Here is a 143,688-nt window from a genome sequence, read left to right on the forward strand (position 1 = left end):
CACACATTCACTTCTGTTGCTTTCATAGTTCCTTTTCACTTTAGCTATGCTGCAGAACTCTGCCCCCGCAGGCCATTAATGGTATTACTCCATTTGCTACTCTGGTGAACAGAAATAAAACAATAAATACAGTCAATAGGCAGAATCTGTATCGGTCTGCATATTTATACAGTATTTGGTCCTTTATTGGTGCAAAACAATTAAATTATTCCTTCGACATTGTCAATTAGTGTCCCTCTGAAAGCTTCACTGGTGCTGCTGCTGCTAGATTTATTAGAAAAATGCATCTGTGGGAGTAAAAGATGTCACATTTTCTTTTATTCTCATGAACCTATAGTTGTTGGGCTAAATATATTAAAGCCAGAAGACACATATTTAACAATTCACTCATTTACCAATCAGGAAGAAGCACGCACAGCGATGCTCTGTTCAGATTAATCAGGTCTGGAGAGAACGGAGCTTCACGGGCTGCTTGCTAAGCATCTTCTGTGAGGAATATTGGATGATAAATCCATCCACACGTTCAGGTGCATTAACACACAGATCACGACCCGCTGCCTGACGGTGCGTTCGTGGTCGTAGAGCCAGATGATGGATCAATGGAGACACCACCACTCACGAGTCTCATTAACTAAAGTGGCCCTAAGAGGAACCCGGCCGAGGAGTCTTAAAAGACCTGGAGATGCACTTTCCAGCCTGATGACCTTCTGTGAGCAGATGTGAGAAAACAGGAATTAAAAAAAAAAAAAGAAGCATTGATCAGATCGGTGGTGAAAGCCGAAGCCTGCAGACGCACTCAACACACCTCCGATCTGGACGCAGCACGTCGTCCTTGACCTTGAGAGCTAACGAGGCTGCAAACAGGAGACAAATCCACAGAAAGAGCTGCGCTTTATGACATTCTCATCAGATGGTGTTGTTGGAGACGCTTTGCCGTGAAGTTTATTGACACTGCAATACATTTCTGGGTGAGAAAAACGAAAACAAAGATGGAGATGTTGCTTTTATAATGAAACCACACACACATGCACGCAGAGATCAGGCTCGGTCACATCTAGATCTTCTTCCATTAAACTTTGTTTTCCACATTTTGGTTTTCTCTGTTAAATAAACAAATGGAATCTCGCAGGATTCACTCACAGGTCACGAGGTTTTGTCTTTTCATAAACACTGAATGGAGGTACGTGAGTCATTCTGCAGACGGTGCAGTTCTTTCCTGAACATCTGTTCAACTGAGGGTTTTTTTTTTTTTTTTTTTTGGTGTGTTTCATGTTTTCAGACCGCTGTTGTGAAATATCTTTTTCTGATTTCAGCTGTTTGTAGCATACAAACAAATTCAGTATTAGTGTGAATGTGTCACAGAAAACTATATGAGCTAAAAACTGAATGAAAACTTGGATGAATGCTTAGTTTTATTTCTTTATGAATTTTTTTAAATAGTTAGAAAATACAAATACAGTTATTTCAGTAAAAAAAAAAATGGTGAAAGTACTGACTTGACTTCTGTACTCAAGAAAAACTACAATTTCACAAAATGAAAATGCTTTTTTTAAGCCAACTTGAATGTGTTGGCAATCACATGCACATTAATGTTGTCTCACACACACACACACACACACACACACACACACACACACACACACACACACACACACGCACACGCACACGTAAATATGGTGACAGTGACACAGACCGTGATTCAACTTATCTCATAGTTTTGAGCTGAAAATTAAAAAGTTTATGATTTTCTGTTCTTTATAACAAAAAAAAGTCCATACGTGTGGCGTTTGTGTAAAGTTCTCTGAAAACTTCTAATTTTTGTGGATTTAAATATTTTTCTCTGAAGAAATTAGAAACAACGGAGTCATGAATATATCATGAGATGTTTGAGCTGCTGTCAGTATCAACATGTGGTTCTGAGCAAAAGAATTGAGATAAATGTCCGTTTGGATGTGCTTGACCGGCCCTCAGGATGTCACTGAGAAACTGTAAATACAGTAAAGTTAGTGTACAAGATGCATGTAGTACTTTATCACATTATGTTTTTCTTTTCTTTTCATTTTTTTTTTTTTTAACTTGCTGAATGAACTCGAAATTTAGAGAAATTGAATCACGTTTATAAGACTGGTTCTGCAAAGGTGTCTTCCTTTTCAAAGGGAGTTTTTCCTTTCCACTGTCGTTTCTGCTTGCTCATGTGGAATTGTTGGGTATTTCTCTGTAAAAATGCCAAGAAATGACAGTGTTGTGCTTGGAGCCGTATGAATAACGCTGAACTGAAGACAGATTTGGAAAGACCCTGAGAAGAAGTGATGCAAAGCAATAACACCTCAAGAAATGGAGACACAAATTGCTTTTTATCAAGAGATAATATTCTTATTTAGTAAAACTGAGGTCAGTCTTAATTCTCGGCCCTCATGTGGCCCCTGGGGTAAATTAGCTGCCCACCGAGGTTTTAAAATCTTCTTTAGCAGCAAGCATATGATTCCAGTAAGTGATCTTTGAAAAGTTAAGACACTAACCCACATTGACATGATGGTGGATTCATGGCCAAATGAATGCACTTGTGGTTAAAAATGGCTGAAATTTGTTGCATTTCTCACTTTCAAAGCAGATTCGTGACTATTCCTAAATGAGACGACTTATTTTTTTGTCCATTCAATGGTTTTTAAAAGTGCTTATGGTCTGGTGTCTTCTTTTCTTTCAGGTTTAAATTTATCTTATGAGCCATCATGATCACTCAGGTCCTCCATCAGCAGCCTTTTAATCATTCCCACCATTAATAGGTGAATATACAGTGAGGCTGCTTTACCCATTGTTGGATTTTAGAATTTTTATTTATTTGATACGTATGTACAATGTCAGCGGGTGGGTGGATGGGTGGGGCTGGCTCAGGTATTTTTCGGGTTTTGTTTTCAGCCTGTAGAGCACTTTGTGCTGCTTTTTATTGTAAAAGTAAGTTCGATTTGATTTGGCTGATCCATTATCTGACTGGGATGCCTCCTCTACGGTTGATCTGGGTCTCCGCACAGAAGAGCTGCAGGAAATATCAGTGTCTCAATGAATGAATGAATGAATGGATGGATGGATGGATGGATGGATGGATGATGGTGTGCTGCATCGCAAAGTTTTAATGACTTTATAATCAGTTTTCGTCTCCATTCAGACTGCTGCTGTTGTCCAGAGGAGACATTCGAACACGTCTGCAGCAACATGCTTCACCGGACATGAGCTGCACGCCATGCTCTCAAATTTAGGTCAGTGACTCCATGCACCAGTCTGCTGGATGACTATAGGAGTCACACGACATGTTCATACACACACACACACACACTCATGACTGGCAAGACGGGAAGTACCTATCGACCAGAATAAATGTGGCGAGGGTCTATTTTGGTCGCGTCGTGGGGACACAGTTTTGCACAGATGGTAGTTTTGGTTGAGGACCTGTATGCACGCCAACCTTTCAGGTGAAAACACATCAGTTTTTACTTTTTCATTTCAGAAAAGTTTTATAATTAAAAAGGAAGGTTCTGTCTACACAGAAAACTGAGCATGAAGTGGCTTTCATATTTGGCCACTAGTGGGCATCGTTGGCTGACACGTACACACACATAGGTTTTCAGAGAACAATACGCCAATAACATTCACAATAGGAGAAGACAGACATTCGTATGGAAAGCTGGATTGTTATTACAGTTAACTCTAAAACTACCAAGTATCAGGAGAATCTGGACTGGGGGTCATGGGGTCATGGCACTCTGGAGGAAGAGGTTGGCGTTCATCTAATATAAGAAAGTTGCATTTTCAGTGACTCTGAGCTCCGCTGTCGTTTTAAATTGACCTCCAAATCGCATCAAATATTTTGTTTTTCACTTGAAATCGTCACTGTGTCTTTAAGTCTGATTGTCTTGTTGAGTAACAGAGACATAAACATAATGCTTGGTATCACTCATATTTATTCATGATATACACACAGCCTTGTTTTCTCAAGTGATTTTGCCGGGAAAGCAGACGATTGTTAAAGGTTGAGTGACTCTTTTCCATGCTAATCTGATTCTTGTGCAGCGTACAGAAGAACAAAGACAATCTTTCATTTTACAACAGCCTCATAAATAATACAACTTCAGATCAGAATCAGAATAAAGTCCAAGGTTCAAGCAGCTTCAGTGAAGATTCTCCCTTGAACTGCAGCAGTTTGCAGATGTGCTTCCTGTAACCTGACACCTGACATCATCTGGTTTGGGGGTCTTTTGCTGTTAGAGTGAAACCACATGTAATTTCCCTGCATGGAAACAAAAAGAAAAAAAAGAAAAGAAAGAAGCTCAAAACTCCTCCCCTGAGCTGGTGTTCCCGCTTGTTCTTCCTCAAAATCCAGCTAATATAAACCTCCTCTTGACCTACTTCAGCAGCAGAGGAAGCAGGCGTCGCACTCGGAGGAATTCACCAAAACTCTTGCAGTCATCAACTTTGAGGTGAGTTTGTTCGTCTGCTGATTTCCAGCTGCAGGGTTGTGCTTTCTGTTTTACCAATCGGACTGGTTTTAGATCCAGTTTTCATAAACAGTACAGTATTAAAGGCACAGTTCAGCATAGACACTGATTTCCAAGTCAAGACTTGAAGACCTGTTGCCTTCCTAAAAGGACTGTGATCAGAGAACTTTGTTTTTATTACTTTAAAAGAAGGGTTTTAAAAAGTTTCTGCTGCTTTATCATCAAACCCTGCAGCAACAACTCACCCCCTCCCAAATGGGATTCCCTGATCTCAACCATGAACTGACGTGTTAAGCCGAACGTCTGCAACCGGGAAAGTTCATGTGACTCATAAAGGGACAGAGCATTGAGCACATACTGTAAATTATCTGCATAAATCGTTAAACTCTGCTATTAACGGCGCAGCTTTTCCATCGGCTCCCTGGAAAGGTGAAGTGGTGTCAGGGCGCAATCAATGTGTGTAGGAAGCAGACCGTGGAAAGCAGCGCGCCTCGCTCATCCTCAAAGCAGAGGGAGGGAAACAGATTTGATTGTGCTTTTTTTCTTTGTTTTTTTTTGTCGGAGTAAACCTACCAGGTCAGCGACCTTTTGTGGAAACAGATTGGGAGCGCAGAGTAATAAAAGCACAGACAGAGGTTGATTAGTGACAGATGGCAGGAAAGCACACAGCTGAAAAGGTGAAGGAAAAGTTCAGACTGCTGTGCATTATTCTAAAAGTCCAGATTGAAAAGAAAAAACAAAAGAAAAAGAAAAACACTGAGAAAGTATCTGAATTTTTGATGAGGAAGCAGTGGAACTTTTTTCCACACTTTAATTCTCTGGGTGGCTTTTTATGAAGCCGGTGAGAAGACAACAGTCGTGACCCCATTGTCTCGTCGTCTGTCGCTGTCTTGGCTGGAGTTCGCAGTTTGCTTTGTTTTTCTGTGTCGACTTCAATCCCCTGCAACCCTGGTCCACAGAGAGGGAACATGCAGGAAGCAGATGGCAAAATAAAGCAGGAAACAAGTCCTGAATCAGAACTTTAGTGCTTAAAGGAATACTCCACCCAAAAAACGATTTGGCCTCATTTTCTACTCACCCTCATGCTGAGAAACACTCTGGAGCACTTTTTTGACGTTTCAAATGCAGTTGGAGATGTTTGGGGATTTTCGTTGTCAACAAACAGGGACCGACAGAGCCCGACAGAAAAAATGGTCCATAAAGTCCACAAAACGTTCCCATTTTCCTTCATACTGCTCGTCCGCTGTAATCCAAGTGTCCTGAGCGCGTAACGTCCATAATTAATTCTTAACGAGGTCATTTAGTACATTTTAAGCGCCCAAACAGGGCGCTCTCGTACAGCTCAGGCGCATGTCTGCGTGCGCACCCTGAACTACGGAAGCCGCGGCAGACCAAGCCAGACGCTTGCGCGCTTTCAGCGACTACTTTTCTAAATTGCAAGCGCAGAAGAAGAAGTTCCGCTGTTTATATTCTGCTGTGAGTGACCGAGCTGTGGACAATCACAAAAGTGATTGGCTACTGTTTTAAAGCTTTGAATTCGGTGTCCTGCTGAAAGGGCACAAGCGTGTTGCTTGGTCTGCCGCGGCTTCCGTAGTTCAGGGTGCGCGTGCAGACATGCAATGGAGCTGTACGAGAGCGCCCTGTTTGGGCTCTTAAAATGTACTAAATGACCTCGTTAAGAATTAATTATGGACGTTACGCGCTCAGGACACTTGGATTACAGCGGACGAGCAGTATGAAGGAAAATGGGAACGTTTTGTGGACTTTATGGACCATTTTTTCTGTCAGGCTCTGTCGGTCCCTGTTTGTTGACCACGAAAATCCCCAAACATCTCCAACTGCATTTGAAACGTCAAAAAAGTGTTCCAGAGTGTTTCTCAGCATGAGGGTGAGTAGAAAATGAGGCCAAATCGTTTTTTGGGTGGAGTATTCCTTTAAACTAGCTGGTGGACTCTTCCCTCTGTGGGCTGCATGTTCTCCCTACACAATCAGCTGTTGAAGCGTTGGTGTGAAGTTCAGAGGTTACATGGAGTCTGATTTCAACTCACAGCTGTGTGAGAGGGCTTCCGGGAAGAGGAAGAGAGCATCACTTCTCAGATAACTGAAACAGAGTGAAGCTAAATAAAACACATCTCTGACTCTACTACTTTTAACACTAACATGTTTATTATTGTAACGATTGCTGAAGTTTTTTTGTTTCATTTTTTTTACATAAATGAAGTAGTTAAAGAGCTGCAGAGCTGCTGTCTTTCTTTTTCCTGCTAACTCAGTCCTTTAGTCGCATTAATATAATTCAAAATGTGTTACCTCCACTACCATTACTTTAATTTACTCATCCCTCCTGACAGCAACTTTAAAGATATCCAGCTGTATGAAACACTGGACTTGAAGTGCAAGAAGTCCGGGAAATATCTGTAGGATATGAAGTAGAACAGGAAGTACTCTGATTACTCATCAGAGCGTGTTCAAAGCTGAACTCTGGTGTGTTTATGAGAAACCTCCCTTGAATAAACATGACTTCTATTACTTCAGAAATTCCACCATAACTTTCAGAAAGTTGCCAGTTCAGAAATAATTACTTGAGTTAGTTTGAAGAGCTTCTCTTGTTGTTCGACGTAGTCTGTCCTTCTGACAGCAGCGTGAAAGATCTCCCAGATATCCGACAGTATTCGGTATGTGATGCCAAGATCAGAGACTCACTTGCAGAAGATAAGAAAGTTCAAAATCAGTTCATACGTTCTACACAACGCTGATAAAAACAAGTATTTGTGGAATGTATGTTGACATTTCTTCAACATCTGATTTGTGTGTTCATGTGGCTTTTAGGATGTTGTCGTGCGCGTGTTTGTTGCTGCTGGCAGCGTCGGCCCTGGGACAACTGGACGAAGCCTCCCTGGATTCACAGTGGGAGCAGTGGAAGACGACACACAGGAGAGAATACAACGGCCTGGTCAGTGCGATCGTATGCAGACGACTCCTGCTGTAATGTGCATGAAGCAAAGGAGATGCGCAATAGAGATAAAGTTGAAATGTGGTTATGGAGAAAAGAAATTAGTGATTCAGTTTCACTTATCTCTACAGATTCACTTTGTTTCCATTCAAAATAATAATTTAGTCCATTCAAATGCTTGAAAGCAAAAGGTTTCCACCTCTCATCACATTGACCCCAAACATGTCACAGACTGTTGGGTTTCTGGATCCCTTTGGATGTTTTATTCAGCTGGATCAAATGTGATTATGTAACTTCATGCTTGACAGTCAAGTCAAGACAGTCAAGTCAAGTGCAAACTACAAAAAAAAAAAAAAAAAAAAAAAATCCATCATGGTTTATAAGCTGCATACTTGAGTAAATGTGTGTACTTGAGTGGTGAAGCCTCATGCTTTATTCACGGCACAAAGTCTACATCAGAGTCAGGGCTGGACGGGAATCTGTACGGACCAATCTGACCCTTCCGAGAAAGCGCAGACATCCTGTTTTCTCATTCCGACTCTTCTGTTAATTAGACAGAACTGCAGGCTGGAGAATTCACAGAGAGTTACGATGAGCTTGCGTTCATTTTTTGATGATTTTCTACACAAGCAGCAGAGCTACAGAGGGAAATATCACAGGGAATGCATGAGATTTCTTTATTTATTATAGCATAATAATAGTCTGTTTAGGTTGATTGGGCAACTTTTCTATTTTTAAATACAAACTTTCAATCGCTTTAATGTAGGAGCTATGCATCTTTGTTCCTTTGCTGTCACTTCTTCTTTGTGTTGTGGATTTTTGTGCGTTATATCTTTCAGTCTCTCTCTCTCCATCTCTCGTTTATTAAGTTTCTCAGTGTGAGCACGTCTGTGCCTTTGACTCACTGTCTGTCTACATCTGACTCAATTTAACAGCCAGTCGGGTCAATGTTAGTCTCCTCTCTGTCTCGCACTGTTTCTATCTTCCTCTCTTCCGCTCTCTCCAGCTTTGGTTCTGCTGTCACACGTCTGGTGGATATTGTTTTAGACTTAGATGACATGGTGGGAAAGAACTGTTTTCTTTTTTCAGGCTTCTCTTTTTCTTCAAATTCAACTCCTTTTTTCCTTTTCTCTCTCTCTCTCCATATATATATATATATATATATATATATATATATATATATATATATATATATATATATATATATATTCCGCAATATAAAGTGCAGTGGAGATGAACAATTAGTGTTAGATAGATTTTACTGATGCAAACTCAGTGTGTGTTTGAAAAAAATGATGTCACATCATCTGCATATAGATGGATTTTCTTCATTTATCAGCAGCTGGAGTTCAGTTTGGAAGGTCAGATCATCTTTCAGTTTCAAAATAGTTTTTACTGTCATAACTTATAGTAACATTAGTCCTGGGATCTGGTTTCTCGTGCCAAATAGAAGTATGACGGCTCGAGTTCACGTAAAGAAAAAAAAAAACATGCTTCATGTCATTGTTTTATTCTGTTGATGGAATTATTTAGGCAAAGTGAATGCGTTTCCAAGACAGTTAAGTATGACCTCTGTCAAATAAGGTGGGATTGTATATATAAAAAGTTGAGTCTTTAGGAAACTTCTACATATTTTTGAGTTCCTAATACATGCAAACGAGCAAATGACTGTTACAGTTTTGATCTGTCTTCACTTCTGTTTTCTAATAATAATTATTAAAGTTCCTGTTTCTCACGATGCCAGCTACAGTTCAAGATGATTAAGTGTTTTAAAACCAGATTACTGGAAGGTCTATGTAGGGGAAATATGTTCGAGGGACATGGTGAAATCGCAGGGTGGAGAATTCACAAAATAGACCTTATCGGAAAGTCAGTGGGGTGGAAATATGTTCAAGGGACATGGTGAGAATTTCCGCTGTTTGTGCTTCTGTTTATAGAGTGATAAAAAAGAAAAAGCAGACTCGACTATTACTCCTTTTCTTTAATCCACAGTTACAGATTAGCATAATCTCATTGTAGTTCTCATCACTACAAAACATTTATATGGACAAGCCACGTTTGGACTGAATAAAGCATAATCTGTTGATTTGATCAGACAAATAGGCACATTTGGTGACTTTCACATTTGGTTAATCCTATTAAATTCATGATAATCATGAAACATGATTAATCACACTAAATTTTTCAAAATACACCTCTATTTTGTTTTTCCTCTTTGCTTTCAGCAAAACCTGATTTCCCCCCAGTCCGTCCACTTGATTGATGCATTTAATGCTAAAATGCATAAAAGAAAATCCCTTTTTTTAACATGTGTCCAACTCGTATTTATGGTTATTCTTTGGCGCATTTAATTTGCTTGTGGCTGAACGTAATTTATCCAATTTAGAGATTATTTCTGCTATAAATACTGACGTGTCGTTTTGTTCAGTGTAACGCTTTAGCAGATTTTTATAAAATAAAAAAGGGGCTTATTAAGGCATTTATAGTCTTTGAGTATTTGGATGAGTTCCCATTAAAAGGTCAAGAATCCACCTGATGGAATATCTTTTGATTTGTTTCGTTCTTGAAATAGTAAAATGTGTCTGTGTGTCATGGCTTCAGATTTTACAAAGTGTCCACTCAGCCGTGTGCGAGTGACCTTGTACCTTCAGATGTGATGTTTTTTGATACTGACACACATAATGAAGGCGGTTACAGGACAGACAGAGTGGAAAAACTCAAAGTGTCAGGCCAGCACTGGTTGCTCTACTTCCTTATTTTGGCCCGGAGTCGGGGCGAGACAGATGGAGAACGGGGAAGCAAAAGTAAAGCAGGACATGCACAATGAGACTTCATCACAAAAGTCTATTTCCACCACGCATCATGAAAACCTTCACAAAGCGGACACAGGTCCTGATGGGAAAACACGGAGCTTTTTTAGCGTTTTCTTCTCAGAAAAATCTCATGCTGTCATAAACCTTTAAATGAAGGAAAACACAGTTCATAAAGTCATTTCTATAGTTTTGCTTTACATGCTGACATATTTATTCAAGCTGTCTGAGGTAATGTTTGCATGACGTTTCATATGAAAACATATCGTTTTTGTGTTTCTAAAAAGTTTCATCTTAAAACACCGAAATACTTAAAACGATGTAGTTTTCATGTTTGGCCACTAGCGGGTGCTGCTATTTGTTTATGTAATGAAACAACATTTATTTTCATGAAATACAGCCTGAGAATTTCCAGTCAGTTCCACCTTGAGAACCATTTCCAAAAAGTTGCTGAGCACCATTTTTGTGTAAAACTGACACCCAAGAAGAAGCAAAAGGTTTGCGTTTTAAATCACTGCCATGTGAACGAGAACTCCGTCTTTTGTTCATCCAGCAGTTTTCTGAAATCACCTTGAGTCATTTGGAGCGCTTCATTAAAATCAAACCTCCTCCATCCTGCTTCATTACTCACAGATGAACTAATGAAGAGGGAATTTAACCCACCTTGCTATAATTTCCAGCCTCTTTCTTTTTTTCCCCCCCCTTCCCTTGGCTGTGATCAAGAAAATGCACGTGGATTTTAGTCGTTGGTCAACTCGAGTTTACTTCCTGAACGCTTGCTGAGCATCTGTTATCTTTTCATTCTTCACTCCCAGCTGGAGGCCACGGCACCACAACACAGCTGTGTGTGCGTGTGTGTGTGTGTGTGTGTGTGTGTGTGTGTGTGTGTATATATATACATATAGTCCTTCATGTGACTGGGTTCAGTGTGAACTGGCATTCCTGCATAGATGTGTGTGTGCTTGTTATGTCGTGTGCTCACTGTGTGTTTTAATATTCCTGCGCAGTCAGCAGAAAATCTCCCTCTCCCTCTCTCTCCCTCTCTCTCCCTCTCTCTCTCTCTCTCTGATTTTAATCAGTATCCCTCCTCCAGTTCCTCCCATTCCCCCCTCCTTGAACCCACGTCGCCGTAATAGAATCAAAGTCTTCATGCAGCATTTGCATTTTCCATTACTAGCGTGGATATGAAGATAGAAGTAATGATTATAGTCTTGTTAAGGCAGCGAATGCTAAGCAGATGTTTTCCTACATCTAAACATTTACTTATTTCCATAATCCTGAATTGTGCTTTGAAGCAACGCTGCTTGACATCCGGCTTTCACAGCAGATCTTTGACACACAGTGGTAGTTGGATGAAACACTCGTCGAACACGCAGATCTTTTGAAAGACTAGAGTGTAAATGCTCGCTGCTTTAATTGACCCAATTAATGAAATGGGACAATAACACAGGCAGAGGCTTTTTTTTATTTATTTAATTTGCTAATTATAATGCTAATTTGCCCTGTTTGCCCAGATTGGTTTCTTTCAGCTGTCAGGTGTGAGTGATTGCAGGGGGGGAATAATTCATTCCTTAAGACTAAATGAAGCTGATAGAGTTTCTTTATTCTTCTTTTGTGTACATTATACCCTCATTATGAAGGCCGCTCGTGTCGGGTGAAGTTAAATGTCAGATGAATTCATTAGCAGCAGGAGAACAGAGGGGCTGGATGGATGAGTGAATGAATGGAAGATAAAACACTCAGGAAGACAGGATTTTTATTCTCGATTGTTTGAGTTTAAATTGCATGTAAGTTGATGTCCAGGTAGTTTAACTTCTATTACAGGGGAGTCAAACACATCTTAGTTCACATATGGTTCAATTTCATCTGGACTTAAAGGTGCCGTAGGCAGGCTTACCTGAGCAAGATGGCGATTTGAAACCCAGCACAGCCAATCCTGTCCTGTTTTCTCTGACATCACGCCCTTACACAAGTTAAGCCCCTCCCACAAGAACGTGCACGCGAATGCGACACAATGCCTGCCGACTCAAGCACTCAACGGCTTTACAAAGACGAGCAGAACAACTTTTGCAACGGGCTCTTCTGATTGGTCAAAAATACCTGGAGCGGTCGAGAATCCTTTTCAGCTCAGAGCAGAGACAGATGGAAGCGCTGCGCCCTCGCGGTAGTGCAATTATACTATACTCCTAAAGGATTATCAATGGATACTCTAACATTTAATCCAAAGAAAACACAGAAAAATTAGCATTGACTAGCAAAATCCTGCCTACAGCACCTTTAACCGGTGAGATAGAGCCACTATAACCTTTTAATTTAAGACAAAAATGTCTGTATCTTCACAAAAATCAAATATAGCAGACATAGACCCTGACGGCATGGCTGTGAGGCTAATGCTAGTTTGCTAGCTTTCATGGCACACATCGATAAAGCCGAGTTGACCTTTAACCCCTGGTCCGGTTTGTCTCCCCAGGGCGAGGAGGGGATCCGCCGGGCCATCTGGGAGAAGAACATGCGGATGATCGCGGCTCACAATGAGGAGGCGAATCTGGGAATGCACTCCTACGAGATGGGGATGAACCACCTGGGAGACATGGTGAGTCTGAGTCGGCCGGCGGACAGCCCTGTCCTGTTTGTACCTCATATACGGCGTGATGCTGGCAGACTTCCATCTTGTTTTTGCCTTTGCAAAAATGTGACAGGGCGACATTTGTCAACATTTTTCCGCCGCCTCTCTCCTGAAATCTGATGTTTCACGTGCTTCACATCTCAAAACAGGTGATCAGATTCAGATCACAAAAAAAGGCTTAAAACTGATACATACATGGCTGCCAACAACTCTCACTCACTGGCCATGAGATTCATGCATTTGATGGGATTCACATGCTTCCATGCCACACCCCCTCCCGTGAGAATCAGCTGCTATGTCCGAAATACAAAGCCGCTAACTCAGCTAAAGTCAGTCAAACTGCTAAAACGGTTAAAAATGGTAAAAACAGACAGCTCAGTAGATAAAATGGCCAAAATCAAGAGAAAATTCAAAAAAATCAAAGAGGAAAAATTGCTTAAATCACAAACAATGACCCAGAGAAGGACTGAACAGCTGCACCCTCCTGACTCCCTCTTTCACACATTCAGTTTTTTAGTCTCATCTCATCGTGTGTGGCGCCAAAACCTTTTTAAAAGATCTGTTTCCATTCAGTAAGGTTTGCTGTAAAACTTCCCTGCAACCAGCCCCGAAGCGCCAGACTCATGTTTTTCCTCGGCGGCTCTGGCTTTCAGCCAACAGAGCCTGTTTGTCGTCTGTGTTTCATCCTCCAGTCGCGCGTTCGGCCGCACGTCAGGGTGAAGCTAAACGGGTTCAGTGTCCTCAAATCAGCCGCTGTCAGCGGCGTGTCGGAGCGTGACTGATGCTTGTTCCGACATAAAGATGGCGGCCCGGAGACGCCGTAGATCAAACCCCGGAGGGAAGTGGGTTTTCGTGCAGCGCAGGAAGCTTTGGCTCATTTACAAGGGACAGAAGATTTTGGATAAATCGCCAGTTTGGCGTTCATGCAGTGCACAGGTGGCCGCAGATGAAGGATGCTCTGCCATTTTCATTTTGACTGCAAGCACTTAAGAGAAATGAGAGAAATTAACAGATGGGCTGTATTTCTTACTTTAATGATCTGTCTGTTTCTAAGAAGCCTTAATGAAAGCGCAGGCTGATAAAAAATGGATGTTTCTTTTAATTAAATATCTAAATATCACATGTCCTGCAGACCTGATGAATCATTTTCTCTAAATCTTGAGAGTTTTGTGACTTTTTGACATCCATGCATGAAAAAAATGTAAATTTCACTTCGGAGTAAACTGTGTTAAAACCTCCCCGTGAATTACTTTCCACCCTCTGCCGCCCTGCCGAGTCAAATCCCCATATCCCGTTCCACCATCTAGAAGTTAAATCCTCTCCTTTTGTTCTCGCCTTAAAACGTTTTGATCCCTCTGGAAAGTGAAGGGAAGTGTCAGGAACTCACCCCGAGATAAACGCTGACCATACGTGTCTCTGATCAGACCTCGGAGGAAGTGGTGGACAAGATGACCGGCCTGCAGATCCCCATCAACCGCAACTACACCGTGGACCTGGACCACCAGCGGGTCCACATCCCCAAATCCATCGACTACCGCAAGAAGAAGATGGTGACCTCCGTCAAGAACCAGGTGGGAACGCGACTCACCACATGATCTGAAAATCCTTCATGTCTGACGCAGCCGAGGAGGCAGAAAACCAACATTATCAAGCAGAATCTGGAAAAATTTGAGTTTTGAAGTGAGTATTGAGTCTAATTTAGATGAATTAGTTTCAAGCAGCTGCTGGTTGTAAGGAATCCTTTCTTAACATGGTGAATTATTCTGAATACGTCTGTGGTATTGAAGATTTTGTGGTAAATCCAAGATAAAGGAAGCACTAAATGATCAAATCAAAGAAATATTTGGAAAATTAAAATGTTCTATTTATTGTCAGAAAACTTCAGAAGACTTTTTTACCTCCTCCTTTTAAAATCTGAAAAAATGCATAGTATTTGTATTTGATGAACAGTTTCAAATTTCGAAAAGTTTGATGTTTTAAAAAGTCCGGAGACTAAAAAGGCTGGAGACCGGTTTGCTGACTGAGGTTTTTATTGGCAGCGATCGTTCAGTCGTCACTTCGCATGCTGCAAAGTATGTGTTTGTGTGTGTGTGTGTGTGTGTGTTTGTGTGTGTGTGTGTGTGCGTGTGGGTGTGTGTTTTCGAGGAAACTTGAGAACGAACAAAACAAAGAGCGAGGGCAGGGCCGTCGTCGAACTGTGGTGAAGAGCAGGACTCACGTGCACGAACTGTTACGCCATCATGTTATGTTACGCCATAAACACACAAAGACAGAACAGCAAAAGATCGTCAGACGGGAGTGTCGGGAAGTGATGCGTTCAGGCGAGATTCAGAAAGAGAAAAATCACATTTCTGAATGAAAAATACATCAATGTTTCCTTAACTCAAAAAGATAAACAAGAAAAAGAAAAAGAAAAACATGAATCATAGTTTGAATTTTTCAAAAATCTTTATAATTAGTCGTAAAAAAAAAAAAAAAAAACCCCTCATATGTCATCTTAGGAAGGTTGGATAAGATTTCTTTAAGTTTTCTCTTCTGTCGTCGTAAAACTAATGATGACTTCCAGGGTAAATCCTGGAAAATGCCCCATGTTCTCAGAAACACGTCAGCTGAGGGGACGAACATGCCGGAGGACTCTGAAAACAAAAGAGAGGCTTTAATGATCACATGTAATGAGTCCTCAGGAGTGCAGAACAGCTCGGCACTGTGCATGGAGACAGGAGCAGGAAGTCCATGGAAGGAGAAAGCGGCGAGCTCCTGTGCTGAGCGCTGAGAGGAGATCCTCACAGGGCCGAGGGGTGTTACCTAACCGGCGTCCGCGCTGATTGAAACAGCGCTCGGCCATGAAGCGCTCACGTTTCCAATCTGCCTCGGCTCCATGTTTTCCCCCAGCTGAACCAGTCCTGCTCCGAACATCTGAAGGCATCTGAACATTTAATGAACAGAGAAAAGCAACAAGAGTAATGGGAAGAAAAGAAAAAAGTTTTGTGTTTTTACGACACTTTTTTTCAAATCATACACTTTTTTTAAGGTTTTGCTGTATAGTTAAGGCCTCAAATTTAAAAATGCGAAAAATGTAGGCTTCAGAAGCAGACTACGGGATCAGAAGTTTGCAGGTTCGATTCCCACAGGTCACCACTGTTGGTCACTGATGCATGACCTTTGACCCTCATTTGAACACAGTATCCTAATAATTGGAGAGATAAACACGGAAAAATTAATGTAATAATTTGTGATTAGCTTAATTTTATTGGAATAGTTTGAAATACTCTAATATTGATTTTAACAAATTACAAGCAAATATTCTAACAATTACAAAAAAATGGAAAATCTTAATTTATATGTGACAAATATGAAGTATATGGACTGTTTCTTATTATATCCGTGTTCCTGACATGATTCATCTCTTAATTTAAGAAAAATTAACAAAAGTGCCAAAAAATTCCTTAAAAAAACATCTGAAACAAAGCATCAAGATCCACCAAAAAGAAAAGAAGAAGCTCGAACTGAAATGTCTAAAAAGTTGAAATGAAACTGAATCAAATGACCGATCTAATTTTATTAAATAAAAGAAAGAAGGTAGTAAAAAAAAAAAAAGTGAAGCTGCAGATGTATCCTTTCAAATCAGATCTGGGGCTCTGCCGCCCCCTGCTGGACGGATCACAGCCTGCAGCTGTGCGGTTGGATTCACGAGCTGCTCCGCCTCGTGTGGCCATGGATTATTCACGAAGCTTCTGCACTCTGCATATCAACCAGCCCGCTGCTTCTGCTCCTGCCTCAGCCTGGTTTTCTCGGCTCGTCTCTGTTTGTCTGAAGCAGGTTTTCCAGATTCTCCCCTGATGATCTGATCTTTCTTCACACATTTACTCAGGTTTTACTGCACAGAGGAGGCAGAGCAGATGTTTCACCCCACAGCTGTACAGTCACGATAGATGCTCAGGGATTTCTACTGCTGATGGAACCTGTACCTGTAGTGTGTAGTGGATTGCACCGTTGCCTCACAGCAAGAAAACATCAAGTTTGAGTCCAGGATTGGATGAATTTGTCAAAAAAAAAAAAAAAAAAAAGTAGATTACAGACTGATTGATGAATGAAGAAACATGTCATTATGTGACATTTCTGATACTATCATATTCTGCCACCTAGTGGACAGAGAGGAGAATGCACACACACGCGGTGATTTCTGCAAAGATGTGATGGAAAAGATTTAGTGAGTGTTTATACCTGGTAATTTTAGCAGAATATTGCTCAACCTGACTGAGCATCACCACTTTTATTAAGTAAAAACATAATCCAATAATCTAGATTATGGTCATTATGACTCCATTTCTCCCTGCTAATGAATCCATACACTAATCCTAATATTAATCTCTCTTTTTCACACACACACACACACACACACACACACACACACACACACACACACACACACACACACACACTTTCTGTATATTTCTTGGGAAATGTATTTCTTGTAGACTTTTTCCATTTTAATTCTTTTAAAATCATGTTTCATGTAATTTCGAATCATCAATTATCCTGAAATGCATGTTTTGTCATGGGACTGTGAGAGCCGCCTGGAGAAAAACAATACTCAGGGAGAACATGATGCCTCACAGACTTAAACCGGCGCCCTCCCCGCTGTGAGATGAGCGTGCTAACCACTGCGCCTTCCCCTCAGGGCGCCTGCGGCTCCTGCTGGGCCTTCAGCTCCGCCGGGGCCCTGGAGGGCCAGCTGGCCAAGAAGACGGGCCGGCTGGTGGACCTCAGCCCTCAGAACCTGGTGGACTGCGTCACCGAGAACGACGGCTGCGGCGGCGGCTACATGACCAACGCCTTCGCCTACGTGAGGGACAACGGCGGCATCGACTCGGAGGAGGCCTACCCCTACGTCGGAGAGGTGAGACCCGGTGATCACGTCTCCTGCCCTGTGGCCCCAAAGCAGAAACAGAGGAAACCCTCATGTGGAGGAAGCTTATTTAAACTGAGACATTTAGTCTGGATCGGGGAGTTTTTCAGTGTTTTTCTGTAGTTTTCCACTGAGAACTAAACCGTTCCCTTTGATCTGCAGCTCTTTAAATTTTACTCGTAACAGTTGGACCTCATTTGTTTTTACCTTAAAGCGTTAGTCCGGTTTTGTTTTTATGCTGTGATTATCCTGCACAGCCTATTAAGTATTCAATCTGAGGCAGGGTCAAACATGAGGCCCGTGGGCTAAAACTGGGCCTCAAGAGGCTCCAATCTGGCCCACTAATCCACCAAACAAAATGCCATTTATTGCTTCAATAGTATTATTTTTGTAAACGTAGCCTCCTGCTATGTTGGATCAATTTACTTATTGATTACTTCTAATTATTTTCTATAAGCCTGTATTATGTGTTTACCAGTCTTACATCTCACCATGATTCATTCAATAATTCTTGAATATTGTTTGTGCTGTTCTTACCTGGAGCTATTTGACCACATGGAGGATGAAGGGCTGATTTACTTAGCTTTGTGTATTCAGTTCACTGGAAGACTGAATACCTAGTTATATTTCCAAGATAGCAGGTAAACTCTGTTCCAGGAGAAAACGGACACAAAACAAACTTTCAAACCCTTTATTGTTCTTTGCACTGGCAGTATGCCCTGGACCCTCTCCACAGAAGAGACACAAAAACTTAAAGGCTCTAGAATTACCTCTTCTGAACAACATCAGGGCATCTGTAAGAGACAAATTATGTTGTGATAAGTCAAACAAAATTCTATAAAAATGTATGGTGACTCAGTTTTCTTGGTTTTCTCACAGGAGAATGGCTCATCTAAGTGAAACGACTTCAATGACGTGTTATTAATGCACCCAGGATAGAATCGTTTCTATGCAAATGTGTCCGCAAATGACAGTTAAAGCCTTCTGAAGTCAAGATGATCCCACAGACGTGTCTAAATAACACACAGAGGGCTTTTCGAGGCTGATGAAGTTAACCTGGTTAGTGCTAGCTTAAAGTAACACTAAGGAACTTTCAGTTTCCGTTGATTTTGGCGGCGCCAGTGGACAAAAGCGGTAGTGTTTTGCCTAAAGGAATACTACAGTTCCCATGAGGACTAGTGCGTGACGTCATAAAATGCTGCTCCCGGTGGCGTGCTGTCAGACTGAACTCGCCTACATTTGTTTCCAGTGGCTGTGTGAAGGACGGATAGCGACGAGGTAATGAATCTAATGGTGGCTAAACAATATTATATCATAATGTGACGCATGCCGTGTGCTGGGTTCCTACCACCCTCCTCACAGTTTCTTAGTCCAAGTGAAAGCAATACTGATGCCCTCAGCCCGTGACAGAGGGGTCATTCAACCCGTTGTAAGTCGATGTATCATCACAAAAGATATTAAAATGTTTTATTAAGGTTGAAAAGTTCCTTAGTGTCACTTTAAAACAAAGAAGAGTTCACTAACTGTCATTTATTAAATGTAACAGCAGGTCTAAAAGGACAGAATTGGTGGAAGGTGAATAAAATGTGAAGATTTTTAGCCTGTTCTCTCCATGTTTTTGCACTTGTCAGTATTTCTGGGTTAACTCGCTCTTCGTCACCATCAGAACTAAAACTTTTCACCCCTCTGATCAAACCATTGCAAAATTCAGTTTTACTTCCCTAATAGATTGATTCTCAGGAATTATTGACTGAATCATGGAATCTTGGAAATGATGCAGAGTGGAGCGAAACCAAAGCGGTCGACAGTTCCTCACTTTTGTTGTCAGTGTGTTGAAATAAAAATGATTTTGGAGCCGCAGGAAGAGGAAAGAGACAGATGCAGCAGAAACTCTCCCAGAATCGATCAGTCATGTATTTGTGGAATGAGGAAGTGAAGTCATTGAACCTGTTCAGCACGTGAGGAGCTCGTGATGAAGTGTGTTGACTTTGACATGACTCGTACTGAAACACCGTTTCGATTTCATAATCACAAGCTCCATTGTCACACTTCCTCATAGCTGCCTTTTCTGTTTGCTTCTCGTCTGTCCTGCAGAACGAGCCGTGCCGCTACAACGTGTCGGGCATGGCGGCTCAGTGCAAAGGCTACAAGGAGATCCCGGAGGGCAACGAGCACGCGCTGGCCGTGGCGCTCTTCAAGGTGGGCCCGGTGTCGGTGGGCATCGACGCCGCGCTGAGCAGCTTCCAGTTCTACCAGAGAGGTCGGTCCAGCTTCTCAGGTCTTCCCCTGCAAAACACGTCACATCAGGAATCTGCAAACTCTTTATTCCCGAGGAGAGGAAAAGGAAAAAAGGCTGCATGAAAATGGAACTGGTCCTCTAAACCAGCAGTTTCAATATGTACACAAAAGCAGTGTTTAAAGGTACAGTAGGCAGGATTTTGCTAGTCAATGCTAATTTTTCTGTGTTTTCTTTGGATTAAATGTTATAGTATCCATTGATAATCCTTTAGGAGTGTAGCATAACTGCATTACCACGAGGGTGCAGCATTTCCGTCTGTCTCTGTTCTGAGCTGAAAAGGAATCTCGACAGCTCCAGGTATCTTTGACCAATCAGAAGAGCCCCTAAGACTCTAACCGTGATTGGTCGAGGGGTGTTCGTCGCACGTTCTTGTGGGAGGGGCTTAACTTGTGTAAGGGCGTGATGTCAGAAAAAACAGGACAGGATTGGCTGTGCTGGGTTTCAAATCGCCATCTTAGATGGGTCAAATCGCCATCTTGCTTAGGTAAACCTAAGCAAGATGGCGGAGATGCCGAATCCTGCCTACAGCACCTTTAAGCTTCGTAACTACAGTTTACAACAACAAACACTGAAATGTTTTTACTGTTTTAGCTTTTGAAGCTATTTTTTTTTTATCTGTTGTTTTCGTTCTTGCTGTTTCTTAACTATTTTTTTTAAATGAGCTCTTTTAGATATTTTATTTGTTTTGAGCTATTTTTTAAAGTCATCTTAGCTGTTCTGAGATTTGCCTGTTCTTATATCTCGAGAGCACAACATGTGTTCTGGGGATTGAAGTGTATTGTAGCTGTCTTAGATATGCTTTATTTAATGTGAGCCTTTTTTTAATGCAATTTTATCAATTTTCTCAGTCAGTATTTATTCCCGCTATCCATCGTCTGTTTGGAAAAAACAAAACTAAAAAACAAATAGTCATTTTACCTGTGTTAGATATTTGTTTTCTCTGTTTTTAACCTTTTTCCCACAATTTTAGCCATTTTAGTTATTTTTAGCTTGTTTTTTTTCTTTTTGCTATTGAAGTCTCTCTGCAGTTTTTAGCTTTTCTTTTTTTTTTTTTTTTTAGACATTTTTTGCAGAAGTCATCATTTCAGCCAGGAGATTGAAAATAAGTCAGTTGAGCAATTTAAAAAAATATTGCTTAAAAATGGATTGCCCCATATTTCTCTGAAAGCGTCCTGCAGAGAGCTTCGTGTTGCTGCAGACCTCTGACCCAAAACAAGTTTCAGTTGTGGAGATGTTGATTTCCTGACTTCAGTTGTTTCCGTCGTTCGCTGAGTGTTTGTCTGCGCTCCTCGTGTTCCAGGTATTTACTACGACCCGCAGTGCAACAAAGACGACATCAATCACGCCGTGCTGGCGGTCGGATACGGCGTGAACAGCAAGGGGAAGAAGTTCTGGATCGTCAAGAACAGGTGGGAGGGCATCAGGTGGCTGGCGAGGCCGCCGAGATGAGGCGGGCGGCGTCGCGCCGTCTGTCTGTGACGGGCGGATGAGTCGAGATGCTCTTCACGACCGCAGGCGACGCTCATATCTTTCTGTCTCTCCATCTCTGTCGCCACGCTCTGTCTTTCTCTGACAGCTGGAGCGAGGACTGGGGAAACAAGGGCTACGTCCTGATGGCGCGCAACCGCGGCAACGCCTGCGGCATCGCCAACCTGGCCAGCTACCCCATCATGTGATCGGAGGAGGACGAGGACGGATGAGCGGGACTTTGGAGCGACCGATAACGTCATTTTGGACAATAATTTAATCGTTTTAGGGAATTCTGAATGTTGCAGAGCTGATAAAGTTATACGTTAAGTAACTAAATTGGAAAAATGTTGCAAAAACAACTCCTCAATTCATGAATTTCATGGCTATTTCACTTATTCCAAGAAACTCGACCTTTTTTTGCATTTCTACATTATGAAAGGATTTTTTTATGCTACTTCAGTCAATTACATGATTGGCAAAACTTAGTTAGAAAAAATGATTTAATCGTCCTGTTAAATTATTGGTACATTTTGAGATTATTGACAATTTTCTATTTTGAAAATGGCCCAAATTATGACATGATTGGCTTCATTGCATTGCTAATGGCCCAAATTTTTCCATTACTGACATTATTGAATTGATAAAGGCTCACATGGTGACATTACCGGTTGCTGCAGCTCCTATACTTTAGCACACAACCTCTCACAGTTAATTTCTTCATGACAACAACCACTACAAACTGATTTTTAATCACTAAATAACTAAAGGGATTGAAGTTGCTGTATTTTAAAAGAGAAATGGAATTAAGACTCCAGGACGAGTCGAGTTATATGAAGCACCTTGAACCTGTCTTCGGTTTATCAACAAAGCAGCAGACCTCTGATCCACAGAGAAACCCAGAAACCCGAACCCGGAGCAACGAGTGAGCAGAGGACGGGATTCACGGCGCTCGTCTGGGAGCGGGTGATAGTTTCTAATGACGTTTAGCGTGACAGGAAGCATTGCTGGGCGATGGGAGCTCCTCCTTTCCTGTCCATGACTCAGTTCCGACAGATCCTGTTGTTGCTGTTGTTCTGTTCTGCACTTTTCTAATGATTAAAACTGTAATGTTTTGTAGTAAATTGAATAAAGGTTTCTTTTTGAAGTTGAAAACCTTGTTTGGGTTTTTGTTTTTTTCACGGCAACGTTTCCAATCAATGCACAGTTTAACTGCTTAATTGGCACTTTGTTTTTTAAGGTTGTGCAAGCTGTGACTCAAATCCAGTTAGGGAATCAACATATGGCAAATCAAGGGTGCCAAACATAAGGTCTGCAGGTCAAAACCGAGCAGCAAGAGGCTCCGATCCCACGCTGCACTGAAAGCTACTGTAGCTAACTAGCATTTAGCATCAAAGCCATGCTATCTGGAGGAGTTTGTAAAAACATGCAGAATTCAACAATCAGAGGAGTTTTCCGGACATTTTAACAGAAGATTTCATTAAAATTGGGTTTATGTTGAGATTATAGTTATTTTTGGTAGTAACACCTACTAATGCTAATAATTTAGAATTCATAACAGTAAATATATTATAACTTCTGATCAGACGGTTGCACAACTTCTTTTAAATTGTTGCCATTGTATTGCTCAATGAAACAAGGTAAAATCCATAAGAAAATATTTCAATATGCAGATAAAACATGAGCATCAATCAGATTGAAGTTACAGAGGGGGCTATTGCACATTCATGGTGAAGGGTGTGTGTGGTGGGAGGGGTCTTTTGATGATTTGGGAGTTTTGATGTAATTGCTGAGGTTTGTAGAGGCTGATATCTGCTCCGACTTCTGCTTTTAAGGCAGTTTTATCCTTTTAAAGAGAGGAGGTTGAGCTGGAGGAGGAGGAAGATCAGGGAGAGGGCCTACGTTGAGCAGTTTGCAGATAAATATATGGTATAAAAAGAGATGTTTGTTCATGTGCTGAGGACAGTCGGTGGACAAAGGATGCTGGAGATGGAGAAGTGGAAGCTGTCAGAGGAGATTCATGGACGGAGAGGAGGAGGACGTGAGTGCTGACTTAATCCACAGGAAAGTTAAAAGAGAAAAGTCAGAGTTACAGAGACGGAAGAGAATGTTGCACGAATGTTTAACCAGTACATTTTAACATGTCCTTCCTGTGTGTGTGTGTGTGTGTGTGTGTGTGTGTGTGTGTGTGTGTGTGTGTGTTCCTGAACATGGCTGACTTCATCTTCCCCTATACATTGTTTAAGGCCTCCGCATATGATTTGAATGGGTTTTTGTTCACAGGCAACACCGTGACCTCCTGACCTTTCATGCACGGCTCGCACCAGGTCAAATATTCATGTTGACCTCCTCTTCGGTCCAGAACCGCGCAGCCACGCCGACACTCCATCCCAGGGCTCCCCAAAGCATTTCTTTTTCCCCAGCAACCTTCCTGACCTTTCTACTGCAACGGCAACCGAACCAAAATGTTCATTTCTGCACGATGAACATGGAGATGTAACGAGCGGAACGCCACAATATTCCCCTCCCCGAGGACCCGGGCAAGATTCCTCACATTTGCATTTTGTTTGCAGCCTCCAAAACACTTTTTTTGCAAACAGGATAATTTAATAGCATCAACAGTGGAGCGCTGAAAGCTGCTGGACATGATGAGCTGTAAAATACTTGATTATTTAAGGAAAATGTTGAGTTTTCAAGAATAAGAAGAGGCTCTGTTCCGAAATGCATCTTTCATAGACAAGGCCATTCAAAGTCGACAATGGGTCGTCAATATTCAGTGTACAATGAAATTGCGGACGACTTGAGAGCATATTGTTCTCTGCACGTTTGTGTGGTTTCATTACAAAAACAAACAACAGCGCCACTCCATGGCCCGGCAGGCTAACTACATCCTTTTCAGCGTTTCTGCCAGTTTCCGTGGAAACGGCCACCGTTTTTAAAACGTTGCCGTGTAAACATGCATGTTGAAATTGTTGAAATTTTCAGCACTAAATGATTTTGTGAAAACAGACTTTGTCTGAACTTAGACTTTGCATCACAACAAGTAAAAACTTCAAATTTGAAGGTTATTAAGGCACTGTTTTACCAATTCGGCCCACTCAAGATGAAATTGGGACCCCTGAACTAAAATATGTTTAACTCTCCTGGTCTAGAAAATGTCTGCAAGAAGAACAAACGTACATCAGGAATCTCCACCTGATCTCTGAATCATGTGGTTTACATCTCTTGTTGACCTGTGATCAGGAGAAGCCCCAAATGTCTCTCTGTCACCAACCTTGATGAGTTCCTGTTTTGAACTGCGGTTGAGGAGACGCACGACTGTTTTAGAGGAAGAGGTGCCACACACACACACCCACACACACACCCCATGTGACTCTGTCTTTAAAAGCAGGAACCAGGAAGCAGCTCTTCAGAGGAGGTTCAGCTCAGGAGCCACGATGACTTCCACCATCAGAGGCAAGTCGAAAAAGCTTCGTCCTCAATGTGTATTTTTAATCCTCTTAAATGATTTTAAACAGAATGGATCCTTTAAGAAGTAAATATCAAACCTGATGTTGGTTTTACTTTCATTTCTGAAGTTTCTTGTTAGGTTTCTGTTTTGCTCAGGTCGCAGTAGGATCAAAGTAAACAGGTAGAAAAAGTGTCTCAATCACATGACTGGTTGCCAAATGGTTGAGCATTTGATGTTTACGTTACTTCTCTTGCATATTTGTCATTACTCCTTCCTTGTGATCAGAATTATCATCCTTTTTAGGACTGTACAACACTTTTACATTTCTCTTGGTATTAACGTGTGCCGAAAGCACAGACTGAGCTGTGATCAATGCCAGTTTCAGTCACTGTTTCTGAAACATCTCTAGTCTTTTATATTTGGTGTCAGAAGGACATAAGTAATTAAAAATTTGCCAAAATATGACAAAACCATCAGACTCCTCTGCTTCTAAAACATTACAGATAAACAAATGATGGGAAATATGAACAAAGTAGTTGTACCTGTGTATCAAATCACACACACACACACACACACACACACACATACATATATATATATATATATATATATATATGTATATATATGTGTGTGTACATGTATCGTGACATCGAATGCCGCGAGATTGAGTACGTTTATATAAAGGCAAAAACTCTTTATTAACGGGAATATTGACGGAATAATACATTACATGGCGCACAGCCACATAAACACATGCAAAACCCTGAATATGCTCATATTCATATTTAAAAACCCGGTCGAAAGGGACATGAAATACTGCATGTTCTATCCGCAAGGAATCTTGGTCTTTTGAGTACACAAACTACTTGTGATACAGTTTAATGGGCTCTATGCACAACTCAACCACTTCCTGAACTTCAGGAGGCTCCTTGTTTCCTGTCTTTCATGATAGGACGAGCTGATTAATCCAGGTGTGTCTGTTGTTGTTACAGAGGTCAGGGACACCTGGATTAATCAGCTCGTCCTATCATGAAAAACAGATATATATATATACATACAGCAACATATATAATAGTAATCATAGTCCTCTGAGTGATCCATGAAATCCGGGGTTTTGTGGGGGCCGATGGGGGAGAGGGCTGCTTTTCAGCAGTAAATGCAGTAAAAATTATCAAGCTATTACTTCAAGATAATTATTTCCAACTTTCTTTTTATTAATATGAAAACAAAACAAAGTCTTTACAGTTCGTCAGTTCATCACACACTAAAGCAGGGCTGTCAAATACATGCAGGACAGTTTCATCTTGTGTGGCTTGGACTAGTTGAATAGTACCATAATAATCTCTAAATTCAAAAGTGACCTTTTTTTTGTTGTTGAGGAATCAAATATGAGTTTTTAAAAAATGTTGTTTTCGCAAAATGTTTCACCATTACTACAGAAAACTACAACAATCTCAAAGAAAATGTGATACTTATGTAAATGGAAGGGCCAACTGGTGTGCCAAGTTTTTCTTTCTGAGAATGCAAAAAGCTTATCACATCAAAAGAAAATAAGCACCTGTTAGAAACCCATTTAAAAAAAAATCACTTCCTGTTTACTCACTTTCCAAGGGCTTTAATAAAGTTAAATCAACTTACATCTTTGTATAACAGCAACTTGTGCAATAAATCTTACGTAATTACAATCAGCTGACACAGGTCCAAAAATAACTTTCAGAGGAAAGGTGAGGACATGTTTTCACAGCAGCAAATTCATGTTTGAAGCAGTTGGGAAAAACAAATTTTGATTTATTTAGACACATTTTCTCATAATTATGATTATTTAAAGACAAATAAGAACAAGAATGAGAGTGAAGATGAAAAAAGAATTAAAATTAGGAATGAGCATCAGGCTGGCTAACGCCGCCTGAATCACAAGTGAGATTCAGGCTGGGAACCACTTGTTCACTTTCTCGTTGGGGAGGAGCAGTTTAAAATGTTCCGCAGCTGTTGACTGGGCGCTGCGCATGTCTGTCAGTCTGGGCCTGTTGAAACCCAGAGCCAGTCGTGTCAGTTCTAGCCGCTGACGTAACTGCAGAGCGACAGCAAAACCAGGAAGAAGAAGAAGCGTTGACAAAAGCTTCTTAGGCCAAACGCTGCTCTTGTTTTAAAATAAACGGTCTTTCTAAACTATGAAGAACGCTGTCCAAAGCTTGGTCGAATGCGGCGGCCGCCATCTTTTTTGATTTACAGGTAAACAAACCATCATGCATTGCGCGCAGTCGCTTAGTGCGCGTCATCGTCTAACTGTCCCTCCCCGTCCTGTGATTGGGTCCCGGACTTACGGACAAATTCTCCTCTTGGTCGCCAGACTGCCCTGCAAACTGAAATGAAATGAGGGCGCAGGCAGCATGGGAATTCCCAGGCTAGAGGAGCATGAGAATAACAATGAGAAGGAAATGATGGAAAATCAAAAGGAGAGCGAGAATCAGATCTGTTACTTATGGGTCAGGAGATGTGGACTCAGAATGCCTCACCCTGCTGCCATCCAACCAAAAGTACCAAATTCAGAAGGCGTGAAGTCCACAAAAAGAGAGAAGCTGCAGCAGACGAGGGCAGAGATGCAGAACACAGGAGAAAAGCCACAAACAGAAGTTAAACCCGACGCTGCGGTCGCCAGGAGATGATGATCACACACTTCAGCTGAAACACATCAGGACGGGGAGCAGCGATCAGACATCCGGAGGGGAAGTGGAGGAGTCTGAAACGAGAGACAGACTTTTAATGAAGCACCAGACAGAACAGGAACGCTCTCAAAAACTGAGAATAAGAAAATAATTCCATGTTAAAATCCATGTGAGACCATTTTTAAAATATTTAAAATGATATAATTGGTAACACTTGAAGCATCTTTGAAAAGATTTCCTCCCGTCCAATTCCCCGAGTCTCTGAGTCTGAACGAGAAGCGTTTCTGACTGCAGCCTCCGTGTCTGCCAGGCGCATTGTTTCCTCTGCGTGTGCACCAGCAGCCTTCTCATCAAAGGTCAAACGACATCCTGCTGTCTCATGTGGTGTGTGTGTGTGTGTGTGTGTGTGTGTGTGTGTGTGTGTGCAGGCCTGACGTTGGGGAGCCTGCTGCTCGTCTCCTTGTGCTTGGAGCCTGCAGCCATGTCCGATAGCGGACTGGATGTCCACTGGGACATGTGGAAGAAGACGCACAACAAGCAGTACCAAACTGAGGTACCAAACTGTAGAGACGGCAGATTTCTCTGTCTCTGTGGGGACGACGCACATCTGCAGGGTTAATGCGCAACTTCCATGATTACAGAAGCCACAGAAATGGCTTTAAATGCTGCAGGAAGTGTGGATTGCAGGTGTGTTTTCCAGCGCTAGTCTAACCTGAGCTGTGCATTCAGGTGGAGGAGGTGTTCCGCCGGGAGGTGTGGGAGAAGAACCTGAAGGTTATTACCAAGCACAACCTGGAGGCCTCGATGGGCATGAAAACCTTCGAACTGGGGATGAACCACATGGGAGACCTGGTGAGGCCTCGGATCTTCAAATAATGTTCTTCAAATCGGTTGGATTATAACACTCGGCTTTAATTTGACAAGAAGACAATAGAAGGCAACATGAGATGTGAATTCAGGCGACTTTCCTCTGACCTGGATGTAAATGAGCTGCCGCTGCTCGCTTCACCCCTCGACTCCTCCAACTTTACTTTTACACAAACAGCCGCCGCTTCTCGGCTCTTGTGCTAATGAAATTATTTCTGCTCTCAGCTTGACCACCGTACAACACACACACACACACACACACACACACACACACACACACACACACACACACACACACACACTCTTCACATTTGCAGTGAAGCGCCTGCAGTTCATTCTGAGCCCAGCCTAATGAGTGACTGAGGCCGGTCTGTGCTCCTTAACCTGCCTCACCTCCTCCTCAGTCCGAGTCAGCGAGTGATTTCAGTCGCATTTCCAGTCTGCTCGGCTGATTTATTGACTCCGAGAGGCGAGGCTGATTCCTGAGAGCCGTAGCGGAGCCAAACGGCGGCGTGGCTCAGTTCGGGGGGGGGCGGAGAGGTTTCACTGTATGCAAAGTGTGTAATGAAACCTGTTCATCTGCTTGATCAGCTTCTGCTCCGCAGAATTTTATCTGCTGCGGTGAAAATGTCTGCTCATAAAGGCCGGAGATAGCAACAACAATAAAGACCTGAATGGCCTCTGTTAGCATCGCAGAGGATGCTAATGTCCAGAGGAGGAATATCATGAGCATACTCATCATTATCACGACACGCTGAGAGGAAAAACTACACAAACATCGCACTCAACTGCTCATTAATTTATTTAAATGTATTTCTGGCCACTGGGGGGCTTATGAACTTCTTGTAGCGAGTGTGTCAGCAGGCAGCAGATGGAGGAAACAGACTCCGGCTGGGGATTGTGTTTCTGCCCAGCTGATGAATGTCATCTCAATATGCGTTGCTCTCATTCTGTCAGCCGGGTTTTTTGTCTTAAATCAGCTCGAAACGTCCCCGATGAGAGCAGTGAAGCTGAAGCACGGTGATAAAGGGAAGAAGAATGCGAGCTAACGGTGCTACAGTGGCGTTAGCATGATACGGGGGGAAGCTGCAGACATGAGGAAGACCGTTTGCCACCAGCACATTCGAGCTTGATTGTTCATAATGTTTCTATTCATCCTCTGTAAATTAACACTTTCATTTCAGAAATGTTCTGCGTTTAATGTTTTGAAGATTTCCTTTTCCACTTGAAATGGCAGAAACAAGGAAAACAGTTTAGTGTACCAAACCCGAGTTGACACTGTTGGTTGTTTTTGTCATGAAACCACACATATATAGTTAAATAGGACCAACTTATTAAGTATTTGTAGTTTGTTACTGCATTTTCAATACTCGTATTTACTTTTTAGCTTTACTCCGGACATTTGAAGACACATCTCTCACGAAGCCCTCTTGATTTCAAGGGGAATAACATTTATTTTAATGTATTCAGAATAACTTTACATCAGCACCTGTACTCTTGGCAGCACCTAATCGTCATTATTTCCTTTTGTTTTTCACCTCCTGTAGACTGAGGAGGAGTACAGCCGGTTTTTGGGTCTGCGCCTTCCTTCCCGTGACCTCCAGAGGGCGCCATCATCCTTCGTGGATACCTCAGCTTTACCAGACAGTGTGGACTGGAGGCAGAAGGGCCTGGTCAGCAGTGTGAAGATGCAGGTAAACACGCACACAGAGTGTGTCTTCAGTGTCCCTCAGCTCGCTGAGAGCAGGAACACCTGGCGTCTTCGCTCTGAGTCTCACTTCCCTCGGTCGTCCTCTTCCTCCTTCTGTGAATCGCGTCATGCTCGTTTCCATCGCCTCCACCACTGGTTTGATAAGATTTCGAGCCACATCCACTTCACTCAGCACGCAGTCGAGGTGAAAAGCCGCTGCCTCGCGCTTCTTCTGACCTCAAGGATGAGTCATGGTGAAACTCAGATTGCTGAATATCACCCCTTCAGCATGTTTCAGGTCCTCTTCACACGACAGCATTTCAAGTCACAAGACCTGTTCCCCCCCCCCCCCCCCCCCCCCCCCCCGTGTTTTTGTTTCAGGAAAGTTTCACATTTACACAGCAGTTTTGAAATTTTCTGACTTCTCAGAAGGAGCTGAAAATTACGTCATAAAAATGTTGAGCTACTGTTGACTGCTGTTGGTAGTTTTCATAATGAGCGCACAGAGAATATGCTGTAAACGCGAACAATGAGTTGTGAGTTGTTGTAAGTTGCGTTTTTCCATTTCAGTCAGCTCAATTCCAAAACGGTGTGTTTTTTTCTTTTTATGGAGACGGAACCCAAATGTTTTAAACACAGTGGCCCTCATTTATCAATCCTTCTTTTAAACAGGTTCATATCTGAGCGGGGAACTTGCCGTATGACGGGACTTGCGTGGCGTTAACGAAACTTCCGTACCTCACCAATCTCAGCGTTCGAATGATCTGGTGTTGATAAATGCAGAGGCTGAATTCAATCGTCATTAACATGTTGCGCCCTGAAACATTCATGGTTCTGAAGCCCTGCCCACTGGGAGCCATTTTGGCAAAACAACAAACTTTTCCTGCTGCTGGCATCACATCACTGATTAAATACATCTTTTGCTAAACTTTAGAGTATATTTACATTTCATTAGGTCCTGTCCCCTCCTGGTTCCCTGTTTTATTTTTTTATTCTTTTACTTTTGAACCTGTACTGAATATGTGACTGTTTGTGCTTTATGACCCTGTTTGAGGTTTGATTTATAATTATTTTCACGCTCCGCCAGGTTTTGCTGTGCAGCATTGCAAATCCACACTGACACAAACTTGCATACACGGTGTCAGACCTGTGGTGAGATTTCATGTTTCCGCACGATCAAGATCATATTGATGAATGCCGATCCCGTCTTTCATATGGCCGTATGCCACCATACGTTAGTTTGATAAATGAGGGCCACTGCGTTTTCTCCCCGTTTACATGGAGAAGCGTTTTCAAAAAGGTGTGTGTTTCATCCGTTACCATGGAGATGAAGTATTTTCAAAAAGTTTTCATCCATCTATATTCAGGATGGACACCGTTCACATTTGAACCAATCCGGTATCAATACCCCGATACCTTGGAATCAGTACCGGTGTTCAACGGTACCAATTTTCGGTAGTTTTGTAAGTTTATGTGGTGATAAATCATAATTTGTTTAACAATTAAAACTAAAAATGTTTCAGTTTAAAGGTGGTATGGATGATTTTCCTGGAAAAGGTCGGCGACTGTCTCGTGCCTTTTTGAGCGATGCGCATGCGTCAGACCATCCCACCCGTAAATGCCAGGAGCGAGCGTGCACGAGTTCATACTGCTTACCTGTGCGAGCACGTCACTGTTGCCGTCACTAAATGGTTGAAAGCGGAGCTCACGGGGTAATTCAATACTCGTACACATGCACAGCCAGCTGAGCTAGCTAGGTGAGCTAGCCAGGTGCAGCACGCTGAACGCCTTCACCAGATTGATTGACATAGCGGTGAGCCAAGAGTTGAGATGATCCACCTGGAAAGCCACAGAAAGAAAAATCCTCCACACCACCTTTGACATTTATTACTCAATGTATAAATAAATACATCAAAACAACATTCAACTGTTTGTATTGCAAAATTGCAGTTGTTTCACAAATGCATTCAGCGTCACAACCGTTAACATTGTTCATGTTGTCATCACCACATACAGCATTAAGGCCATTTCTACTCCCACTGCAGACGACGCCTCTTTCATGGATGCTAGCATGCTAACGGTGACGAATGCAGGAGTTGTTACCGTAGACCTGAGAAGTGTTCTTGCTGCTGGATTTGCACTTTGTGTCACAATCTGCATTGCATTTTTACAAGTGCAGCCATGGTTTAGAGCGTTGTCTCTCAGCCGCGCGTCTCTGTTGACTGAACTGATGGCTACAGACGGCATTATGCTCTCATGCCGTCAGCGCTGTGTTCACTTTCAGAAAAGCAGCATTTTGTCCTGTTTCCTGTTTCCGTGGAGAGTTTTCAAATGTTCCATCGATGGAGCCATTCTCAGAAAGCAGGCATTTTCCGTGGCTCCGAGCACCGTCGTCATGACAACCTAAATGCAACAAAATTTTGCATTTCCACTTGCAAATGTTGTCATGTAAATGGGGCCTCAGGGACGGTGGAATCCTTCCAGGCTCATTTAATCTAAACGTCTTGTTTATCGACAGCGTGGAGGATTTTTCTTTTCTTTTTACTTCTAGAAACTTCAAAACTTTATAATGACCATTGTGCATGTGTCTTCAATGTAAGGTTGACTTTTGTCATGGCGTAGTGAAAAAATAACCATGTGGAGATTGATGAAGAGAGAGAGAGAGAGAAAAAAAAGAGTTTTTAAGGCCAAACACATTAGAAACTTGTACTGTGCGTGAGAGCATCATTCAACTAGAGACGGCGGTATTGATTTTGGCAGTCCTTCTATTCGGAGCAACATGTGAGATGTAATTGACAAACAAAACATTTCCTTAAAGTGTCGGTGGAGTTCTTTAACCTCTTCAACTCTCCTGGACCCTCTGCTGGCTCCGTCTTTACAAACTCATGTTCTGCTGCCAAAGATGGAAATGTGTATGAAATGATGCACAAGACAATTAGACCATTTCCATTTGATGCCACGCTGCAGCGGCAGATACAGAAACACTACATTTCACCGGGAATTTATATCGTATAACATCAGTGCATTTTCAAGGATACGGATGCTGCAATATTTATAGATTAAACTTCTTTTCTTAAGCCTTTCAAGAAGTGAGCAGAGAGAGAAGATGATGGGTAGACTTTAATAACGAAATCACAATGTCCTCAGCAGCACAAAGACCTTTAAGTTTCTACCAGCGGTGGGCGATCGCCTGCCAACTTCTGATCCCAAGTCTCAAAATGATCAAGAAATAATTCCATAATAACCTTTAAATTTAAACTTTAAAGGTATTTCTTTGCAGTGGTGGAGAGCATATGTGATAAGCAGGTCGCCATATTCACAAAACCAAAGAATTACTGCCAAAAATGACAACAATCTCAGCATAAAGACCCAATTTAACCTCTAGGACACCACTGTCCACTGAACCCTAAACAGACTCACTTATTTCACATTTAGCTTTTGAAAGAGAGTCTACCAAGAGACTTATAGAAAACATAGCTTCATAGGAGCAACAGACAAAATATGAGCTTGAAAACATGTTTTTCAGTGAAAAACTGTCGAAAGAAAGTTTGAAACTGCGCAAACTGAAACACTGAATACCTCGAAATGGTGTGTAAACCAAGAGATTTCATCCTCAGAGAAAAAGAACTCCTGATATTCTGTCTAAAGTTAGTTATGAGGTTTCTCCAACTTCTTCCTAAGTGTACAGAGTAAGTTTACAGGAGTAAATATATAATAAGCACTGCTCTAAAGCAATCCAAAAGAGTCCAAAAGAGATGTTTTTTTTTCCATCTTTTACAAAATACCATCAAGGATCACTGATTGGGAAATGACTCATTAGTCCAGACGTGGTTTAAATTCCAGGAGCTTGTTTAATGAGAAGCACGGGGGAAAGGGGAGGTGGAGCAGAGAGAAAAGCCTGAAGCACAGTGAACTCAGAAATCACAGGAACACAAACCAAACAGGACACACAATAAGGATCAAAGATAATCACACAATCAGGCACAGGTGAAACACATCAGGACAGCAATCAGACACAGTGAGGAGGAGGAGACAAAGCAACAAAAACAACAGAACGTGACAAATCAAAATTAATCTTGTATCTTATATTTTGGGCGACCCTTTTTTGCAGTGTACAAATGGCTTCATATTGAGTTTGTAGCTATTTTCTGTATTAAATGTACTTTTTTTTTTTTAAATGTATAAGTATTTATCTCGTATGTTCTGCGCTGTAACAAAGAAACTTTTTAATGACTATTTTTAAAGATTTAAAATTTAAAGATTATTATGGCTCTATTTTACTGCCTGGCTCAGTTGAGATGATTAAAGCAGTCATGTTCTTTGGACCAGACAGTAAACCGGAGGTTGTTCTCAATGAAGGTCAATCAGTTTTTCACGGCAGTTTGAATGGGTGAATGTGACAAACATTGTGAGAAGTCCATTTCCCATATTCCTGATCTCTTTCTGCTGCAGGGTTCCTGCGGCTCCTGCTGGGCCTTCAGCGCTGCAGGGGCCCTCGAGGGCCTGCTGGCCAAGACGACGGGGAAGCTGGTGGACCTCAGTCCCCAGAACCTGGTGGACTGCTCCACCAAGTACGGCAACCACGGCTGCAGGGGGGGCCTCATGGGGCACGCCTTCCAGTACGTCATCGATAACCAGGGCATCGACTCGGACGCGTCCTACCCCTATGTGGGGGAGGTGAGTGAGTTGGACCCTCTTAGATCCTCTGAAGTCCATGTTTTCACCTTTATGAGTCTTGTTGATGAAGTCTAAAAACAAAATCTCATTTACTCGAGTGAAAACAGAAAACTTTTATCGTGTTTCAGTGGTCCGTTTCCATGACGACAGGGCTTGAAACCACTGAAAATGGACATTTTTCATAACTGGCCCCCAAGGTGGGAAAGCTGTAGAGTTCCCACGTATGCACAGGGAGAACATGCAGGTTCCACACTGAGCTCAGCCCAGACTTAGACCTGGGATTTACTGGGATGCAGCCTCCACACACGTCGCTCTGCACGCGCAAACCTCCAGCAGATCAGACTCCAAGCCCCTTTCAAGTGCGAGGAGGCAGTAATCTCGCCTAAACGCAGGTTTAGCGTGAAGCCAGGCCTGCGTGAGACGCCGCTGTGGGTGTACGAGCAGCAACGAGAAGAAGTTAAGTCCGACCCTCCGGGCTGCAGACACAAACACTCCTCTCGCTTGTCTGTGGTCAGCTGCTAATGTCTCTTTGGAGCAACAATAAATTAATGTGAGCGGACAACAATGTTTGTCCTGCGGGCTTCGCGCGGTTCGCTGCTGCTGGTGTGGAGGAGGAGGAGGAAGAGGAGGAGGAAGAGGAGGGCACTTCTGAGCCCGTCTCACAGATTGCGGAGGTGTCGTGCTTTTAATTCCACCAAAACCAAAACTCAACACAAAACTTCCAACCCTGATGAAGTGGATTATTCTCCGAATAACCTCGTGGCTCCGGTTTGATGCTGAAGTTGAACCACAGAAACATCAAGGAGCATTTTTCACTCATAGGTCTGCTATATGAAGATATATTTTTGTGGTAAATATCAGATTTATTATCAGCTTTACGCTCATTCAAAGTTTAGAAGTGCTCAAACAACTCACATTTCACCTTGAAGACACTGACGCAGAGCAGCGAACAGGAGAAGTTCGAGCTGAACTGAGTTCATTCTTACATTTAGTTTCAGCTCCTTCTGTTGTTTAGTTTCACCTACTTCTAATCCGCCATTCAAGGCCAGATCATGCCAGTCGACTGGAAATCTCATCGTAAAAACCAATAATGTCATAATTTGGCTTTAGAAAATGTAGTGAAGATAGTAACGCATTAACTTGTCAATGTTGTAAGAAGGTGGAATATTTATTACAAAGCATCATAAAAAAGTAAAAATGTCATAACTGCAGCCACTACTGTGGTAATATGGGGGAAAACTACGTTTCATTACTGTATTGACTTTATGTCCTTCAGAACAGTCCAAACTGTTCCTCCACTGTTTTTGTCGACTCGTTCACACAGATACAAACAATTTGCTGAGAACTTTCCCTGTTCACACTTGGGCCACTGCAATTTGAAAAAGTTGTTCTGTGGAAGTCATTTTCGAAAGGTGACATTTTTCGAATGCCGTTGTCATGGAAACACACAACCAAAACTCAACAAACTTTCTCTGTTTTTACTCAGAAACACACACTATTCCTCCAAAATGAGAACAAGAAGTCCGTTTTTTTTCTGTTCCTTCCTCAAATCCTCCGTACTGAGACGAGTCTGATCCCTCTGGTGCAGATCCTTTAACCTTTGACCCCCGCTCTGTCTGCTCCGCCCTTCAGGAGCAGCCGTGTCACTACGACCCGGCCCACAGGGCTGCCAACTGCTCCAGATACGTGACCCTGCCTGAAGGGGACGAAGCGGCTCTGCAGCAGGCGCTGGCCACGGTCGGACCCGTCTCGGTCGCCATCGACGCCTCCCGGCCGGAGTTCATGCTCTACAAGAGCGGTGAGTGACACGGCGTCACACGGTTCAAGGTTATTTCCGTCTTCAAAAGGTGTGGATGGACAGAGAGCCTGGGAAAAAAACTGAAACACGTCACAATGATGGCGTGGAATATCGAGCGAGTGGGATCTGTTTGGAAACCAGTTTGGTTTCAATGTCAAGTCAAAGTCTGAAGAGCTCGGGAGACATTAATCCTGATTAATTAATGTGGGGATGACTAAAGATTAATTTCAAAAATCGTGATTAATCACGTAATTAGGCTTTGGGCTTTTTTCAGTTTGAAAACTGTATTTTTAACAGAGACATTGCAATAAGTTGGTCTGCATTGCACTTTATTTTGAAAGAAAATCTAACACGGTCAAAAAGGAAATTCTTTTTTTCCCTAATCAAGACGCTCTGGTCAGAAATCAGTCACTGCAGGAAGTCGCAATTAACAGTTACTTTAAATACAACTTTTGAACTGATATGCAATTCAAAGCACGATTAATCATGATTAACTATGGAAATAATGCAATTAATCATGATTTTAAAAATTCAGCTTTTGACAGCCCTATTTCAAACACAAACTTTGTGTGTTGCCACAATGGAGATATTTTTTGTTAGATTCTAAGTTTGTAGCGATTTAACTCGTTTTGTCCGTTTTCATTATATTTTAACTACGTATTGCACTTTTTTTTTACTCTTCATCATTATGGGCCTTTTAGGGTATTTATAACATACATGTTTATATTTATTTCTAATAATTTTTGCTATTTTAATAGCATTTTTTTTCTTATCTGAGACTCAAGCTATTTTAGTCATTTGAACCTCATTTTTAATTTAGTGATTTTTGATGTTTAGTAAGTTCAGCAGGTCTTAATTTCTTTCTTCTTTTTCTTCTTCTTTTACTTGCTTTAACCATTGCATCTGTTTTAGCCAGTTTAGCCTTCTCACTGTTTCACTTTGTGGTTTTAGCTGTTTCAGGCTCCGTTTACATGACAACGTTTTCCTGTGAAAACATAAAACTTTTCCATTGATAATATTTATAAGATCTTGTTCTCGGCACACCTGTGTGCGGTTTCATTATTTAAAATGACTAATAGCTCCAGCTTGTGGCTCGTCATGCAAGTGTTGAAGTGTAATCGCAAAACTTTTTTGAAATGGAAACAACAGAACAACATATTTTCACTGGAAACATTGCCATGTTTTTATTGTGCTGTTCCCTACGTGTGCAATTGAATAACAGCACTAACTAGTGGCCGGGTGTGCAAACTACACCTGCAACTGAAAACCAGGCTGCTTCCATCTGTTTGCGAAAAGAAAATCTCATATAAACTAGAGCTGAAGAGCTACATGAAGTTTCTGTGGAGAAAGACAGTATGAAATTCAGTGTAGATTCTTGCTAAGTGTGTGTGTAACTGCGCACGTTGTCTCCTCAGGAGTGTACATTGACCCCAGCTGCAAGGAGGAGGTGAACCACGGCGTGTTGGCTGTGGGCTACGGCACTCTGAACGGACAGGACTACTGGCTGATCAAGAACAGGTGAGATGGTTTCCCCCCATGTGGCCCCCCCCCCCCTCCACAAACGCTCCACTGCTCTACTTACAGGCTCTATATGTCCGTCCTGCTCCTGGTGCATTGTGGGAGCTCTGGAGGAAAAACAAGAAGTGAAACAGGGAAAGAAAACATGCTGTACCCATAAGAAGAAACAAAGAATCATGTTCAGATTGTTTCAGACTTTGGGTATTTTTGCTGACAAAAATAAGTTGTGGTTTGTTTCGAAATTCACAAATCAGAGAGAGAAGTGAAATTGGGAAGAATCTCTTTTTATATTAAAAAATATTTAAGTGATATATTTTGTATATAAGTCACATTTGAATGGAATAGTGCATGGCCAAGTTTAAAAAAAAAGCAGCAACAAAAAAACAGAATTATGGTAGTATACTCAGAAATCATAACTTGTAGTCCTGATGTTGTTTTTCTGACAAAAAGCAAAGATTTTCTAGTATTCTAGGAATAAATTAAATATTTGACGACTCTGTTTAAGTGAAATAGTTTAAGAAAGTAATTTTGTGCTTAGATGATTTAAAAAAGAAAAATCTAAATATCCAAATAAGATCATATTTTTCAAAACAATACGACATTTTGAAAGAAAAAGTCATCAATATCGACCTGATAGAAAGCCTGTTATGGTCAACAGTTGCAAAAATGAACAAATTTCAGGACTAAATAAAGATTTTATGATTTAGTGTCGTGTAAAATGATCAGAAATAATAAATAATTAATAATTAATGATTTACCACATTTTGTTTTTTCAATTTCAAAACTCATAATAAAGTCATATTTTCTGAAAAGATCTACATTTATTTGTGTGTATATATTTATATATCCATAACCATATGATTTTAACAGCTTTTTTTTTATATACCTAATTGTTTTGTCATGTTTTGAAATATGCAAAAAATATTTATAAACTTTCATTCAATAGTTTCATCATTTTGCTAAAAAGGGGTGATCTTACAAATCATCTGCTCATATTATTTATATAAGAATATCAGAAAATGTCATATTTGTTGTCTGCTCTTTGCCACATAAAAATTCCTCACTGTACCGAGTAATAAGAAGTGACTCATTAATCTGAGGGAGGCAGAAATCCAATTACATGTATGGATTTTTCTATTTACACTCATTTTCACTGATAATACATCATTTCACTGCTGTTTTGATCTTTTCTCTCCTCGCAGTTGGGGGACGACCTTCGGCGAGGGCGGCTACGTGCGGATGGCTCGGAACAGAGGCGACCAGTGTGGCATCGCCCAGTACTGCGTCTTCCCCGTATAGACCTACCTCCACCTGCTGCGACACACACACCGCCGCCGCCAGGAGACTCTACAACTCCTGAAATACTAAAACCTGCGTTTGGGTGATTTTTATAAACACGGGTTGAACAGGATTTCTAGTTTTCTCTCTGAATTAGATGATCCTATGTGATGGCTGGCGTTAGATTGAGTGTGATTTTGGTTCTGTCATGGAGAGAAATGTTCACTCCTAAACTGGAAGTACTATCTTGATACAATAATCTATCTCAATTGTTCTATTTTTACTCATCTTATGACGATTCTGGACATTTCCAAGCTTTCTGTTTTAAAACATGTAGCAGAAAAAGTCATTTTACTACAGATTATTTAATTTTTTTTGTCATTGATGTACTTTAATTAAATCGACACATTTTAATGCTCGGTATCGATACAGACTGTCGTGTCTTGAAGTGGATTCATTCAACATAGCGCCGCAATATTTGTGGTTTCATTACAAAAACAACCAACAGCTCAACTAGTGGCCCAACATGCAAACCACAACTACATCTTCAGCATTTCTGCTTTTGTAAACATGAATGTTTTCAGACACAGAAATGCAATAATGATGAGTTTTCACTTTAAATGGTTCCTTAACTAAACGTCAAGCAGCCACTGGTCACGAGACCGTTTGCTTTGGATCACGGTCGACACTCGGGTGACAGAAAGGTGCACATTTCCTCTCAACATTTTAATACTGTTTGAATAAAGCAAATGTGTTGCATTTAATATTACTTTAAATCAAAATCTTCCTATTCATTTGCAAGACATACTGCATAGATATTCATTAAGTACAGACAAACCACTGAGTGCACAGATATAGGTCAACATCTAACACAAAGAAATGGAGGGGTTGTATTCTAATCAACCATTAAACACCAGAATGAAATAAAGATTAAGTAAAAAAAATGAAAAGACCTAAAGCATCAAATGTAAAATAGAAAAAAGAAATAATATTATTTTAAAATATTTTTCCCAATGAAAAGCAAAGGTTTTTGCTGAAATATGTTTTGCCTGGTGTTTAACAGTTGAGTCTTCTTCTGCTGTATGTATTGGTAGATTGGAGGGACCAGGTCGATCTCAGGTAGATTGAAATCACCTGTGAGCTGATCTGAGCTCTGCCTGATCAGCTGGTCAGTCAGGAGGCAGGTGATAAGAGCAGCAGCTCAGAAAGCTTGTTTTGTCTTTGCAGAGTGCCACGAGGAGAGACCCCATTTACTCAAAGTTTCAAGTAAAAATGTGTTTTCGATGTCAGGAAGATTGAAATGAATGTCCTGAGCAGGCCAGGCCCAGAGCCGGTGCTGCTGGTTGCAGAGAAAAGTTTCATATTATGTATAAACATAGCATTTTATCCATGTTTTACTGGTTGAAGTGAACCCTTGCCAGAGAGAAATCATTTTTATTTTGGAAAATCTGATTTATTTTATGTCAATATTCAGCACTCAATGCAAGGTTTGTCATTTATAGCGACTGACAAAATGTGGTAAAATCATGGTTTTTTTTTTTAATTAAAAACAATTTTTTTTTGGGGGGGGGGAACCTTAACCTTAACAAATGCTGCACCAAACAAGAAGTGAATCATTAACGGAATAATTGTATATTGTTCTGCATAAATATATAATTGTATCCTTATTTTTAATTGTTAAAATACTCATCAGAAATAAGCAATTTTGATTTCATTAAAACTCTAAATAACCACTAATGTTCACATCTATGTTAAATATTCAGCACTGGATAAGGGAGAAAGTGACTCCATAATCTTAAGCAGGAAGAGAGCCAGTCTAAAATCAATGACTGGTCAGTGTTTCAGTACAATGCGGCTGCTGGTTTCAGGTTTGGATGTTAAACTCGCCATAAAAACTGTCTGAAAGGATCCCATTGACTCTTTGGGAAATTGGCTTGTTGGTCAATTTAGCTTCTCCATGTTAGGACAGAAGTGAGGCTAAAAATCAATACGAGTGTCTCTGGTAAATATCCTGTGAACATGCTGATGTGAAGCCACACCGCTGTCTGTAACACGGTCAGAAAAAAAGCTTCAGGCGGTTTGTTTTTAACTGCTCCATTCATAAAACATCAAGTTTTTCATATAAATTCAAATCAATTTAAAAGAAGTGCTGACTCTCAGCTGCTTGCTTTCTTTCTGATTATCTTTACATAGTTTTTTTTAGCATGCATGTAATTAACTCATTCAGTGCTGTGCATGTTAGCATGATGCTAATTGAGACCCTGTTTACATGAACCCTCAAATTAGAAGGCATCGAGTTTGATTTCATGCCAGAAGAGTTTGACGCTCACATGGCAATGCTTTGAAACCGCTGTCTGATAACATCAAAACGCTGGAAACAATGCAGTCAGCAAAAAGTGTTGACAAAAAATATTGTTAGCATGCCAGGGCACGAGGTGGCGCTGATGGTTGCTTTTGTAACAAAACCACGCAGAGTGAACAATACACAATAAACATGAACAATGGGAGAACGTGGACATTTGTAAGGACAGATGACCAAGATGCATTGCTATTATGACCATCAACTCTAAAACTACCACATCCGGCAGAATCTGGACGGGAGTCGTGACTCTCTGGAGGCCGCTATGTTTGTTTGTTGTCCTTCTACTCATGTGCAGAAGGATTATTTCCTGAGGCCATGGTGCGCACGTGCAGTGCTTTGTTTCCAAAAAACTGCTTTTCCCTGTTTCCATGGTGACAGAGTCAGAACCTTTTTTCAAAAAGTCCCACCATGGGAGCCATTTTCAGAAAGCTGCATTTTGTGGCTCTGAGCTCCCAGATGTAGCAGAGGTTTTGCGTTTTGGCTTGAAAGCCTCGTCATGTTTCACTTTGGCTTGTGTGACTCACTGCCGGAGCAGCTGGACAACAATTTAGAGAAAATTCAGCCATGAGTTAGACTAAGAGTCACAGCAATGTTTAAAAAAAAAAAAAAAAAAAAAAAGCTGTCAAAAACAGCAGGAAAAACTATGAAGACTCATGGAGCAGCAACCACGTGGGAAAGAGGTATGATAACTTTTGCTGAATACGGAGTTATTAAATAACATATTTTCCTGTCTGAATAAATATAATATGAAGAAAAATGTTTTGATGTACCAATAGTGGATTAAGCTACTGCTGAGTACTCAATCAAAACCTCAGTAGTTTCTGTTACAAGTAATTTATTCCATCTCATTAAAGCAGAAAATCAGCATTATTGTGAGAAAAGTTAATTCTTGAGTTAATGTTTTTAAAACTTCTACCTAAAGCAGCATATATAATTCTGCTATCTGCTAATGAAAAGCTAGCTTTGATGGCTAATTACATTTTTAAGAACCAGTGTTTCATATTCAAACCTAGATACTATAAGCTCGCTTTCAATCTACGTTTAATGAGAAAATCAAGTGATTGTAGCCTTGAAAGAAGTGAAATCTAGATTCTTTTTCATAATATGTCTTTGAAAAAAAAATCCACTAATTTAATCAGCTTCAAAGGAGAGAAATGAACGTGTGAGGGAGGCTGAGTAAAGTCGGAGATGTGAGAACTGTCTGCAGGTCTTAGATAACCGCAAGCAGAAAATATGTCCGCGTTAGCCTTTAAAATCCTGGAGAGATTCAGCGCTAACGCCTCCAACAAGGTCAGAATAAAGTGGACAGAGTACAGCGTTGGGTTACAAATGAGTCATTTTTATTTTTTTAGTGCAACATCACAACAAACAATTTTCACATGAGGTATTCAAAGGGATTTTCTTTAGTTGTTGATACAAAATGTCCCACCATGATTGACGTTTAAAGTGTTGTGTATCTTTTAAAGCCTTTGGTTGGTTAGCCACATTCATTAGTAAGTCTAACACATGGACAAGAATGGCACGATAAAGCATGGTGGGGTCGGGTCCGAGCCGAGGAGACTCCGACTCCGTCAAACGTCTCCCTCAGCTCGTCCCCGTTTAAAGCTTTTTGTATGGATTTCATTAATTCCTACTTACAACAGTGGGATCGAACAGTATTTTAACTACACTAAACATTTTGGCAAATAAAAAGAAAGAAAAGAAATAAGGGGAGGGAGGGGTGGCTTACAAATGTGGAAAAATAGCTTCTGTCTCCTCTGACCTTTTTTTTAAATTATTATTTTGGGATGATTTTTTTGGGCTTTCTCTATAACAGCAAGTCTCATAATTCTAGTATTCGGAAAACAAGGAACAGGCAACGTTGATTACAGCAAGATCCTCCTTGCTTGGATTGTCACCTCCTTTATTTTTTTTTTTTTTTTGGTCTTGAGAATGATTTTATTTCTATATACAGAACATGGATCAATGGGACTCTCTAGCATACTGGACGTCAGCTTTGGCTGGACGGGAGCCCCGGTCGGGCTCCTGTTATGGATTGATTCCAGCACATTTGGTTTGGAGTAAAAGGCATGAAGAAGAGACGGATGGACGGACAGACAAAATAGATTGATAGATAGATAAGACAGACACCCTGACAGGATGGATTCTTTGGTTAAGGAATATCTTTGCCACACAACATTTCACACAGTTGAGGTAGATGGGTAAAGTCTTCATGTACACACAGGTGGGGGTGGGTGGGGTGGAGGGGGGGGGGGGGCCGGGACGGACAGGGAGACACTGGGACGGGACGGGACGGGACGGGAGGGGGTTTACAGAGTCAAAAGACTTCCATCTGGAGACACTGCCTCGTGTCAGTTTCTCAGTTCCAGCTCAACATAATACTGTTTGATGCAACATAAATAATCAGCACTGGTGCTTTTTTGAATCCTCTGAGTGCTACTGTGGTTCTGATAGGGAACTGCTAAAACTACCTATGTTACATCATGATTCAGCAGTTACCCATCAATCTTTGGTTGTTTTTTGTTTTTTTTTAGATTTTTTTGTTAGTTTTTTTTTGGTTTACACATCAAAAAAAAAAATTTTTTTTTGTCTTTTTTTATTTTTTTTTTACTTTTTTCATCTGAAAGTGTATGTCATCTTTCAGTTCCTCTATTTCATTATTTACGTGCTCCTCGGAGTTGCCTCGGCAGCCGGGCTCGTCTCTCTCAGGGTCAGGTTTCTAGAAAAGTCACTAGGGGGTGCCGCAGGCCTAAAATGGCAGCGCGGATCACCTGCAGCAGCCTGGCGGAGAAGAGCCTCCCTCCCGTTTGACACGGAGCAGAAGGTGGCTCCGTGCAAAAAGTCTCCATTTTAGGCTCCCAGTCAGCGAGACAAAGAGGAAGCTGAAAGGTGTCACCTCCGCTTTGATAACCATGACGGCGGCGAGCAGGGGTCGGCACGAGCACCTTCCAGCTCGTCCATTTTTTATATTTTCCACCCCGGTACAGACTCCACTGCACATCTCCACCACCTCCCTCCCCTCGCTCTCAGCATGCTTACAATTGTTGCTCATTAAAGTTTAATTCAGCTCCATGCCCCACTACTCCAACACCTCCTGTTCCTCAAACAACCCCCCCTCACCACCTCCTACCGCTCCAACACACACTCACACACACACACACACACACACCCACCACTACCGCCGTCCTCATTCTGGATGATTCAGCCTCCTCTCTGATCTCCTCCCGCCCCCTCTGAATGCCCCTAAAGCCCACAGGTCTGGCCAAGAGCGGACCCCAGACCAGATACCCAGAGAGGAGACGGGATGAAAAAAGCCTCGCCTTTGAAGTCTGCGAAAAAGTCGATGGCCTCTTTCATGACCGCCCGTCTTTCAAGTGCACGCTGTGAAGGGGGCCCCGGCAATCCGCCCCTTCCAACGTTAAAGACAGAGAAAGAGAGAGAAAATGAGACAGCAAGAGAGCGAGAGAAGGTGGAAAACAGCCAAGCTGGCCTTGCCACTCTTTGGCAGCATTTACACAGGAGGTCAGGGAATGAGATCTTTGGTGATTTTCTCCTGATTTAGGCAGCCACCGCACAGTACGCTGGAAAATCAAGCCGCTTGTGCTGTGCAAGGTTCGCCAGGGAACCCTCCGGGTTCTTGAGGAAACTCCAAGAACCACAAATTGTTCTTAAAGCTCTTGTAGGGTCAGGTACGAAACCCTGACAAAATCAGAAAGCAAAACCCCCCCAAAACGATACAAACTTTTGAGGTGAACAAATTCGACCCAAGCCAGGGGATAACCCTCAGATCCCAAACTCATCAGGACCAATCCCCAAGACCACAACAAAAGATCCCGAACACCCGTAAAGTCCAAGACCTTCAGAGAACGAAAACCCAAGGATCTCAGAAGAGGAGGAAAACATTAGAGGAACCACAGAAGAGCACGGGCGAACGCCCGGCGCTCCCTAGGAACTGAGACAACTGGCAGAAGGGCTTGGCATATGGAGGACGGTGAGATCACACGGAGCTGGACGTAGACAAGAGTGTCTGCACTGCACTGGGGGACGGGGTGAGGGAGACGGGACGGGGCGAGGTACAGAGGGAGGAGGGGGTCACGGCGACGGATTCCCCCCAGGCAGACGCACTGGACGAGTGTTTGCATGTGACCCGTGAAGGACTCGCGCCGGTCCCCAGACACTTGACACACTCCGCCAGATGGCATTGGTCTGAACACAACTTTACAAGCAACTTGTGAACCTATGGGATGCCACGTCATCTTTGTTCTTCTTATTATTCATAGTATCATTAATTATAAATATTATCACAACATTCAAACAAGCTTTGGCCTTGGCATTAAGAGCTGACAGCAGAGACATTTGCAAGAGTAAAGAATTCCCCATTATCCTACAAAAAAAACCCAAAAAGAAAACAAAGAAACCAACAAAAAGAAACAAAAACAGGCCAGGCCTTGAAGATAGAGAGATACATAACATCACTGGGTGGGATTGGGACAGGATTGGGTTCTGGGTGTAGGGATTCAGGCCGTACATTCAGGGAGGCAATGGTAATCTTTGGTATTACGATGGGATTCTACAGCTAAAAGTGCCCATCAGAAAAAGTCTTCAGTTTCACACAGACATACAGAGCATTGTTAAATAAATACTTACAGTATATAGATAGCATAAATAAATAACCAAATAAATAGAGAGGAAAGGAAAAGGAAAAACAATAAATACGCAAATGCAGTAATAAATACGTTGATCAGATCAGATAATTGCATTTGAAACGTTCTCGGTTTGATTTGAACTATTGGCTATAAGGAGGCATGTTAAAGCCGTTCCTTTGTGGACCAAAAAAATGACCTTGTACGTCAGCAGGGCTGAAACAAACTGCCCCACACTTCCAACGTGTTTCTATAAATAGAGCGATGTGCTTGAAATCTGTACAAAAAGGGCGGAAAGAATCACATTCCTCCATTTCTCTAGACATCTGTAAAAAAAGATTTCATAATGGAGCAGAGGTGTGTACAGTTATTTGGAAATGAGTTGGAAAAAAAATACTACAATGTCACTATACATTGTGTCGGTGTACCTCTTCTCCATGGAGCGTTGTTTTCTTTTTTTTCTCAATCTCTTTTTTTTCTTTTTGGCTTGATTTTGCGTCAAGAATGGCTGTGGAGCTTTCATCTGGAAGCTCGCTGAGAGTCTTAAAGCTAGACGGCTGCACCAACAAGTCTGTTTTCTGCGTCCTACTTGTGTTTATTGATTCAGTCCTGGCATACGGTGAGATGCAATGCGGTTCCCCCTTGAAAACTCTGATTCATTCGAGGCGAGACCCCTTGACGAAACGTAGTAAAAGGCTCCTGTTGATGGTAAATGATTGACAGCGGAGGATCACGGACACAACAGAACTCTCCTGATAGTTCCAGGCTCCCAACTCGGAACAACGCTGTACTGTCCTGTCCTGGGAACCGTGCTAAGAAAACAGAGTAATTAGGTTCTTCAGAAAAATAAAGTTGGAATTTAAAAATAAATTTAAAAAAAGCAAAAAAAAAAAACTAAGCCTGTTCTTCCTCTTTCACCTTGATTCTCGAGGTGGAACAGGACTACGGGAGCATCGGGGGAGGTTTTAACGTCTTTGGATGAACGGTGACCACTTTTGATTAAGAAGTAACACGATGGAGCTCTCCAGATGTGGGCGAACGAACGGCACCTCTTGATTCTTCACGTTTGGAGAGATGGGAATAGATCTGAAGGTACACCAAAAAATATGCTTCCTCCTGATTTGTAATACCCTCATTATCTCTAATCTACATAATCAAAATAATGCAATGAGATGGCGTCTATGTGAGGGCGCGACTCTCCGTCGAGTCGAATCATTTCTGCACCCTTGACTATACAAGCGGGACCTCGCGTCCCGCGGCCGTATCACTCGAGGCATCGCTCCCCTTCCATTTCAAGGGAGCGATCGACTTTGGTTTGGGAAAATGCTTCATCTTCATAAACTCATCTATAGTAGCTGGCTCCGTCACTCCTTCTGATAACGAGGAGGACATTTATGACGGCTGGTCTCTGCCCAGACCAGTCTTATGTGCCCCCCTTTCCTTCCCGGCGCCCCGCCCGCCGCGTCATCACGCCGTGCTGCAGGACACCGCCGACGAGGAAACGCTGGAGCCCGAGGAGCCCGTGGAGGACGGGCGGCCCTCGTCCGCCCACTTGTTGAGGTTGCGGCGGCGGGCGTTCATGAAGAAGTTGCTGACGGTGGACAGCTCCAGGCCCAGCTGCTGGGAGATGGTGACCTGCAGCTCCTTGGTGGGGCGGTGGTTCTCCCTGAAGATGGCCATGAGGGTGCGGCGCTGCAGGTCCGTGAACACCAGCCGGGTGCGCTTCGGGCCCTGGTTGCGCTCCAGCTTGCTCTGCTCCTGCTCCTTGCGCTTGCAGGCTGCGGGCAGACGTGCGAAAGACAGATTAAAAAAAAAAAAAGGGAAGGGGAAACAGGTTAGCTAACAGACTGGCCGGCTAACTAGGACAAATGGATTAAGCTGAGCGAAAGTGGATTTGTTGAAAGAAAACAGATTAGCTAAGCAACTTTGATTAGTTAAAAGAGATGAATCAGCAACTTGTTTGGCCGTGCAGTAAAGGAATCAAGATGTTCAGCCTATCACACCCGATTGCCGGTGAGCTGCTGAAGGCGGCTGGGAGGAAAATGCACGGCGGCGTCCAGGAGAACGTTTGCCTTGACCGTTTTCATTAGTGTGTTTAATTACTTTTTTTCACAACAGTTTGCGCCCAGATCTGTCACACCTGTGGTCATCCACCACCGACGACGCCTGTCCGCCCTTATATTCAAGCACAAAAACAGATGCAACAGGAAAGCTATTTTACAGAAATAATCAAATGGTGATTTTTTTTTTTTCTCTTAACCCTTAATTGGAGAAGTGACCTTAATCAATAACTTGTCTTTTAATGGTTTCTTATGAACTAATAATGACAACTGGATGGAAATGAAAGATGATTGATATGGGATGGGGGTTCTTTTTGCATTAAAGCTTATATTAGTGTTTATATTAGTCTGATATTCCCAGTTAGAGGATCTGATGGTTGCATGTATCTTAAAGCTCTGAAAAGAAAACTGCACCAGAAAGCTACTACAAGATCCCAAAAACACACTCTGTAGGTCATATTTAATGTACTTTCTTTGTAAATAAAACATCGTATTGCAGGACAGGAGAACTCAATAATGTAACAGAGGCGCTTTTTAAAGCCAATTAGAGAAGTAGTGTTAATTTTTGCCATTTTACAAAGAGATATGATTGAGTAATTGTAAAATAAGACTGAATATTTATAGTTTTTAGGTATAAAAATGCCCTCTTATAACACTTTACATTTAAAAGCCTCAATTTGTGTGAGAGTCCTTTAAAGCGTAAATTATTCCTCCTGCATTACATCTTCTTTGGTCAATATGAGGTTTTTTTTTTTTAAATTGTAATTTACATTTCAACCACATTTTGTGAGAAAAGATTAATTAGATTGATCAGCTTCTGAGTTGCACGCCGTTTATTCAATTATTAAAGCAGAGGCACAGGTTAATAGATAATTTGTCTTTCTTTTAGTTTCTTTTTTTGCATGCGTCACTCCTGTGTACACCAACCTCAAAAAAAGAGAGATTTAAAAAAAAAAACTCCAGGTCTGGGTTAAACACCACTGTAGCTGCAGCGGGCAGCCTGCCCAATTATATAATCAATATCTGCTCATGAAAAAAACTCTCAAATTTAAAAATTACCCTGCACGTATAAAAAAAAATAAAATAAAATAGAGGCGAGTTGTGTTGAGTGAGCGAGAGAAAGAGGCTGATGTGTGTGGGCAGAGCTCAGATCCATTTTGAGAATCAGACGAGCGTTTTGAATGCACGGCTGCATGTTTCCTCTGCATATCCATCGCTGAACCCTTCACCTCCAACACGCTGTAATTCTGTATTTACAGGAAACACAACACCAACCTCTGCCTTTGTGTACCGAGCCAACTCCCCTCCACCAACACAACACACACCCCTCCGCCTTCTCCTACCCCCCCCCCCCCCCCCCCCCCCCCACCTCTATCCATCTCCCTCCACTTCCTCTCTTCTCTTTCCCTTAGTGGACACTTCAACATCATTAGTTTCTCATAAAAGTCATTTACATGTGGCGGCAGTGAGTGAGTAATAATCACTTTAGGGGGAACTAATTTATTTTCTATTAAAGGCGGGTTACGTCAGGGGTGAGTGAAACAAGCAGAGTCGGCATTGCCCGGGGTGTTTAGAAGCCTTAAGTGGACTAAAACATATTTGGGGGGGGGGGGAGACGTTGCAATTACCTAAATGCACACTTTTAAGAGGTTTCAATCAGCGCGGCTCGGCTGTTGGGCGACTGTTTTGCTGATGGTATCAAATGCCTTTCTAAGTGTAAGCACTGTGCACACAACGCAACACACACACACACACACACACACACACACACACACACACACACACACACACACACACACACACACTGAGGCAAAGCAGGGAATTGAAGCTCAAACTGGACATTTTCTGTCCCTTTCTTTCAACTTTTTGGTCTATGTGAACACAAATGGTTATTTTTAAAGAAAATATTTGATCAATGTGGTGTTAATATTGTATTAGACGTTCAGTTTGAGTTGCTTTTCCACCATTAAAGACGCACGTGAGTGTCTTTCGACAATGAAAACACCATTTACTGTATATTAACATTCAAATTTTCCCAATTTAAAAACAGTCCAAGAATTTCTCTCAACTTCAATCTGACTTTTCAAAGACTATTTCTGGATAAAAAGATAATAATTAGTTCAAGATGTTTTGAAAAGGTGAAAGGATTTCTCTTGTGTAGCACTTTTCTACTGTGTGAACTGTCCTCAAAGGGCTTTATACACACACACACACACACACACACACACACACACACACACGGAGGCGGCCGCCACTGAAGACGTTTAATCCATCCATTGAGAGCAGTTTGGGGTTCAATGTCTTGCTCAAGGACACTTTGACATGTGGACGGGGGGGGGGGAGTAGGGAATCAAACCTGCAACCTTCCGACTGAGAGACTCTACCAGCAAATCCAAGTTATATCCAACTGAAACCCCGTTTACTGTAAACTATGTCAATTGAGTTAAAATCCAACTTGAGTCCGACTCTTTAAAGACGGTTTCTAAATGGAAAGATAAACATTAGTTTCAGGTGAAATGATTTTCCCGCTCTGGCAGATTCTTTCCACTTGTGTTAAGAAAAAGGAAAGAAAAAAAAAAAACAAACAGTATGGAGCCCTGTTATTGACAAAAAAAACTTGATTAAATGGAGCTATCAGTTAGCAATAACCTTGAAATCCCATATTTCAGAGCCTAACACGCAGACAAAGACGCGATCCATCTCACACACGCTACAAACATACATTATATAAAGCGCGGCGCTGCCTTCTGCTCTCGCAGCAGCGCTGACACATCCAATTGATTGGCTTACAGATTCCCATTGAGAAACATCTCACACGGCGAGGGCTGCCGCTGATGTTTGCTGTATGACCGGCTCTCCGCCCCTCAAATTCCTCTCATTAGCGCCGCGCCTGAGAAGTAGCGGTGACCTTACGGCCGTCTTTTTCCACGCGGGCGCCGTCGCAGCGGGAAACGTCGGCGCCGGGTCCGCGAGCCGCTCAGGACTCGCTCCGACACCCAGCCGAGTTTCTGAAACTAAAGCACTCAAGTGGACGTGAATAAATATCACCCACCAGTTCCCCGCAAACACTCTCCTCCAAGATCATTATCCGAAGGAAATGTTTTGACTCGGGGATGCACTCTTGTCAACTTGAGATTACAAGGGCCTGTTAGCTTTTAGGCATCCAGATCTCGTTTGCATTTCTGAGAGTTATCGAGCGACGTCTCATTAAAATCTGAACAGGCCGAGATGTCAGCGCCGTGTCAATATCACCACAAGTGAAATAATTTTTTTTTTTCTTCTCCTTCTGCCCTCCCAAATGCTACATTTTTCACGCGCGTTACACCATCCAGACCATCAATATTTCTGGGCGGAGGGGGGGGGGGCCGAGGCTACAGACGGTGTATACAGTGGTGCACTCTCAGCTCGTGTGGTAATGAAAGAAATGACATGATAGTGCCGGCCAGGCTGCTTGCAAAGCGTTGGATTTATGGCCGCTCGGAAGGAGTCGCCGTGTCCTGCCGCTCGCCGCCGCCGCCGCCGCCTCCTCCTCATCTCCGGCTCGCTCTCCCTCACCGACGGTCAGAACGCCGGCCATTAAGTAAATGCTTCCTTATGCTGTAATCATGTGTAAAAGGCTCACAATTACCATGCTATAAATCGGCGGCGGCGGGGCTACTCCCGCAGACATAAATATTCCCCTATAGGCTTCTTATGATCGTGGGAACAGCCCCTAATCATGATGTATGCCCCTGTCTCGTGTTGCTGAAACGTGATCGAAAGCCCTTTCCCTACCCCCCGGCGTCTCAACCTACACCCCCCCTCCCAGCCAGACCCACCCCCCCCACCCACCACCACCCTTCCCCTCCCTCTGTGTCCTCTCCCTCCGCACCCCCCCTCCCCAGCCCCAGCCCACCCCCTGCTGATTTCTTGGGCCAGGGGCTGATAGAAATTATTGATTAAATCTGTGCAGCTCAGACTCCTCGACCCACAGAGGCTGGTTAACCCCTTCAGCGCCGGAGTGGGGGGAGCTGCAGGAGTCAGATAAAAAAAAAAAAAAAAAGAAGAAAAGAAAGAAAGAAGCCCAACAACAACAAAAACAACGGCCCCGTCTGTTTGATGTGGCGACGTCGGCCTCGCTCACAACTCGCCGTATGCAAATGGAGCCGGCGCTGACCTTTGGAGCGTCGGCTCGCCGGTTGTGGACTGTAACGCAGCGAGAGGTGGACGAGGCTTTGTGGCTTTCATTACTGTGGGGGTGGTGCAGGCACTGGAGCCGACACGTAAACCGCATTGACCTTTCTTATTCATTTAGACCTTTAGTCAAGGGCTTCGGCCATCATCTTTAAAGTTATAGTCTCTTATACCCCCCCCGCCGCCCCCCCCGCCTCCTCGACTTTAAGTGTCGGAGCGCGGCTGTGTGGTCTTTATCCCGCCTTCTTCTCCGGATAAATCCTGATTGCCTCCTCCACAGCCCGAGGTTGGGCTGGAGATGCATCTCATATACAGTGCGGTAATCCATAGAGCATACACACACACACACACACACACACACACACACACACACACACACACACACAAACAAGATACTGCAGATAAATCCGAGGGATCACCTCCTCCATGTTTAGCAAAACGTCTCTGCAGAAAGACAGTTACTTGAAAAGACAAAATGGCAGCAGCTCGTTTCATAATTACAGTGGAGGAGGCACAGTTATGGAAATACCACGGGGGGGGGGGGGGGGGGGGGGGGGGGGGGGGGGGGGGGGGGGGGGGGCAGGCGGAGGGGGCAGGGGGGCTTATGGATGACACTAAAGGGCCTCCTATGTGTTTAAGCGAGTGCTGCATTAAAAGGAGGATCATCTTAAAACTTGAGGCGTGAAGCGGAGAGCACTCGAGCCGTCTTCAGACCGGGGAGCGCCGCGCATTCTAATTCCAGTCTCGATTTGCCGATGCGGCCGAGGTGTGTGTGGGCAAAGCGTGCTGCTCTTTCCCATGGAAATCAATAGAGGCTTGTAATTAAACAAAAGGGGGTTGGCCAGGGGGGGAAAAAACACACACACTCACACACACACGCACACACACACAACAACCCCCTTTGGAAAGTAGGTTATGTAGAAAAGTGCCGAGCTGTCCAAATTGTGGCTTTGCCAAGAACTAAATATGCAATTTCAGAGTGTGTGGGAGCAGAGCGAGAAGAGCATTGTCAAACATTAGCACACTTCTCTGTGTAGGGACTTAAATTTTTTATGAGTGTGATTGATCGGCTGCTCGGACTTGGCAGACCGACTCGTTAAAAATAATGTTTGTGTTAGTAAAGATGAATAAACAAAGACGCCGCCAAAGAAAGAGGGAATAATTAATGAGTAGGAATCAGCTCAAACAAGAACAAAAGGCTGTTTAATCACGAAGATTTTGGCTTGTTTGAGGAAGGGAAAGAGGTGTTGGCGTGGATAAAACATTCACATGTCCTCCGGATGAGATTAATCCAACAAACACAGGAAAAGCAAATAAACAAACAAACAAACAAACAAACCCTGGAGATAACTCATCTTTAGATGAGAGGTTGTGGTGGTGATTGCTGTAGCGTTTTGCTGAATGGCGGACGTACACATGTGCGCTCAGAGTTGAACAATCAAAGATCAATAATTGTGAAGGGATTGCAAGAGTGCACAATCATTACCTATGAACCCTATTGTGTTGTTGGGCTTAATCAGTCGAGCTGCTGACAGAGAGCGAAAAAGCAGTGATCAACTGTGCAGGCTCACACACACGTACAGCCCGCAGACCCCCGCAGTGAGCGAGCAGACCACTCGAACACACACACACACACACACACACACACACGCGCGCGCTCTCCACGTCGCCTGTGCTCGTCTCATATTACTGTGTTCGCTTGGATCTCTTTCTGCATCAGATGGGCCCTCGGTCCCTGTGGAGGGACAACACTGTAACGCGGCACTGTACGGCGCGCCGCCGTGTTTCAGTCCACATCCCCAAAGAATATTAAATGTCAAGCAGCAGATTACAATGTGCCTTTCAGGAGAGAGAGAGAAAAAAAAAAGATCTTCTACCCATGAATGCAGAAGGCCTCCAACAATATGATTTTGTGTGTTTTTTGAGCTGAATTTCATGAAATTGCCTTTAAAAAAATTGTTAAATTGTGTAAAGTCCACAATACTGGTGTTATCAAAAAAGCAAACGTAAACAAAAAGAGAAAAAAGCCAGTTCATCTTCACATTTCATGACTAATCAATCCAGTACTCAGCGTTAAGTGTTAGGCATTAACCTCCTTTTTTTTAAACCCCCCCTCCCTCCCTCCCTCCCTCCCTCCGACCCCCCTCACATATGGAGAATCTCTCAAACCTGCAAGGTGCTGCCTCTGAGCCGGGCAACATTTGTATTTAGCCTGGCGGTAATTGCCTCGGTGACGACGTTGATAAAGGACGTCTGGCAAACGCTCAAGTCTCATTTGCATCGGCTGCCTCTGCCAGCCCGACTTCAGTCAGGCGCTGAGCAGATATAAATCACTGCTCGGATTAATCAATCGCTCCCAGAATGGCATATCTGCGCAAATTATTTTGTGGGCTCAAAAGCGATTAAATTGCCAACCGCTGCTCACGCTGATCTTCATGGTTCATTTAAGAGGAGGGCAAATGTCTGTGGCTTTTTTTTTTTTTTTTTTTTTTTTTTATTGTAGCTACTGTACAAATCAATAGGAGCTGTTTGGGAGCTAAGTAAACAAAGGAACGGCACATATGGCCTCTTTTCCTGCTCAAACTGTCCACGATGTGCTGCTAAGTTCAGATTATGATGAAACAATAGGTGGACGGCTGGTGCTTCCACTGCGCCGCGAAGAACAGAAACATCAGTGTGATGCTTTTGCTTTTCCTCATGTATCAACCTGAGCAGCATACTGATTGCTGGAGAGGAGGATTTTTTTTTGGAAGACATGGAGAAAGAAGGTGTTTGGGGAAAACAAGGAGAGAGAGAGAGAGAGAGTGTGTGTGTCTGTTGTTGTGGTTTTTTTTCTGTGTGTACGTGTGCATGTGTGTGTGAGAGTGAGGCAAATAGAGAGAAAAGCCAGATCTTACCCTCCAGCCGCAGAGAGGCCATTCTTTGAAACTCGGGCTCCTGGAGCCAGCGGGACATCCTCTTAAAGGTCTCGCGGCCGGACTTGAGCTTGCCCCAGGGCTTGGGGTTCCTCAGGAGGTCGGACAGCGTGCCCTGTGACCTACACAGGACCCTCTCGGCGAAGATGGCCTGGGGGATGCTGTACCTCTTCAGCTCGGTGATGATCCTCTGGGCCACGTCCCGGGTGTTGATCTCCTCTCCGGAGCCGCCGCCGCCGCCGCCGCCCTGCGAGCCCGGCAGCATGCCCTCGCCGGGCGAGGACGAGGCGGACGACGAGGAGTGCAGGTGCTCGCCCATCTTGGCGGCCTGCTGGCCGGGGTGGTGGTGGGGCTGGTAGTGCTGGCTGTAGATGTGTGGGTGGTGGCCCGGGGCGTGCTGGTGAGCCTCCATCTTGTTCAGCTGGTGCCCCACCGACACCTCGCCCGCCCCGATGCCCGGCGGCGACATCTCCCGGCCGAAGTCCGACGTCCGGCAGAAGAGGCTGCCCCCGTGCACGTCGTAGCCGCCGTGGAGCATCTGGCCGCCGTTGGCGTTGGGGCTGTTGCCCAGGCTGCCGTAGCCGTGCATGGAGGAGCCCAGGCCCGAGCCGCCGCTGGGGGGCGTCAGGCTCTGGGACATGGCCAGCTCCTTCCCGTACGGGTTGTAGAAGTTGGCGCCGAGGCCTCGGTCCTCGCGCATGAGGGTGAAGCTGCCGATGACGTTGCTGACGGGGAGGCAGGGGTGGTGGTGGTGGTGGTGGTGGTGGAACTTGTCGTCGAAGGGCTGCAGGGGGGTCAGGGTGGTGTAGGTGCTGCCGGAGCTGGACGGCGAGTCGCCGCTGTAGCCCAGCGCCGACATGGAGTGGTCGAAGCCCGGCGGACGGGGCTCCGGCTCCAGGGACATGGAGGAGCCCCCGAGGGAGGGCCGGGGGAACGCGGCCGACAGGTCCCGCGAGTGCAGCATGGCGCGGCCGTCCTGGCTGTGCGCCAGCTCGGCGTGGCTGTGGAGGGACATCTCCCCGAGACCCCCATCCATCTTCAACCCCGGCAAGGAAACCCCGAGCGCCGCTGCTGCTGCTTCTCCCGCTGCGTTGCTGCTCTGCTCTTGTTATTGTTGTTCAGCAGCCAGGCCAACAGTCTGGAAGGTCTCTCGTTACACCAGACTATAGATTTATTGATTTGTGAATTAATTGATTTCCGGGCTTATGGGGTGTCTAATTAATTATCTGATAACGTTAAGTACTGTCTTCAAACTCCCTCAAACTCCCAGAAAACCAGTTCAGAAATGCATGAGGAGGTTTTTTTAGCCGGGATTTTCTTCTCACTTGTGCATCAGCACTCAGCTCGTGTCTTTGGTGCTCAGCTGTGCTCCTCGCTTTTGTGCCTGCGTGAGAACAAGACAGGCGCCGCTGTTATCCCACTTATTTCAACTTTCATCCACACACAGAAAGAGGGGAAAACAACCGAGAATCTAATCTCTTAATCGCTAATCTGCTCCCCGTGCATCCCAAACAATAACAGCGTAGAGAAGCAGGTGGAGTGTTTTGGGGAGGGGGGGGCGGAGGGGGGCTTCACACATCCTGCACGCGAAAACACGCAGCGGTATCAGATCACTTCGATCCATCTAATCACACATCGAGAGAAACGGGATTGAGCCTTTCATGCAAAGTTGGGGAAATAGAGAAGGTGCGCTCACGCGAATCTGGCGCAAATCGCCGCGGCGCGTTTGCATATTTCCCCCCGCGCGCACGATGCGTGTGATGACGGACCGCGATGGCGATTCGCTTTAAAATAATAATAATAATAATAGTACTAAAAATCAAATAAAACCCTCCATGTAAGCTCGCTAGCAGCGCGCGCTGGGCTCGCGGACGGAGGAGAGGGAAGCGGTCCTACCTTTATCTTCCACTTCTGGGAGCGCGGCCGCGGCTGCCGTCCGTCCTGAGCATCTCTCCGATTGTGTCGCCGAGCAGCCCTGCAGATTCACACAATTGGTCCGCTGCGCCCCGGGGTGCTACATTCACCAAAACCAGCCAGCAAAAAAAAAAAAAAAAAAAAAAAAAAAAAAACATCTGCGGTTACACACCAAAGCGGCTCCTCTCTCCTCGTTTCCCCCTTTTTTCTCCTTCTTCTTCTTCTTCTTCTTCTTCTTTGTTTTCCCACTCCAAAAAAAAAAATCTCCGGGTCTATAGCCTCGTTTGTATGTTTTTTCTTTCTTTTTCTTTTTTAGCTTCTACACTAGCAGCGCTCCTCTTTTTCTTTCATTATCTCGTGAGATTTTCCTCCACCTCCTCCTCTTCCCTCTGCCTGCCACTTCATCGATCTCACCACCAACTCTTTCTCCTCTCCTTCTCCTCCTCCTCCTCTTCCTCCTCCTCCTCCTCCTCCTCCTCCTCCCCCTTTGCTCACATTGACTCTCTGCTTTCAGTGCGTCACGGCCTTAAAAATCTGACAGATGTGCGATGAAATTCCTACTCCAATTAACCCTTTCTCTCCGGGGGGAGGAGGAGGGGGTGGAGGGTGACTGGGCGGGTGAGGTGTGGAGGTGGTGGAGACGCTACTCCTTTTTTTTCTCTCCCTCCTTCTTCTTCCTCTCACAACAACCCCACAGGTTAAGCCTCCTTCAGCTGATTGCATGCACAACTTGTGAATGATGCGCGCACACCCTGCTGCGCGCGGCTGATCAATGGAGTTTAATGTCATTTTGTCCTTTTTTTTTAAGTAACAAGTGATGCAGCCACTGCTGTGAAACACCACATCCACCCCACGATGCTGGAAGGGGATCTTTAGGTTTTATTTTCGCCTGCTGGATTTGACTGTTTGTTTTTCAATTTCTGGCATGGCGATGATTAAAAAAGAGAATTGGCTGTAAATATGTAATTATAGGAATCGCCTCACGAAGTTATTGACTGCTGAAAATACAATTAAAAACTGCTGCGCGCCACCTAGCCTGCATTCAAAAAAAAATAAAACGATCCAGATGTGCGCTTTGTTTTTCTAAAACAAATGTTAAATCGCAGCTTTCAGGGCATAAACGCGGTCAAGTGGCCTTTATGTTCTGTTAATCCGCAACACTTCAGTCTGGAAAGTCCCACAGCAGGATCAATGTGACCCCTTTTTATTTCCTGAGAAGACCCTCGATAGGCAAGAAAGCGCGTGCGCGCGAGCGCGCAATCGTGCCCACTCAATGCCCCTTTTAAGAGAAGTTATCAATTACTCAATGCGCGCACGTATACGGTGTGTTTTCCTAGTGCACTTCCGCGTAAAAGCGCGTGCGCGCCTGTTTGCAGTTTTGAGATCTGCATCTCGTCTGCATCTCGGCGCAAGGGGCCCTGTGCGTGCGTGCGTGTTTGCGCGCGCGTCGGCCTCGGAAAACACCGCGGCAGACAGAAGCAGGGAGGCAGAGCGCATACTAATCATATCTGTCTGTCAGTTTAATTTTCAGAGATGAGCAGTTCTGGCGTTTGGAAACAGCGAAGCGGTGCGCGGTGTGGGACCGCCGGCTTCCCGGAGCAGATGCTGCCCTATCGATCCGCCCCGCGCACATGCAGTCAGGACTGAGGGGTGCGTGCATGGATGGCGAGTATAGCTGGAGGTAAAAAAAAAAAAAAAAAGAAAAAAACTGGTCAACGGCTACAGAGCGAAAATAAAAGGTCCTCTCCGAGGTCGGGGGTGAAAGTTCACCTTCTGTGGCTGGAAAACCCGAGAAGGGAGGCCGATACCCGAGCTCACGCGCTGCGGGCCCAGAGAGGAACTGACACCCATCATCATTTCATTCTGCTCTGATATGAAGAAGAATAGAAAAAAAAAAACTGCGCATCTCATCTGTTTCGCGGATGAGTTTGAGATTAAAATCTTTTGAGCGCGTGCAGGTAATAAGGCCGGCTTCCATTTGGAGCGTTTCGCTGATGCGCTCCGCTCCCAGCAGCAGGATCAGCAACATTACAGCCAGAACATTTACATTTCTGCCTTTTAGCTGATGCTCTGGGACCTCAGACGCCGCGAGCTTCAGGTGCTCCATCACCCGGATGGACGGAGGAACATTCCTGCTTCACAGCATCTCATCCACAGTGACTCCAGACATGGAGGCTTGGAGGAGGAGGAGAAGCTTTTAATCTCAAGCCAGTAGTGCGTTTTAGATTTTAACCATTCATCCTGAGGGACGCGTGGAGCCGCAGCGCATCCAATATTACAAGCAGGGTCAAGGGTCAGGGGGCATTGCTGTGACCTTAAAATGACCATGCATGCGCTGGAGAGACCAGGTTCGACTTCCGTCAGGTGCTGCAAAGATGGCAGAGAAACGAAGAGAGGAGCCTTGTTAAGATTCATAAATTCATATTTTATTGGAGGGGAAAACAGCGCGCACGTGCTGTGAATGCTGCACCTGGAGGCCTGCAGCAGCAACAGGATGCAGGAGGGAGACGCGCTGACATTTTTCATGCTGTACTTTACACTCACCTCCCCAAATCCTCCGTTTAATCACCGGGTAAACGTGATCACTTATTGGTAAATGATAATGGATGGGGCGCGCGCGCAGGGCGCAGTTTTGAATGAGATATCGACTCTGCGTTTGCAGCGCAGAAAAGAGAAAAAAGACATTAATTGAAGATTTTTTTCAACGCAGAGAGGATGAATGAAAAGCAAAAAAAAAAAAAAAAGAAGCTTATTTTAAATTCTGTTGATTAACTTAGGATAAATAAATACATTCATATATTTATATATATGTTTATTGAGAATATGAAAGACTGATTATGTTTAAAAGCAGGATGGAGATGAATTTTATTGAGATGCTTGATTGTGAAACACACCAACACACACACACACACACACACACACACACACACACACACACACACACACACACACACACACACACACAGAACACACAGAACACACACAACACACACAAATACAAACACACTAATCAATTGTCCAAGTTATTTATTGTCACGTGCATCAAACAAAAGTTAAGATTCAAAATGTAAAAAAAAAAATTATAAAAAGAGCATTAAAAAAGAAAACTGGATAATACATTTAAACAGGAGAAAAAACGTTGAACACCAACAGCTTGAGAATAATGTAAAACAGGGACAGAGAACTTCATGGTCTCTCACTTATGAAAAAACGATTGATTTCCAGTATTTTCATTCATTTCTTCATTATGTTCAGTTATTGATTTCAGAGCAGCCTCTTTAAAATGCACCATGAGTACAAAACCTGCACGTCCAGTGTGCTAAATTCACTCAGGTTTGCAGCAATTTCACAGGCCATGCAAATAAAATTACATTTAAAGAAATGAACAGGAGAGTCATGTGAATTAACGATGAGATTTATGATGAGAAACATTCCATTAAAGCAACAGCTCCAAAGACACAAATACCTGATCTTGTCAGTGTGTGTTACTTTTTCCTTCCAGGTTTCAAAGAAGTGATAAATATCATATGAAAAGGACGATATACTTCCAAAAGTAGCAGACGTGCTTCTAAATGTTAGAATGAACTCAGTTCACCAAACGCGTCAAGTGTCCAAATAATGAGAGATTTAATTATTTATTACAGGTGATATTACAGCTTGTGTAACAACTTGTGTTTAAAGTGCACTAAAATATTTTTTTAATGTGAGAAAGTCTTTAAATTGAATCAAAAGTAAGTTTGTGCGCAGCAGGTCGCTGCGCAACATCGCGCGCAAAGTGTGTGTAAAAAACAACCATAAAACAAATGAATTCAAACCAGTGCATGGAATTATATATCTTAAATTTCGTTTGTATTTCTACAATACATGTTTTTTTTTGTTGTGTTTTTTTTTTTGCAAAAGTGTGTATTATATGCTAATTTGAAGTACAACGTTTTTTTTCTGTAAAATATCACATTTCCGAGTATGTTAGAATTAAATAAATTGAGAATTGAGATTTTCTCTTTGGCTGCTCAGAGTCGCAAATTTGCTTGAATTGATTTCAAACAGAGAAAACTAGAATATTAAAATTGCTAAAAAAATTATGTAATTGTTGCAATAAATTAATATAAGTATGTGCAATTTGATTTTAATCTAATGTATTATATTTTTATAAATTCAAGCGTCCCAGGAGTTTATATCTCTCATCCTGTAATCTCAGATTATAACTTCCATTTACAGCGTCATATGATAATTTTCCTCACTGTTTTTCTCCTTTTTCTTCTTGTCAACTCCCCTTTTTTTATTATTACTCTCCCAACCCAAACTAATCAATAAAATCAATTATTATCAGGAGACCTGGCGCTACACAGATCACCATGCGAATAATCAATAGCTGCATTAATTTCACCAGATCAGATGTGAAGAGAGAAGATATAAATGATTATAATAATGGTTAGAAATTAGCATTGATGTGAACTCTCCATATTGACGCACGCAGCGTGAGTGACGCACTGTGCGTAACGGGACCAACGTGGCTGATTAGGAGGCTTCGACGAGTCTGCAGTGATCAGTGATCGAACACTAAAAACACAACCAGTGAAATGATGCAAGATGAGCTTTTAGGGGCTTTTTGAAAAGGTAAAAATGATTTAAATTAACACACAAACACACACACACACACACACACACACACACACACACACACACACACACACACACACACACACACACACAATTATATAATAGCAAAATGTTCATTTTGAGCCATTTCACGCCACAATTTTCCATATTAGCCCAATACTGTATTCAACAATAATCATATTCACCTGAAAACTGATTATGTGTTTGATAAAAGTAAATTTGACTGAATTTAAACGCACAATATTATATTTAAAACTATTTATATCATCAAGCCATATCTGCCACTTTATTCAATCATTTTTAATTTTAGCTTCATTTTAAAAGGGATATTTTATTTTATAAAAACAAATGAAGCTCAATATATTTCATATGTTAGAAAATCTAACAGTAAAGTGTATTTTGAGCCTTTTTTACTCTAGATAGCTGATCTGTTTCACACCACATTCAAAGAGTGATCTGTATTGAAAAGTGATCAGGTCCATGAGAACAGGCGGATTCACACAGCAAACTATGTTCTGTATTTATGTTAATATGCGACGGTTCTGGATCGCGGACAAGCCAGACACCGTGTTTAAGATGAACTCTGAGTCGCTTGCTTGATAGAATTAGTGAAATGAGAGTTGAACTCAGCCTTTCTGGCTCTGCAGGCTCCTCCTGCATTCATCAGCTCCAAAATGGGAAATAATGGAGCTGCTGCTGGAAACTTAGTGTGAATGATAATCACATTATTTTCTGCCATTATTTGCAGGTTTTGCTTGCAGTAATGATCGTGTACTCCGTGATGTGGAACTTGACTTCACAGCGTGAATAATGTTATTATCGATCATATCTGGATTAATGCAAATTCACTCCTTTAATTCACTGCTTTCTTTCAGCTCCTGCACACAGCAGCAGCAGCAGCAGCCAGAAGCTGAGAGAAAGAAAAAAAATAACACTCTGCAACTAGTTCACGTTATTAAAATCACACAATAAATGAGAGAAAGTTGTTTTCAATATTTTATCTGCGTGGTGCGCGTTTTGGCACAACGAGGCGCTTTTATTCCGAACTTTGTTGTATCAGATTCATTAATGGACGATATCTGTTATGAATTCAAGATTTCAATAGTTAATAATTGTTTTTTCTTTTTATTTAAAACTATAACTGATAAATTGAGGGGAATTCTGTGTTTCTGAGTGTGTGCGCGCGCTTCGGGCAGGAGCGCGCATCAGCCAGTATCGATCCGCGCATTTTTAAGCAGCCGCCTGTTTGCCCTACAACTATTTTTCATATAAAATGCAAATGAATCCCTCCCGTAATTGGCTTCGCATTCTTTATGCAAATGAAATTATCTGGTGACCCGAGCCGAGCTGGGAAAAACACAAAAGTGTTTAATTTATGCAAAATGGAGCTCAAGGGGGCGCAAAGGTCGATAAGTTGCAAGTTGTTTGAGTTTATTTCTTTCTCTCTCTCTTGCTCTCTCTCTGAGTCAGGACTCATTACAAGTTTTTGAAAGTTGAACCATCAGTGGTGCACACTGGGAATCACACGCAGCAGAGGACAGAAGCAGAGTTTTGGTTTTATTCTAATTTTTTGGTGGCTGCACAATGTCACACTTTATTTTTCTGATTTCCTGCAAGTTCATTCATTTTATTTTCTGATCACCTTTATTGTTATTAATTACTTAAAAATTCAGAGTAAATGCATTAATTAGAAACAGTTCTATTTTTATATAGCTATAGAAATCTACTTAATATGGATTTTTTTTATACTAGAATAAACTTTGCTTCATTTATGTATAGAAATAAATAGGTAAATTTAAATTAAATTAAATGCGGATCTTCTCTGCAGTCTTTTCTGTGATTGTTCTCTACCTTGTTAAAAAAACAAACAAGCATGTTTAAGAGCAGTGGAGCTGAAACCACAGATCACACATAATGAAGGACAGAGGCACAACATGAGGCCTGCACACACACACACACACACACACACACACACACACACACATCCTCAGGCCTGCAGCATTATCACGGCGGGCAGCGTCACACTCCACGTTTAACACAGCGGGCATCAAGTTCAAGCCGCAGCCAAATATTTACATCCTCATGCATCTTATGTGGCAGCGCCGTTCTGCATGCACGCTGATTCCAGCTCCAGAAAATAAAAAAAATAAAAGACACAAACGGAAAACAGCCCACTGACAAACACGCCGACACTCCCACTCAGTCGCTGCAACACAAACATACAAATAAACAAGTCTGCATCCCCGGCTTCCCTCCCTCCTCCCTCCCCCCTCCCTCCATCCTGCCCTCCACACCTTCTGGTCCCTCTCGGAATAAAGAGAAGCCTTTCTGAGGAAGCCTCGGCGTTGATCTGGACAGATCCCACACCGCGCTGCTTAACACTGATAAAAATACCCTTTTAAAAAGCATCTACATATTGATCAGCCGAACACTCCCAGCTATTTTCTGCTACCATAATGCATGCTCGCCCGGGCCTGTCAGTCTCAGCAGGTGTGTGTGTGTGTGTGTGTGTGTGTGTGTGTGTGTGTGTGTGTGTGTGTGTGTGTGTGTGTGTGTGTGTGTCTCACAGCTGAAAAGTGTGTGTCAGTCTCCCCAGTCAGTGTAACTCGGTGGGGGATCAAAGGCAGCAGGGCTTCTCTCTTTTTCCTCCTTTGGTTTTCCAGTCAGGTGCCCCCCTCCATCCTCCCTCCCTCCCTCACCCACCCCTTTGCCTTCACCACCACCACCCTCACCCCCCCCCCCCCCCCCCCCCCCCCCTCGCCACCCTCACCACCTCCTCTCTTCCTCTTCTCCTCTCCTGCATCCACTCCTGGCTTCCCTCTCTCTCCTCCTCCTTCCCAATTACTCCCTGATTTTCCTTCCCCTGCTCGGCTGTTAAATCCACTCTGCATCCTTCCTCTGCTCCAGCGATGGCGGCGGCGGCGGCTGCTGCTTCCTCTCCGTCCGTCCGAGGCGAGGCGAGTGTGTGCAGCCCTCTCTTTCACTCCCTCTCCCTCTCTCCCTCGCTCTCTCTCACTCTGCCTTCTCTCTTTAATCAGCATGTTAATAAGAAAGGTAACTAATCAATACATTCAATGGCCTGGCTTGGCGATTGATACGATCTCCATCCACCTCCCCCTTGCTTCTGTGCTGCTACACACACACACACACACACACACACACACACGCACACAGTGTTGTGGATGCAAAAGCCCTTTGCAGTCTTCCTTCATTTACGAAGCACATTTGGAAACCAAAACAAAAACAGGGAAGTTAAAAGGAGACTCTGGTGAATCGATGAGCTTCTCGTGTGTAAACAGGCCGATTTTAAAACGGTGAAAGTGATTCAAGATCGCAAACGGAGAAACAGAACTGATCAGACATTTGTTTTTATATATTTGTGGTGTTAAAAGGAAGGCCCTTCCACAGGTTGATCCGTGTCCAGAAGCTCTACTTTGCCGTTTCTCTGTATCGATGGGAAAAAACAACAACAGCTCTGTTAGAATGAATTCCTAAAAAGACGACGAGCCGACGAGGCCCTCCCGTCGGTATGCGAGTCTCGAGCCTCAGATGCAGATCGGAGGGAGAAATTCATGCTGGACGGAAGCATGAGGTGGCTGTTTACGCTGTTTTTCCCCCTAACAAGTGGCGTCTTTTAACCATTATAGGAATAATTTGTCAGTATTTGTTATTTGTTGACTACCAAGGTAGTTGGGGCATTGATTTTCAGCTGCTCTGCTACGTTCGGCATTCACACGCAATCTGTTTTTCTCTGCACATCCACGACCAAATGCATTGAAACAATCTGTGGGTTTGTTTGTGTTTTTTCTGTGTCTGTCTGCCGGTGGAGCCTCGGCACAGCTCGGGGTCAGATATTTACTCATCACTCTCCAATATCTGCCTCGCAAATGAAATCCTGCAGGGAGCGGTGGGGTCGCAGCCCTGACGCCTCATTCTGAATATGCGCCGTTCGGTGAGAATCTGGCGTTCAGCGGAACAGAAAGAGCCGGGCGTATGAATCATTTTCAGCAGATCCCGCTCCTCCGGTGGGACAGAGATACACGTGGGTCATCTGGGGGTAAACGGAAAATATATATTTTGTCGTAATTATGAAGGATTGGGATATTTTTAACAATTTTTGGAAGAAACCTTTGTAAAGACCGGCGCAGTTTGCTGAAAATACCTCCACGAGCCGGCGGACACGAGACGTGAATACCACTATTACTCCTGCAAAATTCAAACCAGACGGTCCGGAATTACAAACCGGTGGAGGACTTCACGTCAAGCTAACATCCTGCAGATCGCACCGTTAAACTTTGCTTCTCAAAGCTGAGATGAGTCTGAAAAATGGCACCCGGAGTTTTGGCAGGGCCTTCAAAACACTCGGCCAACTTGTCTGCATGTTCAGTTTTGAGCGTTGAGGGTCAGAGAAAAGCATCTGTGGTGCTAAATGACCATTGGCACTCCGTTCCTCCCGCACCTTCTCCAGCCACCCAGGCCCTAAATCCTTCCATTTAACATTCTCAGTTGCCAGTTGCTGTTAAAGGTATGTGGATATTTGGCCAGGGAGGTCCACGGAGCCCTTTAGGGCATAAGATAGTTTGAAATCACAAGGGAAGGGAATATTTAAGAGCTGAATACTCGCACAGCTTAGGGCTGCAAACAGAGAAACATCTCGCCTTGTACCAAAGCAAACATCCACTTCTATCTCCCTGTCTCTCTCCCCAATATTATTAATAGATAGGAGGGAGGAAAATACACAAGCGCACACACAGAGACACGAAAGTCCTCCCTCCTCAGGATATGGAACTCCAACAGACATGAAAACGCTGCAGCTCCTTGTGAGGAGGACATGAGAGGCATGGCACAGGATGAAGGGAAATCCTTCATACAGGAACAACACAGGCAACCGCCAGAATGCAAGGTGGCCTTTCAGGGCCGACTGAATGGGTTTCTCCCCATGACCCTCACCCCGACAAACACACACACACACACACACACACACACACACACACACACACACACACACACACACACACACACACACACACACACACACACACACACGAACCTCCCACCCCCTTCTGTGCTGCTTTTCTGCCTTCTGGTAACTTCTCTCTCAGTGCAGAGCTTACAGTGTGATGTAGATCCTTTTACATTTGTCTCCCAGTTTATATCCACCCTCCCTCCCTCCCTCCTCCTTCCTCTATTCCTCCTCCTCCTCCTCCTGCTTCTTCTTCTTCTTCTCTTTTGCCCTCCGTATCATTTTTCACTCGCACACTGGAACAATCGATATGTAGAAAAGCGCGATGGTATCATGTATCATTGTAGAATATGTGATATAGATTATGGCCAGTTCATGTTTACAGTATTTTTCTTTTGTGCCGTTTGCTGTTTTGTGCCAAGCCCACATTTACTGAGGATTTATTCTTCTTTTGGATTGAAGGGCCTCGGTGATTGATTATTTAAAACAGAACTCTGCATGAGTAAAATTACATTTTCTTTTTTTAATGCCTTGTCAGGAGTCAAACTTGAAGAAAAAACTGTGAAACATTCGACAGGAAGGCCTTCGATCAGTTAGAAGGAACTCCTACCTGCAGTTTAACTGCATGAAGAGCGAGATTTCCGTCCTTGCAGTGACCTGACGACCCCCGTGTTAAATATTTATGTCGTCGGAAGTGTGGCAATAAATTTCTCGGCCTCTTTTGCGATCTAGTAAATTGTGCATTTGAGTAAATTGGTTTGCCCGACGATGCGTTTTTACAGTAATTGTGAAAAGACAATATCCTCCCTCTCCAAATTTAGGCGATATGTTTTGCACAATGACTATTCGAATAGCCCTTTGTTTGTCAAATCAATATTTTCATATATGGTCAACGGGCCTTTTCAAATCTCCCGGGAGCCATAAATATTTTTCAGGGAATCTTTCATGTGCGGAAGAATCTGTGACGTGAAACCTGACATAAAAACTGATCAAACAGCTGCTTTCCAATTTCATTCTGCCGTAACGTAAGTCATAAACAGACACTTAGCCGCGCCGCGGTCCGCCGCCTGCACTGATCGCCGCCCGGCAGAACAAACATGGCGGCCGACGCCTCCCTCCCCGATATTGTCTTCCTATATTTCTGCCTCGCTGCGAGCCGAGGTCCAGTTTCATTGCATTATCTGCATGTCCGGAGCGTCCCAGAGGGGCTGCAGAATGACCAGTGGCCCCGCTGACCCTCAGAGCTGCTGTCACCCTTCATCACCCCGCTCTCCATCTTGGATGGTGTGGTCACCTAGCAACCAGGGCCAGGGTTCGCCGCTCATGGACCAGAGGCTATTGGGAAATCAATCGATACGCCTCAGCCCAACCTAGAGAGCTGGCTGGCTGGCTCCCCCCACCTCCCCCCTTCTCCCTTGTTATGGCCAAATGAAGACGATGCAGTTCTCACTTTTCCACACCTCGCCGTATGTGGATATCCTGTTACAGGATAAGAAATGCCTCTGCTTGCCGGGGGCTCGCGGCTCTCGGGGCTGATGTATCTGTCCTGTCAACCGGCCTCCATTTCCACCAATGTTTGGATTGAGAGGCGGAGAGGCAGCAATTAATCAAATTTCAGAAGAGGATTTCTTTCCTATCACGGTATCGGCCATGAAGAAGTGCTGACCAGAGATTACACTGGTGCACAATTGCAACCCAACTCCCCCCGTCCTGCGCCAGCCCCCTCCTCCACCACTTTTATGAATTTCTTTCAGCACATCGGAGCACTCTGGTGTTTCTGAGAGCAATAACTTCGCCACTCCAATCCTCCCTTAGCTCATCTTTTGGATCATTTCCACACGGGTCTATGTGAATCTAATTAGAAATCTATCAGACATGAGCGCAAAGATCACTTTCATTAGTAGAACTATGATAAATGTTAAAGGGATTAGAGGAACCGCCAAAAAAAAAAAAAAGAAAAAAGATGCAATTCTTTAAAGCTCATAAAACATCTAGAAGGTCAGATCCGTTTAGCAGCCCCTCTATTTGTTATGGAGGCTCCTCGCATCAACCTTTACAATCGGCCGGGGTCAGCGACCTTTGATCCCCTCCGACCACGCTGGGGAGGATGGGCAAAATTCGATCACCTTAAACAGTTTAAGACAGAAGGCTCTAGGAGAATGAGGGGATGATGAAAGAATGGGGGAGGACAGCGGGTGGAGGAGGAAGAAGAAGGGGGAAAAAGAGGTGGGGAAAGAGGAGGGGTGAGGTTTAGGACCGAACAAACCAGTGCTAATCTGTCCTGCGATCAGAGCCATCAAAATGAACGGCTCAGCTAAAAGAGAATCTGGTGGTCCATCTGGACGGCGCAGTGACCCTGCTGTGATCTGCTGCACTTTAGAGGAGAAACTTTACGGAGAAATCCTCCTCCGGAGATCGCTTCAGCTGCACAGTCAGGAGAATTACCGAGTATGTCTTCATTAACGACACCGAAACGCACTCTGGCATCGCGTCGTAACGTTTAGGTTGGCTGCTTGTCTTCATTTCAAATCTTTGGATTGACAAAATGAGGCAGAGAAGACATTTCATAATGGAGTTTCTGGTTTGTTTGTTTTTTTTAATTTTATAACCCAATAAATGATTGAGAGAACATCAGTAGGGTTAAAGCATGAGCTTATCGCATAGAAACACTGCACTGTATGCATTAAACAGTTGATACACACAACCAAACAAAAGGCAGCTGCCATGCCCCCCCACCACACACACACACACACACACACACACACACACACACACACACACACACACACACACACACACACACCACCTCACTCCAGATTAGGCTGACAGATTTCTTGACTTTTGTTGTTGTTCATCTGAACGACTGAGGGGATGAGTCGTCCTCTGTTGAGAGGTTTTCCAGATCCCCAGATGGTCATCAGCACGTGGCTGGAGGTGGGCTGTGAAATGACCCCCCAGCTGGACACTGTGGCCAGGTCACTGATCTCTGAGCCTCCCTTGACCCCCCCCCCCCCCCCCCCAACTCCTCCTCCTCCTCCTCCTTTTTAGGGCCAGCTGCCATCGCCACAGTCCACTCCTAATGGTGCTGGATTGCCCCTCCCTCGGCAGCCCCCTATCATGGGCCGGCCAGGCCACGGGGAGTGTCCAGCTGCCCCCCTCCCCTCCCCTCCCCTCCCCTCTCTGCGGCCACTGGCCTTTCACTGGACACAGGGGAGCCGCGGGGAGGAGAGCTGGGCCTAAAAGTGTGGCCCAGTCTGGAACCCCCCCCCCCCCCCCCCCCCCCCCCCATAAATGAGGAAGAGGGGCAGACGAGAGCAATAGCCACGAGGATGAGCCAGGCATGACATTGACACGGACCAAAGAAAAGAACCTTTTAACCATAAAAGTGGAGCCGTTGCCTCTGGAAATCAGGGGCGACGCCAAATGTGTTTGTGAGTGCCAGGGTGCCTCAGTCATTGTCCCCATTACATGTCTCATGGAGTGCATGAGGGAAGGGTGCGGGGTGGAGTGGGGGGGCGAACTAGATGGGCAGAGCGAGGAAGGGCAGGGCGGGGGTGGGGGGGCGATGCCTAAAAGCATTCTCGGTGACATACGCGCACATGCATCCACACAAAGATACAGTGGAGCTGCGTGCAGCGGATGCGCCGCTGCCTCCACAGACCGGTACAGTCGGATGACTTGGCATGAGCCCACCCGGCACGGGGGGGGGGGGGGGGGGGGTACACCTCTGCTGGGCTGGAGCCCGGCTGCCTACTGAGAGAAGGGGGCTTCTGGGTTTGCTTGCCTGGAGTAATGTCGATAAATCAATAGGACACACGTCACTGCAGGCCCAGAGAAGCCACATGAAACTGTCATTGATCGGCATAAGGTGGAGTGTGTGTGTGGAAGCGGGGGAGTCAGGGGGGAGGGATGGATAGTGTTGGGATGGGAGGGGTGAGGATGTGGGGGAGGGAGAATCCAAACGCGAGGAGCCCAGGGGTCATCTATTCCCCCTTCTCCTCCCTGATCCTCCTGCTCTCATTTCTTCCTGCTCCTCCCCGAACAATGAAGGCCAGTGTATAGATGGGAGGGGGGGAGGTCAGAGGTCAGCGCAGTGGCCAGTGGCCCCTGAACAACATTGTGGAGCCACGTGCCTGTCAATAGCTCACTGTCACAGCTCACAAAACACAGAATGCCTCTGGTGCTGGAGGACGGCTGCCGTCCACGGCGGTGCAGCCGGCGCTCCACTGTCATTCAGCCAAACCCACAGCGGTTCGGCTTTCACCATTCATGACTGAGAGGACCCTGAGAGGGAACCGTCGTCAGACAAAATGCACGTAATAACTGCCTCTGCGGTGTTCGACGGTCCTCTGCTGCAGCAGTGTGGACGGCCCCGATCCAGAGGCGCTGACCGTGGCGAGAAGCCACAGCTGATTGCCTTCCCTCCCACTCTGCCTGCCGCTCGCTCTCGCTCCCAATCCTGCCTTTTCAGCAGTAGCTTCGATTGGAGATCAATACGGCACATGATCAACACGGGGCCCGGATCATGATATCCATCCTCCTCACTTAGGGCCGACCCGGCTCAGCTCCGCGGCGCTGCAGCCACAGAGCCTCCAGTTCAAAGGGGGGCTGGAAGTTCAATGCCCACCGCAGTCAGACGGGCGGACAGCCGCTGATCGTCTGGGTGTCAAGTTCTCCTGACAGTCTGTCTGGCTCAGCCTGTTGGCGTTTGAGCAGAAGAAAGCTTGGGTGAACCCCGACCACCACACCACCACCTCCTCCACCCTCCCAGTCTCTCCTCTCCTCTCCTCTCCTCTCCTCTCCTCGTTTTCTGGATCCTCGCTGCAATATTTCACCACTCTTGCTCCTCGTGGTGAGCTAATGGCGAGCACATTGATCATGTTTGCTCGACCTCCAAATTGGGGTCAACCACAAAAGAGGCCCTGGCTCCTGCGTCAGAAAACTGCTGAATTCAACTGTCACTCGTGCATGTTTTTTTTTTTTTAAAGAACCCAAACACGAGGAAACCCAACTTAGTGCAACCCAGTTTTCTGAACGTCCTTCAACCCGCGTCGCAAAAAAAGAAGGAGGTCACTAAAGTCCGACGCCAGTCCGCTGCCCGGGCTCTCATTTGTCGCCTCTTGTTTCCAGAGAGCTGTTAACCTTTATGTAATTTCTTTAATTGTAGAAGTCGACACTGAACGTCACCTTTGCATTCATTTCCCTGACACTTTCATTACCACAATAGGTATATGAAATAGACAGGTGCAAAATGCATGGCAGCCCTCTGTCCTTGCTCGACCGGTTGCCATGGAAACGGCTGATAGAGTAGGTTATCGATCGCTGTGTCCAGTCCCCCCCCCTCTGTTCCCCCCCCCCCCCAACCCCCTGTACCGACTTTTTTTCTGCAGTGACGGGCGTGGATCAATAGCCTGTATATTGTATGCTTTTCTCGCCATTCGTCCTCCATAATAGCAAAAGAGAGAGAGGGAGGGAGGGAGAGAGATATTATAAAAATGTAAGTGATAGTATTTGCAGAAAAAGATGAAAAATTGGGGGTAAAAAAAAATATGCTTCTCATCAGATGACATGTAAATACAGTAAAGGTGCTTTTTTGTTTTTTATTTGTAATAAATATACAGAGAGAGAGACAGAAAGGCCTTCAGCATTGCTTCGTCTTTCTGTCACAGTCACTTCAGAATGTTCCTTCTCCTTCGTTTATGCACACGTCGTTTCAGATTTGCCCAGGTCTCGCCTCCATATCAAACAATTTAAATCTTTTTCTTTTTTTAATTCAAATACATTTTACAATTAGCCATCGGAGCGGGGCCGATTCATGTCTTTGGAGTGGTGACGATGAATGGAGGAGCCGCTGCGGACCTGGGGGAGCTCGTTTAACTCTCGCCTGAGGGATCCCTCCAGCGAGGGGTCATGGTTGAAGTCATGGAGCAGCCGATTTAAAGGTGGGCACTCCTCAAGGTGTCTCTGTCGCCCCGAGGCACGGTCATCACAATTCCAAGAGAGGTGGAAATAAAAGTGCGCTGAGGACACAAAGGCTTTTGGACACTTCTGGAGAAATTAGCCGGGCGGCTCGCTGACGGTCAACAGCCTTGGCTTAGCTACAAACAGCCCACACCCCCCCGGTATCCCCTTTCTAAACGACTTGATCTCATACATCACAATTCATCTGGCCGTTTCTCTGTACAGTATTGATATTACACTGACAAATGAATGTGAAACAGACGGTTTAGCTGTAATGATTTCAGAGGAGCAATCTAAAGGAGAGGGGAGCAAAACACTAAAGGATATTGCATGCATTTTTACTCACAGCTGCCAAGTTCTCCATGCATGCATCACCTCAGCTCTCAGATTCTGAGATCTTATCGCCATATTTACGGAAAAATGAACGACAGAACACATGTCGACCGAGGGCGAGTCTATAAGGAGAGTCACATTGTCCATTTTTCTCCTTCAGCACAGGCCGCTATTATATACAGTCTCTCCCCCTACACACATATGTCAATATGTTTGGTCTTCACTGGGAGGAATGTGCCCTGAGGCTCCCATATAAAATTAGCAGACCATTCCCAAGTTGGCTGCCTTTCATGCCCCCACTTGCAAAGCGGTCAACGCCACTGTATCAATAATTCAGCCACAATTTAGTTGTAGTTGGGCCACATGTTACGGGTCAGTTGTAACGGGCACCACTGTCTGATGGGCTTGTTGGCGGTTTGTGGCCAAATGGCGTGCGTGTCCTGCCACTGTAGCCTGACTAATGTAGATCCACGCGTAAGCCTGTTGAGCTTCGCTGAATAATGCATCGCTGTAGGATACCACGTATATTCTGTTAGACTGCAGAAACATGTTCAAATAAACATGTCTGTTTTCTTTTCTGCAATTCTCCGCTGTAATTTAGAATGAGGGACATCCAGGACGAGGTAAAACCTGTTCCTGTCCACTGTATTATACATATTGATTCATATTTAGAGCAGTTTGGGTAAAATAATTCTGCACTGGTCCTGAAATTAGTTAAACTGTTTACTGAAGCAGGACTCTCGTTGTAAATAAGGCGTTTTTCCATCACCAAAAATCACATATGTCTGTCTAAAAGCAGGGGTGTCCAAAGTAAGGCCCATGGCCCAAAAACTGACCTGGACGAGGCTCCAACGCGGCCCACCAAGCAAACATGTAAAAATATCAAAGAAAACATTGAGCAAACTCAACACGACACAGATAGCGAGCCAGCATTAGCCTCAAAGCCATGCTGTCAGGGGGAGTGTGCAAAAATACCCATAATGCAACAGCTACAGGAGATGTTTTTTGGACATTTCATTGTATTCTGCACCAGAAGGTTTTGTTAAATTTAACTTAATGTTGAGGCTCTAGTCATTTTTGATAGTAAATTATTTGGTTTTATAAAAATAGAGACATTTTTATCACAAATATTCTGCTTCACAACAAAGAAAAACTTAAAAGTTTCAATTTAGAGGTTATTATGGCGCCATTTCACCAGTCCGACCAAGTCAAGGAAACTAGGCTGAATTTGGCCCCTGAGGTCTAAGGTGAAATATGAGAAACAACACATTCAAACCTAGAGAAGTTAAAAAAAAAAACCAAACGAACAAACAAACTGAGAATTTTTTTAAACTACTGTAAATTTCATTTCAGCAAAAAATGCTTTAAAATAGCTTAAAAATAACAGAAAAGATAATCACACAAACTCAGGTTCAGGAGGTCAAAGTTCACCCCTGAAGAGATCGCAGAGCTGCTGCCAGTGTTTGGCTGCTCAGTTCATTCTCTCGCTAATTAAAACGAAGAATGCAGCACTGCGGCGCGTTGTAAACAAACAGCTTGTGAATTCCTTCTTCTCACGCGGCGCAGAGCAATCTATATGTGTGGTCATCAAGTTGACTGCGAATTGACACTTCACAACGCAGCTCGTCCAAAACAAGCCGCGTGTTTCCAGGATTCGTCGGCAGAAGCCGCAGTGGCCTCAGATAGGTCTGGGGGGAGAATCTCCCCCGCATGCATCCCACCAACACCGTCTTAAACCAGCCTTGGGGGGGTGGTGGAGCTGCTAATCTCACGCTATAGCTGCATTGGAAATCCACGTGTGTGCGTGCGTGTGTGTGTGTGTGTGAGTGTGTGTGTGTGTGTGTGTGTGTGTGTGTGTGTGTGTGTGTGTGTGTGTGTGCGTGCGGTGGATGGGAGGAAAATGGCTGGGAGAGGAGAGAAGTGGCTGCCCTTGCACCTTGGTGAGATGAAAAGCCCTCAAAGCCTGGAGAGGAGGAAAACACTGGCAGGGCAGAAGTCAAAGTCCCTGGGCTGTCTGAGAGAGAGAAAAGGAGGGAAAAAACTACCAAACTTTCCACTTCTCCCCTCAGGCGCAGTGTGTATGTGGTCAAACTGCGGACCTGGTGTGAAAACTGAATTATTGTACACGAAATGTACATTCGGCGCCATGGAAAACTTCTGGGCAACTTGTGAGATGTAGCCAGACTGCAGTGACCTGCGTCTGCATTTGGTATTTTTGTTTATCTTTTTTTTCTTTTTTCACTGCACGTCAACTTTGATGAATACGCCGAGGATTTTCTGCACAGTTTTGTTTACTTGCCTACGGTGTTGCATCATGAAGTAGTTTTTAATTCAACACAAACACCATGAACACAATCATCAACAAATGCAGCTGTTTAGCTTCCTCCTAATGGATCGCTGCCTGTTCTGATTTTTCTTTATATTTTTTTTTAATAAAAAGCTTTCACCTTCACTGTTTGTAAAGTGAGACCTAATAAATGTTAATGTGTACTTATATAAAGTGACATGAGTAATGCAAGACACCTCATTAACCCCGGCTGTAATTCCCACCCTGTCATCGCTGAAAAGATTTGGCTTGCAGAGCTTCTCACAACCACTTACGATATCTAGAAAATTAAAAAAAAAAACAGGAATGAAAAGCAGTGAAATAGAGTTTTCTGCAGTGCACACATTACAGCTGCTGCCAGGACTTCTGCACTAATCACAGACGGGATCAAACAATATAATGAAAATAATAAAACCTCTCAGAGAATCTCGCTCTTTTTTTTAACTCGACAGCCATAAAATACAAAATAAATCCAGACAGTCATGAGATGTTCACACAACACACAATATCAATGCCGATCAAAGTTAACCAGCAAAAAAAAAAAAAAACTTTTAAGTAAAGTCTTTTTTAATTGATAAATCTTCATTTTTCATACTTAACTGCAAGATTTTAAAAAAGTTGAGGTCAAGTGTACAAACTTATAAAACTACAAAAGAAATCCCATAACCTACCACTGGTGAACTGCTGTGTTTTCAACTATTATTTACTTCAGTCAGTATTATTTATTTACTAAAAAAGTTACTGAAGTGAATTTGGTTTTCTCTAAAAATCTTTAAAAAAAAAAAAAAATCAATGCAGGATTTTGATCAGTTGCAACAGTTTGGAAGCAAAGTAGTTAATTGTTATTCGTCAGTGCTTCATATTCATTTAACTTCATCAGACAGGCCTCTATTTTCTCCACTTTTAAAACACATCTTGAAACATACTTTTACTTCTTAAAACATACTTTTACTAACTGGCTTTCAGTCCATCTGTTTTAAATTGATTTATTTGGTTTCAATGTTTCTGCTTTAGTCTTTTTTTTTTCATTCATGTTTTAGTTGTATAGTTTTATGTCTCATTTATTTTTTAGTCCTATGTTTTAAATCGCAGTCCTCATGTACGGCACTTTACTTTCAGCTGTGGATGTGTGAAAGCGCTTTATCAATAAATGTGGTCGACTGAGTTCGATCTGGGAATTTGACTCTGCACTCTTGTGAATAATGAATTCAACAGAAAACAAAATCTTCTGGCTGATATGTCGTTTAGTTTGTGTTTTTCTGGAAAATAGAAGCAGCAAATGCATTATTATCAAAGATGGTAAAGTCTTTAGATGCTCTCCGTCCACAAAGTTTTGGATTTAACGATATCATGCAAGTTTATATTTAGAATAAATTGTGATCTACCTGTGCAATACTAAATATAAAGGTTTCATTTTTCAAATGTTGCTTTTTAGCTTAGTAACTGGAAATAATGTTATCGCGGAGATAATCCTAACAGAGCCATCAGTTCACTGTTATTCTGGTCCCCTTCTCCCTAATTCACTTACTTTCTCCTCAAAAAGCTAAAACCTAAAATCTAAAATTCATGCCTGCAGCTCAGGCACTGTTGTCCATAATCCTTCCTTTGTGTGTCTTCCGTGTTTTTCAGAAACTACAGTAAATTCACCCATTTAGGAACAATCAATACAAAGTCAGAGAGAGAGGGAAAAAAAAAAAAAACACAACTAAACAAACAGTGCCATGCCTGAACAGCTGATGCTAGAGGTTAAGTGTTCCTGAGTACACACGCTGAGGTATGAGTGCTTAAAAAAAAAAAAAGGGAAAAGCAGAAGAAGGCATAAAGCCCAGAAGTGATCTATGTCCTTAAGCACCTCGCTGTGCTTTGCTGGCACTCCTGATGAGTTGTCGCTGCGACTGGCTGGAAAAACAAGTCTAAGTAATGTGGCCCTCCAGTCACCTGACCATCAGCGCTGCCAGCGCCGGCCCCTCGCCGGCCCGGCGTCCGCGTGGCACGGCGACGTATTGCGCAGGTATGAGGCCGTCAGTAGTTATTCATCATCCATAATGTTAACGATTACAGCATGTCGATAACAAACCCGAGAGTTAAATGAGTTTGTGCACTCAGCTACGCCCGCGCCTCGGCGGTTCAAGGTCACTCCCGCCCGTCCCTGACAGGAGGGATGATTCCCGGGCCGGGCGGCGAGCACACACATCTTGCCTCAAGGTCAAGTGTGCCACTATTTTGAACAAATAGATACATAAAACACTCAATCTTGTGGGTGGGTAAAGTATGGGCCGAGACCTTGGGCCGGGATAAAGTTGGCGGGCCGCTCGTATATTCCGTCCTGTACTTGTATTTCAGCCTGACACTCTGTCAGCCGGCGCCTCGTCCACCTCCGCCTGGCCCCTCTGCTCGCTTTAAGGCTTTCAGGTCCCTCTTATGTGACCGGACGCAAAAAGTTAGCATTGATTTTCGTCACGTAAAGGCTCACCGGAGTGCAATGCGGACGGGTCCTGAGCGTCTCGGGATGACAAACGGTGTTTATCATTCGGCCCGGTGGCCAGCTGAATTTAAGCCGCTCTGTCAAACATACCATGACCAAAGCCGCCATTCACCTATGGACGGCTGAAAAAAATAAAAACACAGAGGGGCCTTTGTGTTTGAGCGGGAGCAGGACAAGGCTCGGGCGCGTGGTGAGAGGATACACTTGATTTGGAGTCAGTTAGCAGCTCATGCCTATCGTAATGGACAATGGGGCAAGGGCAAGTGTCTCCCTCCCCTCAGCTCCGCTCTCTCCCTCGCCCTGTCTCTCGGCGTGCTTCCCCCTGGAGACACGAGCCGGGGGCTGGGCGCTCTGATGGCCAAGCGTGACATTTAAACCCCTGCCCTGCGGTAGCTTCAGGGGGGCTTTGTGGAGGAGGAGGAGGAGGAGGAGGAGGAGGAGGAGGAGGGGAGGGGGTGCAGAGAGGTCCATATGAGCACAGAAAAAAAGAAGAAAAAAAAAAAAAGAAAACCGGGGGTCCGGACACAAGGCAGGCTCACCCTGCAAACCCCCGAGTACGTGATGCACACGCACTAAGGCCCCCCCCTCCCTCCCCAACACCTCCAGAAATCCTCAGTGTGTCAGTGCGGCGGGGGCCCCATTGTGCGCCGGCCTGCCGCTGAAGAAAAGGGCCCTTTGGTGGTAAACAATTCAGCTGTCCACTCTGATCACAATGGGGGTACATCCCATTGCTTTGAGCATCTGTTTGGAGTAGGTATTGGTCCCCTCGCCGCTCGCCAGCGCTGACCATACATGCACGGTGTGCGACTAAATCCCAGCACCACCTGCTCTCGGCCTCCCCTCCTTTTATCATTCCCCATTCGGATCAATACCGTTGACTCCACTGCGGTATCTCTCAAAAGACAAGTTGAATAGCTTTGTGTTGGCTGTTCAGGAGGATCGCATGCTTTTTAAATTGTGCGCGGAGTGGAGGCCAACTGTACGAGCTGATTAAGGCGTGCATGAGAAGGAAGATGCTCTCCTGTCATGACACGAGGCACCAGCAGTTTATTTATGGAGATTCCGCCTCCTGCAGACGAATGCGTGGCTGCTTATCGCCCTCTTGTGGCCGTTCACTATATTTGATCTCTGCTTATTTAAGCATTTTTTTTTTCTCCATACAAGAAAAAAAAGTATAAATAACAAAACCAGAGTATTGATTGTGACAGCTTATTTAAAAATGAGTATTTCATTAGAAACACTGAATAACTTTCTCTCCATTCCATTGAAGTCTGCTTTTTTAATTTCTGTTTTGTTCAGGTTTATTAGACTATATAGTTTTAACTCACTCCTCTTTTTTTTAATCATATTTATTGTCTTTACAGTTTAACAAAGTATAGCAAAAAAAAAAAAACTACTTTACAGGTGTAAATGATATTATACTCTCACAAAGAATCTATTTTTTTCTCAAATATAGTCTTTTATGTGTGGAAAATATTTGATTGAATGAACAATTTTGTTACAAAACCACATCAAAATAGGCTTAACAACAAAAATAAAAATTCAAAAGTGCATTGTTTCCTGATAGACTGTGTGTAAAGATAAAATGAAATGAGTGAACACGCCACTTTTGACCTCTGGCACTCCGCTGCATTGATATTTTATTTGTTAAACAGCGTGAAAATGTTGTGTGATTGATTTCACACTTGTTTCAACTTGATTGTTTTCTCCCTTTTTTTATTGTTTTTTTCCCCCTAAAACATATTCAGATGGGATATTTTATGGATTCCTGCTGATTCTGAAGGGTTAACGGTGAGCGGGGTACACTGCTGGGGAAGCGCTAATCAGCTCGGAAGCATTTGCTGCCCTTCTGGCAAGGTCACGGGGGTCACGGTCCCTGGGCTGTATGTCCAGTCCATCCCTCGCCCCTCCCCCCGCTGTAAAGCCCAGCCCCCCTTTGGGGCCTATAGGCCCTGCAGGCACAATCACCACAGCGCGACTATAGGCTCACAGAAGCTCTCTTTAATCTATACGGAGCCCTGGGATGGACTGCGGCTGTCTGTCCATCAGCCTGTCAGTGTGTCTCGCCTTGACCGTGCACACGGTGCGGTCCCGGACCCGGGCTATCGACTGAGGGAGACCGGACCGGGCTCTGTGATTGGCCCGCGGAGGCGTCCGGCGGGCCCCCCGCCCCCTCTGCTGTTTGACCAGCTGATTGATCTGTTAACACTGGCCGCTGGACGTGTGTCCCTGAATTTAATTTCAGAATTCATTTCTGGGAGACGTGTGTGTACAGAAATGATGTAGAGTCCCAGGATCCGAGTGAAGGATTGACGACGGAGGCCGACTCAAATTGCAATTCAGATTTTTTTTTCCTTTTTTCCTCCTGTTTTATCTTTAGATATGTGGATGGTGCCACACAGGTACACTGATTCTCCCCTAAAAACTGCCTTTTTTCCTTTTTCTTTTCGGCTAGAATGTGATCGCGTGAGCTCTACGTTCTGATCTTAAACTCCAGGGGTTGAACTCCTCGGGGCGCCACACAAGACAATGTCTCAATACGTTCCTTTTTCAATGCACACTTATTTTTATTTTCCAAGCCACTGGGCACATTTTGTCCTTTGGGCACACTTTATCATTTCATTTTTGTGATACAGTGCAGCCGTAACGTCTACAAGAGGGATGCTGCTTTTCTACGCTGCAAGAATACACCTCCAAAGGAGTCTTTACCCTCACTAAATTTGATCACTTATCAATACCCAGAGAAACCCCTGCTATTAAAATAATGAAAAGAGAGGAAAAAAAAAAAAAAAAAAGCCAAGTGTTGAAAAATGCCAGTGGAGCCAGGCGCTGAGGGTTAGGTAACCCTGATTCATTTCACAGCTCATAAAGAGCGGCAGTACACCGGTGAGTGGGTATCGTCCACCATGGATTCGCCCCTCCATTCCGCTTTTATGCGTCTCTGTTATCAGAAAATGCCCATAAAAACACAGAGACTATGAAATAAATGTGATGAGCGGAGACAATGCTGGTGTGAGGAAGTGAGGGGCTGATTTGATGGAGTCTGTGTGTCTGTGCCTCCCTCTGGCCTGCTGCAGACACGGTGGAGGTGGGGGCTGCTTGGATATGCATCACAAAGGCTTCCTGCAGTATTGATCCGCAGTGGGTTAAGGCAGTCTATCAGCAAATGTCCCTCTCTCTGGGAAAAACAATGGGAGATTAAAAACACACAGCTTGCCGGGCGGGAGGCTGCTGATGGGCCCTTATCTGGGCCCAAAGGTCACTGTGTACAGATATAATCCACTTTCACTTAACAGCTTCATTTAAGGCACCTCACATGCAAATGGTGGCATTTCGGGGTCTATTCAAAGATGACGGTGAAAGCTTTTTTTTTTTTTTTTTTTTTTCCCTCCCTCTCCTTCCTGAAACCATCTCTACAGATAGGAGGCGGAATTATTTAATCTTTACAATCCGGCAGACGAGCATTTAGCCTGGATAAATCAAGCAGCCGGACATCTTCCAGTGTCTTAATGCTGCTGGGCGCAGCTGCTGAGCCTCGCAGCCGCACAGGCCTGATCACCGCTTTTCCACTTAGCTATCACTTTACCAACGGGGTGTCAAACATGAGGCCCGTGGGCCGCTTCTGGACCGCCAGAGTGCCATCCGGACCACCAGGTGGAATTCGTGAGAAATTAAGACAGTATTTCAAACCACTGTGGACACATTTTATTTATCATGAGGTGAATAAGTTCAGCTCATCAGGATTTCTGTTCCGTTACACCTGAACAAAGAAAGATATTAGGAGTTGTGCTTTTTTTAATTCTAGAATTATTTACTGGCCTGTCCAGTCGAGTGGGATAAATATTTAGAATAATAAACAAATGTACAAGTCAAACTGTGGCAAAAATATTCAAAATCTAATTGTAACACACAATGTGCAACTTCAATGCTATAATATGACACTGGATGCACGTTCAAATTTTATTCAAGTTTGAAATCTAGCTTTATATACAACGAACAGTTAATCTTAAAATGAACTCACACTGAACAGCAAAACATTTTCTTCAAATCCCACATTAAAAAGCGCTGAACTATAATAACGCTGTTATACAACAGTAAGTCCGTTCCAAACTGCAGCCTCCTCTTAAAACTGAACGAGGAATGTAACTCATGAAAGAGGAACCTGAAGTGACGCCGAGTGTGTGTGTGTGTGTGAGACTGTGTTACACATCATTCTTTTTGGGCTCGCTCAGCTTGCGTTTCTTTGGGCTCTTCGCCTCCTGGCTGTTGGGGATGTGAAATCCAGAGACCTGAGAAGGACGTTGGAGATGAGCAGGCGGCTGACATTCACAGAAGCACAACATTTTAAGAGCCTGCTGACGGACAGCTTCCCACTCTGATCACAGGTGACTCATCGGCGCCGCCTACGCAAGTTAACCTCAGAAATCTGCTCAATCTGTCCACAGCAGAAACATCTGTCATCGTCTCAAACACGTCTTTTTTCAGGCTAAATTCAGAGTATTACTGTATAACACTCATTATCACAGTCACTATTCTGGACATTAACGTTGTCAAGACATTTTACAAACTCATTACACACACAAGGAAAATAAAAAGCTTCTGAAACATTTCCAACACGTCAGAAGAGCTCAGTCCAGATAAAGTCATGTCTAACAGTATTTATGACAGAAGGCTTTTGTTCACAAGACGTTTCAAGTTAAAATGCATCGTCTGTGGAGTCAAATTTAGAAAGTCCTCCTTTGCACAGAAGGCCTCCTCTATCAGATGCTGCACAAACGGGATGCTTCACTTGCAGCTGTTAGAGAAAGCTCCATCCTGGTCAGTGTTAAGAGACTGGATAAGGCATGGCTGATTAATAAATACCAAACATGAACATGGAGAAAATAGGCACTTTAACGATTTGCATGCATGACAGAGAGCGCTTTATGGAAGGTTTTAGGAAGAATTATTTGACTGGAACGGGTTGTGTTTTACTGTATTGTTTATATATATCAGTAACTGGATGTTTTTTTTAATGTTTGGCAGAACGGATGGAATTAAAGGTGCTGTAGGCAGGATTTTGCTAGTCAGTGCTAATTTTTCTGTGTTTTCTTTGGATTAAATGTTAGAGTATCCATTGATAATCCTTTAGGAGTGTAGCATAACTGCACTACTGCGAGGGCGCAGCGTTTCCATCTGTCTCTGTTCTGAGCTGAAAAGGAATCTCGACAGCTCCAGGTATCTTTGACCAATCAGAAGAGCCCCTGAGGCTCTAACCGTGATTGGTCGAGGGGCGTTCGTCGCACGTTCTTGTGGGAGGGGCTTAACTTGCATAAGGGCGTGATGTCAGAGAAAACAGGACAGGATTGGCTGTGCTGGGTTTCAAATCGCCATCTTAGAAGGGTCACATCGCCATCTTGCTTAGGTAAACCTAAGCAAGATGGCGGAGATGCCGAATCCTGCCTACAGCACCTTTAAGCTTTGTGCTAAATCTGGATTATTTAATGCAACCTGGCAAGGTAAATTACATTTACTTGAGCACATACAGCACATACAAAAACATTGAAATTGCTATTGATGAAAGCAGACACAGTGTGTTTTAACTTCAGAGAACTCTGACCAGTCAGTGGAGAGCAGCAATGAAGTTTCTTTCTGACTGAGATAATGAAAAGATGAGAACTGTGGAGTGTGAAGTGTGTCGCTGACCTTGGGGGGCTTGATGATCCGTCCGCTCCTGGTCCTCATCACCCACGGCTCCATGATGGGGGTCTTCTTCCCAGCACTGTTCACCTGAATGTGGGGGGGGGGGGGGGGGGGCACATGGTCAGATGGTCAGAGGGTCCGTAACACCGGGAACCATAAAACACTCTCAAAGTGGCTCTTGGCTTCATGTGGAGACAAAGCCTACAGGAATTCTACTTCTTTGAAATCCTGACTGTCATTCACGCTCCGTTACAAACACCAGCTTGGCCTTGAGTTCTAACACTGACAGTCTGAACAGCCACACTAACCTTTTCTTCATACCTCACGTTACAAGAAAATCATTCAAAACCAGACTAACTATCACTACGATCAACATAAAGCCCTGAGTGGATGATTTACTTTTTTTATTTATTTTTATTTAACCTTTATTCATACAGGTTATCTCATTGAGACCCAGGGTCTCATTTACAAGAGAGACCTGTGCAGCAGCAAATAAATATCAGACAGAAATAAATATCAGACAGAAGAACAATACGTGTGTCTGTGTGCTCCCATTGTCAGTGCCTATCGCGTATTGTTCTCTGCTCATGTGTGTGATTCCATTATAAAAACATCCAGCTCGTGGCAGGCTGACTGCACTGTGTTCAGCATTTCTGTCATTTCTATAGAAATCAACATCGTTTTCAGTCAACCCAAAACTTTTCTGAAACAAAAAAAGCAAAAACGATGAAACGTTGTCGTGGAAACGGGGCCTGAGTCACTCTAACCTCTGTCACGTCCTCATGCTGCTTCGTCTTTGCGTTTTCGGGAATTTCTAAAAAATAAAAACACACGGTCAGTGACTATTGTAAAACTCAGCCAGTGTTTCTGTGTGCAGTTTGCATGTTCTCCCTGTGCATGCAGGAGCTTTTCTGCAGGCACTTTGTTCTGTTTGAGGTTAAGTGGTGAACGGTGTGTGGTTGTCTGGTGGGGAGAAAGCAAAGAGCTCGGAGGCCGTTGAAGAGTAATCAGAGTAAATGTGAGCGTCTGTGGGAGTTTGGCCGGTGATGAACCGGCGGCGGCGACCTGTCCGAGGTGCCGACAGTCAGCTGGGATTCGCTCCCCAAACAAACAACAAACGCAAAAGCTGAAGTGAACCCTGAAGAAGTTACAGGGGAATACTTACTGGTGTTATCGAGGTCAGCGTTGGTATTATCAGGCTCCTCCACAGCTTCGGGCGCATGACTCTAAAAGGTTCAAACACCTTATCAGGTCAGCAGGATTGGGAAATGTCGACACACAACAACAAACTGCTGCTGATAACACACAATGACTCAAACATGTGACCTGTGGCCTGCTTCACGTTCACAGGACGTTTCATTGGATCCTGTTGATATTTGACACAACACGAGGCTCTGATCTAGGTCTACTGCAGTTTACGGCTTTTAAACTTCAATCTTTGCTCCTATTGTTCATTTATCTTGTGGCCTTTATCAAATAATTGTTAAAAAATAACATGTTTGTACTTTTTAAACATAAAGCTGTGTCAAATTCCAGATACAATATATCTCTGTGTGACCCCTTTCTATTCTGAAGTGTTTTGACTGTAAATAAAAGGGAAACTGTCTGAGGGACTGGGTCATGAAGTTGCTTAAATTTCTTGCATGAAATTGTGATGTTCCCTGAGCAGAGCGCGAGTCAGACGGAGTGATCACACTGCTGAGGACAGTGAAAAGCTTTGTGTGAGCTGCTTGTGTCATGACCTGCGTGAGCTCTTCCTCCTCATCGTTCTCGGTCACCTCCAGCGTCCACTTGTCCGTCACAGCGTCGCTGCTGTTCACCTGCAAGCATGAAGCAGCAACAGTTTCAAGTTCTCCGACTTTAAGAGGATTCGAGAGCTCCAGCTGCTGCCGCATTCACCTGGTCAATTCTGCGTCTCTCTGTGGTCATGTCCAGCTTCAGGGAGTGGAAAGGAGTGACCACCTCACCCATGGTCAGCCTGAGCGGCTCAGACTCAAACTCCATCGTCCCGCTTTCTGCCTCCTTAAAGCCCGGCGGCTGGTAGTCCAGAGGAGTGACTGAAACACACACAGCACAAATAAATCAGACACAAACAATGAAAAAAAAAAGAAACCAGAGAGAGGGAATAGATTTATACTGTCGATCAGGTCAAACACATTTTAGTTCATACACCTTATTTCATGTTAAGCAGGCTGTTGGAATAACTTTTAAATCTATTTTTTTAATTTTATGTTGTCTGATCAATTTCTCATGAATAAGAGTCTGTTTTTGTGGCTCGTATCGTCGTGCACAGCACTGGAAGTAAATCACTAAACAGACGTTAGAAACAGAGAGAAATCCATTAGCAGCCCTGATCCACTGAGCGGTGAGCTCCAACATTAAAGTCTCTTCTGGTCATTCAGGTCACTGCTTTTCCTTCCACCGCAGACGGACGACGCCCCACAAATACCGCCTTTCTGGAGATGCTCTGAGCTTTGTTGAACTTGTTGACCTTTTTTTGTGTTGGTAACAGATCAACTTTGAGGACAAGAGGTTCACTTGCTGCCTAATGCTGTACATCCCACGAACGGGAGTTATAATGAGGCGATAATCAGTGTTCGTCACTTCGCTGGTTGGTGGCCATAATGTTGTGGTTGATCTGTGTAAAATAAAAGGAGTAACTATTTATCTGTCCATCAAACAACAGAACGTTTGTAGCATGAGTGACTGGATCGTGTGTTTTGATGCAGGTAGGCCTGCTGCATGGACACGTTTGGTGATTTCTCTTCATTTAAAACATTTTGAATTAAAATAACTAATTTTGCAGCATTCCAATCATTATATTCTGAATGTTTCATAACATTAACATGAGACTGATCAAAGTCCGTTTTAAGCCTCCTAATCATTTCATATTCGCACAGGATAACCTGAGAGTCAATCAGGTTATCTCACACTGTGTGCGTCACTATGGAGAGTTCACACCAAGTGCTAATTTCTAAACATTATTAGAAGCATTTATGTGCTTCTGTTTTTTATCTCTCCATATTTAATCTGGCCAAAGTAATTCAGCTATTGATTATTCACATCGTGATCTGTCTAATGCCAGGTCTCGTGACAATAACTGATTTTATTGATTAGTTTGGGTTGGGAGAGAAATAATGAAAAAAGGGAGTTGAGAAGGAGGAAAAGGCGTGCCTTACTGTCATCGTAGTAAGCCAGCTTCATGCTGAGACAGACGGTGTCGGGCAGCGGACCCAGATTCTGCATCAGAGTGTAGAGTTTTCTCACCAGCAGAATGCTGGCGGCCTTCGTGTTTCCACAGGACATGGACAGTTTGCTGTTGTTATTGCTGTTATTACAAAAAAAGAGAGAGACTGCGAGATGAACCAATCTGTACTGCAGCTTTTCAACCACTCTGCTGTAAATATGGGTAATGCAAGAGCAGCGAAACCGTGATCAATCAGCAGCATGCATTGCAGTCAGATTATCTAAAGATGCTCCACTTTCCAAATATCAAAACATGGTGATATATTCAGAAAATTCAAGGGAAATAATGCAGATTTAACACAAGCCAAATTGTGACAAAGCAATATAGATGTGGGCATTTATAATATAGCTGAGAATTTCCTTTTTTCCATTCAAAACTTGAATTAGTGAAATGCTATTTATAGATCAAGAAAAATGTGTTGAAAATTTAAACATGGTCAAAGGCAAACACATTTCATCACTAAATAGAACTGATTTCTCACCGTCAGGCATTTCCTACACACATTTCATAGTGTGTAAAGTTATTTTGAAAGAAGGAGCCTAAATAAGGTGCACTGGCTGTACTTGACAGCAAAAACTTTTCAGAAAATAAAAACTCTGTCTCTATGGAAAAGGGTGAAATTGCAGCTTTCTGAAAGGCTGCTACTGCACATGAGCACAACGGCCGTATTATAATAATAATAATGATTAGAATGATGATGATGACAGTAATCCACCTTTCAAAGTCCATGAGCGCCCCTCCAGTGTTATATTGGATCTTGAATTGGTAAACCTCCAGCACTTTCTGAAAGAGGAGCAAAGATGAGAGCTGTAAGGAGAAAGATGACGTGGGTTTCTTCAACATCTCAGCGCTGATGAAGACGAAATGACGATCACCTGGGGATTCTCAGGGTCGGCTGAAATCTGAAAAAAATGGTCAAAACAACAAATATTATCACCGTGAATGTATGTGAAATTCTGAAAACATCAGAGAGAAACCTGAAGACTGTCAAACACCCTGATGAGAGTAATTTTTTCTGCTTATTTCCTTCTGACTGTGGTTTTAAACCGATCCCTCACTTATGTAGTTCAAACATTGAAATTTAAGATACTGAGAGAGGTCAAACAGAAACAAAGTACTCACAGATATGACGACATATCGCAGCTGGGCAGAAAGAAATAATCATATTATCATCATGACACAAAAGAAAATGTTAATAATTTGAACTTGTCTTGTTCTCAATGACTTTAACACTGGCCTGATTCTTCAAACTTATGACTGAAATGTGACTCAGGGATTGCAGATGGAGTTATAAAACATGATTCCATATTCTAATAATCGAGGTTTTCCTGTTTAATTTTACGTGTGATGTCATGATATGAAATAATAAGTGGATTATTTCATGCTGTTTGTAGCAAGTTCCAAATTTTCCTGTTTTTCAAGGGTAAAATACACGTTATGAGAGAGTAAAAAAGACTGAACGAGGCTCACATATTTCTTCTGGATGGCCTCGAAGCAGCCCTGCATCCTGGGAGAATGAAAAAAAGCTTATTAAAGATTCAATAGACGGAATGTCATATGTGTTTGATAACATAGTTTTGGTTCGTCAGTGTTGAATCAGTTACATGATTCAACTCTCAAGTTTCACGTTCCAACAGCAAACCTTTTGGAAATGTTTCGTAACACAGAACAAGACAAAAACGCTGAAAACGGTGTAGTTTGCATGTGGGGCCACTAGTGGGTGCTATTCTTTGTTTTTTTAGTGAAACCATATACATACATGGAGAACAATAGCTACAAACATTAAGTACACTGACATTCATACAGACAGAAGACCAAGCTGGATTTTTTTATGATGACTCTTGACTGTAAAACTGATGTCGGTTGACGCGTGCATGCATATCAGCAGCGTTTTTGCCATCTACATGGAGATGGAGCCTCTGTGTTTTCGAAAAGTTGCCTTATTAGTGGCTTTGAGCAACATTGTCATACAGACGCCCAAAGCAAAAGTTTTGTGTTTCCACTAAAAAACATTGCGTAATCAAGATTCAAGTTTTCCCACATTTCCCCTGAAATGAATGGCAGAAACGATTCCTCACCAGTGAAGAATATGAATGACGCCAGGGCAGCTGTGTTCCTCACGAAGGATCACCACTTCCTGACCTGGAAGAAGTACATTAAAGAGAGGTGAGAATTCGTCTTTGGAGACACCAGACACCTGAGAGTCAATGTCATGAGCAGAGTGAGATAAAAACTAACCGTCAACATATTTCTTCCCGTAGGCCTTTCCTGGGAAAATACCTCGCAGGTATGTGATGCCAGACACGGCGATGGCCAGCAGCTTTTTCATGACGATCAGGGACTGCTGCTCTGTGACCACCTGGTCCGGAGTCAGCTGAACTTCCTGCACAGAAGCACAGACAACGAGAGCTCATCAGAGGCAGAATAAGAACACCTTTTCTTGAGCATTACAGTTTTAATGATTTTTAAAAAAAAAATATGGTTCTTCTGTGGAACTAAATGAGCGATTTTACGCAACGCATGTTGATTCTAAAGGTTAAGTATTCAATTATTCACAAAAATGTACCTCAACATATTCTGCTCTTAGGGACACGTTTACGTTATTATTATTTATAATGATAATTCCATCAACACAGTTTTAATATCAATTCATATTGTGAAAGTAGCAAGTCAGTCTAAAACATCACGTTTCAAACTCAAGGCCTGTGGGCCAAATTCAACCCTCCAGAAGAAACAATAAACTGCATTACATGCAATACATGTAGAATTGCTGACCACCGAAATGATACTATACTCCCTAGAGAGCGCAATGTTTCCATTTTCGTGTTTAAGCTACTGAGTAGAAATAGATGGGCAAAAATAAAATACCTACAAGCCTGAGAAGAAAAGTGTGTTTTTGTGTCATCTCAAAACACAAGTTCTCTCACAAGTGAAAGGCAGATTGCAGTCCTAGTGGAATATGTTTACATCGTTTCTTTTCTCTGATCTTTGACTGTCATGTGGTGCTGAATCCACAGATTTATTTAAGTGTTTCACAGTTACTTACCTGTATTATTTAACTACTGAATAAATTAATCTGTAATGAATCAAAGATGAACCAAAGATTTCAGAGATAATGAAAAGTTATTTGCTTCATAAAACATGTTTACTGCAATCTGTGAGATTGAGATTAGATTAACAGCAACACTTTTGTCCACTTTAGGATATTATTTAATTATTTTACCTGTGAAGTCCTCAATTGTTGTACACTCGCCATTTCTCTGGGGGGGGAAAACACCAAAATTAAATAGTAAAAGACAACAGGCTCCATCAAATAACGTTTCTGTAAAATGAAAGCTGTTTGAAACAGCTGCTTTTAGACTTTAGCTAGCTGCTAGCTTAATTACGACTTTTTTACTACAAGAACATTGAAAATGTTGACAATGATCTGTACTTACATAATAGCCACAGAAGTATATTAAATAACAGATTTACGTGTATTTTCATATAAATTTGTAAACAAATATTTAAAAGTTAACCTTTCTCACGTAGTTAATCGAAAATCCCACTAATTAATTGTTTGACTGACAGTTTGTCAAACCAATGAGATCAGAGCTCCTCCAAAGCGCACTGAAATGGATCAAATCATTACATTAACAACTCCAGATAAAGTACTTTGTAGTATGGTCGTTTATAAAGTGCGTAATAATAAATTTACAACCAGCTTTAGCGATTATCTTTTCCGTTATTCCTGAGAATTGTGTTGATCCACTGCGGCCCCCGCATCGCCCCCACTTTTCATTCTGTCATCCTATTGGCCAACTGGCTTGTCAATCAAATCAATCTGGGCATCTTGAGGCATCCTATTGGTTAGAGTTTGAGCCGTCCTGTCTCTCAATTGGTTACTGTATATGTCAATCTCTAAACGGTTCCGCCTCCCTCCCAATGGTGATGTCACATCTCGTTACGCCATTTTTGTTGGGGAGCAGTCGTGTTGAGAAAAGCGGGATTAGGTTCACAACACTACACGCTACATTCAACTCTCTGAGTTGTCTGGCTTAACGGGGCACGATGTCGACAGAAAACCTGGACTCGGACACTCAGGTGGACTACGAGGACGAAAAACAGGTGGGTCTGCAAGCATGTTAGCGAGAGGTGGCTAACAGCAGCCAGCTAGCTCTCAGGTGAGGTGTTTGCAGTGAGGCTGAAGGAGGAGGACAAACAGTGCAACCACAACATGCCCTGTGTGGTGAAATACCGCTTCCCCCTGCCGCTGTCACTGCATCCAGACCTCTGCTTTCTTTTGTCTCCTGCCGTGTGTCATTGGCCGACAGCTCCACCGCAGCTCAGGCCTCATTGGTCTGCACGGAGGGTCTCTAAACGTGTCACGCAGGGCCTGCAGCCTCCAATAAAACCTACGATTTAACCTCAAATCTGCTCTTAGATCAACTCAAGACGAACACAATCTGCCTTTAACACTTTGCGATTCACGTGTTGTCCTGACGGTAACATCAAACTGCAGTAGGCCTACGTGTATTCCCTGTTTTTGTCATTAACTGTGATTCTTACGTGGATTCAACCTCTTTTTTTATATAACAACACAGATCTGATGTCAGATTAACACTTTATAGTCAAATTTGTTCATTGGCAAAATGCAGTACCTGCTCAGATTGTTTACATATCAACAGGGCGTGAGTTGAGCAACAACCATCTTAGAGGAACTGAAACCATGAATTCCACTTGCATGCACCTTGTGGCCAGAAATGTGCAAAGACTGAATAGAAATGGTGTTTATTGATCTGACAAAGATCATGGTTATAGCACATTAGTATGGCTCTCATGTCCCATTCATTGTCAGACTTAAAAAAAATCTAATAATTTTCAGGATATATATGGAATTGGAGATTTTTTCAGAGGTACTCCGAAACCCATTTACTCAAAACCTGTAAAACCAGTTTTTGTTGTTCTTTTGCAGGTTTGAGGGAAATTTCTTACTGTCATAAGGCAAAAGAAACAAACCGATGGCTTGCTGGGTCAGTTTATTGTAATTCAGTGCTAAGTTGTTTGAAGAAGCTAGAGAAGCAGCCGTTAGATTGGGAGTTTGTAGGTCAAATTCCCACAGTGGACATGTCCCTAAAGACCTTTGACACAGATCAGCTTCCTGGAGCACCTTAAAGTTTCTGCCCTTTGCTGCTCCACACCCCCTGAGATAAGATGAGTAAATGGCTAGTTTTGTTTTGTACAATACACTTGAGTGAATGGCTACTATTTTTATTGTTATTATTATTTCAAAAAGTAATGTCTGTGTAAAATGGGTGTGTAAGTGCAGTGATGCGTGCAATAGTTTACATTATGGTTTAATAAATCTTAGATGTCTCAGTATTGCTAACTATAAACCAAATTTGGCTTCAGTCAGAAATTGTTGAGGTCACCTGTGAAGCTTACTGTAATCGTTGCTTCACATCTGCATTTGCAAACATTTGGTTTGCAGGTTTAATCCAAGCAGCACTCACATTGTGTCGTTAAGACTCTGCAGTTTCTCTGCATTGGGAGCAAATATAGTAGCTCATAAATTTCTCCTCATAGCCCCAAGTGAATCAGCACACCGTGTGCTGCTCGTTCCCCCCTCCTCCTGAGGGAATCTGTGTCCAGAGTCACATTTTATCCCCACTGAGCAAGCGCCCTAACGTGTCAGAATAGAGGAAGTAGGCTCGGTCCAGGTGTGTGTACAAGGAGTGTTTCCATGGGCTTTTGAGTTTGTCCTCCCCGCTCTTAGGTGCATTTCACAACGCTTGTGAAGCGAGATAGATTTAACGTGCTGTAAAAGCTTTTCGCTCACTCTGTGTACACAAGGCGGTGACCCAATTAAGTGTCCTCAATCAGGAGCTGACGGAGAGCTTTATGACAGGTGTCGGACCAGTTTGGCCAGTGTTCAGAGGCAACAGTCCATATATTTGTATTGTCTACAGTAATTTACCATCTTTTGCGATGTGCAGTGACTTTTGCAAGTATTTGGCAATCGCTTCCAGTCAGTTTATTGTTGAAACTTATTTCCCAGATTGTACGAGAAGTTACACGCAGTGTGTTTCCCAAACTCGGAAACAGGAACGTTTCAAAATGCTTGAAGCTCTAAGTGGCGTCCTTCATGTCTTAACCTGACATTTGCTAAAACAACATGGGAGGACTTGTCAGAGATATTTCTTGAAAGACAAGTTCTCTGATTCATGCATGATATTTGTGTTCATTTCCACCAAAGCTTTCAAAATTTGCTTTTGGACGATGTTTTAATTAGTCATACGTGAAACGAGACTCATTTTACTGTAACTTTCTCAGCTTGTGAGATGATTTCAAACATACTTTGTATTAGGGATGTCAAAACTGGACTGCAAGATTGTCTAATCTGGCCCACCAAACTACCAAGCAAATTGTACAAATTTAAAAGAAAAAAAAAAGATTTTTAAACAAGCTGCCATGAAAACTAGCTGTGTTGTTGGTATCAAACCAGCCTTAAAGCCATGCTGTCAGCAAAAGCACCCAGAATGTAACATCCAAACAAGAAGATGTTTGGACATTTCACTGTATTTTGCACCAGAAAGTACCAATGAAAGTGGCTTCATGTTAAGATTGTAGTCCTGTTCAGTAGTGATTTGTTTGGTTTTGTGAAAATATAGACATTTTCATCATGCATACTCTGCACCACAGCAAATAAAATCTTTGAAGTTTAAATTTAAAGGCTATTAAGACTCTGTTTTACTGGTCCAGCCCAGTCAGGATGAAACTGAGCTGTTTGTTGCTCCTGAACTGAGTGAGTTTGACACCCCTGCTTTATTTGGTTTTGGTTTAAGTGGCTTTTATGTTCCCTGATCAGAGGTATTTTTGTAGAAGCAGTCAAGGTTTGGGGAATTTCGGATCGTTGTTCCCGATACTGTGTCAGCTGACACTTTGAGGGCTCGGTGTTTCCCGCCAAACAAAAGTGTCGAATTGATTTTCTTCTTGTCTGCACAGGACTCTCAGGAGAAGAATGCAAACCCGGTGAAAGCAGAGGAGGCCAAGCTGAAGGCCAAGTACCCCGGCCTGGGCCAGAAGCCCGGAGGCTCCGACCTCCTGATGAAGAGATTAACGAGAGGGGTAGGTGGCCAACATGATCCGAACAGTTTCTCTGCACAGAATTGATACCGACACAGAATGTGTGCATGAGTGTGACTGAAAAACACTATATTTATAAAGTTTGCGTAAGTTCCAGGGATGTGTTCCCTCACTGGTCAGTCACACCGCGCAAAAGAACATCCAACCGTGTGCATTTAGAGCTTCAGAGTCATCAGACTGCAGTGTCACTCCCAGAGGCAGCGTGAAAGGATTTGAAACCCGGGTAGCATGTAGGAAATGTTAGGAAATAAACAATGAGCAATCAATTCAAGGATGTGGAAATCAGCCCTTAAGAACAATTGCTCCTGAATGTAAAAATGAATTAAATTTTCCCTTTTTTTAAGACAAGCTATTTAGACTTGGTTGAAATCTCTGTATACTGGACAGAGAAACCACTGCCAGCAGCGTCCTTTATCGCTCCATCTAGAAGATCCAGTGAAAACGGAAAGTTCCCCCGTTTACGCAGCAACGTTCCGAAAACGATGGGGTTCTCATGTTGGGCCACGAGTTGGTGCTGTTGGTTGTTTTTGTAATGACACCACACACGTGCATGCAGTCGCACGTGCGTGCAGCGAACAATGTGCTATAAACAGTGGACGTACACGGACATCGAAATTGCTCTTACGGGTAACTCTCAGCTCATAGATTCATGTAATGACATTAAAGGTGTTGCACTCTTTGCACGTCAATAAAAAGTAGACGAGAGTACACACAATTTCAATAGTGCACATAACATAAAGTGTGAAAATGTTTAAAGGTAAGCACCTGGGCACACATAAAACAAGTCCTTTTCCTTTGTTTGCACGGCCAGGGCGTTTTCAAAAAGTTCGTGCACCGTCGTCGTGTAAACAGACAACCCAGAATGAAAGTCGTGTGTTTCCACTTGGAATCGTTGCCTCGTATGAAATGTACCCTGCACTTCATTTGCATTGCGAGCAGCATGGCGGACACCCAGAGGCAAAAAGCAAGTGCCGCTCTGCCCACCTACTCGTACTGTCGGTGCCACGGAGAGCTTCCTCCTCTGGAGGCTGCTGAAAGTCATTGTGGGAAATCAGTGCGGAGGCAGACCGAGGGGGGAAGCCAAAAAAGAAATTGCAGCACTTCATCTGAAGTTAATGAACATCATCAGAGACTTACGACACCCGGACCGTTGGAGGGTCTTGAGAGAGCAGTTTATGGTTTTGATTTTGAGTGAATCAGTAAATATTTCATTAAAAGGTTAAAAAGCACTGAACCTTTGATTTCTCCATTTTTTCCCTTCCAATCTATCTTCATAGGATTCGGTGCAGTCGATCTTTCAGCTCGTTTTCGCTGTTATTACTGTTAAAGAGCTAAAGATAAATAGCTCGGCAGCTCCGTTCCCGCTGCCTTCCCACACACCTTCTCCTTCGCTGGTGTTCCAGCCATGTCCACCATAATCATTACGTATTTGTAGGAGTCGTGACGGCGCTTGAAGCTTCTATTTTCTCCATGCTTGAAACCGCAGCTCATATTCACTACATGTTCCCACAGAATCCTGAAGTCTTCAGAACGTCTACCTGAACCACACTTGTGTTCATCATCTTCAATTTGTGCTTTCCATATTTGTTTTCATGTCTTTCTTTCAGTCTGTTGTCTTTGCCTAAGATCGATTACAGTTTGAGCCTCCATGTCTTTGACTGGTGGACTTAAGGGTTGAAGATAACCAACAGTGAACTGACATCAATACCTGACAGCTGAACACTGTTCATACTTTAGTTCTTTCAACAATGTTCTGTGGTTTTGGTTTTTAATCACATCTTAGGATTTGGACTTTTGAGAGAATTTTATGTTTGGAATTTCTGAGATTTTGCAGTGGAATTTTATGTGTTTGACTTTTTAAATAATTTTACATTTTTGGATATTAATTGAGGTTTTTTTTTATTTTATTTTTTTTACGTTTTTTACATTTCATGGGGAGATTAGTAGAATTTTTTTTGTCTTTGACTTTTTCCTAGAATTTTCTTTTTGGACTTTATTGGAGATTTGTTTGTAGAGTTAGTTGTTTTTCTTGTATGGTGTTTGTATTTTTTGACTGAACCAAATTTCATTGTGCTTGAAAGCTGTGACCCCTTTATGCAGTTACTCATTTCAACGTATTCATTGGTTGTGATTTACTTTCTCTTTCATCCTTCCTTCGATGTGACAGTTTTCTTCCCCTCCTGTTTCTGATGGTCATTGTACTTATTTTTGTTTGAGTGTGTGGGCCGTGCTGCTGTTCTTTAGAATCAAAGCCCTTTATAATTGATTATCATGTGAGTGGGTAGAAAGTCTAACTGCACAAACTCAGAAACATGACCAACCCACACTGTATTTGCTCTGAATGAGTCAAATCTAAATGTGGAAATGTCTCGTTTTTGCAGCAAAAGTACTTCGACTCGGGCGACTACAACATGGCCAAGGCCAAGATGAAGAACAAGCAGCTCCCCACGGCGGGACCCGACAAGAACCTGGTGACGGGAGACCACATCCCCACGCCGCAGGATCTGCCCCAGAGGAAGTCCTCCTTGGTGACCAGCAAGCTCGTGGGCTAGCCGCCATCATCTCAGAAGCCCCCTGGGACTCGTCCCTTTTTGCACCTCACCCGTGTCCCCAGTTCGTCCACTCCTTCCCCGCTCTTCCCTCTTCATCCCCAGGCGCCACCGGCTTTAACATATCGGGCAGAGTTGTAGAAGTTGAAAACTCCATTTGCTTGTTGGGTTGGGGGGGGGGCGGGGTGGGACGGGACGGGTGGAGGTTCAGGCATCTGGCTGGCTGCCTTGTTTTCTGCCTTCCTTCCCACCACGCACAGCTCTGCCTCTTCTGCGCACTCCGCTCTGCCGCCTCCCTCATATCTTGGGTTTTCAGTGTTCCAAGATGCATCGCAGTAGGTGTGTGTCGTCGGGCAGGGGTTGGATGGGTGAGATAATGCACTTTGTATTCTGTATAGTAAGTTTTGATCGTTCTTTTTTTTTTTTTTTTTGCATCCTGAATGACACCAAATGATGTGTGTGTGTGTGTACGTGTGAGGGAGTTTGGAACCATAACGTCTGATTTGATTTGATCTTTCTGTCCTTCCCGCTCCATGTCAGTGGCTTCAGTGAAGTTGGAAGAAGTGTGTGAATAGTTGCTCGCATACCAAATCTGTGAGGGCCGGCTGCTTAGTTTAGCGCGTGTTCGACGCCTAATTGGGAACGGAGCAGAGCGCAGGGTTGGTGTCACGCTCCGGTCACTTTTCATTAAATATAACCAGAGCTCATCAGCCTGCAGGGGATCTGGACCACATGTCGCCCCCCATCAGCTTCCAGATGCCCTTTGTTCCTGGTCTCTCTCTCTCTCTCAATATGCTGCATGATTCTAACACTACAACGTGACACGGCAAAGAAATCACACTTTTTTATTTTTAAATTGGGAGTGAAATGTCTGCTTATTGAGAAGAAGTGCTGACACGCCTCCAGTCCTTCCTGTTACTTGTTGCTGTCCTGACAATCCACACACACACTCAGCAGAGTCTCTCGTGTTATGTTTAATCGCTCGGAGCCAGAGGAAGCGTGTGAGCTCAGTCTGAGTTGGGTTGTGTTTACCAGGCGGGGGATAGAAGTTGAAAATACCCTCCTGTAAATGATATTCAAACAAGCGCGTCATTCATCAGCCCGGACCAGCCGGCAGGGCCCGGGGGCGTCAGCTGGCTTTGGGGTCACATCCTGGGCTTTCTTCGCTTTAGCCAAATCCCTCAGTCGGTCTGTGGATCCGCTTGGCGTTTCAGCGAGACTGTTACCGTCTAATCATCTGGCCTCCGTCACCATATCGTGACGCAGAGCGGAGGAGTGATGGACCCGTCCAGATTTCTGACTTTCACCGATCCAAACAGGGTTTTAAGTTCAACCAGCGAACCGTAAAAGTCCTGCTGAGACAACAGACGCATCCACAGACGAAGCCTTGGTAGTTGTAGCTCGTGTTCGCGATCGACCGAAAGAATGACCTCCTTCTGAGATTGTTTCCACCGTGCTTTTTACACATCGCAGTCACAAACTTTACTTTACTGACAGCTCACATCAGAGAACGCTAACTCTACTGAAATCTCACGTCTGCTGCCAGCATAGACGAGTTGTGTTATTTTTTTAGTGAACTGACACTGATCTTTGATCTCAGGAATGTCAGAGGGTAAACAGCAGGTAACCCGACCAGCGCAGCATCACCGCGGGCTTCGAGCGGGACGCCGTGTCTCCGCCGGAGAGATCCAGTGACCCAAGCAGATGACCACATCTCCAGACTCTGAACTGAGAACCAGCTTCAGGGAAGCGTTGCTAACACACACTCCGCCGACAGGGCGCATGCACCATCACACCCTTAAACCCCACCGGCCTTTTTCCATTCTCTCTCTCTCTCTCTGTCTCTCTCTGTCTCTCTGTCTCTCTCTCTCTCTCTCTCTCTCTCTCTCTCAAGATGTGAAAATGTGTCAAATTTACAGTGAGTGAAAGAGACCTCGATGTGGACGTATGTGCCTGTGATGGTGTCGTACGAATGCACCGCTTTTCGTCCGTTCCAGCTGTTGTAAATAGACCTCGACAGGAAATGACCCCCACACGCCCTTCCTGATTTCATGGTTCCTCTCCCCTTTCAGTTTCAACACTACTTCTGCTGCATCTTCTCGCAGAGGCTATGTGAATCTGTATCATATGAAAATATGTGTAAATGCTGCTGATTCAAAGACAAATCGAAGCGATGATACCCTGTAAAGGACGCCTGTCCCAGATCTCTGTTTCACACTCCTCCGGCTCCTGCAGCTCGGGCTTTCGACTGCAGATCTCAGAAGTGCTTTGCTGGATTTTGCCGGCTCACGGCCAGCATTCGGTCCGACTAAAGTTTGAAGCTTTACGTCACCTCGATTGAAAAGAACGGCCTGTTCAGCATCGCACCGTGTGTACAAGCCAACATGTTCGTGTCGGGTGAAACGGCGGACAGGGGTTCTCGGATGCTACTTTGGCTTTGCACGAAGACTTCGACGGGAGAAAGTGTCGGGGCCGACGTCTGGGCCCCGGCACACAGGGTGTCTCTCGTTCAGATCTTCTCAACACGTGCCAGAATGTATAAAAGAAACGACAGGCTCTGTGCTCTCAAGTACTTCTTGTGCTGCTTTTATCTGATCTGTTTTCTTGTTTTGCAAGTAAATATTTCTTTTTTTTTTTGTTTTTGTTTTTGTTTTTCTTGTGTTCTCTTGTATAATGGCTATCTTCATCCTGGCCCGAGATAACTGCAGGGAAATCAGAGGCACCCTTGCTTCCAAAAAGAAAAAAAGGGGGGGTTTACATGATAAAAGAGGATGACTGGAGAACACAGGAATGATTTTAAGATTTCAGAAAGTACAGGGGTACTTGGAATGTTTCAGTTGTGTGGGAGTAGGCGAGAGGATTTTTGTCAGTATTTGAAATAAACTTTTACATTAATAAGACTGAAATGTATTTTTTTTTTAATGATTTCTGAGTGTTTTTGTTGGTAAAAGCATTCTGAGACATTTGGATCACATAGAAATTGATCAAATTTGTTCTTATTGATGGATTTAAGTAATTTTTTTTCAAGCATTTCTGCTTAATTATTCATTTTACTGGGGACCTTTTACTTTTATGCCCTACATTTAAACACAAAGAACACTAAGAAGATGATTCAGAGTCACAAAGAATCACAGCAGCTTTTATTTACCCATACGGAAGCTTAAGAAAGGGACAAATGTTAATGTCCCTCCAATTATGGATGAAAACACAAATTATTTACCGTCTGAAAACATCAGTACAAGCTGAATCATGATGTGTGTTATAAAGTAGAATCTGTTGTATCCAGGCAGACAAACAGTAGCTACAATAACTAGGTGTGTGCTGCTTGGCTGCACATGTACATACATGTTTGTTCAAGTGACACATTTAAAAAAGATCATTGCATCACTATAATCAAACAAACATTTAAACTTTTGTAGTTGAATGAAATTAAGAACATTTACTACTATGCTTTCCAATAAAATCAAATAAACATTTTAACTTATGTAGTTGAATGTTTACTGGATTTTCCCCCCTTTTTTTATTTACTCAAATACATTTTCTTCAACACAAGTGAAGTATTTTGACACATCTGGCGCTGGTACATCTAAATCAAAATACTAATAGTACACTTTTATATAATTTCAATTTACTAAAGATGCCCAATTTTTTAATAGCAGTGTAATCTCAAAATATCAGAATATGAAATGAGATCAAATGTTGATCTACTTCTTTGATCATCACAATAGGAATGTGATACATGATTGAAATGTTCGAGTTCTCTTCAAAAAATTTTCCCAAACCAATTGGGAAAGTGTTGTGATTTTTCTCGACGATGGAAAATCCGGAAGCTTCTGGAAAATTTTAGAAGAATCAAAAGCTTGGTTTTACCACCAGGGGGCAGCATAGTCGTTTATTTGTTCCACACGGCAACGAGGAACAGGGTTAATGTTGTTATATAAGAAATGATTTTTTTTTTCTATATATGTGTCGATAAAGAAAGTTGAAAATGAAAGGACTGCTGCCATTGTCGAGCTTCCTTCAAACTGCTATCCGTCTATAGAGAGGAAAAGGGCTTTTGTGACAGTTTATTGCTGACTTACACACTTTATTCCATTTGTATAGCAGATTCTTACTTATTGTTTAATCACAGCTATATGAAAAAAACTGAGTTTCGTGAAGTGTACGTATATAGCACTATTGATACCATAAAGCTATTTTGTTATTGTTATTTTTGTTGCTAGGAAACATGTTATGTGTGCCATTGTACTAAAGTACTCCCATTCATGTCTGTTCTGTTGGGTGTGATGCTGATGTGGAAAATTACAAGAAATTAGCTTTACGCTTAGATTTTTAAAATTTATATATTTCTATTTAGAACCATCAGTGTCTTCGGATAGTGTGTGTTTTTTTCAATTGTTATTTTTAAAGTTATTAGAAAAGAGCACAAATAAACAAAGCATTTTTGAAAGACGCGGTGACGTAGTGGTGCGTCACGTGGGCGGTGCATCAGCGTTTACAAATACTCAGGGGTGACGCTTCCTTTCGTTCCTCCGCGTCTCTACCATGTAGAAGAGAAGGCGTAAGAGCCAATGGTAGATTTTTTGGTGTTAATTCAGGCTTTTACGTAATTTCTTTTCTTCTAAATCGTAACTTTCTAAGCTAACTAAACAAAAATGAATATTATGTCGACGAACACCAAACGGGCCGGGTTATTTGGCTGCCTTATTTTTCCACAAAATGGAGTCATGCACTACGGATCAGAGGATCCCACCCATCAGCTCCCCATGGGCGCCGGTGTGGACACTCTTCACGGTCACGTAGAGACCCCCAAGCGACCGAAGAACCTGGATGTAGCTGCGGTGAACGGGTACGCGTCGAAAAACCTCCGGGAGGACAGCGAAGACGTGGACGACGGGTCTCTGCCGTGCACACCGGAGCTGCACTCGGACAGTGAAGCGGACGTGTCGTACAGTGCAGCGGGGAGCGAAGTGCTCGAGAGCGACACGAGGCAGCTCCTCAGCCGCTACTTCTCGGAATTTACCGGACTTTCAAAGACTCAAAGAGGCGAAAGTAAACCCTTATCTACTATGAAGAGGGTCGTGGAGGACATTCTGGCGAAGCACAGATACGCATACAATGGTAGGTAGCCTCCGCTGCGTGCGGGACGTCACACAAAGGCTGGTTGGTGTTTCGGATTAGCTGGTTTCCCTCTTAACCGGTGAACGACTTCTTTCTCGTCGGTCACGCTGCTGTAAGTAAAAGCAGGCATTAAAATGAGACTCGAAGATTCGATAGTTTATTTTAAATGCGCTCAAATGCGACAGTTACCGTTTTTTGCTGGTTTTTTAGCATCTGCTGCTATTAGCCAGCAACGAGGCACGGATCAGGAAGTCGGTCTCCAGTTAACAGGGAAACCCGTTAATCCGAAACACTGGGTTAGCACCGGCCTGCTAACAGCTAACTCCTCCATTTGCCTGCTGTGTATGTGCACTTTTTCTTCGTTGTGCGCTGTTTCTCTCTGCAAGGAAACGATACCGATATTAACGTTATCCCAGTTACTTTTTCCCTTTTTTTCCTGAGAAAGTAAATTGAATATGAACATTTTAATTTCCGTCGGGATTAATAAAGTATCTATCTATGACGCTATACCCCTGTTTCTTACACACATTTATTCCCAACAGGTATGATCAACAGATTATCTATGGAAGAGAGAGGGGGAGATTTGAGGTTCCTCCAGTCTGTAGCCAGGACCCTTTTCTCAGATGGGAGCACCAACTGGGGTCGTATTGCCAGCCTGGTGGCCTTCGGGGCAGTTGTGTGTCAACACATGAGGGAGCAAGGCAGGCCAGACTGTGTGGAGCTGGTGGGCCAGGAGATTTCCACATACCTGCTGAGTGAACAGAGAGACTGGCTGATCAAGAACAACTCCTGGGTAAGTTGTGACGAGTAGTTGAATGGCAGAATGTACCTGGTTGCATAACTGCCTCCATTGTGCAACAAAGCCCAGCCTGTCCAGTGAACTCACGTCTTTGCACCCGTTTCACCCCCAGATTGCAATCTGATGTATTTTTTGTTTTTTTTGTTTGTCTCCAGGATGGTTTTGTAGAGTTCTTCCATGTAGCAGACCCTGAGTCTACGGTCAGAAACACGCTCATGGCTGTTGCAGGATTTGCAGGCATAGGGGCAACTCTGGCCCTGCTCATCAGGTGAATTTGAACACTCAGAACTTTATTTTTTTTTTTTATGGACTCTTCTTCATTCGAGCAGCTCCACTGCTTCATGTTGGACTTAAGAAGATGGAAAGAAAAGGAAAGCATAGACTGTTAATGTGATGCTTACACCAGTAGCTCCTTCCAATTTCTTCAGACCGTCCCCACACACAGCCACATCTGCATCATCTGTCCAGTTTTTTTGGTCAAAGATGAAAGAAAAGACTTTGCTTCCACCATATAACATCTTAATTAGGCGTTATTTAATTTTCAAAGAAATTTATTTTTGTAATAAGTGTACAATATGTTATATAAAAATTGAAATGGTTATTGGGAGTCAGTTGACCTGATCTTTGCTATATTTTTCGCTTAATTATGTTGAGTTTTGTTTGAAATTTCTATCACAGCTGTAGTGGTAAAGGTTTGAAAACGAGTCCCAGGCCAAAACGGGAAGAGCAAGCTGCACTAGTCCCTGTTGTGCAGCCATGAAGCCCATTCACAACCCTCGGATCCTCTTTCTGAACTTCTCTTTCAAGCGAGGAGCAGAGGGGGGTGGATTTGCATGAGTGTAGCTGTACTTCCGCGTTTGCGAAAAGAGTTGGATCTGCATAAGGAAACGAGCCCAAGCACAAGCTGGACTGTTGACTGTACAGGATCCTGGACAGCCTGGAGTCGGTCTGGGGGAGAACAAGTCACGAGGACGGAGAGTTGGAAAAACAATGCAAACTGGACTAAACGACTCCACCAAAGCTCACGGTCGCCGGGAAAAGAAAGCAGGCCTCACAAGAGTGAAAACGGACACTGATCAATAGTACAGATCCAGTTGTAAGCTAAGCTCATCTGTATAGAAGAATAAACAAAGTGAGACTTAATTTACAGCGTCTGACCTCCTGATACTTTTTTTGTTTGGGGAGTTTTTGCAGAAGCCTGAGATACCATCTATCTCCGCCCATACCGATTGTGTTGAGCTGAAGTGAAGCTGAAACGCCGCTGCACTCGTTGGCCTTTTGATGTTTATTCACACCACAACCCAAAGACGGCGAGATTGCTGCTGTTTCCTAGAAGTCTATTAAAAAATTGCGGCAGCGCCTCGCTCGCCGAGCGCTCAGCTGCTTCCGCACTTTTGCAAATTGCAAACGCTGATATGTGCAGAAACCTGGTGCACAGCAGCTGAATGCAACCACCTGCAGCAGCAGCAGCAGCAGCAGCAGCCAGACTGAAACTAGGGCAGAAACAGTTTTCACACTGCATAGTGACGCTCACTTCCTGGTTCTTACAACTCTTTAGCTGCTTGGAAGCTGGTGGTCTCGTCATGGTTTTGAATGAGGTCATCTGTATTTAATGTTCTTTTTTTTTTTTCTTCTTTTCACTTGTCATGCAAACTTTGAATCATTCTGTGTCCTGTCCACATCCATTTTGAGTTCAAGTAACCACCAGCACCTTGTGTCCTCTAAAGCCCTGAATCTTTGTGTAGACGATATCAAACCCAGAACAGGGGAATCCTTGGTGATGCTGCACGGCTTCGCCCTTGTTTGTTCAGATCCTCCTGTTGTCTCGGGTTACAGAACAAACACGGCACTCATCCAGGTCTTAGGAGGAAATGGAGTAGCGCCTCTCCATGGCGACGGTCCACAGCAGACCTCCCCACAGCCGTGCTCTCCCGCGGCTAGCGATGCTAACCTCCGCCCTGGTTACCCCGTACGGTTCATTGTGAAAAACAGACAATGGGGAATTGAGGCTGAGGCAATCTGGCAGAGCCGTTTGCACCATCCACAAGTGGATTGGGGGAGCAGTGTGGTGTCTGGAGGCTGAATGTGCAGCACGCACAGTCTTTGAACAGCTCTGATGTTGATAAGCAGGTTATTAGAGGCGATACATAATTTATGTGTGCGTGTGTGTGTGTACGTGCAGTGGGTTTATCTGGAGGAGGATGTTCATTTCTTCACCCTTCAACATTGTTTTCATGTCTCCCTCCAGCAGCCAGAGTATAAACACATGGTGTAATAGCTGAGCACATGCAGAAACCTCCTGTACAGCCGGATAACATGGAACTAAACACAATTAAAACAAATCCAGTTTGATTGAATGTTTATTCAGGGACTGAACTGAACATGTTAGATTAGATCTTGCTTCCTCAAAAGTTGTTTTGCAGCTTCAACACCATCTAGAAAACCACCAACAGTTTCAAGAAAACTACCAACAGTAGTGGATATCGTAAATAACTTCTGAAAATTGCATTATTCTACCTGCTGCTGTTTGATTTCAAGTGTAAATGACCTGTTGTGAATAAAACTGTCTTGCAGTGTGCCTTCTGCACTCTGCAGAAACCGAAACGGGTTACCTGGATGCCTTTTGTGGGTTAGTTTAAGGGAGTGGTTGAAAGCATTCTGAACATTCAATCACCATGTTCCATTTAATAAGTTAAGAATAGATAATCACTCAGGAACTGCCCAGCCCGGGAAATTTTTTTTTTCTTTTTGATGACTGTACTTTTTCAGTTCTCCCACAAGCAGATCATCTTTGTCAAAGGAAAAAAAAGTCATAAATTTCCCTGAAGTTTTGAGTTCTCTGCGGTGTGTTTCCTCTGGTGGCTGCTGCAAAAGACGCCGGTCATAACGCAGTTATTCAACAAAGGAGAAACTCCACAGGATAAGTTTCAGGACTGAATAAACTCCAGTGCCTCTGTCTGTGAGCGGAAGTCCCTCGCCTAAACTGGCCCTTTGCAGTTTTGGTAACATGAGCTTTGAGGAACAGCCAGTCTGGGTTATTGGTCGCGAGCGTCTCCACTTCCCCGTAGTAACAGCCCGCCCCCTTATTTTAAAAAAAGCAACAGTTTCTGGGAAATCGGCTGACGCACCAGTTAATCTGTAACAGGAGTACCACTCTGGTCGCAGTTACTCGTTAGAAGCTGCGAATACTCGGAATTCAGACGCTGAGATGCAGCGATAGCGAGAGTTTGTACTTTTGCAGTATCGCTGCGTGAAAAGCCGTGAGTTTGGCAGGGCCGGGGAGCGTTCAGAGTGCGTGCATGTTCTAGCAGGGAAGAGAAGTTTCTGGCGGTGCAGAATTACAGGCCTGCTCTGTGACTTTGAGCTCCAGAGGAAGTCTTTAATTACATGCAAGCCTTTTGGTCTGCGCAAATATGCAAACATGCTCTGTTTTATTTGAGGAGCTGCGTTACCCTGAGGGCGCCTCTTAAAGTCACTCATCAGTCAGAATGAGCAAAATGAGCCAGAGTCTTTGGTGTAATTGTTTTATTTATTTATTTTTTTTAAACTATCTTCGTGTTTCCAAAACTACAATAGCTGTCACTCTGTAGCCTGACTCAGTTTTTTTCCTCACGTTTATCTTTCAGTTTGAGCAGCTGGGGCCGGTCTGCAGTGTTTTTCCTCTGGAAGCGCCTGTTGAAGGCCAGACAGCCACAATGATTCATCCAAAAAGCATTAAATGCTTCAACATTGATTTAAAAAAAAAAAAATAAAAGAAATCCTCTTGTTCCTTGTTTTGACTGTGCTCTGTTTAAAAACACTCCAGCAGTTATCTGTAAATACATTATCCTGTTTTCTTCTCGTCGGGAAGTAAAACAGACACTTTCTGTCCTGGACGTGTTGGAGTCACGAAGTCAGCCTGAGCAGAGCCGCAACCCTGATCATCGCATAGCAAATCGATGAATTAAAGGCACACGACGCTCTGCGTTTGGCATGCAAGCCTGAAACACGTGCCCTGGGATTAAACGTTGATGTTGCACATGTCAGAAGCGGTTGAAGTAGATCATCAAACTTTAATCCCAAAGAATCCTGAAAATACCACAAATCAGCAAAAGCTGTCTGAAGATTAAGCTGCTGTGTCTGCAGCAACAGTGTTCGCAGTCACTCGCACAAAGATTCCACACAATGGACTGTATTGTCCCCACATTGATGCAACTGCATGGAAAGGATAAGGCAGAATAATGTATTTCAAAAATAACTTTTAAATGACTCACAAGTGAATAAAATTAAACAAAAATGCAGCCAAACCATTGTCCACCCGTTATCAACATATAAGCCAATCTCAAACGCATTAAAATGAGGTAATCCACTTATTCAATAAGATGTGTGTGATACCTTCTTATGCTTATTCTGATCGTTCACACATGCAATCAATCTCGCCAAAAATCGTCATCTTATAATTACAATAATTCAAACAAGCTCCACAAATGTTTCAAATATTTTCCCGATTGTTGCCGGTCTTCAGCATTACAGTGTTTTTTTTTTGTTTTCTTCCCACTGTAATCACATTAACTGGAAGATCTCCTGCAGGCTGTCATGGCATGATGCACTGGAAAATAGTGTTAACATGCTAACATGCAGTCATGTGAAGTGTTTTGTTTTTCCAACATTCTCACATGAAATCACACCAAATTACACATTTGTTATTTGTTGCTCGAAACAGTCATGAAAAAGCTGCAAAATCCTGTTGTGTGCTCTGTTTTGGTCTATTGTCATGTCTAGTTACAGAAACCAGAAGAAAAAGTTAAAGAAAACCAACTGAGGCCCAGTTTGCTCCACTAACTGAAAACACATAGCTTTAGTTTCAAAAAAATTTTGCGTTTGCATGACGGCTTTTTAAAGACGCTGTAGTGAAAATGCCAGGCTGAGCGCTTGTTCTGTTAGTCGTTTTTGTAATGAAAGCCCCACACATGCACATTGAGAACAATCTGCCATCAGCATGATGTCAGAGCATTTTCAAAAAGTTGCCTTTTCAGTGTCTCCAATGGATAACGGTCCATTGTGCAAACACCCAAAACACTACGCAGGTTCTTCATTTTCTCTTGAAAACACCGTTACACAGACCGGAAAGGAAAATGACGCGCATGTAAATTGCTTAAAAAGCACTGAAAATGCTAAATGCCGGAAAAACAATTCAAAGTTTTTTATCTCCACTTTTGAACTGAACATGTTTTGTGACTGCGGTGGAGAGTTGGCTAAAACCGCCTTTAGCCGTCTCTCAGCGCTCTTGTTGACACGGATCTTTCGTTCTTCCTCGTACTCTTGAGAACTCCATGTACATTTGCACTGAACCGCTTCAGGAATCAAACATGTGCAAATAAATAAGGGTGTAGTCGTGTCGGGATATTAAAAATAAAACTGGGCAAACACAGAGCCGGTCAGTCACACACACACTGAACTGCACTGTTCATTTCATGTGTTTGTAGTGTGGGAGAAAAACGCAGAGGCAAACTTCACTTGGTCTGCTTGATTCGTGCCTCCTCGTTTTGATACCAGTTCGCTGCTACAAAATCAAAGAGTTTTACGTTCACAGAAACAGCAGTTGGATTAGCTGGATTTAGAGTTTCCAAAGACTGATGGTTATAAAGTGTCACCCATTTAAAAATGGACTCAACGCTGTTGGTTTCTCAGTGCCGTCTAAACTCGGACAGTTTTTTTTTTGTTTTGTTTTTTATCCCGACTCTTGGGGATTGTGTGCGTTCTTTGTTGAGCACTGTTAACACAATGGTGCACAACAGCCTCATGCATTTTCTACAGCTCTCATGAGCTCACAGTAGTGTGAACAATGCCTCGTATTGTTACCGAACGCGGAGCAGAAAAACACCTTTGAACACGAGATCGGAGGTTAAATGGCTGCCATTCATCGGTGGCTTCGTCTGAACTCTTTTTTTGGGTTGAGTCGATACTCATCTGGGGTCAGATCCGATCGTTGGGGTGATGTGGCATGTTGTGTTCTCATCTGAGCGGAGTCATCCCTCCCGTCTTTTGAAACTTTATTCTCCGAGCGATGACCGTGGCGTATTAATAGAGCGCTTGTCCTCGCGGGGGGTTGTGATCATCCGGCAGGCCGCGATCGTTTTTCACTGCTGGGAACAGTGCTGTCAGCACAGCTTATGTCCTGGTTGGAGCCTGTTTACGGCAGAATTATCAGCTGCAAAAGGCTTCATTTTTCTGTTTCTGTTTCACACACTTTGCACATGTGGAGTACGGTTCCATAACAACCAGGCCTCTGGCTGGTCCAGTGTAAACTGTAAACTGGTTTTTTTCATTGATGTTGCACTATGGAAGACTTTCTGTATTCAAGCAACTTCAAGCAAACCTGAAATGCTCGTCTTTGTGATGCCATCATATGTATTCCTCACTTAAAAGGCCACATTTTTTACATTTACAGCGAACCTTCTGACCCGTTTCCACAGAAACAGAATTGGAGTGTTTTCATAAAGTTCAGTTTTCAGTGGCTCTGAGTGTCGCTGTCCTCTGAACAGACCTCCACTTGAAAACATTGTCTGGTAAACAGGGCCTTAGATTCTACAGCATGACATGATTTGTCATAGATTAACCTAATGGTGCATTCACACCGGACGCGTCGCAAGCGTCGTGAGCAGCGCTTTTCTATGCAAAGTCTATGGTGGACGAGCGGCGGGCGGCGGGGCGGCGCATCAGGAGCGTCATGAGCGTCGCTTTTCCAGCGTTTCGAGCGTCGACGCCCACGACGCTCGTCCCCGGCGTCAAGAGCGTCGTGAGCGTCGCTTTTTGAGAGTTGGGAAAACTGAACTTTCGACGCGCTGCCGCTGAGCGTCAACCAATCAGAGACAATCCCTCCGGTGCTACGTCACTACGAGTGATCCGAGCACCGATGCGGGCCGGCCAGTGTTGCTAACTTGACGACTTTCTCGCTAAATCTGGCGACTTTCCAAAGCCTCTTGGCGACGTTTTTTTGTCAAAAGCAACTAGCGACAAATCTAGCGACCTATTCTGGTGCTCTGGAGACGTGACAGGACGTCTCGTTGCTGTCGTCAATGAGCAGCGGGTGCTGCGTGAGCCCCTCCCCCGTCCCAAAGCGCTCACAAGCGGTCAGTCTCAGCAGCGCTCCCCGCTGCAGGCAGAGCAGAGAGGAGCAGAGCAGCCAATAGCGACTTTTCCGACGACGACGCGGTCTAGCTTTATTTAACAAATAAAGCCAAGCCGCTCTCCTGATGCGATCCGCCATAGCTGGAAACAGAAATCAGCCTCCAGCGCGCCAATTAACTGACGTGCATCAAGAGCGTCGCGAGCGTCGCGAGCTTTGTGACCACCCGGTGTCAAGCGTCGTGTTTAAAGCGTCACAAGTGTCAGCTTCGAGGCGTCCCGAGCGTCGACGACGCCCGCGACGCGTTCGGTGTGAACGTAGCATTACTGTGTTGTTTGCATATTCCAAAAAGACACATTTATTTCTCAAAATGTGTGGAATTGCATATAATGCTGACGTTAAATCATAAAAAACAAAACAGCAAACTGTTGTAGATTTTTTTTTTTCCATTTTTGAATACCAATTTGAAGCCTTTCATTGAACTGGCACTCTCTTCTCATAACGCACATGAAGCACTTTTTTAAATTCAGTTAAAAAGTATAAACAATATTTGACTGCTCGTACAAATGTTTTTTTTTTCCTTTCAAACATTCTCTGCATATTCTACAACCATATTACTGTCCTTTCTTCTTTTTTTTTTCTCCATATGCAAACATCTCTCTCTATAATCTGATATGAACAGGGAGGTTCAGTCAAGTTCCAGCAGCTTAACACGTGCAAATCATGGAATTACAGATTCTGTTTCTGGAGGCCTCAGGTGCAAGATCTTCCCCAGCTGCTCACGTTTTTGTCCTTGTTTATACAAAAAGTATTAGAAACGGGTTCCTATTTGTGAGTTTAATCCGGAAACTTTGTGCTGCGTAGCATAAAGCCTAAACAGCCTCAATCTGCCGCTCGGTGTCACGGTGTAGTGATTCAAGCAGTCGTCTCACAGCGGTGAGGTCCCCAGTGCGAGTCCGGTTGGAGGCCTTTCTGGCTGGAGTTTGTATGTTCACCATGTTCCTTGGTGAAAAAACTCACACACCGTGTTTAATCTGAATGGGTGTTTCTTACCCTGTAAATACAAGTGTACATATGGTGTATGATTGTATTAGTGGGTATGTGCATGTGTATTTGAACATGTCTGTATCCGTGCATTTACATGGGACTTTTAATTCCTGTATTCCTAAATGAAACCAAATTCTACTCTAAAAGGACCATGTAAACACCTGAAAACTTTGGTCAGAATTAAGTTTGAATCCCAATTTCCTTTGGGAGCAGAATTATATGTAAATTAGGCGCTTTATTTCATTTGTTCTGCGCATGCTCCGCCGTGATGACGCAGTATTCCAAGATGGCGGCCCGCCTCCCACGGTTCGACTCGAACTGAGACGATTTAATTAGTGGGAGTTTTAGAATAATTGGATGTAGTGAAACGAGCGGGTGGACGGACGCTTAACAGCGCGGACATTTTCAAAGCTGTTGCATCAAAGTAAATCGAAAAACAACAAAGAGAAAAACGCTGCCCACAGCAAAGCCTCAGTTCCGGGAGATGTAAGTACGTCACAGTCGACCCCTGTCCAATCAGAACGCTTAGCAGACCCCAGCGTGAGAAAGAATTTTCATCCTTCATTTTTCCCATGTAAACACGAAGCTCATGAATATAATTCTAAATTACTTCATTCGAAATAAACCAATTCTGAATTAAAAACACTCATGTAACCACAGTCTGTGTCCACTTGAATAGAAATTATTTATTCTATATAATTTAATAAATATAGATTTATGTAGCTATATTTATATTTATATTTATATTTACAAAGAGTTGTGCTCCTGGCCGTGTCCTTCATCTGGGGGCTCCTGGGTGACGGGGGTGCTGCGGCATCCCCGGACCCCCCTCTCCTCCCGCTCTCATGCACACACACGTAGGGCTTTGGGAGGCGGGCTTATCAGGTTGGGGGGGTGATGCCCTGGATCTCGGGGTGCGTGGCCGGAGCGCTGGGGGGTGTACTGGCCTGGGGTGGGTAGCCGCCCGTGTGGGCCGGTTCTCCCGGGTGGGTCATGGCCCTCCGCCTGTGTGGGGGGTCGGCTCTTGGGCCTTGGGCGCTCGGCTCTGCCCACCCCGGGCGTCCGGCGCCCGGGGTGGACCGGCTCCTGCCGGTCGTGGCCGGGGTCCCCGGCCGGCCCCATTTCTGAACCGGAGCGGGGGCGTCTGCCTGGGGGAGCGGCTTGGATCCGGGCTCTGTGATGACCGCCGGCTGTCTGGGCTCTGAGGGCCTCTCTGGCCTGCTTCTGGCCTTCTCAGGGGTCAGAGGTCATATATGCATGATCACTATCACCATCACTATCACCATCATATTTTCATGATCACGCTGATCTTTAATCACTCTTCACATACTGGGTTACCTTGTCTTCTTGTGGTGGTTAGACTAATGGTGATCTGTAGGAGCCCTCTCTTGATGCACGCCCTGAGTTTACTACTAGTTACTACTCGCTATATTCTCAAAAAAAAAAAAAAGGTTTGATTTCCTTCCTTCCCTACACCTCCTTTTATTTTTGTGGCCTGGTCTGTTCACTACTATGGTTCATCAGGGGGAAAAAAAAAAAAGAAAAAAAAAAGGGGGGGAAAATACATACACACACACACACATATATATATATATATATATATGTGTGTGTGTGTGTGTGTGTGTGTGTGTGTGTGTGTGTGTGTGTGTATGTATGTATGTATAGATATGGTTCTGTCAGTTTTTGTGTTGGTTGTTGGCTCTGTTTTGGTGTTGTCTGGATTGGGGTTTGGGATTGTTCTTGGTTGTGTGTGGTGTGTCGAGAACACTGTTTTGCATTGTAAGGGTGTACATAGGTTGTGCGCCGCCGCCGCCGCCCCCCCCCCCCCCCCCCCCCCCCGGTTCCCCCTCTCTTTATCTCTCTCTCTTTCTGTCTCTCGATTTCTGAGCGTTTTCGTCCCTTTCCTGTCCGGCAGCCATGTGGAGATATTTGATCACAGATTCCTCTTTATTTCTAAGGAAACAGGTGCCATTTATTCAAAGAAATCTAATTTTCACACTTCTGATAATATGATAAGACATCTGCTGCGCAGAAACTTCAGCATGCATCTGTTTTTCATCCCCCGGTATGATGTCAGCCGTGAAATGTTCAATATGTATCAGGATGTTCCAGCGTTGCTCCTATCACAGCAATCAGGTTGCTGCGCGACGGCTGCTACGTCTGATTTGTTCCCTCCAGCAGACGCTGTTCCAGCCGCTCCGTCTCGGTACAGCGTGTTCTCAAACTGCAGCCGGTCGATGACCCTGCGTTAGGTCACTCAGCGCTTTCCACGTTTTGTTTTATTCACAGAGGATTTGAGTAACAAAAGGCTGCGTTCTGTGAGAGCGGGGCTTTATGTTCTCAGCCAGAGAAATTCCTGGCTTGTTAGAGACAGGAAGGAAGTAGCAGGACGTTGGGTCTAAGAATAAACGCTGCGAGCCTCAGCCCTGCAGACAAGCCTCTCGTCACCTGGAACATGTTGTTTTTCCATTAAAGCTCCATCATTCTTCCAGTCTTTTACTCTGACTTGACTTTAAATACATGGATGTAGTATTAAAAGTACAACTCGAAGCTTTGTTTTTCTTTTTCTCTTTTTTAACCATGTTCCTCCAGTTCTGTGTGTAAATACACCTTTGAGCAAACGGATTAGCTCCTGCAATAACTCACTTTTTTATTTGTGTAAAGGAGACATATATGCAAATCAGAGTTTACCTGTTTGAGTGTCCTGGAGCGATAAATTAGCTGCACTTCTCTTAGTTACCACAATTGGACGTTGTATTGATCTCAGTACAAAACAAAACTCGGGCCAAGGTTGAAATTTTACTGAGTTTTGTTGTTGTTGAAGGTAAATTCAACTTCAATTAGAGAAACAGGTGACCTGAAGATTCCTCCTTAGTTAGTCACATAACTTTAAACACTGACTTGTCTGTTAATGATTGTAATGATGCAGCACCTTTCTTTGTTGTATTTCATTAAAGATCAATTGCTAACTATGTAGGTTACCTGTGGAGGAGCGGCAGGCAGTTTTACCCTTTGTAGTGAAATAACTGAAACGCAGAACTGAACTATTGCTTTTATGGTCAGCCAGTCTCCGTAAAAGTCAACAAAATCACACAAGGCCCCGTTTACATATCAACGTTTCCAAATGAAAATGCAAAGCATTCATCGTGATAGCATATTTTTAGCTGTGTGCATGTGTTTTATTACAATAACGAACAACAGTGCCCACTAGTGGCCATACATAAAAACTACATCGTTTTCGGCATTTCTGCTGCTTTGCTGTAAACAGACGTCATTTTTAAAATGTTTTCTGAGACAAAGATGCCAAAATGATGCGTTTTCACTGTAAACATGGTGTAAATTAGGTTTATCCTCAGTGTAGCCTGAATGTTGACGTTGTGCTCTTCTCTGCGTGCACGATCGGATCAGTTCTAGTCGCAACTGGATGATCTGATTAAGAGACGAATTATCCAAATTCAGTACAGATGCCAATTCCTGGGTTTCCAGTCAATGAACCTGGAATGCATTTCATCGTGCGAGGCTTGTTGTGCTTTAAATTGACACCACGTAAAAAACGTGATTTGATGAAAACGTGACTTTAAAATCAGCTGTTTTGCAACACCTGTCACGCCACATGTGAGATGCCACCCTAACCCTCACCGCGACATCGGTTTTCCTTTTCATTTGTTTGATTTCAGAGTCTCCGTGCATCTTCAGAACACTAACAATCCAGAACTCGTCCCCAGCATGTATTTAAAAATCCTTCGTTGGTAGTGTTTCAGTGTTTCATAGCACAGCTGTCAGAGAGCTGGCAAACAATGAAACTAGGTGACAAACATCTGAGAAGTAGGTCATCCACTTCCTGTTTCAGTGTCTGAACCTGCCTGAACCGAGTCATCTGCTATAGAGCCTCTCCCCCCCCACGACGTTTTTACAGACGCTCCGTGACTTTTACTGCGCGGCGTCTCTTTACGTTGACTCGTGGTATTTCAGGGTCAAACTGTGGCAGGCCCGGGCTTGTTTGACCTGAGCGCTGCAAGGTGTGATGTTGTTATGTCTGGATAAACCCTTAGGTGGGTCAGATGGTCAGTGTCAGTTACAGCTCGGCCCCCCCACTGCCTTTCCTCACCTTTTGTTTGGACACGACATGCTCACGGAGAATCACTTCCAACGTTACAGTGGTTCAAAAGTCACTCAGACCACATGAATGGGCGTCTTTGTGTTTAAAAAAAAAACACACACACACACACGCCCATACACACAGCTGACAGTCATCCATTTATATTGTCATTTGAAGAAGTTCTCTCCAAAATTCATATGACCGTTCAAAATTACACCACGGCACATGCATCACATGCTCCTTCCATGGTCAGCGGGTGACTCTGAGAGAAGTTGAAGGAATGACCTCACTGTCAGCAGGATAATAACGCGCCCTCTGTTCTCCTCTAGCAGGCTGGGATCAGCACTCGGTCAGCAAAAAACTACTCTGAACCCTCGGTAATGAATCACTGCGCTTCACGGGATCAAAAGGAAAACCACCAATTTCAGGTGGACATGAACGCATCGCTGCTTCACTGGGGTGACAAACATGATGAGTCAAACTGTAATAATGTCGAGGTGGAGGCTGGACTATAGACCAACGAGCCAGGAGAGAGCCCACGCAAAAACCGAGCTGATCTTTTACCACATTATAACACACCATCATCTGCTTAGAGGCTGTGCTGGGAGACGTGTGTGTGCAGGCTCACATTCCAGCTGGATTACTGAGCAGCGTCATCACATTTGTTTACCTTGCCTTGATTGCTGTGGTATCGACGAGTTCTGGTCCACGAATCAAATATAAAGTCAAAATGTGGTGTGGCACTTCGGAATATGGTGATTTGAAAAATACATCAAATTCATCTAAATGAAACTTTAGAGAATCGTGACTCCCAGCCCTTTCAGAATATGGACCAGGAGTCAAGACACTGTGGATGCAGCTATTTTCCCTCTAAGGAGCATGAGCAGAAGAACCATCTCCAGCAGTCAGATTTAACATGCGCAGCTGTAGTGTTTTAGAAAAATTGTGTTTGCCCCGATGTAGACAAGGTGTGCATTCAGACAATTTAGTTTTCCCCCATTTCCACAGAAACTTACTCGAAGCATTTTCAAAAGTGGTATTTTTCCCCACATCCATGGAAACAAAATATTAGCGTTCTCAGCGATTTCAAAAAGTTGTCTTTTACCCCGTTTCCAGAGTGACAGAGGAGCATTTTCAAAAGGTTCCACCTTGGGAGCTGTTGTCAAACAGCAGTTTTCAGTTAACTTGTACTTTCAATTAGACCCACCAGGAATCTGCAGAGAAAAAGTTTAAATTTCGCGTATAGAATCCTGAATCTGCGGGGAGGAATTCTTGATTCCACGGCTTGAAAGTTAATATTCCGCGGGCATTAAAAAAACACATTTCTTAATGTAAAAAATCTGATTTTTTTTTCTCCCAAAACACTTACCATACTATTATAGGTTTTAAAATAATCAACATCATCATTTTCTTTGTTCCATTTCGGCATATTTATTTGCAGTAAAGCTATTTTTTTTATTTATTTTTTTTTTATGTACCACAAAAATAGAAGGCTATTTGCTGTATAAAAAGTAAAACAACTTGCTGACAGCAGTACTTTGATCTATGAACAATGGCAAATGTAGAAAATAAAGGTAGCCTATTGTGTACTGTAAAAAGTGCAATACAATATCAGTGCAAATTGCATTCAGTTTTTCTTGATCTTTTTTCCGCAGTAGTTTCAGACTTTCTTTTCAGATGCCAAGTGGAAGACAGGTGGTCCTTCAGTTTTGAACTTTTCTGTGATTGATGATTTTGTTGCAACTCCTGCAGAATAGCTTTCCTTCATCCTCATGTAGCCCATCATCATGAAGCTTAGAGTTACTGGTCGTCGCCGGGGGGGGGGGGCGGGTAAGTACGAAGGAGGACCGCTCCATAACTGAATGTTTATTCTACTATTAATTCTCATGGATTCCCTGTCTGCTTCTTTATCCGGCCTGGCGTTGCTGCATACGCCAAATTTACATGTAAGATGTGAGTTTTCTGCATTGGGTATTAAAATCCGTGAAAGGTCCGTGAATCCACGGACAGACGTGATTTCCACAAAATATTCCTCGCCTGCGGAATCGCGGATTCCTAGAGGGTCTAACCAATGTTGCATAAACAAACACCCAAAGCACGATACAACAAGTTTCTGTTTTTACTTGAAAATGTCCTTAAAGTGTGGAATTGTAGCATTCAGAGTGTTATTTATCTGCTAAATGTGGCTTATTTCAAAATGAAGATTGTTAATTTGAAACTAGATGCCTTTAACCTGATTGCGTTGACATCTTCCACTGGTATTTGCTTTAATATTTGCAGTGAATATTGCTAAAGAATGCTTCATGGACGCCCTCAGGGAAATCAGTTCTCTGCATTTATCCCATCCGATTGCAGTGGGCTGCCCCAGCGTAATGCCTGGGGAGTAGATGGAGGTCAAAGGCCCGGAGCAGTGGGATTCGAACTTGGAAACCTCTTCTCGAACATCTGGGCCACCACTGCATGAACAATGAATTTTTATGAATTTTTCAAGTATCTGAGCCCCTTCAGTAAACCTTATGAAAAGATGTGAAACTGCAAATCTATTTGTTTCACTAGTATGTTCATGTAGTATTGATGATAACATAATGATCAATCTAAGCTGTTTGGATTGGTGCACCAACAGTCATTTTCTGGGATTTCATCACACCAGCGAAACTAAAATCAAGCAAAAAAATAAAATAAAAAATCAATAAGTAGGCTATGTATTAAAAATTTGTAAATAAATAAATAGAGAAAGTTTTTCATCTACCAGATGGGATGGCAGCAGCATAATAAATGGGTCGCATTTGTTTTGAATGTTTTCAATGAATTTGATGTTCAATCTGAAATTTTACGATCATGTAATAATGAACCATGTGACTGACATATTGCAAAAAAAAAATGTTGAACCTATCCCTTCGTTTATCTGAGTGTCAGTCATTTAAAATGAGGTAAGATCAATAAACAGTTGGGACAGCATTCATTTAGATTTACCATAAACTTTTGTTTGTGTTCCAAATAAAGTAAGCAATTCAATTCAGTTCAGTTCAATTCAGCAATTCAGTTCTTCAATACAAAGCCAAAGCAAATGTACTTTATTTTTAAGGAGATGATTTTAACCGTCACGTTTTTCAGCATCAATTTTGTCCAGTTCTGCTCTCAGAAACTTGATCAGCTTTATAAAATTAGCGTAAACATGAATGTTGGTGAAATTCTTTCAGTGATCTGAGCAATGCTTTCAAATATAAATCACAAAACCTTTAAAAGCACTGCAGCATATTGAGAAAATATACCTGATTTGGCTTGATACCATTTGGAATAATATGTAGGTCGATTAAATCAGGTCCTCACCGGTGTCCCAACATTTAATATATGTTCTTTTGCTGCACTGTATTACACGCTCAAGTAGGACAGAGTGTGTTAAAACATTAACTTGATGGTGTTAACCTGATTTTGACCTGAACGTAATCACAGCCACATGCAGGCATTAAAAGGATTCTCACGCAGGGTGCAACTTGGGTTTTTTTGTTGTTTTTTTTTTTTTTTGTTGGGGGATGACCTCTGTTGAGCTCTGTGTTTACAGCACATATTCTGAAATGACATCTCTCAAAGAACCTTGTTGTGTCTGACCCAACATTTTATTGAAGGTTAATGTTGATGTTGTTTTTGTGCCAGTATTTGTTAACTTTATTGTATTCCCGTGAGTTTGTTTGCACAGCACCGCTCACACACCAGCCAATTCAAAGTGCTTCACAAAGGCCAAGAAACATAAAAAACATAGAAAGTGAGAGAAGTTACTGTGAAGCAAGAGCTGCTTCAAAACAGCTTTTGTCAACCTTGCTGTTTATAATCTATCTACATGAATCCATCGGGAGCAGTTTGGGGTTCAGTGTCTTGCTCAGGGGCATGACAACAGGGGAAGATGGGGTATCAAACCCTCAGCCTTCTCAATGAGAGACACTGAGCTTAGCTACCCCAGCGAGTGCGATCTGGATTAAATACAGAGTGGATGATGTTAACGTCTTTGTACTTTGCTTTATTTCTAGTAACAGTGCTCTTTCTCTTGCCCCTGAATTAAACCAGCTGTGACTGAACCGCGTTCACTGTTAGCTTAGATTATCTTTCTGCTTCTGATCTGACTGTGACTGTCCACTGACTAATGTCACTCAACCGAACCATTTTGTGAATTAGATTATGATTGATTGCTTTTCTGTTTCATATTTGAAGCTCTGTAAGCATGAGTGCACAGTGGGTGGAAATTTCATTCATCACAGTGTTTTGTGTGTCCAGCACGTTGGCCGCATTAACAGTGAATTTGCGATGTCCTATCCGGCTGTAGTGTCCAGGATGGATGGATTCACCGACTGGGGGGATCCGATAGCCAAGATGGATGGAGATGAAGGTAAGGACAATGCTTTTACAGAACAGTCGGCAGCTGTGTGAAAGTTCTCCAGTAATTATGAAGCAGGATCAGAGCTCGTTTATGACTCCAAGCACGCAGCAACCTACTGTACATTCTGGCCCAGTTTCTTCATGAAGGCTTGGATCATGTCGAGTTCAGTGTGTGTGTGTGTGTGTGTGTGTGTGTGTGTGTTTGCAGAGATAACGGGAAGATCACTGAGCTCTTTCATTTTCAATCTTGCAGTCCTCAAAAACCACCTGATGTCAACACGAGTGAGGCAATTCCTCACGCTTTATTCCCTCTTTGCTTTACATGACGCTCACGAGATTAAAGGGGATGAGGACGGCGAGTTTCAGCCAGAGGACAAATGTAACTCTAGAAGAGTGCGAATCAAACCAAGGCCACATTTCATCCTCCCACTTTATTTGCTGTTGCAAATCGCCTTACAAAAGCAGAGTTGATTCCACCGAATCCCTGCTGTTACGTTGTTAGAATAAATGTAACCTGAGAATTAGTCCAGAGTTCAGTTTGCTGCTGTTCTGGAAACTGTGTCACGGAGATCTACATCTCTACGTTATTTTATCAGTGATTAGTCCAGAGAAAAACAACAATAAACTATTTAGTTCATAAATCACTGATTTTCACCTCAGCAGCTCCAACACGGGACACGACAACAGCACTTCCTTAAAGGACGAGTACAACTTTTAGGAACTTTTTTTTTTGGTCAGAGTGTCTCATCCCACTTGATTTAAGATAAATCACTTAAAAAGTATATTTTAGCAAGATAAAGGGATTTGTTTTAATGAAATGCATTTTAAAAATGCATTTGTTCTTTTGACAAATTTTGTCTAAGCTTGTTCAAGAATATTAATTCCATACAGTGTTGAATATCAAGTAAACCTTTTCTAAGCGCAGTCTCCTGCCGGGGTTCAAGTTCTGTTAAAACTACCAGTAAACTGTTGTAAAGAAAATGAAACAAAGGACTAGGGGAATAACATACTGAAAAAAGATGAAGTGAAAATAAAAGCAATCTGCTTGCTTATTATCTCCATAAATGCAGGTACTTTAATTCTTGTGACCATTTCTGTTAACTTCCACATTTCCTACTATTTCTCCTTGAATCCAAATAAACATTTAATCAGCCATATTTTCACTTCGAACTGTGAAGTAGAATAATTCCACAGTGCAACAGTAATGATTGATCCATTCTAGAAGTTCAGTGAGAGATTTGTCCGATCTACTGAACTTAAAGAAGTAAAGATGATGAAATATGGGTAATTTCAGGTCAGGTTAATTATTTTCAACAGATTTCATCATTTATATGTCGCCCCTGAAGGAGTTTTATTCCTGCTCTTAATATCCTCAAATCACATTCTGTGAATGACTCTTTCAATTCCCCAGTATGTTTTTATGAGTCTGTTATAAACGGTTAATCATTCCGGGTGCGAGGACACTCAGTGAAAGGTTACAACGTTCTGAAGAAACGCCTCTTAGACTTTCCAATCAAAACTTTAAACAGTTAGGATTATTATTGTTTTCCATCTGAAAAAGCTCCTTAAATAAAATGTAGCACGTTATTTATTTGCACTGCAGAGCTCTGTGTCTGTCACCAGGTTGTTACAGTAGCTCTATAGTCAAATGCAACTTGGTTATGTTTAAATATGCATTGTAAAGTTCATGTGATCTAAAGAAATGATTTTTCTGTATTTCAACACTGAATGTCTTGAGTTTGGAAAAATAATAGATTTCTTATTTATGGTAAAATCAAATGTTTTTTGTCTTGTTTTATGTGTGTTTCTTAAACAAATAAGACTGTCACAATAAGAGTAACATGTAAATTCCAGTACAGGAGAGACTTAGTTTTCTTTACAGTGAAAAAAAAACCTTGTGATTATCAGTATCGGTATCAGCCAAAAGGGGTTCGATATATCGGCATATCGGATATCGGCAAAAAACCAATATCATGCATCCCTAGTGAAAATGCATTTGTTTGAAAATGGCTCCCGAGGTGGAACTTTTTAAAAATGCCCTGACTCTGTCTCCATGGTAACAGGGGAACAGCTAATTGTAATAGTTGACTATGACTAGCTAGTACCCGACTTGTTGACCAACTTTGTACTAGTTGAGAATTTAGTTAGCCTCAGCTTTTGACAAGTCTCGTCCAATAACCATTCAGATGATCGATATTTATGGCCTTCATGTCTGTGGTACTGATTTATCAGCAGCCTGCATGACCTTCAGTTCAGGGCTTTAAATAAACGTCTTGAATGATGTCTAGAAATCCGACAAACATCGCCACACATTTCACTCTGTTGATACCATGCTCTCTTAGTACAGGGGTTTTTAAAGTGTGGAATAGCGAGCCTCCCCAAAGGGAACTCTGCTGTCGGAGCGGGACCGGGGGCGGGTGGTGTTGCAGTGCTCACCCGTTCCATTGGGGGGGGGGTTAAGGGTAAAGTACGGTAGTATGGAAGCCGCACATGAACACACTTCAGCACGTGCAAGAAGCGAGCTCGCATTCTCTCTCTCTCTCTCTCTCTCTCTCTCTCTCTCTCTCTCTCTCTCTCTCTCTCTCTCTCTCTCTCTCTCTCTCTCTCACTCTCGCTCTCTCTCATCCTCTAGCCGCGCTGCCCTGAAGCCCTCTAGCGCCCCCCAGGGGAAGTGCGCCTCACACTATCTTAGTGCATTTGCGATTTTGCAGTTTAGTTCCTGAAATGAAGTCGAGCTTCACTACTCCGTAAACAACAGAGGTCCAATCGATCTGAATTCCTCAACGCTTTGTCGAAGACTGGTGAGAGAAAATAACCAACAGTGCCACCTTGTGGCCTGGCATGCTAACTACATTTTTTAAGTGCTTCTCAGTTTGCCTTTTAAACACAAAACTTCTCTGAAACAAAAGCACAAACATTATGTATTCTCATGTAAATGGGGCCTAAATTACCACTGAGATGACTGATAACTAGTTTGTTTAACCATTTTCAAAATTCAGAAGGAGTGTGACTTACTTAATTTGATTAATTTATTTTTCACAATTTAGCCTTTTTCCATTGATCAATTGAGCAGAACTTGTCCCCACCATGGCAAACATGGCAAGGCCGTATGTTAATGTTAATCACTAATCCACTTGGAAAGTGTGCTAACAAACACGTCTTCAAGTGCAGCCGAGCTAACTTCATGCTAACTCGATCGTTTTCAGTGTTTCTGCTGTTTCCATTTGAATGGAGGTGAGTTGTGTTCGCTGGTGTTTTCCATCAGTTTTCCTGCAGTTGGAGGACTTGGATCAAAACCACCAAGATGCCGGTTTGAGAACAAAGTGGAGTCCAAATTTGATGGTGGTGGAGTTGGGAAAGAGCGACTCACTTTCCTGTCCAGATTTTATCTGACGCTCCAATCAGGACCCTGCTTCTTGGGACAAAAGGAAAACGTCAGTCCATGATGATAGGTGTTGTCCTGGTTTTGATAAAGCCAGAGAAATGATTGTTTTCAGTGCCGCCCCCCCGGTTACAGGCCTACCTGCACACCTACAAAAACGATAATTAGGGACTTTTCGATAAGCGTTGCTTTTGTTTTGTCTCAAGGCCTCTTTGTGAATTTGGGTCAGGGTTGGAGTCTTTCATCCTCCCCCATAGATGACGGTATGGGGGATTAACGCACAGACAAAATAAGCGCTCAGCTGATAACCAAAGGCACAAAGAGGCCTGCCAGCTCCGGCACGTCGCCGTCACAGCACCAGAAAGGAAACCGTTTGATAAAAAAGTCTTGATCCTCGTGTTGGGAGCATGTCGTTTCATGGAGACAAAGAAAAGGTTGCGCTTTGTTTGACAGAAAACACCATTTAAAAAGATAATCCACTTAAATTGAGCCATGAATGCTGAGCCCAGGGATTATTGAATTACAGATATTTGTAATATTTTGTAGTTTCTCCCAGTGGATTCATCCACTGTTCAGTATCCAAGTCCACTGGTGATTGAATTTAATAAAAGTGCCTTTAAACCAGAAAAAGAGGTTTAGCACTTCAGCCAAAGATCAGCTGTATCCGGCAAACAGCCATGTGTCATCTTTTGATGTTCCTTTGAGCAACCTCTTGAAGAACAAGGCTGTTGATGCCATTTGTCTGACCGTAAAGTTCAATTAAACCAGCAGCGAATTAATCCAGCAGGCTCCAGCTGTCTCCTTGCTTGTGCCTTCATGCTCTCTCCGGCGTCAAAAACATGGCAGAGCTGCGCTGTTGAACTGGACGACATGTGCTTTCATTACCAGGAACAAACACAGCGCAGTTTACTTTGACTCAATCCCTCCTGCAAAACAGCCCAACGCCAAATGTGTTTTAATCCACCACCGAAAACAGTGGCCCGCTAATGCCTTGTTTACCGCCGCTCGGCCGACAAACTACAGCGCCCGGCTGTTCCCAAGGAAGTTTCTCTTTTATTCCTGGAGACGTGAGGCGGATTCGTTCATGACTCACTTTTCCAGCGCTTCCATCTTCTGTCAGAACAATGGGCTCACAGACTCCGGAGTTTCAGACAGAATAACACATTGTTGTTTTTGTTTTTTGTTTTTTTGTTGCGAGAAAAGAAAACAATACAAAAACAGAAGCTCAACGCTGCTCTTTCTTTTGTCCAAACATGCATCTCCTGATTTATCGCTTTAATTAGCCCGGTTAACACTCTATTTCAATAACTGCTTTCATAGATCAGCATTGACATTTTGTTGTTTTTATTGCTTATTCTGTGGCAATATAACAATAAATGACTGCTAACACAATCACAGGAATCCCCTCTTTGTAAAATACATCATGAAAACTCATCCAATAAATTGGATATGTAAATCCCACCCCCCTACCTGAACCAGGGTTTGAATCCCTGCCCACAATCTGTCTGTCTGTCCTCTCCTCTCCTCTCTTTCTGTTCCCTAATTCCAACCAGAACAGACAAAAGTCTCCACAGTCTGAGCCTGGCTCTGCAGGTTTCTCCCCGTTAAGGAGGTGTTTTTCCTTTCCGTAGTCACTTATTGCTCGTGTAGAATCGTTGGGTTTTCCTCAGTGAAAGTACCTGAAATGACCGTGTTGAACTTGGCTCTATATAAATAAAACTGAGTTGAAATGAATCAAGCAGCCAAACCTCCAACAGCCTTTACATTCAGTGGATCTCCTCAAAAAATGTTCATGACAATATTCACACTCTTAAAATATTGTCTGTATTGCGTTTATTATGTCTTAAATATGTGCATTTCTGTGTATAGAATTATGTATTTTGAGACAGGTGTGTGTCGATTGGTTATGGACTTATTTATTTAGATTATGATAATAATCACAGTTTATTCCATTATGGAAACGGTGAAAACCCCCAGTGCACGACCCTCAGTGTGCACGCCCCTCCAGCCACTGAGCCAAATGCTGATGTCTGACAGGAAGTTTCAACCTGCTGTGGGAAACTTCCTGCTGAATCGAGCTTATCAGTGTTGTAAATCAGATCATTTGGCCGTGCGAGGGCTAAAGAAATTCCCAGAGAGAACGCCAGCGAGGGCAGATGGTGCCAGCGCGGTAGATATCGACCAATCAGATCGCTGCTGGACTGGGATTTTCCTGGGTAAAGTTATTCTCGGCCTTCCTGGCAGGTATCTGTCTGGCTTGAGTTTGATTGATGCTCACCACATCGTAAGAGCACAGCGGCGGCCTCAGTGCATCCACAGCTGTGTGCTGCTTTTCAGAAGCCTGACCTGCTCTTGTCATTGTGTTCCTACTGAATATTAGCGAAAGTGAAAACAGTGAACTGTCAGGTGTTCTCCGGTGTACGTGTGTGTGTGTGTGTGTGTGTGTTTACCGTTTACCATCTGCTCTGTGGTGTGTCATCTGATCGCGGTGTCTTTGTGCAGAAAACTGCCACCGAGCTGGCCCGCTTTTCTCCCTCCACTGTCGGCTCAACGTCAAGGAAACAGTCCTCGATACGTGTTTTTCTTCCACTTCAGCAGAGTGGCGAGGTCGAATAACGGGGCGGCGTTCTTCATTTGAGGACACTTCGTGAAGTTTTAATCTACTCAAGGACTGTTATTGAGTCCTTCAGGTCTGAGTACAGTCTGTTTTGTTCCTCTCAGTGGAAAAACACATTCCCTGTCAGTGATTTTTCACAGTTAATGGTGTCTGGTTGGAGGATCTGGGACGTAAACTGAAAATGAGCTGTCTGAGGGAAATCACACCGAATTCCCTGTGCAGGAAAACTGTTTCCTTCTGGCAACACTATTGGTTGTTTGTTTTTCTCACAACGCGGAACAGCTTGTGCAATCTGTCTTTCACACACAGACAAACTTCATTAAACAGGAATGCACAGCCCTCACAGAGGCCTTTCTCCCGGTCTCTGCAGGTCATCCTGGCTCGCAGTCATTTCTCAGGTGGCTGAATCGTCTGTGACCGGAATGAAGATGGCAGCTCCGTCGGAGCGTTGTTCAATAAAAAGCTTGTCTGTTGATTTGCTTTGAGCTTTCACGGCTGTCACCAGTGAAAGTTGACGCCAGACGTAAACTGAACGGCGGAAGTTCAGTGAAAGTTCGTGATCTTTTTGTTTCCGAAAACACGAGCATTGAAGCTCATCATTCAAAATGTGCCGTTGTGACTTGGAAAATATTTTAATTTCCAGATGTTTTGCTGATTCTGTGGCAGATTTGAGTCACGGGTGGTGATTTTGGAAAGTTTATCTGAGTCTGAGTGACGTGAAGCGGGTGTCAAGCTGCAAACTCCTACTTGACACTGATGCGGGAAACACAAAGACGCCTCCTCCTCGTGGCTGCATGTGAGTAAACAGTCCTGCTCACCTTGTGTGACCCCCCCCCCCCCCCCCCCCCCCGCCCTGCCGTCACTCCTCCGCTCGGCTCTGGCATTTTAAAAATGTACGACGGAAACATGTGTTCGAACCCCCTGATGTTTCTTAATTGTTTGGTTTTGTGTTACGGCGCTCTTGTTTTCCTGTGTGGTCACTTCTAACTGGAGGTTATCTTTGGTTTGGTTTTCACTGCGAAACACTTTTCCATCGAGCTCACACAGATTTCTCAATGCGTTAACCGAATGGATCAGTCATGTCTTCCAGACTGTCTGGTCAAACTCAGCATTTTCAACAAGTTCCACCTTGGTATCCATTTTATGTAGAGCAATTTTTTTCATTTTATTGATTTACTTTTTCATGGCTTATTTCCTAAGACTCTCCTTAAAAAGACTAAAGCTGCTAAAGACAAAAAGTGTGATTAAATAAAGGCCAAGAACAGCTGAAATGGTCTAATCCAGTGTGGTTCTCTTTCCTCGCTCCTCTTTTTCTCTGTTTGTGTTGCATTTCTGTGGCGACGTTGCGGCGCCACTACAACCTTTTTCCTGTTTTCATGTAGACAAACAGCCGACGCACCTCGGTGCAGTTTGGAGTGTCTGGAAAAGGTTTTGAAGGTTTTCCATCGCCATAACATTATCAGTCAGATTGCTTGTCCAGCTTTTGGAAATCAGCCACTTCGTGTTATTCTGACCTTGGTGTGAGCTGAGTGGGTGCAGCCTTCAGCCTTTAGAACGTCTGGAGCACCAACCAGAGAATAATCTTTGAATTTGAACTATTATTAAGTCTCCTCCCTCATCCAAATCCACTTTGTAGTCCGTCTACTTCTGTGGTGTCCGTTAACGAAGCGCCCGTATCGGACGGTGCGACCGGCGTTAAGTGAGACTCCGTCACGTTCAGGCGTTGAAACGCGATAGGCGTGAGACAGGGAGGACGTTCTCCTGAGAGTCCCACGGTTCCACGTGTAGCGCGCGGTGATTAATAATAGAGATGCTTCTCTCAGCCGGCGGCAGCACGTGATCAAGGACATTCTCACAAGGTCAAGGAGGAGCTCATGGGAACCGCTCATGGGAACCGATGGCCTTGTGTTTCCACACGTTTCACCACTTCATTCAAACAATGAAAAAAACATGATCTCATCAAACGCCAGACGTACAAATTACGGTACGTCTCAGCTAGTCTCAAAGAATAATTATTAATTTTCTCCAAAAATGCATCTTTTCTGAACAGAATACAGTTTAAATTGACATTTTCAGACTAGAGCTCTGTTGTTGTTAAATTAAAACATGAATCCAGTGGAGGTGAGTGCGTTCTGCGTGGCGTTCCCATGTCCTCACTGTTTTCTCTGGGTATTCCAGGTTCCTCCCGTCCGACGCCGCGTTGGATGGTTGACCGGTGATGAACTATTGATTTAGCGGCGGTGTTCCCTGACTGTCGTCTGATGTCAGCTTGGATCGATTCATTTGGCTCTCAGGCTGCATTTGCACTGTTAGCATAATGTGACCCGATTCCCGTTATTTGCTGTGATGTGCCACAGGTCGGGGCTGCTTCTGGACGCTGTCAGTAGGAAAAAAGATTGGTAGATTCAGATATTCTGAGATCGTATACCGGCCTCATTCGTATGTGGGACTAAATCAGATATGTGCCAGTGCAATCACAGTGTGACCGGGCCGATCGGATTTTCTTTACATTGCATCTCTAACGTCATAAAATTTGTAACCATCGAGTTTATTTTGTTGCATAAATACTGAACTAGTGGTAAATAAATGACAAGCCCGGAGGCACATCCAGCCCAGTGGTCTCATCCTGGACACTAAGACAAGTTCCACTACGAAATCTCACTCATCCATTCACAGGACGCCCTGTCGACTCTGCATTATGTATAAGATTTTGGCTTTTCCTCCTCCTCTGAGTAAGAATCCTGGACAATATTTGGCGAAGTTCTCAATCACTGCGACGTTAGCGTCAAACATGCCGTCATCTTTTTGGTTTTGCAGTTAGTGCGAGATTCAGAAGTTTAGTAAACACTGTAAGTACACATGCAGGACGGCTCTGGCATTGTGGGAAAATGGAATCGCGAGAATCAGGTGTGGGTCACGTGATAAAATATGAGTAACCGCAAGGTAAAACAAAACAAAAAAACTGATTTAGGACACAAATCTGATCCCAGCATCAAGAATATCAGTGTAAAGACAGCCTCAGTGGGATGAAGCGGGTCTCGAAAATGGATGGAAGGTGGATTCACAGTTTTAGTCTTTGGTTTTATTCAGTTCGGTCAAAGAAACGACAGGCGAATTGTGGGAATGAATGAAGGAATGAAATGAAACCATAAACATTTTAGCAGTTTTCTTAGGAGTAGCAGATACAACTCTGAAACTCACATTCGCTACCTCGTTGCTAGCAGACTAGCGTTAGCCGCAAATCCAGGCTGCCAGTAAAACCGTGCACGCAGAATGCTGCAGAATGCTGCAAAAAATCTTCACATTTCACTGAATTCCAGAAAGTATCATTAAAATTGAGTTTATGTTGCGTTTGAAAGAATTTTTGATAGCAATTATGAAACATTTTTGCAAAAACATGGACTTCTTCAAAACTTACATTCAACGACACAACAGAGAAAAGCTTTAAAATTCAAAATTAAATGTTATCATGCCTCTAATCGGCTCTCTCTAGATGAAACAGAGCTGTATGTGACCCCCTTTACACAGCAGAACTCCCGTTTGAGTCCTCTCTCACATTTTCTTTCCAGCTAATCCGACGTCCAGCCGGACACCTTGGTGGTCCGAGCGGCGACCAAGTCGAACTTGGCCCCCTGGACTTGGACCCTGACAGGGTAGTTGAAAGCAGGGCTCGTTTGAAGTGTGCACGTGAACTCCACGGTATGAGCTCACTGATCTGAGGCCAGGACACTCCTCCCGTGCTTCGGTCCAGGAAAACAAGAGCTTAGCGCAAAGGAATGCAAAGAGCCCTTCAGCGGACCCTCAAGAGGCTCCACAGAGTTTCAGTTTGCTCTCCTCCTCACATGAACTCATCCCGCTCTCCTACTCATTTCTGAATTCCCTTTAGCGCACAAGTCGAACGTGAAGACGCTGATCCACCCATGTTAAAGGCCTGGGTCTGAATCTGGCAGCAAATTATGAAAACAATTATGTTTTTTTGCAGTAAACCCAGCCTAGGAATAGGAAAGGTTCTTCTTTGTGGCCTAAAAGAACATTTTCTCCCTCTGGCACTGCCTGTCTTTTTTTAAGGATCATTTTTGTGGCTGCATGGATAACACCCACCGAATCCTCCAGGCTGCATCCAGGCTCCCTTCTCAAGCAAATGGCATGCACCTCAGGCTGCAAACATGTAAATGCAACCAATTTTAGCGTGATTTGTTTACCTGTCTGAACACATTTCTTTCGCCTTTTGGCACGGCGTGTTTTGGAAGTCACAGTCAGGTCCTCGTCATGCTTTCAAGTCACATCGAAGAAAACATGTTTTTTTTTTTGTTTTTTTTTTTTTAATTTTATCTGCACCCACACAAAAATTTCCCAGCATTACCTGGAAAAGAAAAAAAAAAAAGTTCAACACCTTCTGTGTTTTGAGCGAATACTGGCCATGGTTAACATCCCACACACAAACCTGACTTCATTAAAAGGTCCTGACATTCAGACAGGGAAACTACATGTCGAAGTTGTTTGGCTCGCTCTCTCTCTCTCTCTCTCTCTCTCTCTCTCCCCACATTCTTTCTCTGCGCTCGCCCACGCTTAGCTAAACAGTGACTGAGTCTCATATTGCAGCGCTGCAGAACGGCACTCCTACACAAGTTTCAGCCTTTGCCTTTTGGTGATAAGAGCAGCTGTGTCAGAATGATATTCCACCCCAAATCAATCTTCTCAGTCTGGGAGAATTGAAAAGTCACTTAAAACTTTAGTGTCGAGTTTCATCATTTAGAAAAAAAAAAGTGTGAAGTGGAATGTTTGCAGCAATAACAAGACATCTGGCTGCAATTCCTCAAAGTTTAAGCATCACAGATGGCACAAAACGGCGCTAATTCTGTGTTTACGTCATGAACAGTCCAAGAAAGTGGCCTTCTGTAAGATCGCCTTTAAACAAAGGCAGTATGGCAAAAAAAACAACATGAATAAAAAGGAATTTAAAAAAACCTCCAGTGCTTACAGAGTTTCCTGTTGTCTCAATGCCAGAACTCAAAAACATTTCTAATAAACGTGCATGAACAAAATCTCTTCTTCCTCCTCCTGAAAAGGACAGTAAGTTACATCCGTTTGATTCCAGGCTGGTTACCCTCCGGTGGGGAGTTTGCACGTTCTTCTTGTGCATTTGTGGGGGGTTTTTTTCTCCAGCTTTTCAAACACTTAGTGCTCGCAGTGTGAAGGACTGACAACATGCTCAGGGTGTGTTGAACACAAGGCCCGTGGGCCAAATGGGGCCACAAGAGGCTTCAACCCGGCCCGCTAATCCACCTAGCGAATTATAAAACATAGATTAAAAAAAAAAAAAATTCTTAAAAGTAGCAGACAGCACAACGCCGAGACCCTGAAAGCAAACGTAACTGTTTGGTTTTGTGAAAATATGAATAATTTCATCACTTGCACTCGATGCCACAAAAAAAAAAAAAAGTTTAAATTTGAAGGTTATTATTGCACGAGATGCACGTTTCTAGATGAAACGGGGCTGCATGCAGCGCTGAACTAAAACCACACCTCAGGTGTGTACCGCTAGTGGTCACCAGGGATCGTCTCCGTCCCGATTCAAACCTGGTTAAACTTTCTATAGATGGTGAACGGATGAAGGTGGGAACTGTACTTTACTTGTTTACTGACAACTGTACTTGTGTGGAGCGTGCATGTTCTCTCTCTCTCTGGTTTTGTCCATACTGGAATTAAATACATGCGTGTTCGGTTAATTAGTGACGCTCAGCTGCTTGTTTGTATGTGTGTTTGAGAGTATGTGTGTGTGTGTGGTTGACGCTGTTTGTCCAGAACTTTATGTCTATTTCAAAACACTGGCGATTGATTTTCTGCATCTGAGTGAGTTCATGTCGACTCCATTTAATCACGAGTCAACTCGCATTAGCCTGAGTCTCCGCTCGGGCAGCTCTCCAGTTCTCTCGTGGCTAAATATTCAAATCATCCTTGACTTTCAAGCCTTGTTTGTGGAGGGATCACACTTCGCATGCTGGCTCAAAGTGGGCGACTTGTTGCTAAATTCCAGTCCAGACGCTTTTAACCTGTCAGACACGTGAGCCGCCTTCTGCTCTTCTTTGTTGGTTTTTTTGTTTTCTTTTTCTCGTGGCCACAAATACCCCATCCAGCCTCTCAGCCAATGGCAGTCTGGCACCGGCTGTACTAATTAAATCTGGCTCATTATTCGGTTCCTTTTGTAATTAATTAGTTCTCTAAAAACAAACGCTCAGCCTTGAGGCCCGTCCCTGTGAGCATCTGATCACGCTACTGTTCACTTTCCTTTTATTTCTACATAAAATCATGGAGATCACAGCATTTCCATGCTAATCAACCCATTAAAAAGGAAACAATAAAGGTAACTGTGTTGCAGCAGACATTTTCTCCTTTCTGTTTCATTTGCAGTCAAGTAAAGAAGCAGGACTGTGTGAATCTGACGGATATAAAGAGCTGGCAAAACAATTCCCACATGTTTACACGGATCGGACAAACCAATCTTTTTGAATTGGATGGCGTGAATGAGTGCTGTTTGCAACGGAAATAGAATCAATTTCAGGTAGTTTGCTTGCGAAACCATTCATTCCCTGTGAAAACAGTCGTTTTGCTGCGATCTTCAGAGGCTCTGAATGGGTCCTATTCTGCCCCTTTAAATGCGGGCGTGTGATTCACCCTTGCCTTTTCTCCCTGCTTTTGATGAGTCAGGTGCTGCAGACCATGCGGACTCCAACCTGCTTACTGTAATTAAAATTCCTGTGTGAGCTGCGGTCAGGCGAGACACTGGGATCAGCCTCGTACTGCTGCTGGTGCTGAACACTGACCACACTTTCTCTCTCTCTCTCGCTCCCTTCCCTCTGTTTAACATTACCCCATGGATTCGGACCCCCCCACTCGACCTCACGGCTAAATGACGCCCGGTCTGATCTTTTGTGCTCTCAGCTGACTTCTTCTGCTGTTTTGGTTTGTCTGCAGTTGGCATTTCTTCTCTCCTCTGACTCATCTGCTCAGTTTCATTTCTCCTCTTTGACTAATCTCAGAACGAGATGAATGAATGTTGCTTATTTGTCGGCGCCTGAGGTCCGCTTCCTGTTTCCAGTCCTCCGTCCATGACGACCATCTGCTGTCACGATCCGATCGGCAGAACAGCGTCGACTTTGTTCGGCGTTGATTGCTTGCTTCCGCTCTCCTCTCGTCTTTCACCTGTGAGCTACTCAAACCAGGATGTGGCGTTCTCGCTGTTTTTCCCAGTGCCTCGGTCAGCTGACTGTGTTTGCTTCCTCCTAAAGCAAATTTACTCTGGGCTGCACAAGAGCTGGCTTGTCTTCGGCAAAGTCATATACCTGTAAACGCACGTCAGCTCACAGCTCAGCCTTTCATCCCATCTGTTTCAAGTCTGAAAACGTCACTTTTTAATAGTGCTTGCTATTTACCCCCCCCTCACAGTGGCATTTCTGTCCTTAGATTATTATTACAGTGACTATCAACAGTAAAACTACCAAGACCACAGAATATAAAAAAACAAAACAACTCTGACGGTTTCTATGGGAAGTGCTGAGCAGAACTGGATTGTCGTAATCGTTGCTATAGTTATAAATGAAACACAACTTTCTATTATTAGTTTGGATTGGGCACGTCCGGAGCAAACCAAATGCATTCAGCTGCACAAGTAAGGGGTTAATGTGAAGCAGGGGAAGTGGCGGAGTGTGTCGGTGTTGTTCAGCAGCAATGGAACCAATGAGGGTGAGGAAACATGCAGGCGTTGGTCCGGGGAGGAAAATATGTGTCCTGGGAACACTGAGTGTCAGTGCAGCGCGACTGGACCAGGGGTTTGTGTCCAGTGCAGCCAGACTGAGAGGTTATATTAAACCTGTCTGTGTGTGTGTGTGTGTGTGTGTGTGTGTATTTATTTGCAGCCCTGCATAGTTAAGCAGGAACAGCGAGGGCTTACCGCACTTCAGCTGCGAGTCTAAAGCTTTTCAACCTTGGCCTTTGTTCCTGCTTTGAATAGTCAGGTAGACTTTGACCTGGGAACACACACACACACACACACACACACACACACACAATACTGAAAGCTATCCAACCCACAGCTGGCAGCAGTGCAACTGTCGTTAGCGCCTCTAAAGTCGTGATCCAACCTGCTCTTCTCTTTGGAGTTAGTTTTTCCAGTTTCCAGTTTGTTTTGTGAACACAGGGAGTGTGTGTGTGTGTGTGTGTGTGTGTGTGTGTGTGTGTGTGTGTGTGTGTGTGTGTGTGTGTGTGTGTGTGTGAGAGGCTCCAGGGAATGCTATTCCCACGCATTTCCTTGGTAAGCGCGCTTCATGAGCGAGTCCTCGCCGCAGAGATAAACAGTCTCAGCTGACTCAAAGCAAACAGCTTGAAATGAACACAACACCCCCGAGTTTACAGGAAGGAATAAACTCAACTTCTAATGTATGTTTACTTTTTTTTTAAACTACATTTACTGACACTTTGCTCCAAAAACATTTCCTAATGAAGTGCGATGTTTAATGTGTGCAGATGAACACGGAGAGGCAGTGGCTCAGGGAACCGAGCAGATTGTGCTTTGATTGAAGATCGGAAGGTTTCCTGCCTCCAAATGTGTTGAGGCAGGACACTAAACTCTAAGTTGCCCCCGACGGCAGTGGTGCACCTCGCAAGGCAGCTTTGTTGTCGTTATGCGAGCGGGACTGTTCCGCTCTCTCGGACCCCTCAGGTGAAAAGGTGTTGCATACAGTAAGTGCAGTCCATCCAAAGAGCCGTTAGCAGAATGGTAATGTGTTGTCGACGTCAGCGTTCAGCTCATTGTGCTTCCAGTACAATCTGTCCCCAGTGCTGCGGCAGACACTGAAGTTTAAGTCATTTGTGTGAAGAGAAAACAGCATACCAAACTTCTGCATATAGACTCAGCTCAGAAAAGACAGACGTGTGTGTTTAGCAGTGTTTTCCTTTGTTTTAGCGATGCCTGGCGGTGTTTTTGAAAAGCCTGTTTCACTTTAAAATGCACGTGCCTTTGTGGGATGAGCAGCAGGTGTGAGGTCTGCGCCTACGTGCCTGACTGGCGCCTGACTGGCATCGCCTCTGAGTCTGGGCTCATGTGGTCACTGGTCATCTGCTGAGTCTGTGTGGCACGTTTCTTTACCTCAAACCCAGCCGGATGTCTGCGGTTTTCCAACAAAGTTGGAAAAAAAGAGGAAAAAAAACAGAGGTGAAAACAACCGGTCGGTGTTGACTTGACCCTTCAATCATCCGATCAACCAGTCAACAGCAGATTAAATGTAAGGAAAGAAATGAAGGAAAAGATTTGGGAAATATTTTGTTTTTCTTTTTAATAGTGAAGTACCTGGTACCGAACCTTTCTGTGGTGTTTGAGAGTACCCGTCCCTGTGTGTCCCTCCATCGTCTTGACACTGACCTCTCAGCTCTGCAAGTTTATAAAACCAGGCCACCCATTAGAAGACGGTCGACCCATGTATTCCAGCCCTCCGAGTCATCAATAGGCTAATTGATGTCGTGATCGATTGAGCTACATTTGCTGTCGTGGGATGGAGTGGGAGAGCTCCGTTCTGCTGCGTCACGCTGTAAAGCTGGGGAAACACGTGGTGCTGATTGTTCGGCCATCACAGGAAACGCTGTCATGCTGACTCAAGGTCATCCAGGAAAAAGACGTTCGGTGATGTCTGCAGCTTTTCTGTTCTTGAGAAATGCTGCAGTTTGAAAAAGGAACTTCGGTCTGGACGTCTCTCACCACATGTTGCGTTCATGTTCTGTCTGCTGTGATGATAAGTTGTATTTTTTTTTTTTTTTTAATATTTTTGTTTACGACTTCCAGATAAAAACATTTAGAGGCTTTCAGACCTCCAGTGAAAGTTTTAAAGCCATTCATGCATAAACATCTATTTATTAAATCGCTCTGTTTTAATCTTCTCAGGATGTCGGGCTCCGGTCGTATCTGCAGATTAAGAGCTCAGCCATCAAATGCACCGTTGTGCTGCGACACTTGCATCACTCCTGATTGAGCTTGACGGCGTCTCTGCAGCATCTCTCTGGGAGACGGCGCATTTTGCGGCGGATACTCGTGGGTGTAACGTAACAGCGGCGGTGAAGAACGCAATAGTGTGAATAGTCGTTTGTGTGAGAAAGAGGAACGTTGAGCCACTTCAACAGTGTCTCATTGAACTCACAGCTTTTTTTTTTTCTTTTTAATATTAGACTTCAAATGCGATTCCCAACAACAGAAAAGGTGAAATATTCAAGAAATTCCTGCAATAAATCTACGAGGCCTTTTAAAGTCTTTAAACCAGCTCTCATAAAGCAGCAGTGTTGGTGGGAAGAGTTTAGCTGAAGGTCTCAGTTTAATGATGCACAGAGAGCTGCAGATGCTGGACGAAAGCAGAACATGCCGTGCACTCTGCTCTTGCCACGCACAAGGTAGCAAACAAAGCAGGTGAAAAGGGATGCCCTCCTCGCAGCCCCACATTTGCCTGACTTTGAATTGAACCTTTGAATATGGATGCTCAGAAAACCTGCAGGGCACCAATGAAATCCCAGCTCAGACTTCTCTTTGAGATCTTTTCCATGGGAGTAAAACGAATTCTGTTTGAGATAAACTTGGTTGGAGCAGCAGAAATATGGTACAATAACTTATAAATTACAACAACTTCCAGGTTGTTTTTTTTTCTGCATTTAGGATTTTGTCATTCTGAATTTGGATTACCAACATTACCGATAAAAAGCAGTGGGGATTCCAGGGGGAATTGGACCACTGTTGGTAGAAAACCACTGACTTGAGGTGGATGATTCAGGGAGGTGCCAAGAGACGAAGAAGAGTTCTAAACTTTTGCATAAAGCTAAAACAAGCCGGTTTCATTTTGTCTTGGCGTGTGTCAGACATGTTTCAGTGTGTGCTGGGGTGGAGTGCCTCGCTGCTTACTGGCCCATATCCGTCAATTTGGTGGAAAGTACCTAGATGTTGCCGCGGGTCATAGAAACCTGCGAACACAAAAGTGCAACCAAGATAAATTGGTTGACCCTCCGTGACCTCGCTTTTCCGATAAATTTGACTGAATGGAACCGAGAACGCTCCAGCTGCAGCCTGAAAGGCTTCTTGGCTGTTCTGGCTTGTTATTATCGGGGGGGGGGGGGGTTTCGCCACTTCCTGTAAGTTAATAGAAGTGATATAAAGAAAAAGAAAGGGAGGGAGAGCCAAAAAGACGTGTCTTTATAATTAAGAGAGCTTTTAAAAAGCAGCTCTCTCGTGTCGTGTTTCATCTCAATTGTTGTCTCTTGTCAAAACATCTGAGCTCCGTCACACACATGCATATGTGCACATTGGATCAGCTGCAGAGACATGGAGTCTGTGGCAGTTTAATCCGAGCTGCTGCTGTTCGAGAGTGTGCGTGTGTGTGTGTGTGTGTGTGTGTGTGTGTGTGTGTGTGTGTGTGTGTGTGCGCGCCCTTTTTTTTTTTTATATCATCTTGATCCCACTGCCGAGAATCCATGACTCCCACTTGCTGAAATAACTCAGTACCAGCTCATTTTTAGATTGCTGTGGACACTTGAAGCAGGCTTGTTACAGATTTCCTTATAAGGCCAACTGCAATGAGGCTGGTGTCAAATTACCAGCAGTAGTTTTTGCATGTTCTCAGGACTCAGCATGGCGAAAGAGAGCCTTCCTATAAGACTCAGGTTGCTTATCTTATTGAAGTTGAAGTAAAAATGGCGTGCAACATGCAGTGAATTCTTACTTCTCTCCTCTCCCTGACCGTATGTAAGGTTTGGTTTGGTGAATACTGTACGGAGGATTTGGGAACATGTAAAAAAAAAGTTGTGATATAGAAGAAGAGGTAGCATTAAATATGCTTTGCCTCTGCCTCCTCCTTTCCAGACATGATTACTGAGTGTGAGTGTGTGTGTGTGTGTGTGTGTGTGTGTGTGGTATAAGTGGATTTATACACACACGACAGCTGCAGGCATGTTTGAATATGATTTGGTATGCATGTACATATGTAAATGTGTAAATTATGATTTACATGTCAGAAATAAATTCAAGAAGAGAAGCCAAACACACTCTCTGAAGAAATCGCAGACGAATATACAGAATGATCTCACATCCATTTTCTGCACCATGGGCACTCAAAACCATCAAAAAGTCGATATCTATTTAACCCAACATGCGTGTTTTTGGAACGTTAAAAGAAACCCGTCCATGCACAGGAAGAACATGCAAACTCCACTAAGAAATCACAATGAAGTGATACCGCTAACTGCATAACACTGTTCCCTGCATGCATGGGTGTGGTTTCATTACAAAACAGCACCCACTAGTGGCCTGACAGGAAAAACAAAACATTGTTTTCGGTGTTTCTGTGTAAACAGACATCGTTTTCAGAATCTTGCTGTGTAAACGAGAAACTTTTCCAAAACAATGCAAAAACCATATGTTTTCACTTGAAATGTGAATCTTTGATCTCAAAAAGAACACAAGAAACGAAACTTGACTCTTGATACGGTCAGCCCAAATGGCAAGTGTGTGATGAATAAAGATTGTTTGATCTATAAATAATTGTTGGAAACCACCGCAAGATGTTCTCTTTTAGAATTCTGTGGAACTAATTTGTCCCAAAAAATTACCCTGAAAGGACCAAGACGAGAGGATGCATCGTCTGCATCCACAGAATTTGGGAAAAGCCGTTTGTGCTCATATGGAGAGATTTGTTGAGCCGCCGTCGTGTGTCGGTGCAGCTGTCCCTGCGGCAGAGCCCGACAGCTGGCCGAGCATCGCGGCTCCAGAGAGCCGGATGACAACATGCGCTCGAAATAAAAGGCTCGCGCATCATGAGTAATTGGGATTGCACAACGAGTTAAAGACCACTTGTGAGAATTATTACCTGTCATCCCATATCCCTTTAGCCTATATTTAGACGAGGAGGGCTTTTGCTGAGTATGTCTGTCTCTTCCTGGCATTTCTTTTTTTGGGTTCACTCAGCAAACAGTCTACGGAGCCAAAACACCATACCGACAACAGGCTGGAAATTATATTTGTCAAGAGTGTTTCTCGTAGGATAAACAGAAGACAGCCAAAGCCGCAACGCTTCCTTTAGCATGTTAGCATGCTAACAATACTAGTCAGCAGAGGGGACAATGGCAAAAGTGACACACTGTTACTGATGAAAGAAATGTTAAGTTATGTTATCTAGTGTTATAGTGAAGACCACCGAACATGAGACCCAGTCAAGGTCAAGACCAGAACATCCCAAGATCAAGAATCAAAGACTGAGTCAAGACCAAGACTGAGTCAGGACCAAGACTTTAAGGATCCAAGACTGTGTCAAGACCAAGGCCAAGTCAAGATTTAAGGCTTTAATCATCCAAGACCAAGTCAAGACCAAGACTTTAAAGATCCAAGACCAAGTCAAGACCAAGACTTTAAAGATCCAAGACCAAGTCAAGACTAAGACTTTCAGGATCTACGACCAAGTCCAGATCAAGGCTGGAACAATCCAAAACCAAGTCAAGAACAAAACCAGAGCAAACAAAGATCAAGTCAAGCCAGGGCCTTTCTGTCTTGTAGTTTACCCCCTGTGTGTGCGTGGGTTTACTCTGGGTGCTCCAATTTCCTCCCACAGTCCAAAAACATGCACCTATCCCCAGGAGGTTATGGAAAATGAGCACCAGTTCTCAATTACCTTACCCAGTTAAACAAAAGTTAAAGGAAGAGATCAAGAATAATACTTTCAGACCAAGTCAAGCCCAGATCAGAAAATCCCATGACCAGGACAAGGCCAAGATATTACAGGCAGAGAGTGAGCCAAGACCAAGATCTTGGAAATGTGGCTTGAAAAGTCCCACATGAACAATAGCCAATTATAAGATGATCTCCCTTTTAACAAGTCTCATATTTGAAACATTTTTTTTTCAGGCTTCGTGACTTTTTCTGAAATCAGGACATATTTTACACATGAATAGCTGTTGCTATTGTTTTTAATCAACTCTGCAAGTCATCCTCACAGTATTCAGTACGCAGCATTTTTTGAACCTTTCTTAACCCCTCTCCTCACCATGATTTCTGGAGTCCCATGATACGTTCTTTATTTGGAGTTTCCTACACGTGACCCACAGTCAGTCTGTTCCCTTGAAAGATCATGTAGGTGGTTCATGAGGAATACTGAAGAATGTAGAAGAAAAAGGAAATGATTCTTTAAGTTTTAGTTTCCACAGCAGCTCACGGTTTTTTTTTTTGGGTGGGAAATCCCCCGATTGGTGAAACCAGAGCAACCAAGACAAATTCCATGAGGCACTGTGGTAAAACTTTGTGTACCCACTAAAAAGATCACTGTAATTACTCACACATGTGCAGTGACACATCTTATAGATTTGTCCAAATTTTCCACTGATATTACCAGGGTTGGCTTTTGTCTTTGATTGATGCAGGACAAAGGTCAGGATGACCAAGAAATGTGTCAAAGTGTCAGTTGAGGGATTGAATGTATGACCTATTGAAAGGATCAGCTGATGAGTTGGATTGTTTATTTCCACCTGACCCTTATGGGTTCGCCAGAGCAGATCATGATCTTAAATATTGTGAACTGGAACGAGTTTCTTGTTGGATGCCCTTCCTGAATCACATTCAGAGGCACTAGGAAGCATCCTGTAGCGATCCAGATCAGCAAAAGATGAGTTAACTTGACATTTTTTGTTGTTGTTGTTTTTGAAGTGGAAAGAATTTGGTGATCAGAGTCTTTGAAAGAGATGTAGGATTGTAGAAACGATACCAAGTACCAACGTGGTGGATCCCAGAAGGAAAAGAGGATCTGGATTTGTAGCCGACCTCAGTAAAGTGTTGATGATAGGGAACATTACAATAGAGAGAATTGAAAATGCTTTATTAATCCCAGAAGAGAAACATCACAAGATCTGAAAGGAAAATGTGAGCACATAAGCCGTTGTCATAAAACTGATGATCAGCTGGTTTTGACAGAGTGGGAAAGAAGAAGTGCTGAAAACATATAGCCTCAAGTATAATGTGCAATTCCCTCAGAGAGTATAACCTGCATGAGCAGATCATCTTCAGTGAACCTATAGCTTTGAAATGGGGCAGAAAATAAGTAGATTAAATGCATGAAAGCTTCTGTTTTCAATGTCTTCCTGCTTCAGCATATCCGCATTTTATGATTGTGTGATTATGAAGCTGTGCAGAAAAGAGCGTCTCATTATAATCAGGTGTGTTAAAGTGCAGTGGGAGGAGCGCACACACCTCAGATGAAGAGCTTCTTCAGTCAGGAACAGGCTGTACTTATCCATAACACACTTAAAATGGAATAATTCCTCATGTATTTCATTCACTGATGTTCAAAAATCAAATTAACTTCAACCCAAAATATTGACCTTGATCATTTATATGGAATTAAATGATTGAAAGCAGTGAAATATTTCATGAGAAAGTCTGTGCATTCAAACAGTGAGTGCTGCAGACGACTGAAGAAAAACGCAGCGTGCACGTGACAGCCTGTAAACTCAATTGTGCATTTGCTTGATTTCAGTTCCAATAATCCCATTGTTTGAATCAGTTCAAAGCAGATTTATGTGCACACACACACACACACACACACACACACACACCCCAAAGTGCAATGCACATTTCAACAGTGACCACGCCAAGTGCAATTTCGTTGATCTATCAGCAGAGCTGTAAAGACAAGGGCAGATTGAAGCAACGCCCATCCAACAAGGCGAAGCTGACAAAACAAAAGTTGACTTTTAAACGGCAGGCAACCTTTCTGCTGTCAGGGCTGATTACCCACATATATAACCAGCTTGATTGCAGCCGTGCAACAAAGAGATGCCAATGCTTCCAACCGAATCCCATCAGCTTGGTCGTATGGTTAATGCATCATTTACATATGATGACGATGCATGGTCAACATTTGCTTAAAAAAAAAAAAAAAAAAAAACAGTTTAAACTTTCTTTATCATGCACAGACAAGATTGTGAGAAAACAAAAATACAAATAAAACAGTGAATGCAAATACATTGGGAGGGAGTGTCAGGAATTAAATCGTCTGTTTAGAACACAAATCACGTGTCTGCTGCTCCCTTCAGGAATCATGGCAGGAAATCAACTGCCTCCTGCTTTTTACGGCTTCATACAACCTTATTGCCCCCAAAGGTTTACTCTTGCACACTCACAAATCTTTTTTTCCTTTCTTTCAATAAAGTAATTCTTCTTTCTTGTTATAGTTAGAGCAGCAGCTCTCAGCTGGTCGGGCCACTGGACACACCTTCACCTTTTAATAACAAGCTGCACTCCAAACAAAGACGAGCGTTCAACTTTTGAAATGCATTGAATTAAAACAGGCAGCAGTTTGACCCTGAGATGTTCAAATTAACATAATGTACTGTCATTACAGACTTTATTTATTAGCCTTTCAACTATTTTCATGCTTTTTTAATGTGTGTTTTAAAAGAATAAATACTAAAAATCCCTGCAGCTTCCTCCTGCTACATCTCTGATCTGCATGTCTTCCTTCACTTTAGCACTTTATAAGAATGCAAACAAGCACAAATGGTAAAATGAGACAAAGGAAAATGCAAATTGCAGTTTTTAGTCTCCTGCAAGTGATTTGAAGCGTTGCATTGACTGCAGATCTGCACCTGAAGTTAAACCTGGATAAAAGACCATCAGGTCTGATTTTTGCATCCATATGAAGAAAATGCCCTTTTAAATTGCACATATTCATCTTTCTCTTGGTTTTGACAGCAGACGTGCACTTTTTTCTTTATAGTTGTTCAATAGAAAGCACAGTTTCAGTGTCACTTTATTTAAAAGCCCTTTAAGAAAAGGTATCTGACCAGGCAGAGGTTCCTCATCCGCCTCCCAGCTTTCTGTCTTCATCCCATCTCAGTGGAAAAGGTGTTTTGTTTGTGGTGCTCACAGCTCTGAGGATTTGTATTTTAAACACGCGGCAGCACCTTGTCTTCCCAGAAACAGGGCTGTCTGCTTACTCAGGATAACTTGGAGGCCTTATTGTCAACAGTGAGCCTGAGAAACAGTCCCGGAGAGAGTTTACTGCGTTCCTCAGCAGCCTGGTGGCTGTTGGTGGAAATTTACAAGAAATGAGAACAGAAAGAGACTGACAGGCACACTCAGGATGTTTGAAGTGACCAATTAACCTCAAACACATAAACTGTGTAGCTGTGGGAGGAAACCAAGAGACGCTGAGAGAAAACATGCAAACCGCACACAGAGAGGCCTCGTCTCATTCAGGGAAATTCAGCAGATTTGATTCAAACAATGAGATGTCCACATATTCCACCTTAAAGGTGCATTAAAGGAGTTTGCACGTTTTATGCGAAACAGCGCCCCCTGCAGGCCTTGGGCGTAATGCAGCTTAGTGAAACACTTGTGCCTGTCGCTTGCGTGCACGGAAGAGGGGAACTCCTTCCTCGCTACATATGAGTGCAGAAAATGTTCAAGCAAAGAGAAAGAGCAGAGTGCAGCAATAAGTGTCAGAATAACAAGCTTTTCCATGCTGTCCCATGTGTTGGGATGTATATGTATCGTGCACTAATAAAAAAACACTGACTTACTGATGTAAAAACAAAAAAAAAATGCTGCAAAATTGATTTTGTGTCTTCTCTGATAAATATGAATGTTTTAAAATTGTATTAACATAACCATCAAACTGAAACATCTAACCTTTATTAGGATTTATTCTGAGTTCACTCTTGTGTATCAAACACACAAACAAAAGCTTTCATATCTTGCTGCAAAAAAAGCGAGCTGTGCTGTGAACCACTGTTTTGTGAAACGTCTTTAGAATGATGGAGTCATTAGCCTGTATTCAGCGCTCGTTGCTGAAACCCACCATTTAGACAGTTGATTTCCGTGTTTAATTTGAAGGAACTTGTCAGACGCGATAGCAGGTTGTCATCCGCATAAGCTGTGAACATCTGGGTCACAGACTGCGCCTTTAATTTCACATTTGTGTAGGTGGATGTCTCATTTTTTGGGACCAAACTCTTTCAGCTCTTTTGTTCTATAGAAATGCAAATGAGGTTTCATTCTGACTTCAACGCCGTGTTGTACATCTCTTACAAATGTTCACCTCCTTTAAATCCCTCCCTGCGTCCTTAAGCCATGATTTTGGATTCAAACATGTCGCCCAAAAGCTTTTTTCTTTTTTATTATTTCCCTGCAGCTTCGGCTGCGGTGAATAAACCCAAAAGCCTGTGGGCGGGTGTGTGTGTGTGTGTTTTTTCCCCCTCTGCTCTCTACAGTTGTTGAA

General features: G+C 43.5%; 6 protein-coding genes across 6 annotated transcripts; 4 read left to right on the forward strand and 2 right to left on the reverse strand.

The window, feature by feature from the left end:
- Positions 1-4,319: 4,319 nt before the first annotated feature.
- ctsk (cathepsin K) lies at positions 4,320-21,798 on the forward strand. The gene is made up of 8 exons (XM_030103851.1): positions 4,320-4,472; positions 7,317-7,440; positions 12,721-12,843; positions 14,301-14,447; positions 17,558-17,776; positions 19,880-20,045; positions 21,385-21,493; positions 21,661-21,798. The coding sequence occupies exons 2-8, from the start codon at positions 7,318-7,320 to the stop codon at positions 21,758-21,760; spliced, it is 987 nt and encodes a 328-aa protein (XP_029959711.1). The 5' UTR covers positions 4,320-4,472; position 7,317; the 3' UTR covers positions 21,761-21,798.
- A 3,102-nt stretch (positions 21,799-24,900) lies between these two features.
- On the forward strand, positions 24,901-42,476 carry ctss2.1 (cathepsin S, ortholog2, tandem duplicate 1). The gene is made up of 8 exons (XM_030103849.1): positions 24,901-25,007; positions 28,097-28,221; positions 28,398-28,520; positions 30,083-30,229; positions 34,678-34,902; positions 36,535-36,700; positions 38,116-38,218; positions 39,421-42,476. Exons 1-8 carry the CDS (start codon positions 24,989-24,991, stop codon positions 39,515-39,517), a joined length of 1,005 nt encoding a protein of 334 aa, XP_029959709.1. The 5' UTR covers positions 24,901-24,988; the 3' UTR covers positions 39,518-42,476.
- Positions 42,477-47,944: 5,468 nt separating this feature from the next.
- onecutl (one cut domain, family member, like) lies at positions 47,945-58,073 on the reverse strand (the record flags this gene model as incomplete). Its single annotated transcript, XM_030103485.1, has 3 exons — positions 47,945-48,279; positions 55,632-56,753; positions 57,938-58,073. Coding segments are annotated over 3 exons (1,569 nt in total), but the record flags the coding sequence as incomplete, so codon positions are not given.
- Positions 58,074-81,846: 23,773 nt separating this feature from the next.
- hormad1 (HORMA domain containing 1) lies at positions 81,847-90,436 on the reverse strand. The gene is made up of 14 exons (XM_030103850.1): positions 90,404-90,436; positions 89,419-89,563; positions 89,259-89,322; positions 88,651-88,687; positions 88,303-88,323; positions 88,056-88,082; positions 87,896-87,963; positions 87,113-87,261; positions 85,833-85,990; positions 85,676-85,753; positions 85,099-85,159; positions 84,701-84,747; positions 83,937-84,020; positions 81,847-82,540 (listed from the first exon to the last, which is right to left on the reverse strand). Exons 1-14 carry the CDS (start codon positions 90,434-90,436, stop codon positions 82,454-82,456), a joined length of 1,059 nt encoding a protein of 352 aa, XP_029959710.1. The 3' UTR covers positions 81,847-82,453.
- A 676-nt stretch (positions 90,437-91,112) lies between these two features.
- On the forward strand, positions 91,113-99,021 carry ensab (endosulfine alpha b). The gene is made up of 3 exons (XM_030103858.1): positions 91,113-91,287; positions 94,165-94,287; positions 96,687-99,021. Exons 1-3 carry the CDS (start codon positions 91,231-91,233, stop codon positions 96,855-96,857), a joined length of 351 nt encoding a protein of 116 aa, XP_029959718.1. The 5' UTR covers positions 91,113-91,230; the 3' UTR covers positions 96,858-99,021.
- A 2,352-nt stretch (positions 99,022-101,373) lies between these two features.
- On the forward strand, positions 101,374-103,923 carry mcl1b (MCL1 apoptosis regulator, BCL2 family member b). The gene is made up of 3 exons (XM_030103854.1): positions 101,374-101,975; positions 102,518-102,768; positions 102,930-103,923. Exons 1-3 carry the CDS (start codon positions 101,510-101,512, stop codon positions 103,044-103,046), a joined length of 834 nt encoding a protein of 277 aa, XP_029959714.1. The 5' UTR covers positions 101,374-101,509; the 3' UTR covers positions 103,047-103,923.
- Positions 103,924-143,688: the final 39,765 nt, after the last annotated feature.

This window comes from Salarias fasciatus, chromosome 11 (genome assembly GCF_902148845.1).
Source record: "Salarias fasciatus chromosome 11, fSalaFa1.1, whole genome shotgun sequence".
In the NCBI taxonomy this organism is placed as follows: Eukaryota; Metazoa; Chordata; class Actinopteri; order Blenniiformes; family Blenniidae; genus Salarias; species Salarias fasciatus.

What these genes read in the sequence shown, in the direction of transcription:
- ctsk (XM_030103851.1), top strand. Translation starts at nt 7,318, where the DNA reads ATGTTGTCGTGCGCGTGTTTGTTGCTGCTGGCAGCGTCGGCCCTGGGA. An exon ending in TGAACCACCTGGGAGACATG is followed by an intron (nt 12,844 to 14,300) that starts GTGAGTCTGAGT and finishes GTCTCTGATCAG; the next exon opens with ACCTCGGAGGAAGTGGTGGA. An exon ending in TGACCTCCGTCAAGAACCAG is followed by an intron (nt 14,448 to 17,557) that starts GTGGGAACGCGA and finishes CCTTCCCCTCAG; the next exon opens with GGCGCCTGCGGCTCCTGCTG.
- ctss2.1 (XM_030103849.1), top strand. An exon ending in TGAACCACATGGGAGACCTG is followed by an intron (nt 28,521 to 30,082) that starts GTGAGGCCTCGG and finishes CACCTCCTGTAG; the next exon opens with ACTGAGGAGGAGTACAGCCG. An exon ending in TACTGGCTGATCAAGAACAG is followed by an intron (nt 38,219 to 39,420) that starts GTGAGATGGTTT and finishes CTCTCCTCGCAG; the next exon opens with TTGGGGGACGACCTTCGGCG.
- hormad1 (XM_030103850.1), bottom strand. Translation starts at nt 90,436, where the DNA reads ATGGCGAGTGTACAACAATTGAGGACTTCACAG. An exon ending in GCGCTCATGGACTTTGAAAG is followed by an intron (nt 87,262 to 87,895) that starts GTGGATTACTGT and finishes TTGTAATAACAG; the next exon opens with CAATAACAACAGCAAACTGT. An exon ending in CGCTGACCTCGATAACACCA is followed by an intron (nt 84,748 to 85,098) that starts GTAAGTATTCCC and finishes TTTATTTTTTAG; the next exon opens with AAATTCCCGAAAACGCAAAG.
- ensab (XM_030103858.1), top strand. Translation starts at nt 91,231, where the DNA reads ATGTCGACAGAAAACCTGGACTCGGACACTCAGGTGGACTACGAGGAC. An exon ending in ACTACGAGGACGAAAAACAG is followed by an intron (nt 91,288 to 94,164) that starts GTGGGTCTGCAA and finishes TTGTCTGCACAG; the next exon opens with GACTCTCAGGAGAAGAATGC. An exon ending in TGAAGAGATTAACGAGAGGG is followed by an intron (nt 94,288 to 96,686) that starts GTAGGTGGCCAA and finishes TCGTTTTTGCAG; the next exon opens with CAAAAGTACTTCGACTCGGG.
- mcl1b (XM_030103854.1), top strand. Translation starts at nt 101,510, where the DNA reads ATGAATATTATGTCGACGAACACCAAACGGGCCGGGTTATTTGGCTGC. An exon ending in GCACAGATACGCATACAATG is followed by an intron (nt 101,976 to 102,517) that starts GTAGGTAGCCTC and finishes TATTCCCAACAG; the next exon opens with GTATGATCAACAGATTATCT. An exon ending in TGATCAAGAACAACTCCTGG is followed by an intron (nt 102,769 to 102,929) that starts GTAAGTTGTGAC and finishes GTTTGTCTCCAG; the next exon opens with GATGGTTTTGTAGAGTTCTT.